The sequence below is a fragment of the Schistocerca piceifrons genome, chromosome 2 (assembly GCF_021461385.2).
Source record: "Schistocerca piceifrons isolate TAMUIC-IGC-003096 chromosome 2, iqSchPice1.1, whole genome shotgun sequence".
NCBI classification, from domain to species: Eukaryota; Metazoa; Arthropoda; class Insecta; order Orthoptera; family Acrididae; genus Schistocerca; species Schistocerca piceifrons.
In genome coordinates this window covers 544,834,105-544,978,283 of record NC_060139.1, presented here as the reverse complement: position 1 = coordinate 544,978,283, position 144,179 = coordinate 544,834,105, and the positions used below count along the sequence as shown (strand labels likewise).

At 39.8% G+C, this 144,179-nt stretch overlaps 1 protein-coding gene across 2 annotated transcripts; it reads right to left on the bottom strand.

Moving 5' to 3' along the window:
• Positions 1 to 26,442: 26,442 nt before the first annotated feature.
• LOC124775272 (RB-associated KRAB zinc finger protein-like) lies at positions 26,443 to 140,507 on the bottom strand. Of its 2 annotated transcripts, XM_047250109.1 has the most exons (7): positions 140,288 to 140,507; positions 110,086 to 110,181; positions 89,585 to 89,680; positions 84,487 to 84,605; positions 37,728 to 37,792; positions 28,412 to 28,519; positions 28,129 to 28,329 (listed from the first exon to the last, which is right to left on the bottom strand). In XM_047250109.1, the coding sequence occupies exons 2-7, from the start codon at positions 110,104 to 110,106 to the stop codon at positions 28,268 to 28,270; spliced, it is 471 nt and encodes a 156-aa protein (XP_047106065.1). In that variant the 5' UTR covers positions 110,107 to 110,181; positions 140,288 to 140,507; the 3' UTR covers positions 28,129 to 28,267. The 2 variants fall into 2 exon arrangements, with proteins under 2 accessions (XP_047106064.1, XP_047106065.1); XM_047250108.1 differs by having other exon boundaries at positions 26,443 to 28,519; positions 140,288 to 140,506.
• Positions 140,508 to 144,179: the final 3,672 nt, after the last annotated feature.

The window sequence follows — 144,179 nt, the reverse complement described above, 5'->3', positions numbered from 1 at the left end:
ACAAATCATGGAACAAACAAACAGCCCTGTGGTAATATACTGTCTAACAAATAAAGTACACTATTACAATATCTTCAAATAATCTTATCAATATTGGAACCCTTTAAAAATCCAAACTATGTTTTATATGAATAAAAAGAATCAATTTTTGAAAATAAGGTATAACTGGGTACATAAAAAATCTACATGCCAACTATCAAAAGGGTAAAACACATAAAAAGGTACTGAAATTTGCAAGCTTTTGAAGCCAGTGGCCTCATCTTCTGGCAGTGGAGTTGAAGGGGAAAGAAGAGCAGTGGATGAAAAGGACTAGTGAGGTTTAGAAAATGGGGATAGTTTGGAAAAGTCAACCAGAACCCTGGATGAAGGGACACTTACTGGACATGATGAGAAGGAGGGACTGATTGTTGGGGACTGCACATGACTAGATTTGGAAATCTTAAAGCTTAGAGGTGCAAGATAGGCTAAAAAGCAAGACAGAGATTACTGACAAAACATCATGCAAGAGTTAATAAGAGCACAAAGCTAAGGGCATTGTGTATGGTAGAGGTGGGGAGGGCAGCCAGCAAAAAATAGACAGGTCAGAAAACTATAGGCAACTAAATGCGATAAGAAGGGAATAGTTACTGAGAAGATATGCTGAGACTGAAGAAATTAATGTAAATTCAGGCCAGGCATATGGTGAGAACCAAGGACATGTTGTAACACCAGTTCCCACCTGTGGAGTTCGGAGAAACTGGTGTCGGGAGGAAGAATCCAGATGGCACATGTGGTGAAACAGGAACGGAAATCACAAATGTCACGTTGAACAGCATACTCTGCGACAGAATATTGTGTGTTGTCAGTATATACACTCTGCCTATGACCATTCATCCTAAATGAGAACTTGGTGTAGTCATGCCAAAGTAAAAGGCCTAACATTACATGTCCTTGGTTCTCACCACCCGACTAACCTTAAGTTATAATTTCTTCAGTTTTAGTATTTGTTCTCAGTAACTATTCCATTTTCACTCCCTTATATTTTCTACATCTTTTATTTTCTGACATGTCTCTTCCCTCCCCCCCCCCTCCCCCTCCTACCCTCCCTCCATCTCTTCCATACAATGCATATATTTTTCCACTCTTATTAACTCATCCATGATGTTTTGTCAGTAATCTCTGCCTTTTGTTTTACCATACTGTCCATCTTTACAATCTCAGGTTCTCAAATTTCATCCAGTGCAGTCCCCAACAATCAGTCTTTCCTTCTCATCACATACGGTGAGGCCCTCCTGACCTGGTGTTCTGGACGACTTTTCCAAACTCTCTCCATTTCCTAAACCTCACCAGTCCTTTTCCTTCACCCTTCTTCCTTCTCCTTCAACCCTTCTGCCAGAAGAAGGAGCCACTGGCTGTGAAAGCTTGCAGATATGAATACCTTTATTTGTTTTTTCTCCTTCTGCCATTTGGTGAATTACTGTTTTATCTATCCAGTTAAACAATGAATTTTAACTATATTATTTGTAGTCAGATAATTAAGAAGCCACTTGCATATCACCTTTTTTAAATTTCTGGGAGTAATGGAAAAAGCAAAACTCTATGGATTTTGATATATTTTCTTTATCCCGTTTCTCATATGGGGGTTTAACTTCATATTTCAGCCAGTTGGTAAATTTTCCATTGATAAAGTGGTGTGGTGCACCAAAAACTCAATATGCAACTAAACTCAGAGCACATTTTTAAGGCCTTTATTTGTATTTTATTGTAACCACTAGAATTTTCTTTGATTTAAATATTTCTTGGTGGATACTGCTTCTGATGTAGAGATGGTTATAGAAATATTACTGAAGTTATTTGTAGTGGTTGCTGTGAGACATTCAATGGCAACATCTACTGAACCTAAGGATGCCATCTTTTCAGTAACAGTTAGGAAATGCCGTTAAAATGTTTTCCAACAGTGAACACATCTGGTGTATCACTTCCTCTTAAAGCTATCTGCACTTTCTCATCTTTTGTTCTACCAGTCTCCTCCTTCACTGTATCTGATATTGTTTTTATTTCATAACCTGATATGGCTATCTTTTTCTCATAATGTGTTTGCTTTGCTGTCTTTCTTACTATCTTCAACATCTTGCCTTGGAATGAACCATAACATCTACATCAGAGCTGTTTCTGAAAGATAGATACAATTTCCTTCTTGTCCTTAAAGATATCTTTTTTCCTTGAGTAATCCCTGGCCTTTTCTAGATTTTGGTGTAATCTGGGTTACTTTTGCAGGAAACTAGTTTTCGAATAAAGTAAGAAATGTGTCATATTTTTCATTCATGACTGTTGTACACAACACTTCAGTTCATGTCTTAGAAGAGTTTCCTATAATAATTAATTATCTTTTACTTACTGGCTACTCTGCTGAACTCAGATTTAGTAGCTTTTATATTCTGATCAGCATTAACTTTTAACATAAGAATTATATGTTGTGGTCTGAGAGGCCATCAACTATTGGTTTTATAATACAGTTTTGTTCATTTCACCAGTTTATACAGATACTATCGGTGACTATGTTTGAACCACGGACAATTAGCTACCTTATTTGGAAAGTTTACTAAGGGAATTAAGTTGTATAATTATCTCACCTACTGCAGTAAAATCCTACTAACATAATCTGTGTGGAAATATGAAAATAAACACAAATGTTATGAATGGAATTAGTTAAGACTTCCTAACACATTATGGTGTGGCACAAATGACAAAAACTGCTGCATGGGTAACCAAAAATTCAGCAACAATCTTGGTCCTTGTACTTACAGATATCAGCTGTGAAACTTGCTGTGTGCATAAAAGATCTTGGCATCTCAGATAATTATTACCAGATAATAAAGCTATGTCAAGCTTGGAAAAACTCACAAAACTACACGCCTTTAAAAGAATCTCTCAACCTAAAATACATATTCCATTTGTCATTAAAACTGCAACACAAGGAAGGATAGCATACAATGAAGCTTTACTTACTGTGCACATACAGTACAGCAGGAAGCATACATGATTAAATTTGTAAAAGATTTGGGGTATACAAGGTGTGACTTGAGTTGCCACTTTTGGCAGCTACAATATCTCTAAACTGGTTAGGCATTAAATCAAACTGAGATTAGGTGGCAGACATAGGTGTGTCATTCAGTGCTGCTTTAACTCTATGCTCAGGTTCATCAATTTGGTGTTTAGCAAGTGTTGTGCCAGTCTCTCAGCAACCCATGACCAGATATTTTCAAAGGGTGAGATATCAGTCCAACAGACGGACACCATCTGAAGGTTAGCATTACAGAATGGACAACATGTTCTCTATGTTATCTTGCTCACAGATAACATCACATAAACCTGAAAGAGAGGGCACAGTTGCCTGTCTTAACATGTCAGTAATCTAGTGGCTTAAGTCCAGCTTACCAGGTATATGAACCAGAGGCAGTCGTGTTGTGTACTAAATGGCACTTCACACCACTACACCAGATGCTGGGACATTATGGTGATAATGAATACATTCTGTTAGTGCTTTTTCACCTCAGAGTCTCCAAACACATATACATAAATTGTGATGCTACATGCAAAACCAGAACTCATCTGGAAGTACTACATGGTGCCAAGTACAAGCATACTTCATGTCAGTTTAAAATTTATTGCATTTTGTCTTCACGGTGTTAAGTTGTAATGGTCAGCATACTGTTTCAAGTGTGTCATCTAACTAGAGCTGGTATGAAGTGTATACTGAAAACAATGTAGATGTCAAATTCTCTAAATCCGGCGCATTGCTCAAAGTCATTTCTGAGGAGTCATTTCAAAAATACCTCAACAGCAGCAACTAAGGAAAATAAATGGATAACTGTGTGTATTAGATAGTCCTCAAAGACTCTTTAACCCTCAACCAGTCACGTTAGTTTTTGTAACATTAGTGGTCGCATGGTTGTCTCTGCCAACCAGCCATTGTGCTCTTTAAAGGAACAAAAAATGCTGCCTTAATATGCTTGGTATTGAAAAAACTTAGCTTTATTTTGCTTTTTACATATGTAAACTTATACTTTCTGCTGTCTGCTTGTGTCTGTATATGTGTGGATGGATATGTGTGTGTGTGCGAGTGTATACCCGTCCTTTTTTCCCCCTAAGGTAAGTCTTTCCGCTCCCGGGATTGGAATGACTCCTTACCCTCTCCCTTAAAACCCACTTCCTTTCGTCTTTCCCTCTCCTTCCCTCTTTCCTGATGAGGCAACAGTTTGTTGCGAAAGCTTGAATTTTGTGTGTATGTTTGTGTTTGTTTGTGTGTGTGTCGACCTGCCAGCACTTTCATTTGGTAAGTCACATCATCTTTGTTTTTAGATATATAAACTTATACTTTAATGTTTAAGCTTTATTTTTTCTTAATAGGTAGTAACAAAATCTTAATAGGTAGTTACAAAATCTAGTATAAGTATCCTACTTTTTTATTTGACAATAAATTTCTAACAAACATCATATCCTCACATCACACTAGGCCTACATTTACTTCACAGAGCACATTAATTCTGCAGCACTTATTGTATCATATTCAGGTTATTTATTAGATATGTTATTATTGTTATTATGTATGAAATGTGTGTTCCTCACAGTTTGATTCCTCTCCCTCTTAATGTTGCTTGCAGTGTTAATTTCAATTCCCACCACATGCCATCTTTTGTTTGCTAGTGACTCCAAGGGGACTCTGTGTGCTCTGCACGGAGCGGTTCCTCGTTGCACGTGCAGCAGGGGCTGATGGGAAGGCCGGCAGTGGGGAGTGATCATGAGGAGCGCGACCATTGTTGACACTCTATGCCTAGTGCGGACGTGGCCTTGATAAGGTTACTGACATCGGGACGTAATAGTGGTGTCTGATTCAAGACGTTATGGAAATTCTATCAGTTCTGTTTCTTCTATGCTGTCAGTATGGAAGCAAGACTGTCACGCTACTGGTCTTCTGCTGTATGCTGTTGGGTTCATTTTAGTGTCAATATTCAGCCCAATGTGTTAGAAATGAATTCTTGTTGTCTTGTGGTTGAGTCCTGGGTTTGTTTCAATCGATAACCAGGACGTCCCATACCATTCATGATGCATATCAAGCAATCAAGATAAATGTGACTTAAATTTGCATTTGTGTAACTTGTTTACCCAGTTTTCTATGAGATTTTAGTTAATTAGTTAAATAACTATTTTATACTTGGGGGGGGGGGGTTTACTGGTAAAGTCCATGTTATGTCATCTTAATGGTCTGTTAAGTGCCTCAGCACTCACAACAGTCATAGGGGGTATATCTAATTTATTACTTTAGTTAATTAATAGTGATTTTATTCAGTTCATTACAGTCCTCTCATTCCTTGAGCGACTACAAGGTCTTCTATTTTCTACCTTATTCTGGATGTGTGAATGACCATAATCTGCAAAGATTTATTGGTGGGGCTCTTTCTATATGCCGTTACACTTGCCTGGCTCCCGGTGGCTGTTAGAATTTCTATCATGACTTGTTTGTTCTTCAGCCAGTTGCTTCAGTTAATGAGTTTAGCACCTTGTGGAGGTCAATCTTACCCTTTCTTTACCTGCCTCAACCTTAGGGAGTGGCTTAATTCCTCAAGCTAGCTTTAGGTCAGTGCTGGTTCATTAGGATTCCTTTGATCTTACGATAGTTTTATATAGCTCTAGAGAGTAACTTATTGTGGTCAAGTTTATTAATTTGATTTTACACAGTCAATGTGATTCCAAAGTGATGGTTTTAAGAATAATTTGTAACCCCTTTTATATGCTGAATTGTTCAGGGTGAAACAGAGTTGTATTAGAAGCCTGTTTATATATATTTATGATATCTTTAAAGTTATTGTGCTATTTGCATGATTTAATGTATATGTCCCTTTTAATGGGTGCTAGATTTATCGTGTCTTATTTAGTGTTTAAGTAAGCCCACTGAAATATCACTCTCAAATTAAACTAACTGATCCGGTTTCATGTAACACGTGAATTTGCTTAGTTCTCCGTGTTCTACCATTTATCTCGTCGAAAAGTGTTTCAGTGCTACAATGTATACCAGTCAAATCTGAACCAAGTTGTTCTCTAATTTAACTGTTTATTGCAACATGTAATTGTTGGTGTTTTAACTGGTTGTGTTGCAATAAATGCAAACTTAAAGTGAAACTTGTGGATGATTCATATTACCCGGTTCCTCATCCTCAGTAATGCTAGAGTTAAATTTTTTTATTAAAGCTTGTGTTAAGGTTTTTCGGTGAGTTACTGGGGGAAAAGAAAAGGAGGTGCTACAAATGGTAGCACAGCATGGTTATTGCCCTTTCTCACCAGTGGGAGGATAGTTAGTATTTTGCTTCACTGCTTGCATTTGCTGTATAGCAATCTTGGATAAGTGTTTATTAATTTTGATTTTTGTTTCATATTGTATTCCAATTGACTTGCATCATGATGGGGCAGCACAACTGTCCTGGTCTCACCCTTTTAAAGAAGGAACAATTTATCTAAGAGTTGAGTATTTGGCAACAGCACACACGAGGAGGAGGGGGGGGGGGGGGGCGAATTGGACAGATCAGTGATGCTTTACGTTTCATTGGTAGTGCTGTTGAGGAGTTGGCCCTAAATATTGCATTTCTCCATGACATGTGTCACCTCGAAACAGATGGGGAGATTACAAGCCCAGTTATGTCATTGGTACTCGAACATTCACGATTTGGAATTGTTGTCATTAAATAGAGAACAGCAGGACTTGGTTGGCCAACTTGTCCAGAAAGTAAGCGGCTCGCAGGTTAAGGCCAGTGTGTTGAGGTTGGGCATATTCATGATGATGATGAAGAAAGTTTGAGTTCCTTAGCCCATAATAATCAAAGTTTGCAGGTTCAAGAGTTTAAGGGGGAAGTGATGGAAATGTTTGCCAAATTGCCTAATCCCATTATGTACCTTCTGCAGGGGATTTCTCAGTTGATGAATGACAATTTAGATCAAGTTCAGAAGGTATTATGGTTAACCGTTAATCTTGAGATACATGCTGGGTTCCCCAGATAATTATTTTGCATCTTGTGTATCCATTATCTAATGGTGACCATATTGAAATTTTTTTGAAAGTCTTGCACAGGCCGGCTACCTTGTGTGAGTTGAGAGATGCCATTATCAGACGTAAACTTTCACCTAGGGTTCGGCAGTACTTAGAGGGCCAATATTATTGGAGGGTCCAGGGGTTCAATGAGAGCTTGTCCCAGTATGTTGAGCCGGTTGGAATAGCCATTCACGCGCTTGATATGTCTGTAAGTGAACGCGGTGCTGTTCTAGTTATAGTGCAGGGAATGAGGCCAGAGGATCGGTTGCAGGCCCAGTTTGTTTGGGAGCCACTTTCGTACACCAATTTTACAAGTATGATTGATTCTATTGAAGCATTTAGTTTTGCTGATGAATGTCATCAGGAAACATCCACCGGTCAAGACCAAATGTCGCTTGTCAAACAGACCAAGGGGGCGCTTCTCTCATCAGAGATACAGCTTAGATGTTTCAGGTGTGGGGCTGTGGATCATTTAGTTTGCAATTGCCAACTGCAGCAAACGGCTCGTGCGAGCAAGTGATGTCAGAAGGGCAGCAGGCGGGCTTTTCGATTTCATCCTCCTAAATGAGGCACCCATGTTAAATTAGTGCCAGGAGCTTGGCTTCCCCGCATCTGCTCCCTGATTAATCATGAACCTGTTTGTGTCCTGCTAGATTCGGGTAGTGCAGTTTCTATACTAGATTATACGTGGTACATGGAGTTTTGTGCCTTATGCAGATTCCCTTATTGGTCTCCCTTCCTGCAGGGATGTCATGCAGTAAATGGCCAGAGGTTCCCCCTGGTAGGGGAGATAAGGGGAAACATTGTGATAGGCGGCTTTTCCTGGCCAGTCCATCTGTTGGTCGTTAAAAATTTGTCCGTCAGTCTGTTATTGAGATGTGATTTCATTCGCAAGGCTGGGTTGATTCTTGATTTTGCTGGTGGTACCTTTAGTTTTGCCTTGCACCCGAGTGAGAAATTTGCCTTTCGTTCTCATGGGTCTATTGGGTTAAAAACCATTAATAACATGGTTTCCCAGTTTGAAGTTGGTCATTTGTCTTGACTTGAGGGATTCCGTTTGCTTCAGTTATTACAACTTTATCCTCAGGTTCTTACTAATCGGTTGTGGGTCATCGGTCATATTCATTATAAAATCTGTCTGGTTGATGATATTCCTGTACGTCAGGCTGCTTACCATCTGTCATGCCTGAAGATGCGGGTGTTACGCCAAACGATTGATGAGATGCTAACCAATGGTGTCATCAGGCCATCTACATCTCCTTATGTGTCGCCAATATTTTTGGTGTCTAAGGAACATGGTAAGGACTATTGTCTGGTTGTTGATTATTGTCAGCTCAATCAGAAGGTTATATTAGAGTCGGTCCCCATGCCTGATCTTCATAACTGCTTTACGTGGTTTGTTGGAGCACGTTGGTTTTCTGTGCTTGATTTAAATCAGGCTTATTATCAAGCACTGCTTACCAAGGATTCGAAGCCCGCTACCACTTTTGTAGCTGATTGGAATTTATTTGAATTCAATCATGTTCCTTTTGGGCTTGCTACCAGGGCATTGGTTCTCTCACAGCTATTAGATTATGTTTTGGGTGATCTTAAGTTTAGCTGTGTCTACAATTATTTAGATGATGTTGTAGTCTAGAGTGCCAATTTTGATGAATATCTTCAGCATCTGGGGTTGGTTTTCGATCATTTGGGACAGGCTGGGATAACTGTTAAACCTGACAAAATTAAGTTATGTCGTGGCAAAATTTCTATTTTGGGACACTTGGCTTTGGCCAACGGGATCAGGGTTCATCAAGAACAAATTGCCAATTTAAAGCGGTTCTGTCCTTTTCATAATAAGAAGGAGATTGCCAGGTTTATAGGCACGGTAAACTATTTTCGCAAATTTGTTCCCAGTTTCGCTCAGTTAGCCACTCCTCTGAATAGTTTGTGTGGTAAGAACAGTGAGTTTCAGTGGGGAGAGAGCCAGCGAGTGGCTTTTGAGGCACTTAAAACTGCCCTTACTAATCCTCCCAGTTTAGTAGTACCTGACTCAGTAAAACCTTTATTCTTCAAATGGACACCTCAAGGGGTGGTCTTGTGGCTGTTCTTATGCAATAAGTCGATGGCGATAGAAGTTATGCTGAATCCAACTATTCTGTTTATGAATTGGGGATATTGGCCGTGCTCTTTGCCCTTGAGAAGTTTAGGTTTTACCTTGAGCATCACAAATTTTCATTGGAAACTGATAATCAGGCATTAAGTTGGGTGTTGGCCCGTCCCCAAAAAACTGGAAGAATTGCTCGTTGGGCAGTTCAAATTTCTGTCTTTCGGTTTAAGGTCAGACACATTTGTGGTGCTGATAACCTTGTTGCCGATGCCTTAAGTCGTATGTTCGCTGAGGAAGCACAAGATTCCCAAGACGTGGATCACATACTTGTAGCAGGGGTTCTTGATGAGATTCCTGAATTGTTTGTGGACATTGGTGGCAAACAGGAAGAGGACCCGAGATGGGGAGCTGTTAGGAAATATCTGCTTTTGGGCAAACACATTTTGGGTTACACTATAATTAGAGGTGTACTAAGTAAGCAAGCTGGCTGAGATAGACAGCCTAAAATCTGTCTGCCCCAACAGTTGGTTGGCCCTGTTTTTCATTATTTTCATGACTCCATTGTTGGAGGTCATTTGGGTGTTGCCAAAGCCCTAGCTAAGATTGGCCAACAATTGACTTGGCCATCCATGAGACATGATGTGAAGAGGTTGGTCAATATTTGCCATTTATGTAAGATGGGTAAACCTAGTGGTGGCAAGCACATGGGATTTTTTCAGTAAGGGAGGGAGCAAAATCCCACGGATAATTTATTTACAGACTATGTAGGGCCTCTTCTCCGGACCTCTAGTGGCTGTAAATATATCTTGGTGGTTGCTGATGGCTTTAGTTGGTTTGTTTGGCTTATTCCTGGTCGCAGGGTCACTGCTAATCTGACCATTCAACATCTTACCAGGATTTTCATTGTCTTTGGACTTAATTAGTGATAATGCACCAGCGTTCACATCTCGTCAATTTAAGCATTTCTGTTTGAATAATGGTTTCCATCATGTTACCACCACTCCATATTTTCAATGACCATCCTTTTCAGAGCACTTTAACTGCAATTTGAAGGCCACTTTAATAATTTATCATACACATTCGCCATCCAAGTGGGACCAAACTCTCCCATGGTTTTAGTTTCACCTTTAATTCTGCTCATCATGAGGCATCTGGAGTTACGCCGGCATCCTTAATGCTGCCTTATCCCTTGAATTGTCCCCTGAGTTGTTTATGGGGCATCAACAATTTGTTACCTGAAGTAATAGATGCCCAGTTTATTAAAAGCAACTTGGATAGATCTATGGCCAATATTAGGGGAGCTCACCAACGAGAGGCACTTCATTACAGTCGTGGCAGGTGCCCCTTCCAGGAGAAGGTTAGCAACACTGTTTCTCTCCAGAACTTAAATCCCAGGAAGCAATCAGGTGGGGAGGAGAGAGTTAAATGAGCTCTGCATTTTCTTGGACCTTATATCATACAGGAAGTATTGGGACTAGTTAATTTATTACTTATATGGATATGGTGACTGTTCTTTTGGACATGTCCAAAAGAACAGACACCATTGATGACCTGCAGCCGTCTAGAACGAAATCAGAATTATATATTAATACCGTCAGCTGCTGACGAGTGTTGATATATATCAATGGGGGCAGGTGAAAATGTGTGCCCCAACCAGGACTTGAACCCGGGATCTCCTGCTTACATGGCAGACACACTACCAATCTGAGCCACCAAGGGAACAGAGGATAGTGCGACTGCAGGGACTATCTTGCACACCCCTCCCGCGAGACCCACATTCTTACCTTATATGTCCACACACTACATTCATAGTGTCCCACCCGAACACACTCATTACTCGTGGAAGACATTCTTACCAAGTCTCGTAAGAGTTCAGGGAATATGTGTGCATCCGCACAGAAGAAAAAGGTCATGGCCGGTATTGCCAGAACTGTATACTTATATAGATATGGTGTCTGTTCTTTTGGACTTGTCCAAATGTATATACCCCTTTTAATGGGTGCTAGATATATCCTGTCTTATTTAGTGTTTAAGTAAGCCCACTGAAATATTTGTCTCAAATTAAACTAACTGATCCGGTTTCCTGTGCTATGATTTATCTCATCAAAAAGTGTTTCACTGCTATAATGTAGTTTAACTATTTATTCCCTAATTTTTGTAGAATTTAAAATTTCTAAATTTGAAAGCCTTAATCTGTTTGTGTAAATTGTTGTCAGTATAGCTGTGACCTACCTAATCAATTGCACCACATAATTGTTGGTGTTTTTAACTGGTTGGGTTGCAATAAATGCAAACTTAAAGTGAAGCTTTCGGGTGATTCATATTCCCCGGTTCCTAATCCTCAGTAATGCTAGAATTATTTTTTTTTTTTTATTAAAGCTTGTGTTAAGGTTTTTTGGTGAGTTACTGGGAGAAAAGAAAAGGAGGTGCTACAATGTATACACAAATTTTACTCATCCTGTTCCTTGAGCTCATCCATAATGTTACATGCACCCTTTTCACAGACAATTGAAGAATGCTTTTTGCACACAAACATCTTACACTGTTAGCAGTGAATTGTAATAACAATATTCTTTTTACTGCACATGTAATGCAGCAACTCTTAGTTTTTTTGGAGGCTCTTCCCTTTGTCAAAGTTCATCCAATAATGTACCAAAAATATTTTGCAGTCATTTGGAAGTGTAGGAATGTGGTATTTTGTAACTAAATCAGCTCGCATCAGTTGTTGAGATACCTGTTTCAAAAATATCCTCCTTGGTTTTCTTGGATTTTCTGTATTGGGCTGAAAGAATATTTGGACATTGATGCCAGCGATATTTAGTAAATCAAAACATACAGCCATTGTCCATTTTCTAGTTACATGAGCCACAAAGTATTTACTGCACATCTGATGCAAGTGATGTGTTTCTACAAAAGTGAGACTGCCAATGAAAAACTAATAAACAAATTATCAAAAGTAATATTCCAATTGCATCCATTCAGACTTTCTGCCAATTGATGCACAATATCATATGGTTTAAATGATGCCTTGTGTGGGACATCTAGTTGTCTTCCACAATATAACTCATTTGATACTGTGTGCAATGTTTTGGCATTACAAATAGCAAAGAATTTCAAGCCATACTTGGCTGGTTTGTTTGGTATGTACTGAATGAATGAACATCTTCCTCTATAAGGTGACAGAATCCCATCTATGGTTGCAGGCTCTCACAAACTATAGCCTTCCTTACAATTTATAACAAATTTAACTTTCTCAGGCCTTCATGTTCTTAGTCATCTCTTGTCATCAAATCTCACACTTATGAGAAGAAATAAGGACCATCAGTATGACACAAAAACTCTGAAAATCATAATACCAGCTCCATCATGACCCCAAAGTTCTTCAACATTTGTTTTATTTCCACCTTTCAAGCTAATCAAATTAAGGGTTCCAATAAGAGCACAGATCCCTTTTCTCAAAGTCTCCTTTATGTCTCTCCCTCTAGAATATTAGTTTTGTGATATCAGGTTTCTAATATGCAAGTTGATGAATGGATCATGTCCTCACTAATCTTGTTGAACGCCATTAATTCCTGTGTAATACCTTTAGCAGGCCTCTTTGGACCAGGAATGATTTTTACTAAATTTCTTGAGGGTGTTTTTGCTGTTTTGGCTACAATACTTTCTATAGACCACTTAGTTTTACCATATTTACCAACACAAAAAATAATACTAATACCATATTTACCAAAAAAACCAAAATCGTTGTCACCAACATCTTCTTCATAACACTGTATTTCCTCTTCTTCGAGATGTATATGTTCATTTCCCCATAAAGGACCCCTTCTAATTAACTCTGTGATTGCTAACTCATATTTTTTCTTCCCCCCCCCCCCCTCTCCCCCCATTGGACCAGTCAGATTTCGAATACTTGCTATCATTGGAACCATTTTTTAGAAGGTTTAAAATTTCCACCTACAACAATCCTTTTCTGAAATGAGTCCTAAAAGTACGAACAAAAATGAAACTTATTTGATAAAAGATTTTAACCCATAAAACAATGGTACAAATAATTAAAATAAAAATTTACTTACATTACTGGATGCATGTCTGACCCTGTACACAAACTCAGTGCAAACAAAAGTAAGCTGTAGTTATTGCCAAAGCTTTTTTGTTACAACTCTAGCAACGAAACAGATGACTAACAGAGGTCCAACTTGAAGATAGGTGGAATCACAAGCAGTTCAACAGTGAGTAATTAGAATTCAGAGCAAAACAATGAACTGTGACTGACTCAGTCAACAAACATCGTTGATCATAAAGTATTATGAAACAAATTATAAACAATGTTCCTCAGGTTAGGGTACTAGGACCAATTCTGTTCTTAATTTATATTAATGAGTTTCCAAATGGTTTAAGAAACAGAGAAAAGAATGGATGACAGCAACATTATAGTCACTGATAAAAGCACCAGAACCGGTGAGAAGGCAACTGATATCTTTCAGAATGTCTACAATTCGCAAGCACATAATAAATTAGCATTGAACATGAAGAAAACAAAACAGCACGAGCTTCAGCCCAAGGAGAAAAAACAACTCTCACATTAAACTTACATGATAAATTTATAAACTCTGTAGTAAACACAATTTTTAGAGGTGAATATTAATTGTTAATTGAATGCAAGGAGCACATAAAGATTCTGACAAAGAGAATGTCATTAGCATGTTACACCATTAAAATCCTACCATCAATATGTAATAGGCAGTACCTTTGTGCTGACATACTATCGTATTTAGATCCAAATCTTCACTGTAGCACTGTTTTCAGGGTATCAAACGTACGAAACAAGGACACAATTTTCAAACTACAGAGAAGGATTATAAGAATAATAACTAAAAGCAGTAGTGACACTCATATAGTAAAGAAATATTAAAAAATGTGTATCCTTGCTGTTCATCTACCAATGAGCTATGCACATCAGGAAAAAAGTTAGTAACTACGTCACAAATATATCTATACATGACTATCGAACTAAAGCTAGCTTGTATTTATAATTACCAAGGAAAAACAAATGAAAAAGTCTAAACAGCATTTTCTGTCATGGATTCATATTGTATAATATTTTTTCCAAAGCTGTGAAAGAGGGAACTAAAGCATATTTGTCTGAAAATGTAAAGTATACCTCTTCAATAATTAATAATTACTTTTAGAACTCTAGGTAGGGGTTAATAAAAAATGTGACAACTTTAACATCTCTGTCACATTATAATATATTTTTAAAATGTAATACTTTTTATAGAAATATCATACATTCAATATTGGTTGTGCATAATAATAATAATAATGTCACAACTTTTTAGACTAACATCTCACTCATAAGGGGATGCTAATTCAGTTTTTCAGGCAGGCAGAAGGGAAGAGATTGGGTGAGTGAAATGTGCAGTAATTAGACCAAATGAATTGTGTGTAATTATTTTTCATGTTATCAAACTATAGTAACTTGTTCCAGGTATGTACATACACAACACATTGCACACTAGGTATGACTGAAAGCAGTAATGCATTTTTTTTTAAGATACTAGTATCAGATTCAGGATGATGGAGGCTCTGGCTCTGTCCAGTCATCCTAATTTAGGTTTTCTTAAATGACTTTGAGCAAATACTTCTAGAGCAGATGCTTCCAAATGCCTTCAAGCATAATGTACTAATGTTTATATTTTTCCAGTATATTAGTGAGAGCACACATCAATTTAAAAACATCTGAAACGCTGTATCTAATATGGTATTTTTGTTTATACACATTATATTATTATCGATAATATACAAGAAACAACAATATTCAAAATGACTGTTATTATGGGCAAAGGAAGATGATAAGTGAGAGTCATTTGAGTCTTATTTTGAAGATTTTAGCTATATCTACAAAAGACCACATTTGCTAGTGGTGTGAGTTTTACATACCTGCATTTGTCTGTGTTCTACCACAGTTTATGTTCACTAAGTTTGTGGTGTTGCACTCTGGAGTGTCAGCAGATGGTGCAGTTCTTCAGTCCCATCTACATCTACATGCATACTCAACAAACCACTGTTAAGTGCATGGCAGGGGATACTTCCCTTGTACTAGTTATTTGGGTTTCTTCACATTACATGCATATATGGAGCGTGGGAACAATCACTGTTTAAATGCCTCTCTGTGTGCTATAATTAATCAAATCTTGTGTAGGGGGTTGCAGTATATCCCAACAGTCATCATTTAAAGCTGGTTCTCGAAACATTATAAGTAGGCTTTCTCAGGATAGTTTGTATCTATCTTCAAGTACCAACCACATCAGTTTCTTCAGCATCTCTGTGACACTCTCCCATGGATCAAACAAACCTGTAATCATTTATGGTGACCTTCTCTGTACACGCGCCATAACCCCTGTTAGTCCGACCTGGTATAGGTCCCACACACTTGAGCAGTATTCTGGGACTGGTCTCATGGATGATTTGTAAGCAATCTTCTTTGTAGATTAATTGTATTTCCATAATATTCTAGCAATAAACTGAAATCTGCACCTGCTTTATCCACTTGGGTACATGGTATGTGATTGTTCCATTTCATATCTCTAAAAAGTGTTATACCCATGTATTTATATGAGTTGATCGATTCCACCTGTGACTCTTCGATGCCGTAGTCATAGGTTACTATATTGTGTGTGTGTGCGTGTGTGTGTGTGTGTGTGTGAAATGCACAGTTGTACAGTTTTGAACATTTAAAGAAAGTTGTCAACCTCTGTTGCACCACTTTGGATCTTATCATGATCTGATTGAATGTTTGTGCAGCTTTTTCTAGACAGTAATTCATTATAGGTAACTGCATAAACTTTTCTTGATTCGCAATATCATACTTTTGACAATAAGCATAGGCTTGGTCATCAGTCTGGAAGTGCTTTTCATAAATCAAGAAATGCCACTTCTAACTGACTGCCTTAAACCATGGCTTTCAGGATGTCATGTGAGAAACATGTTACTTGGGTTTCACATGACTGATGTTTATAGAATCCATCCTGGGCAGTCTGGAGGAGGAGCTCAGAGTATGTTTTGGTACCACAGAAGTCTTTACACATGGTAAGAGTTTCTTTGGGTTTTGTGAAAGATCCATCAATAATAGGATTAGGATAGCTGACCAAAATTTCTTTGCTTTTTTTAAAGATCCATTGATAATACTCTGCTATTTTAGTGGAAAGACCAGTAAAGTGCAGTACCACATGAGGCTCTTCCATGAGGTTGTTGATTTCTAGTCAAAACAAGAGAATCATGGAAAAGAAAAGAAAGATTTGTGCCCTTCTGGCAGAACTAGAAGTGGCATATTTTGAATTAGAGTGATTGAAGCAGAAAGAGACAATGGGAACTGGGAAAAGGTAATGGGTAATACACAACAGGAGAAAAACTCAGAAATCAAATTTCAGATTTCAGTTAGCAATAGGTTTGACTTGTTATCAGAAGTGGAGAGGAGCCTAAACCAATTTCTGAGCAAAGTACAGTGCAGCAGACTTGTAAGAACAACTTTAGGGCTAGATCAGTAGGAAAGACAAGTAGAAAGAAAATAATCCTGTTTCTAGGTACAGTCATGGGAGGGTTATAGGAAACGAGTTACAGGAAAAGTTAGGTGTAGAATGCCAAGCCACACATGATACCTAGTGCTAAGTTCAGCTAGGTGACAGAGAACTTAGGGGCTTTTGCAGAAATTTTGATGAAGAAGATCAGTCACTTATAGTAGGAAGAACAGGAAACACACTGCCTAGCAACTAAAATAAAAGTATTAAAGGTGACCTGGAGGAAATAAGAGCACCAACAGCACAGGCTGCAGTACGGTTTGTGGAGTTTTTGCAGCACCGTGACCAGACCTGAGTTAACACGGCTGTCTGCAGTGTAAACAAAGATCTGAGTGGACTGCTTTTGTCTGAAACAAAGTGTCTTATCTCTACAGTGCCTGTTGCTGCATTTAGGACATGAGAACATACAAATCATGGCCTGCACATGAATAGGAGGGTGAAACACAGATTAGCAGAGCATCTTCCAGAAAGTGTAAGGGAAGCTGCAAAAACATAAGGTAAAGTCACTGTGGTGGCTGGAGTAATTTTGTAGGTTAGAGTCAGGTTCTAGACACACAGTCTTAAAAGAAATGAGAACAGGACAGGACCATAATATATTTAATGGCTTCCAGAAAAGTGAAATTAGTTTGTTTCATTACTAGCACATTATGGAGCTGAAAAACAAGGTAGATGAACTTCTCTTATGTCTAGATGATATGAGATACTCTGAACTGATAGATTTTCTGTGTCTCTCTGTACTTATGTAACCACAGGGACTGAGAAATTATGTATAAAGGATTATAGACTGGTGTCATTATTGTGTAGAGTGCACTTGCAAAAAGGAGGTAGTACCACAGATATAAAAGTTGGGCATAAAGTCAAAAATATTAATACAAATAGTTTTGTGTGGATCAGAACCTGTGAGTTGTTACTGAAATCTACAGATGCCCTCTAGGAAACTTAAGCTATTTACGAGAAATCTAGATACATTACTGAGTTAGCAGTCAGACAAGAAAAAAAAGTTAGCAGTTTGTGGAGATTTCAGTACAGATTTCTTAAAAGATTATGACAGATAAAATAAACTGGAACCATTATTTGGCTGTTTTACTTTCATTTCTGTAGTAAATTTTTCAATTAACATGCAACAAAACTGCAGTACCCTAACCGATAACATTTTTACAGACAGTGCGCAGACTGAGACAGTTAATGTATACCCAATTGTTAATGGACTACCTGAACATGAAGCACAATGACAGAAATAAACAATGTAGCACCTTACAGCTCTGAGGTATGTTCATGCAAAGCAGGGATGTTTATTAATGAGGATCTGTTACATGGGATGAAGTATATATAGAAAAAGATGTTAACGTGAAATTCAATACATCACATAAATTTGTGTCAATCTTGAAAGTGGTTTTCCTAAAAAGCTACCGAGAAAGTCCATACAAAAAGTGAACTATGGATAACTAAAGGAATTAAAGTTTCCTGTAGCGAAATTTAGCCACAATAAGTTATGATCTGAGGTTACTTGTGTTCCATTCTATGGGGTCGTCCACAGAAGAGTAATCTCACTAATAACTAGAAGCAATTTACTTAGCAAATAAGAAGGGTTTTTCAACAGAGAATGCTATTTATACATTCACTCACCACATATTACAAGCCCTGAATAATGAAATATTGCTGGCTGGTATTTTCTGTGATCTTTCCAAGGTGTTTGATTGTGTAGATCATGTTGCAGTCACAGAAAATCTGAAGTTTTATGGAATTGATGGTTTGTGCACAAATGGTCTGAATCAACGTTAGCTAGTAAAGTTGTGCTGAATAATTCAAACAATGTTGAAAGGAGAGAAAAGTTTAGTGACTGTGTAGAAATCACAAATTGTGTCCCACAAGGTTCAATTTTGGATCTGTTCCTATTCCTTATGCCTCCCAAGAGTCATCAACTGCATTTTTTATGATGTTTCATCAGATATTTGATATTTTGATTTTGCAATGTTTAGCTGGAGTAGGCCCAAAAAATTAGTCTAGTATGATATTTGTTTCATCATTATGCATTGACAGGGACAGTAAAACATGAAGAATAACTGGTACCCCAGCAGTGACTGAGCAGTGCTGCTGCATGGCAGTGGCATTCAGTATTGCCAGGGAGATGCTTTCGCTGCTGGAATACCGATTATTCCTCATGTTTTATTGACCCTGTTATATACATTGATAAAATGAATATCACACTAGACTAATCTGTGACTGCCCTATCAAATACGTACACAAAATTCCATTTTAAAAATAATTTTGTTTGGAACAAGAAATGGACCGTCACTTACTGTCAATGGGGGACATCACATGAAAGACTTGGTGAGCATTATTTTTTTGGGCTGACTCCAGCTACACATTTCAAAAAAAAAAAGCCTACAGATCTTAGGAGTAACACTTCGTGCATGTGAATGACCTGCCACATAACATTCATCAAGCAGAATTGGTACTTTTAGCAGACAATACTAGTGTTATGATAAAGAAAGAGAAGATATTGTTACTGATGTTTTTCAAGGAATTATTAACTGGTGGACTCTTCCTTAATTTTGGCAAAACAGACTATATTCAGTTCAAGACAACAAATAGAAATACCAACAATTTATGTAGCACATGAGCAGGTTTCAGTAAACACGGTAAGGTGCACTAAATTTTTGAGTGCACATACTGATGAAAACAAACTGGAAGAAGCATATCATTGTGACCCAGGGAGTTGGGATCAAGTTCTGTGTACGAAGCTGGGCATGGAGTGAGGGACAAGGTCCAGTATACGCACGCAGGTGTTAGTGGCACAATGATATGCATAATAAAATTTATTTTCCAGGATGAGTTTATAGAGCTATAAAGTATCTCAGTACATCAAACAGCAGACTGCTTAAGCACGAGCTGTGTATAAGTGCTGACATGACCCGTATAATAGGATGTAGTGAGTGGCACTTTATGAACACAGAACACAGTGTGTAACGACACAGTTTTTGCTTCATAATTTATGATCAGATACTGATGGATACATTATGAAACAAGGCCCCAGGGGTGGACAACATTGGAAGTACTGACAGCCTTGGGAGAGCCAGTTATGACAAAACTCTACCATCTGGTGAGCAAGATGTATGAGACAGGCGAAATACCTTCAGACTTCAAGAAGAATATAATAATTTCAATCCCAAACAAAGCAGGTGTTGACAGATGTGAAAATTACCAAACTATCAGTTTCATAAGCCACAGCTGAAAAATACTAACACGAATTCTTTACAGACGAATGGAAAAACTGGTAGAAGCCGACCTTGGGGAAGGTCAGTTTGGATTCCGTAGAAATGTTGGAACACGTGAGGCAATATTGACCCTACGACTTATCTAAGAAAATAGATTAAGGAAAGGCAACTCTACTTTTCTAGCACTTGTAGACTTAGAGAAAGCTTTTGACAATGTTGATGGAATACTCCCTTTCAAATTCTGAAGGCGGCAGGGGTAAAATACAGGGAGCGAAAGGCTATTTACAATTTGTACATAAACTAGGTGGCAGTTATAAGAGTCGAGGGGCATGAAAGGGAAGCAGTGGTTGGGAAGGGAGTGAGACAGGGTTGTAGCCTATCCCCGATGTTATTCAATCTGTATATTGAGCAAGCAGTAAAGGAAACAAAAGAAAAATTCGGAGTAGGTATTAAAATCCATGGAGATGAAATAAAAACTTGGACGAGCAGTTGAACGGAATGGACAGTGTCTTCTTGCAAGGAGGATATAAGATGAACATCAAGAAAAGCAAAACGAGGATAATAGAATGTAGTCGAATTAAGTCGGGTGATGCTGAGGGACTTGGATTAGGAGATGAGATGCTTAAAGTAGTAAAGGAGTTTTGTTATTTTGGGAGCAAAATAACTGATGATGGTCGACGTAGAGAGGATATAAAATGTAGACTGGCAATGGCAAGGAAAGCCTTTCTCAAGAAGATCAATTTGATAACATCGAGTATAGATTTAAGTGTCAGGAAGTCGTTTCTGAAAGTATTTGTATGGAGTGTAGCCATGTATGGAAGTGAAACATGGACGATAAATAGTTTGGACAAGAAGAGGATAGAAGCTTTCGAAATGTGGTGCTACAGAATAATGCAGAAGATTAGATGGGTAGATCACATAACTAATGAGGAAGTATTGAATAGGATTGGGGAGAAGAGAAGTTTGTGGCACAGCTTGAGTAGAAGAAGGGATCGGTTGGTAGAACATGTTCTGTGGCATCAAGGGATCACCAATTTAGTATGGCAGGGCAGCGTGGAGGGTAAAAATCGTAGAGGGAGACCAAGAGATGAATACACTAAGCAGATTCAGAAGGATGTAGGTTGCAGTAGGTACTGGGAGATGAAAAAGCTTGCACAGGATAGAGAAGCATGCAGAGCTGCATCAAACCAGTCTCAGGACTGAAGACCACAACAACAATGACATTATGTACACAATGTAGAATAACTAATTAGCTTACCAGCCTGCAAAGTAAAATTAACTAGCCAGAAGCTGTAATTACTGGTTATGCATTATTTCAGAATCAGCAATTTGATACTGGTTATGGGAAAACTAATTATGTAACTTTTGAAAACGATAAGTGAAGATGTCGTGATAGCCGAGCAGAGTGGCCGCACAGCTAGAGGTGCCATGTCACGATTTGCATGGCCCCTCCCACCAGAGGTTCAAGTTCTCCCTCGGGCATGGGTGTGTGTGTTGTTCTTAGCATACATTAGTTTAAGTAGTGTGAAAGTCTATGGACTGATGACCTCAGCACTTTGGTCTCTTAGGAATTCACACTCATTTGAACCTTTGATGTCATGATAATGTTAGCATCAAATTCCAGCCTGTAACTAATTAGCAAATTAATCACTAAAATTCAGTTATTTCATCTAAAGCCAAATTAACAGTTAAAAAAGTTTCTCAACATAAAATTTAATTAAATTCATGCAGGATCTTAGGGAATCATGTTGTTAAAGATGCCAGACTCAGAATGCCTGTAATTAATTTTTTACACCTTCTAGAAATTTCTGATATAAACAAATGACCTTTTCAAGGTTCTGGCAAAATAAAGTTTTTGTATAAAATGTAAAGCTTGTAATGTTATTCTGCAGTCAGTAAAGTTCCCCGATTTATGTTAGCACAAAAAGTTATTCAGTAATTAATAAGAAAAATCTAATTTTGCATTGAGTATTGTTAACCTCATTTCATTACTTTATTCTTGTCTCAAAACCTAAAAACCAATACTTGAAACTATATTCATTAAAATGAAACATTTGTTTACTTCAGAATCTATTGACTAAATATCTGGTAACGAAACTTTCTAATTGTAATTCAATAAATCGATTTTGTAAACAATGAGACCAAAAGGGCATGTATTGTCAAGGAAATATATAAGCAGTGCTGCCTGTTAAACCAGAAGAAAAGTTCACATTGTGTTTTGCTCTGTGATGAAAGGTCTGTGTAACTATGTTGAGAAAATATATGACTGTCAAAACAAAGATTTTCTGGAGTTAACTTTTATTTAAAAAACTAGAACCTCACATGTTGTGTTCTCAAGACTATTGGAAGTGTATTAAGCACCCCAATGTATAGTTTCTGCAATCTAGTAGAGATTTCCGTTATAAAAGCTAACTATCAGCCTTCTAAGTTTACTTAAATTGACAGCAACTTCTTATTAAGTTAGTCAGTTTCTTTAATTTCTTTAATTAATTAATCAGAAGGGAGCTATGTTAGATCCGTCAGCAAGTCGTGATGTCAGAGCAGCAGGTCACTGAATTGTGGCTGCGTGTTGTGCCAGTGACAGTGTGGAGACAGGCAGACATCACTTGTTTAGGTGTCCAGTGGTACAGTGCAGCTTCCACATCAGCGTGATCATAAACAGCCCACTGAGTGTTACGGGTGATGATAGTCGATTGAGTGGTTCAGGATGTTAGCTGTTATGAAGACTAGATCCTGGTCATCCATCATGGATTGACCAAGAATGCAGTAGATGTTCACAAATCAGCCAGGGGGCTGCACGCACAAGGCACATGGAGGTAACAGCTTGCAGTTCATCTGTGACCGATCCTCAGTGGAGGAGGGCTAACTGCACACCAGCCTTATCCTTATCCATGATGTCCCACTAGGCAGCAATGGCAGACAACAGCTGTGATTTGCGCAGGTTGGCTGCATCTCGGTGTTGAAGTCAGCAAACAGGTGGCAGGAAGACGATCAGCTTGTTGTGGTTTCACTGAGGAAAGAATGGTGGCACAACAGCATGTGTCTTTGAGCTCAAGCCCCCCCCTCCTCCCCCCATCTAAAGAGCCGAGCCTGCTGCTATGATGCGGAGCTCTGGGATCATGATTGAATTTGCCCTTGTTTATCGGTCTTGTCAAAGCTCCTTGCTTTGCAGTGGTAACTCAATAATTGAGCTAATGTCTTTCTGCAACTCTGACTATTGCAGTGACACCCTAGTGCTGAAGTTATTGAGTATTACTTCATATTACTCAGTTATGTAGCACTGCGGCATTTGTGCTTGTGCTTCCCTCGCTCGGGGGGTTGTGTACCAATGCTCACCTTGCTCCCTACCTTCCGCTAGGGACACCAGTCCAGAGCTAGCCTCTGTGGCTCTGAGCTTGCTGGGTACATTTAAGCATGTACAACAAAATTATTCTGCAGTGTAACAATATTACCGAACTGCTTAAATGATTCAGCTCAGCTACTTTTTCTCTGCGTATAATTGCTAGTCCTTGAAACAAATGAATCAACCTCCTGACATATTTTGCATATTTCCATTCAGTAATGTCTTACAGAATAATTTTTTGAGGTAACTTGTCACTAGAGGCAAGAAAAAATTGTTTTACTTTATGTCATATTCTGTGGTTTTTTCTTTTTGCCAAGTTTAGTGTTATTTTTGCCAGATTCATCATTATTCTTGCCAAATTAATTGTTAATACTGCCAAAATCATTTTCCGGCAAATTTGATGTTACTTTTTCTCAATAGCAGTATTTTTTTTCCAAATTCATGAACCTTTTTTCCCAAATCTGATGTCTTTTTTGCCAAGTTCAGAGCTGTTTTGTTGCCAAACTTGTGTTTTTTTTACCAAAGTCTGTGCTTTTCTAAATTGATATTACTTTTTACCATGTTATTTTTTTGGCCAAATTCGTTGTTATTTTTGCTAAATTATGCAGTTTTCATGAAATTCAGTGTTATTTATTTGTCAAATTTGTTGTTATTTATTTGCCAAATTCAGTGTTATTTTTTGCCAAACTTGATGTTATTTTTTTGCCAAATTCAGTGGTTTTTTTCCCCTCAATTCACTGCTATTTTCATCATTATGGAAAAGTTTGTTAGAGGGAAATGAACTATCATTTTAATATTATAAACAAACCTCAGCGTTGAGAAAATTAGATGTAAAATGCAATTTCAACACTCAATGACTATCTGTGGCAACTATTAGTAAACTGCCATCCTCAGATTTGTAACACTTTTATATAGTGCAAATTAAAATTTCATACTATATTTTAGAAATTGCTAATTTTGCAATATTTCATGAAAATCACTAATTTCACATTAACATTTTTGCAAAATTTTGCTGTTTATCACTTACAAAGAAAGTATTGATTGTAGGAAAGTGGGCGGCAAGGACACATGTGGTGTTCACCTGAAGTCATCACGTAGGCACCTCATCATCAAGAAGTTAGGCATCTTAAGTGAACCAACACAATAACGATATCTGCTGTGGGTAATGAAATTCATCATCAATAATCCATCACAATTTGAGAAGAATAGTGACCTTTATTACACATTATTATAGCTAGCAGTGGTTCAAAAATGAGTTCATTATTCACCAACAAAAGTTTTTGATCATTTGACCAATAATATAAAATGTCTGACAGGTAGCAAAGCAAGTTTTAAATCTAACATAAATTCATTTCTCAGGATATACTCCTTTCATTCCATGCATGAATATTTATAAAATGACTCATTCCACATAATTTCAATAAAAGAATCACTCAAGAGATCTACAGAACATGTAACACTAACTACAGTAGTCACTGAAAGCATCACACATTGTCCTCTCTTCCAGGATAATAAATTAGTTTGTAACTTATTTGAAGGGATAAAAGGATAATGCAGTTCAGTTCACTTCAGAATAGTGGCAGTTACAAGTCAAGAAATTCACAAGGCATTGTAAAGTTACCTGAACTGCAACATAATCAAATAATTTTCAGGTGCATCTTCACAAAAACAATGCAAGCAGTTGCAGACTCCCAAGAGAAAGACTACAGTAGTTGAATTTCTGTGACTGTAGTAACATTGACAGTGTAAGAAAAGATAGATTGCTACTTACCGTGAAGGCAACATATTACATTGCAGACAGGCACAGTTAAAAAACACTTACACACCAGCTCCTGGCCACAGCCTTCAAAGAGAGAAACACACACCATTCATTCAAACAAGCAAGCACACCAATGTCAACACTGGCAGCTCCTGAGTCAGCAGTCGTGGGAGCGAAATGCGCTTGCCTGTCTGAATCAATGGTTGTGTTTCTTTCTTTCTGACAAAGGCTGTGGCGAAAAGCTTATTGTAACTGCTTTTTAATTGTGTCTGTCTGCAACCTAGCATGTCATCTCTACAGTAAGTAACAATTTACCTTTTCCTATATTATTGATAATCCTACCTGGAGTTTCCATTGTTAGATTTTGCAAGTGTGTATGCCACCAAAAAGAGTTTTATGTTACGTAATCCAAAAGTTTATTAATAATATCTGCCATAACCTATACTGAGAATGACACAAAGTTTGATGAAAAAATGGCTCTGAGCACTATGGGACTTAACTTCTGAGGTCATCAGTCCCCTAGAACTTAGAACTACTTAAACCTAACTAACTGAAGAATGTCACACACAGCCATGCCCGAGGCAGGATTCAAACCTGCGATTGTAGCGGTCGCGCGGTTCCAGACTGTAGTGCCTAGAACCGCTCAGCCACTCCGGCCGGCTTTGATGAAATGTACAAATATCTTCTTACATCTTCCCACATTTTAATGACACTGATCAATCCTTTTTTGAACAAGGGGCACTGTCTGGCAACTGTTAACTTTTATAGATCCTTACAAACAGACAGTTTAGTAATTGATAGAAGATTTTTATGGCACTACAAAGTTGAACAAGGAAGACATGCCACTAGGAAAACTGAGAAAGAATATAAGTAGAGGAGATATTTTGGCTTTCCTGCAAGTCAGAATACTGGCTCTGAAGGACATGAATATGAAACTACAAGAAGTTTTTGATGTCTTTATTATGGGTGGAATACGTATACAGACAAACACCTGTCATATTAACCACCAGTCAGCAAAAGGGGTTACGAATGATACTTTGTTTCTTTGTTCTTCTTGTTCTTCTCTCTCTCTTTTAATGGCACTGTTTGGAATTCATGAATCCTCTATTGTTAATACAATAGTAAAGGAAACCTTTGCAATGTAGATAGACACTAACATGAGCAACCATCCCAGCGTAACACAGTAGTTTAAAACTAAACTCCTCCCGAACAGGCCACGAAGTCCCAACGGTACTGAGCAGCCGCCATGTCATCCTCAGCTCATAGGCATCACTGGATGCGGATACGGAGGGCATGTGGTCAGCACACCGCTCCCACAGCCGTATGTCAGTTTCCGAAACTGGAGCCGCTACTTTTCAATCAAGTAGTTTCTCAGTTGGCCCCACAAGGGTTGAGTGCACCCCGCTTGCCAACAGCACTCGGCAGACCGAATGGTCACCCATCCAAGTGCTAGCCCAGCCCAACAACTTCGGTGATCTGACTGGAACCGGTGTTACCACTGCAGCAAGGCCATTGGCCCAACACAGTAGTTCACGTTCTCCAAAATCGAGATGTCCAGGAAAAGCACCAGAACCTCTTCACTTCTACAGAGTACAAAGTCTGATATTTCACACTACCAATAAAAAGGAAGTAACAACCGAAAAAAGCAGTATGCATAAATGATTGTAATGCAAATCAAAGGGAAATACATTGACACAGCCAATATTATTGTATAGATTATAAAGAGCCTAACTATTTTACACTATGCTCTGTGTTAATCGTAATACCATAAAATTTATATCCAGTTTAACTTATGATAATATTTTGCATCTTTTTTTGGCAGCTGATTAGATCTACAAACAATACTGTAACACAAATCTATAAACTACAAAAAATCTATAAACTACAAAAAAATCTATAAACTACAAAAAATTATGATAATTTTGGACATATCATTGCAATATGACAATGAAGGGGTTAAAGTAGGCTGCTCCAACAATGCCCCATTGGGCACAAGTGTCCATGATCAACAATATGCTCACCTGCAGACAGGTGCAGAGGAGGCAGCTCGGTTTCATGTACTTTTGTGCGTGCAAAAGCAATGAGGCCAAACCTGTGCACAGGCCCTCAGCCAGGGCAATACAATCATGTTGCCTACAGATGGATACTCGAGCTGGAACAGCCTGGGTCAAAGGAACTGAGAGTGTTCTTACACACATTAAGTGTTTATTTTTGCAGAATGGAAAACAGATGTCATAAAGTAGCTCTTTTGTGTATTACAAGTTTTGACTTATGTAAGATATTTCAAAGACAAAATCCTCCTTCCTTTTATTACAACAGAAAATATTTGAAAAGCTGAAATTTTCACACAATTTACAGAATGTTTCTTTGCATTTTATCAGGTAATATCAATTTTCACATCTTCTTTAAAGAATGTCATTAACTAAAACGAATGTTATATGTTGCTCACATATACTGACTGCACACTTTTTTTCAGGTATTAATTACAGACTAAGGCCTACAATAATCCCACGCATATGTATGTGTGTATACATACATCCGAGTTCATGTACACTGATGGTAGTGGTGAAAATATACTAGTTTTGTTATACAATTGGAGTTACCTCAGGTAGATACATCACTACCTAAATCCTTTTTACTTTGAGCTCCATAAGATGAGACAATACTGAATTTTTCAGTTAAAGAGGAGTTCCTAGCAGGATGTGTCATACTCATATGGTCAATGAAGGAATGCTTACTGTAAAATGTAGATGGGCAAAAATTACATTTGAGTATTTTTTCTTGGTTGTGTTTCTGTATGTGAACTTCAAGAGAATGCTTATAAGCATATGTCTTTGGACAAAGGACACACTCATATGGCCTTTTTATAGATCGTCGCTTTTTTGTGGATTTCTTATAGCTCCTATTATGTTTTCTTTTATGAAGACTACTACCATCAATCTTATTTCCTTTGTGTAGTAGTGCATGTTGCTGATACTGAACCTCATTATGGAACCTACTTTTACAATGATCACAAGTATACCTGTACATTCTCTCATGATCTTGATAGTGTGTCTGAAGATCTGAAGCACTACAAAAGTATTCTGAACAGAGTCTACACATGTTGTTTATATTCTGCAGATGATTTATTATATTATTCTTACTATCAAATGAAGTAAAGCATTTGCTGCACTGGAAATAGCCAACATCTTCTTCTAGGTGCTCCTCATTTATATGCCTTAACAAATCATCCTTTTCAGAGAAGTCTTCAGAACAATGGTGACAATGTGTATCTGGTATTCTGTTTTCAAGAAATTTGATAGAATCAGTAATTTCTCTTGGCCAGTGACTTTGTTCATCTTTACTCCATCCGTACCACTTACTTATGGCTGATTCTGGGCTTGAAGTATTGTCTGCACTATCTGCCTGACAACCATCAACTGGTTTTTCAGAGACAAGCCACTTAGTTATTTGCCATGTATAGCACGGACCTGCAACAAACAAACGCACTCAGAATTGATATCAACAATTTTTCCTGTATACACAATAAACAATGGTTTATATCCTGCAAGGATTTCAGAAGGATAATATTATATCAATATTTCAAAAGCACAACAGTAAATCAACTATTAATCAATACATCAAAATAGTGAACTGTAAGAATTATATGCATCAGGTAATTGTTCTTTTTTGCTGGTAACTAGTATTTATTACATCTCCGGCTGTGTCATTAAAATTAACAACAGTAACAGAGCTGTGAAAAGAAATACTGAACATTAACTGAAGGTATTCATACTTGCGACAACCAAACAATCAAGTCTAAAACAGGAAAATAAGAGGGACTGGGGTTTAAAGTCAAATGAAATTCAGCAGTGTTCAGGTAATATGATAGGACTGCAGAGAAATTTAAGAAACAATACAATGTGTATTTGGCAGGAAAGCTAGCCTATTTTCCCCGTCTTCAAAGAAATAAAATTTTTTTTGTTCCTATGATTTTCACTACCTTGACAGTGTTATACAGAAAAAAGTAAAAGGTAAAGTTTTTGTGGCTTATAATTGCCAAGTGGAAGTTGAAGCTAAACTACATATTTCTGATAACTAATCTAGGAGTAAAGGAGACCGCTCACTAAATAGTAGAACCATTGAATCTTCAACACAGATACATAAAAAGAGTCAAATCCTTCACACACACACACACACACACACACACACACACACACACTTCTGCAGTTACATTGTGCTGGCTGAACACACAGTGCAGGGACAGCAGCTTGTCCAGTGGATTAAGTGAGGGGTTGTGGAGGGTGGTGTGGGCAAAGGGAGAAAGAGATGGGAAGAGGTGTAGCTGGCGTCTCAAAGAGAGGTAGCAGGTGTGTGTGATAGGGTGTGGGATAGGAATGCAAGACAGAAAGGCAACTCATGCAATATATGATGACCATGATGACAGTGGTGTGGAGGCACGGTTGGGAGGGGGTGATAGGACACAGAAAGGGGAGACTGCTGGGTATAAATTGTTAGTGCAGTTAGTTAGTGCACTTTGAGACCTGGAGGATTACAGGAGCAAAGGATGTATTGCAAGGATAACATCCATCTGCATCATTCGAAAGCTGGGAAAGATTTTTTCATTCATTTTTGTGTGACGGTTGATGACTCAAAGCTTCTACTATTCAGTGAGCAGTCTCCTTCACTCCTAAATTATTAACAGTCTGTCAGAACTTTTAATTATCAAGTTTATTTCTGATAACTATTTTATTTAGTCCACCACATTCCTCAAAACCACTTCAGTTTCTCGCTAGTTTACTAATTCCAGTTTTAACTTAACTCGGAACACCTTCCAATACATGTGATTGGGCAGAAATTTTTTTATGAAAAATACATAATCTCTTAATCAATGTGTTTGTTTATTTTGAGAGCACTTATAATATCCAGTAAATAATAAGGAAGCATGACAGAAAGAAAGGTGTTTGCATTCTATTAAGTGATCTAGTAATCGAAGTGAGGAGAATTTTCAATAATTACATTGCAGAATACAGAGATTTTGGCAAAATCAAGAAGCATGATAAAGAAAAAATGATGTATTGAATGAAAGCTGTAGGTACTCAAATGACATACAGTTTCCATGCAAAATTACACATTCTCTGAAATCATTTATTGGTAGATATTAGTCAACTATTCACATTATTAGTAGGCCTACATCAGAGATCACTCAAGTTCATTTTTATAGATCTTTTGTTTCACCTATTGTTTTGCATGATGAGGTGGTTTATGAGTAATTTAATTTTTACATACAAAATGCTTTTCTGATAACATGTTATTCTAGCCTGTGTCATTGAGATAACATCAGATTTCTTGTGTTGTAGCTGTTTATTTTGTTGCAATACCCTGTGCTGTTTAAATGAGAATGATTTGCAATCAGACAGACTCATAAATGTAAAGTCTGTCCAGGCTCAGTATTTTCACCTAAATGAATATGGTCTCAATTACCATTAGCTACTTGATATTCACAGCAGAGCAAACACCTCTGTCAAACTTCTCAATTCTTTAGTCTTCAGTTATAAGCGTCCAAGATGCACCGGCACATTTTCTGTTGTCATCTATCCATCTTCTGTAAGATCATCTTGGTCATTTCTTACCTCTTGCAATCCAGCAAAGGACTTCTTTAGTCACTCTAAATCCATTCATCTGGCTACATGTCTACCCACCTTCATTTTGTTTTCAATACACTCTTAATTATCTCTTACACTCCCAATCAAATTGAAAATATGAGCAACATAGCTCCTATATTTCATGGATTAACCTCCAAAAATATATGCAACATATGGCCTACACTGGCTGTTTCTCAGCTTTGTACCATATTGACCCCATAATAAGATGCCACTGCATGCAAGCCGCACCTCTAAATTTTGAGGAAGAAATTAAAACAAAATATTATGCACAAAAATAAAAGGAGAAAAGTTACCAGAGATTTACTTGTTGTTACATGTGATATGTATGTATGTACCATAAACATTTGTTCTAACATATAACACATATGCACCTAATATACTGGTACCATATTTTACCTTATTCATTCTCAGAACTGTAAGTACCAGTATTAACTTCATCACTCTCATTCTCTTCCCACAACATGTTATCCTCATTGCCCTCCACTACATTTGATACACAGCATTTCTTGAACCCCTTGATGGTGGATTCTGAAAACATGGAGGACCATGAAGCAAGAATCCACTCACACAGAAGGGTGACATGGCTTCTAAATTTCACCAGATGGTGAAAGGAAATGGTCTTCTGGGGCTGTTCTTGAAAGGCTTGCTGTTTTGAAGCCTTTCCTCTGGTTTTTGTGACGAGGTATATGTTTGGGGCAGCAAGTTTATCTTTTACTTCAGCAGTTAGATGTCCCTTCAGGGGAGTTAGAACAGAAAAAAAATTTCACATTTTCGGATTTTTATCTCATTATAAAATTTGTAATTTTCCAAATATATATATCACTTACAAACTCACATGGAAAGTATTTTATTTTATTTATTTATTTTTAATATAATCTACACTGGTTGAAAATGTTAAAATTTTTACGTGCACTACTTCAAGACCTAACAAAATCGGTAGTTTTTTTATTTAGAAGGCTGTGGATTGCTGTGTTATAAAGGTTAAATTATGTGTTTGTATTGGCAGCACTGTCAAAACCAGTAAAGTTGAAACAAAGTTTGAGAAACAAGAAACTTTTTGATGGTAAAACCATAAGAGGCAGGCTTACAGACAAAATGATTGATTAACTAAAGCAGTATTATGGGAAGGCCATTAGAAATAATACTGAGGATTTGTTGAAAATGAAGCAGGCAGTATGGGCTATCTTCTTCCACAGACTGATGAAAAACCAGTATACCACCTTTGCCCTCCTGGACCTGATTCATGGTACAATTACTGCAAAAGCCCAGTACTCAAACAGTTCATACAGCCATATACATTCCATCCCAGCAGCAGTCATGGATATCATAAAACCTATTTACAGAGACCTGGCAAATCCTGAATTACTGAAGAAATGTCTGCATGGTCAGACTCAAAATCCCAATGTGTTGTTCAGTAATCTTATATGGATTTGCTTACCAAAAAATGTCTTTATCGAATGAAGACACTAAAGTGTGTGTGTGTGTGTGGGGGGGGGGGGGGGGCAGTGATGCTGTTATTGCTTTGGTACGGTGAAAGTGCTACTGGATATGGGAATTAATCCTGGAGCAGATGTGTTATCATGACGCAGGAGCCATGAATTATTTTGCCACATTTCAGGCCATTTCCTTCTCACATTTTCTCGCAGGCATTGCAACACGTCCTGATAGTACCATTGGTTAACAGTTTTTCCCTGTAGCATGAATTCATGATGAACTAATCCTTCAAAGCCAAAGAAAACTTTCAGCATGGCTTTGACTTTTGACCTGACTCAGCAAGCAAAAAAGGCTTGGAGAACCTTTCCTGACCCATTGTGAAGATTGAATCTTGGTCTCAATATCGTAACCATAGACCCATGTTTTATCATCAATTATGATTCTCTTAAGGAACATCCCAAAGCTGTTCAGAAATGGCGCAATCCAAAAGCTGTTCAGAAATGGTGAGGCGAAGGTCTTTCTGGTCTTGACTCATGAGCCGTGGGGTGAACTTGATGCCAACACGATGCATTCATAGATTCTTTGTCAGGATTTCATAACATGATCCAACTGAAATGATAATTCTTCTGCAACCTCTTGGACAGTCAATCTTCAATTGGCACATACAGTTTCATTGACATTCCTGACATGAGCATTGCAGGTAGATGTTACAGAGTGTCCTGAACAAGGTCATCTTTAACTTTTGTCTGCCTATTTTTAAACTGTGTGAACCATTCATAACATCAATTATGGCTTAAGCACTCATCACCATAGGCTTCCTGCATCATTTGGAATCTCTCTTTAAAAGTTTTCTTTAGTTTCGCGCAAAATTTAATGTAGACGCATTGCTCTTCTAACTCTGGCATCTCGAAATTAGCAAGCTTTGCAACACAACATTCTACTCAATACAGCACTGAACAATATGTAACAGATATACCACTATGAAACTTCTGGCAGTTACAATTAAACACAAGCATGTGCAGAGATGCCAACCGCATTTCTTTCCAACACATATTCATCCCTGTCGGTGCACAACTACTGTGCAAAAAAATGAAATCACTGTGCTGCCTCATCCTCCATACTCTCCAGACCTGGCCCCTGCAGGCTTTTTTTTTTTTTTTTTTATTCCCAAAGTTGAAAACTGAATTGAAAAGATAAAGATCTGCAATGACAGACGAGCTAAAAGAAAATTCACAGATGGCACTTCACACGATCCAGCAAGAGGCGTACCAAGACTGCTTTCAGAAGTGGAAATGGTATTGGGAGCAATATATCAATTGTGGAGGAGAGTATTTCAAAGGAGACCATGTACAATAAGTGAAAGGTCAGTGCAGAAAAATTTTGTGGACAAAGTTCTGGAATTTTTTGAACAGAACTTGTATTAATTCATAAGCATACACTGCTGTGTACTGATCACTAGAAAATCTACTTGTCTCAATGTTTTTGAGCTTGTATTCTGTCTTAATATATGTATCATCTCCTCCTTTTCCCATATTAGCTCTGCATGAGTGTAATCTTTTACATGTAAGTTATCTAACCCTGTAGTTATGTGGCACTCAGACAGGAATAGGATGTCTATCTTTTCAGAGTGCTCTAAATTTTCCAATGAGACAAGAAGCTCTTCTACCTTTCTACTCAATCCTCTAATATTTTGATGAACTAAACTAACCTTACTTTTCTGTTTATTATTAAACATTTTATGGGGGGCTCTTCTGTCATTTTGAATTCTTTCAAAACAGGGTGCCTCAATCCTGACTCTAACCCTTAAAAAAAAGTTCCTCTTGTAGTACCACAATCCTTTGGGACTCTATATCCTTTTACCAGTCTCATCCCCACTCTCCTGAAGAGGGCATATGTGTAATATCAGTATGCTGCTACGATTTTGTCTTTTCTGGTTATCTGGAGTCAAATACATTGAAGATTCTCTTTTTCAGTAAATTAATAATTTGCATTAATTTAAGCTATTGTTTTGACATCATTTACGTTGGGCCTCACCAATATGCAGAATGAAGGAAACATGTTGAATTAAAAGCTGATGTACCATCACAATTTGTACATTATACAAACTTCAGGCACGTGGTAGGAATAAAACTGCTATTGTAATTATGGAATAATTAACAATTAAAATTCCAATATTTCTAGTCATTGAAAGACACCTATTTTTATGTTTTCAAACTAAGAAACAAATTGTATCCATAATAGAAATATAACGTGGTAATTTTTCAGTCAGAATTAAGCATACTAATGTTTTAATTGGTGTTAGTTAATGGAATTGTAAAGTTTTACTCATACAAAATTTAATTAATTGAATCTCGGCCTTTCATTAAATAAAACTAATCCCTCAGTTCACCTGAAAATGATAAGATGATTATCCTTTATGTAAGTAAAATGATATATGCAAATTTATGAAATATATTGTTGTAATGATAAAACATGTAATTTATAGTCTTAATAGAAACAGATTTTTTCCTGTCTTTGTATGAAATTATTCACTTTTATTTCAAGTAAATTTCTATGTAAGATGTACATAAACATTTTAATTGTTAAACCTAAAAATTTAATATGTAACAATGCCAGTAATTCTTTAAAATCATATAAATAGAGGTGATTTGTATGCCGCCATAGAGTTGGAGTTCAGTTTGACGTCGGTCATGAGACAGTGTTAAGTCAATTTTACATGTAGTTCACCACTGAACATCTAGCGTGCAAAAAAAAACTAGTTGTGAACACAAATTCCTGGAGCTTATTTCTACCATTGCATGACTTCTGAGTAGCGATGCAGTAACATCAAAATGAACCTATGGTAGCATTAACAAGCAGCACCCTGTATTACACAAGATACGTATTATTTATTTGGTGGAAGACATCCGTAATAATAGAACTTAGTATTATTCTGTTTTCTTGTGTTAAGTAACAATACACATCCCAAACTTCACCACACAAAATCCATTTTTGCCACATTATATTACACTCTCTGACAGTAGAAACCAAAGGGATCAGCTTTGTGTGATGGTGGCTCCCTGTATGTTATCTGCAAAAAGCTCAACCAACCTATGTATCCCTCACCTGTTCAGGTGTAGGCCATGTCTAGTATATCCATATTCCCAAACTGTAGCAATGCACTGCTTTAATATGTTATTTCATTTCAGTCAGCTGCTGCTTGCTCAACTCAGTGCTCACATGCCTCACAGCAGTGTTAACCCAGGGCTGGTCATGGCACTGCAGGACCTCCACAAAACTCACATTTGTTCATGAAGTTCTACTAATATTTCATCCATATCAACCCTAATGCTGTAATTACTGTCCGTAGGCATGCTGTTCCCTGCTCCACCTACTTCTTCTTCTTCTTCTGCTTCATTAGCTCCCTTCCTGGATCATGTGTGGCTTGTTTTGCATGTCTTCTTTTTTCCCAATACCTCTTCATTCTCTTGCTTCTTCTGTTTCTTTCTTCTTCTATTAAGATAACTTTGATTTTGGTGTCCGGCCACCTGTAACAATCCACCAACCCTTTATACTTTTCCCTGCCCTGTACTACAGCCTGCAGATTCCTTTCTTTTATTCCTACAGCCTTCCAGTCATCTCTGACTTCCTTCACCCAGTTGTTTCCCATATGACATGTTACATTCCATATCTTCTTAGTCAACCTCTCCTCGTCCATCCTCATGATGTGCCTAGCAAATCACAACCTCCTCTTCCACATCTCACTCAATATGGGTTCAATCTTTTCATACAATTCCTGTCGTAATATGTATATCCAGATATCCCCATGTTTTTTTGTGCCCCAGAAGTCTCTCAAAAGTTTCCGCTCCTCCTTCTCCAACTGTATACAAGCTCTCTTGCTGAGTGTGATGCATACAGAGCAGCATTTCTTACAGTTGCTGTGTAATGTTGCAATTTGGGATTCCGTGACAGATTTTTCTTGCCATATATTGTTTTCACCACATACCGAAGCTTCTGCAAAACCTGTGCCCTGTCTACTGCGCTACTGTTGCTCTGTATGCCACCAGTTATCTTCTCCCCCAAATAAGGAAAACTGTTGGCCTTCTCAACCACTTAGCCATCTATCTTCCAGTCAATGTCTTGGTCTTCTTATATGCAGCCTCCAGTCCAACCTTTTATGCTGTTTTGGCTAGATTTTTTTGATGCTGTCTTTGCCTCTTCCTCTGTCTCATTTAACATTTCCTTTATTATTGAATGTGTTGTAGTATCCAGTCCTCTATCTTCTAACACATCAAGCAGAGTACTTCTGTCAGCTGAATCGTAGGCCTTTTGGAAGTCCACAAATGTCATTATCACCTTTTTTCCTTTCCTGTGTTTGTGTTCTATTATCCTTTTTATTCCAAATATCTGTTCTGTACAATTCCTCCCTTTTTTAAAGCCACACTGATACTCTCCTATTGTTGGGCCCAGTTGTTCTTCAACTCTGTTCAGCATGATTCTCAACAAAACCTTGTACCCTATGTTTAAGAGAGAGATGCCCTGTAGTTATCCAGTACTTTCTTGTTCCCCTTCATGTGTAGTGATATTATAATGGCTTCTTTCCAGTCTATGGGTATTTCGTGTGTCCATTTTACAGCTGGTGCTTCTGCATTCAACAAATCCCTAAAATACCTAGCCATTTCCTCGCACACCTCTTTCTCGCCAATTTTTATTGTGCCACCTTGTCCTATTATGAAGGTTTCTTTTGCCTTGAAGCTTTTAATTTTGCTCTTCATTTCTCTATAAAAGATTCATGATTTGTCTTTCTTGAAGCCTATGTTTGCTTCTATAAGTTTTTCATTCCATCTACTTCTCTTGGCATTTCTGATCATTTTGCTAGCAATTTTTCTTGCATTCTGAAGTTTGACCAGTCTTCTTGCTTTTTACAGGATTGCCATTTCATCTATGCTTTCCTCCTGGTCTCGACTGCATTCTTACATTCATCCGTCCACCACTCATGCTTCCTTTCCTTGTTGTTAGTAGCCAGTCACACTGCCTCTTCTTCCATCATATCTCTCACTCTCTTCCAATCACTCTGAACTACCATTCTCTTTGCATACTCTGCTCTATGTTTTTTCAGAAGATCTAGGTCGATTCTGTGAGTGTTTATGGTCCTACGTTTCCTTGCTCTGTTGGGTATCCATCTGCATTTTATTTCGACAAGGTAGCGATCTGATTCCATCCTACTATTTTTCTTCACTTTCGGGTTCATAATCTCTCTGTGATTACTTGCTGAAAATGACTAGAGAAAAACAAATATTGCAGCATCTCTGGATCATCCACCTTCCCCTTGCACTTTCCCTTTTTCTCTCATAATTTCTCCTAGCAGCCTCATAACTTGTTCCTGTCTGCACTGGCATGTTTCACCCTAGCAAGTTCTTCTGTAACCCTGTCCTTTCTCATTCCTTCCTCTTCTCACTGCATATTCCTTCCATTTCCACATCACTCACCATGACCAAGTCTGACATCAACCCCAGTTAGGTGGCAAAATTTCATTTCATCCCATAATCAAGTCTTTACCACATAAATAAGAGCCACAGCACTAATGATAAATTGTATCCAGTAGAAGATAATCTCTTACGTATATCCAGCTCTCCAGTCCTGCCATGAAGATTGTTTTGCAGTTGTTCTCCTTTTCTACAGTTCCTGAAACAAAATTTTAGGTCCGATTAAATCACTATTACCTGTCCCAAAATGAACTCGCCTTTGAAAATAAAATCATTAAACAAATCTATTCTCTGCCAATGCATGATAAGTCAAACTCAAAATTCCAGGTTTCACTTATACAGAAAATCTACATGAAAATCTGTTGGGTTAAAACTATATAGATATTCAAAGGACATAGCATAGTTCTGTTTTCATGAACAATTGAACAATAAAACACAAGATGAACACATCATTTACACAAGTATCAGTCAATTGAAAATGAGACATTTTTATTTCAAAGCCCAGGAACATTAATGTATAACAATTCCAACCAAAATTGAGGCACCTCTGAGGACGTCGTCATGACAGGTGAGTCTCTCTCATCCTGGGGTCTGAGTGACCAGTCCATCCTTTTTAAACTTCCCCAACCTATGCCCTCCCCAATGAAGGAACTATTAGTTCTGAAAGTCAGATAGTGTATTCCAAAACTATTCATTCAAATTAATACAGGAGGTTGAGAACATCAAATCAAATGTATTTACTTACGGTTGACTGCAATTTCAGATGCTAGGTATAACTTACAGAGAAGGTAGTTTATAATGGTAATTACACCAGTGGCATTCACAGGAACTCCTTGAATGTATGACCATTGGCCTGCATGCATGCAGTACATCGTTGGATTTTTGAGTGTCATGTCCATTCAAAGATTCTTGGTATGTCTGTAACAGTACCAGCAGCAAAAGCGATTCTAACGATGAGATCTTCTGTTTCCACAACAGTTTCGTACACCAGCTATTTAATATGACCCCAGAGGAAGAAATTCAGACATGACAGATTAGGTGACCAGGGGCCAACGTGGCCGATCCATCGATTCCCAAAAGTGGCGCTCAGATGATTGCTCAAAGCAGTGCAGAAATGGACTAGCATTTCATCGAGCTAGAATTATATCCATTGTTAACATTCAGAGGTACATCCTCCGGCAGTTTTGGCAACACATGTTTCACAAATATCTGATATCTCTGTCCATTGAGGCACAATGCAATAATGTATGGTCCAACCAACCTACCAAGAGAATGACAGCCCACACATTAACAGTGAATCACAGCTGATGAGCATGAGATCATGGCCATTGTCTCATAATCTAAATAAATAAAAATCAGTTGCTGCATGTATGAAAGCTCATCACATGAGAACAGCTTGACTGATTTGTTTTCCCCCCTCCTGCTGTCAGAACGAGGTTTGTGCGAAAGAAGTTTTTTGAATAATCCAACAGAAAAGTTGGAAATTAAAATCAGTTAGGAAAGATCATCATTTGAAAACAGCTAGATCAATTCTTTTTGTATGGAAAAGAATTTTTTTTTTAAATTGCATTCTCTTTGACAGTCCTGCTGTCACATTTTCATAACAAAAAAATCAGTTTGACAGATATATCATTCAGATGGACAAAAGCAGGTAAGCCGTATTTTTTGTAACATATAAGTAATATGTAATACATAAAGAGGATGCTTTGTTACCACAAAGTTCTTGACTAATTTACTTCCAGATTTTATATGATACTCTATTGAACATTCGGACAGTCATAGGCCATATATTTTTGTAATATACTACACATATACATAAATACTGTATATATGTAATGTATAAAGGATAAAGGTTGTTACCAAAAATCTCGAAAATATCTTGGTGGCTTTACTTCAGGTTTTTACATGATTCTCTACTGAACATTCAGATGGAAATGGACATCGAGATAAGGGAGGAGGAGATGATGGACAGAAAGAGGAGGAGAAGGTCATGCACAGAGAGCCCGGGGGTGGAGGGGGGGGGGGGGGGGGGAGGGAGATGTACAGAGAGAGTGGGGATGAGAAGATGGGCAGATAGAAAGAAGCAAGGAATTCAGGATGTATATGCAATTTCCATACATATTTAGCAACTGTGAAGCATTGCTGGGTTTGTAGATAGTTTTTTAAATTCGACATATGAATTTCAAACTCAGAGGTTATCTTCTGAACCTTAAGCACAGAGATTCATATTATACTGGTATCATATGATTATAATCTTCGGTGTCAAAATGTAATTTTTTGAGGAGGAAAATTTTTTATGATACACATTAATGTCATAAAGGTTACTAGAACTCTGAGATGTCTATTTTAAGAAAAGCTTCCCCTGTGAGTACTGATCTTCCAAGGAAAACCTAAATACACTTTTCACACAAGTGGCATGCTGCTCTTAGAAAATGTGAAAAATTATCTAACGGGAATGAGATTTCTCCAAATTGAGGTAGACATGTGCATATCTTACATGTGGCAAAGAAAAATCAGATAATGGAGCATCACAGATACAGTTTGAAGTTTGAGTGATACCATCCCTCATTTCACTAATATTCTTCCTTTGGTGTCAGATTAAAAAATTCTGACACAAGCTTCAAGACACCTTTATTTTTGCGTGGAGGGGCTGACACAGGCTATGAAAATTTGTATTTTAGGATTCTATGTGCAATAAGGACAATGACCAATATGTACAGAAGTAACAGTACAACCTCTTGCTAAAATCTGGAGTTCAGTCTTTAAGACATGTAGCATCTATTAGTTAGCTTCTTAGGGGAAAAACCAAATTGACTTTGTCCAACAGTCAGACAACAGCATTCCCAGAAGGTTCAAGAAGCCAAGGAAGAAATTTAAATGGTAAAAAATTAAAAGTCTGTTTCAAAGTGTGTCATGAACTTCTGTACCATCTGTACACATTTCAGATTCTGAAACTCCATTTTAAGTTTGAACTTCAGTTATAGTTACTGCCTATGGTACTTCCTCTACAGTAACTAGCATTTTTCTTTTATTAAAGCTCTATTTTTAATGGTATTCACATTCTAGTTCTTTCAAGAAAAAATGTATATTTTTCACAATAATTGTCTGTGGTGTTGTGAAGTCACGTGCCTCCAGTAATCTTTTTCACTCCTGGGACATTTTGATAATACATGAAATACTGTATGTCCCTTTAACGATCTGACAGCATTTTTCTTCACACTGAGGTCAGGTTCTTAATCTGGGTGAACAATGCTCATTGATGTTATGGTGATGGGTGATATTTTTTAGATAATTGCTATTTTTTTCCTGATGGACAACCACAACAATACTATACCACATCAGCTATAATGCCGATAAACATCTGGGAATGGTGATGCTGTGAGTTGTGTACAATGTCAAAAAATCAGATAAGTATCTTGCTATTTTTATTTTTAATTGCTGCACGAGTTAAATACTGAAGTAAGTGGCTGTTTTGGTGAAATCCAAAGGTGATACCAGCACACAGTTTGCTAGTACATGAGGAGAACATAACTGAACATGTGTTCTGTCTTGTCTGCTGTTGATAACACAACCTGAGTTTAAGAGAGATAAGTATTTATACATTATGACAGATGTGCTGCACGATTGCAATTGGTATACAGGAATGGTGCACTATACCTCACTCTGCAGATATAGCTAGTAGAACTGAGATTCAAATTAGTAGCAACCAAGGAAGAAGTTATTTATTTATTTCCTGAAAGACAACCAGCTGCATGCTAATTCAACAGTGTGTCTTGCAATAGCCTTAACTATCCCAGTTGACCGAAGTCCAGCTGATGCAGCTTGAACTTACAATAAACTTGCAGCACTGAGATGTGACAACAATCACCTACTCCATGCTACCACATCCAGAAATGTTATTGGATTTGTGTTGCACCTCAGTAATATCAATTCCAAATTTCATTCTTTTTGCTTCTGATTCAGTTCGTTACATCCTGCAGTCTTACAATTTTTTGTAATGATGTTTCACAAGGCAAACTGCTATAACCCTGTATGTAATACTTGAATATATGCTGTGGCACCAGGTCACGGCACACTACACTTAAAATTTTCTGCCACCATCATCTGTGCAGGCCAGCCACCAGAGGCCACCTGCCATGGGCAACATGAATTGTGCACACAGTATGGTATCCGCCATGCCATCTACGCTCACATTGTGTCAAACTTATTGTCAGAGATGCTTGTATCAGTACCTAGGTTGTTTCTAAGTTTATATCTATGTTCTCAACTGTTGTTTGCTTGGTTCATTGTGGCCAGGCTGTTGTTTGTGTCTTACAGTAAGATATATGAAGCTCAACCCATTGACTGTATCTGACATAGATTTCTGACAAAGATATGCCATACTGGTATGGCATGGAATGCAACTAAACTGAGATCTCCTGTGTCCTATGTCACCTATTACTGTAAGATTCTTCCCTTAAGCAGAAGTTAAATAACACACTTAATCAGATCTCAGTACAGAAGTCTTCGAATCTATGATCAGTAACAAGTAGGAATGTCATTGTTTTGTTGGTCTGTCATTGTTTTCATTTCTTTTATTGTCCATCTTAAAGAGTGGAATTTAATTTCAGAGTCCCTTCTCCAAGATTATTATGGGTCAATGCACCACAACAGATAAGTTACATTTCTCATTATAGTTTTGGTGCCAGCTGAAGTAAAAATAATTCACTCTGATTAAACTTATGGCAGATACTGCTTTCCAGCGTGACGAAAGCTACTGATTAATCTAAGACATCCAAGAACTGAAGATGACCATTCTGATTCACCTCTACAATGAAATTCTGACCTGTTTGATTTAACACTTTCCACTGACAATCTTACATCTAAGTATATGTACAGTGCCCTATTGACAATGCTCATTTGCTCTTTTAGATTTCATTTGACAACTGTGCCTGAGTCTCTGTTCAGTGGTGTCAACATTTACGATATAAGGTCTGTTCTTCATGCTTGTGATGCACTGCTGCAATGAGTCTGATAACTTACTCCATGCCCTAAACATTATTTGCTGGATTTATGTCCAAGTAATCAGAGTGACTCAGTTTAAAGAATATCTACCAGTATAGATGCTCTCATTTTGTGTATGAGTTTCGGGGGGAGGGGGGGAACTGTCATTTAATGTAATGGGAGTCTATACATCCAACTGCTGCTACAGTTTTGTTATTGATGTGGCAGTGTACTTGTCACTGATGTATTTTGACAGTGTTAACCACACTGAATGTTTAATTTGTTGCTGAAATGGTTGCAGGTGTTCTGGCACACACAGCAATTTTTAAAAATTAAACAAAAGATTGTATTAAACTTTGCTTTCAGAATGGAATAAAGTACAGCACCACATTTAAAATGTCCTGTGTTGGTTTTGGTGCATATTCCACATATAGTAAAATGTGTTTACAGCTGGTATAATAATCATCATGAAGATAGCGAAGATTAAGAAAGGCATAGATGCCCAGTACATCTGATACATATGATGTTGTAAAGTGAAGGCAACCTTTAGTGGCTTTGGCAGTGAATCACTGTCAACAAGTACTCTGCAAACAACTGTGAAGTGCATGGCAGACGGTACTTCCCATTATCCAGTTACTTGAGCTTCTTTCTGTTCCGTTCATGTATGGAGTGCAAGAAGAATGACTGCATTAAAGCTTCTGTGCACTCTGTAATTAATACAATCTTGTCCTCATGATTCCAACTGGAGCAATAAGTAACAGACTGTATTATATTCCTGGATTCATCTTTTAAAACTGGTCCTTTGTAATTAGGCTTTCACTGGATAGCTTGTGTCTATCTTCAAATATCTGACATGTCAGTTTCATCAGCATTTCACAGATCAAACAGTCAAGCAAGCCTGTGACCATTTATGCTGCCCTTCTCTGCATATTTTCAACATTCCCTGTTGGTCCTTTTTGGTGTAGGTCCCACACACTTGAACAACATTCTAATTAGTTAGTTAGTTGGTTGTGCGTTCCATTGATCAATCACACGGTACGGTAGCTGTTATGATGTGGAATGTGTCAAGTGCACAAGAAATGCACATATGAAACAAGATTTTTTAATACACACACACACACACACTTGTGTCTGTATATGTGTGGATGGATATGTGTGTGTGTGTGTGTATGTGTGTGTGTGTGCGAGTGTATACCCGTCCTTTTTTCCCCCTAAGGTAAGTCTTTCCACTCCCGGGATTGGAATGACTCCTTACCCTCTCCCTTAAAACCCATTTCCTTTCGTCTTTCCCTCTCCTTCCCTCTTTCCTGACGAAGCAACTGTTTGTTGCGAAACCAGAATTCTGTGTGTATGTTTGTGTTTGTTTGTGTGTCTATCGACCTGCCAGCGCTTTCGTTCGGTAAGTCACATCATCTTTGTTTTTAGATATATTTTTCCCACGTGGAATATACCTAAAAACAAAGATGATGTGACTTACCAAACGAAAGCGCTGGCAGGTCGATAGACACACAAACAAACACAAACATACACACAAAATTCAAGCTTTCGCAACAAACTGTTGCCTCATCAGGAAACAGGGAAGGAGAGGGAAAGACGAGGATGTGGGTTTTAAGGGAGAGGGTAAGGAGTCATTCCAATCCCGAGAGCGGAAAGACTTACCTTAGGGGTAAAAAAGGACGGGTATACACTCGCACACACACACATATCCATCCACACATATACAGACACAAGCAGACATATTTAAAGACAAAGAGTTTGGGCAGAGATGTCAGTCGAGGCGGAAGTGCAGAGGCAAAGATGTTGTTGAATGACACGTGAGGTATGAGTGGCGGCAACTTGAAATTAGCGGAGATTGAGGCCTGGTGGGTAACGGGAAGAGAGGATATATTGAAGAGCGAGTTCCCATCTCCGGAGTTCGGATAGGTTGGTGTTGGTGGGAAGTATCCAGATGTGCTGGCCGTGCACCAAGGCATGTTTAGCCACAGGGTGATCCTCATTACCAACAAACACTGTCTGCCTGTGTCCATTCATGCGAATGGACAGTTTGTTGCTGGTCATTCCCACATAGAATGCATCACAGTGTAGGCAGGTCAGTTGGTAAATCACGTGGGTGTTTTCACACGTGGCTCTGCCTTTGATCGTGTACACCTTCCGGGTTACAGGACTGGAGTAGGTGGTGGTGGGAGGGTGCACGGGACAGGTTTTACACCGGGGGCGGTTACAAGGATAGGAGCCAGAGGGTAGGGAAGATGGTTTGGGGATTTCTTAGGGATGAACTAACAGGTTACGAAGGTTAGGTGGACGGCGGAAAGACACTCTTGGTGGAGTGGGGAGGATTTCATGAAGGATGGATCTCATTTCAGGGCAGGATTTGAGGAAGTCGTATCCCTGCTGGAGAGCCACATTCAGAGTCTGGTCCAGTCCCAGAAAGTATCCTGTCACAAGTGGGGCACTTTTGTGGTTCTTCTGTGGGAGGTTCTGGGTTTTAGGGGATGAGGAAGTGGCTCTGGTTATTTGCTTCTGTACCAGGTCGGGAGGGTAGTTACGGGATGCGAAAGCTGTTGTCAGGTTGTTGGTGTAATGGTTCAGGGATTCCGGACTGGAGCAGATTCGTTTGCCACGAAGACCTAGGCTGTAGGGAAGGGACCGTTTGATGTGGAATGGGTGGCAGCTGTCATAATGCAGGTACTGTTGTTTGTTGGTGGGTTTGATGTGGACGGACGTGTGAAGCTGGCCATTGGACAGATGGAGGTCAACGTCAAGGAAAGTGGTGTGGGATTTGGAGTAGGACCAGGTGAATCTGATGGAACCAAAGGAGTTGAGGTTGGAGAGGAAATTCTGGAGTTCTTCTTCACTGTGAGTCCAGATCATGAAGATGTCATCAATAAATCTGTACCAAACTTTGGGTTGGCAGGCCTGGGTAACCAAGAATGCTTCCTCTAGGCGACCCATGAATAGGTTGGTGCACGAGGGGGCCATCCTGGTACCCATGGCTGTTCCCTTTAATTGTTGGTATGTCTGGCCTTCAAAAGTGAAGAAGTTGTGGGTCAGGATGAAGCTGGCTAAGGTAATGAGGAAAGAGGTTTTAGGTAGGGTGGCAGGTGATCGGTGTGAAAGGAAGTGCTCCATCGCAGCGAGGCCCTGGACGTGCAGAATATTTGTGTATAAGGAAGTGGCATCAATGGTTACAAGGATGGTTTCCGGGGGTAACAGATTGGGTAAGGATTCCAGGCGTTCGAGAAAGTGGTTGGTGTCTTTGATGAAGGATGGGAGACTGCATGTAATGGGTTCAAGGTGTTGATCTACATAGGCAGAGATACGTTCTGTGGGGGCTTGGTAACCAGCTACAATGGGGCGGCCAGGATGATTGGGTTTGTGAATTTTAGGAAGAAGGTAGAAGGTAGGGGTGTGGGGTGTCGGTGGGGTCAGGAGGTTGATGGAGTCAGGTGAAAGGTTTTGCAGGGGGCCTAAGGTTCTGAGGATTCCTTGAAGCTCCGCCTGGACATCGGGAATGGGATTACCTTGGCAAACTTTGTATGTGGTGTTGTCTGAAAGCTGACGCAGTCCCTCAGCCTTGTCCGCCGGAAGAATGACGACGGATCGGTCAGCCTTCAGATCACGGATAGCCTGGGCTTCAGCAGTAGTGATGTTGGGAGTAGGATTAAGGTTTTTTAAGAAGGATTGAGATGCAAGGCTGGAAGTCAGAAATTCCTGGAAGGTTTGGAGAGGGTGATTTTGAGGAAGAGGAGGTGGGTCCCGCTGCGACGGAGGACGGAACTGTTCCAGGCAGGGTTCAATTTGGATAGTGTCCTGGGGAGTTGGATCATTGGGAGTAGGATTGGATCATTTTTCTTCGTGGCAAAGTGATATTTCCAGCAGAGAGGTCGAGAGTAGGACAGTAAATCTTTGACGAGGGCTGTTTGGTTGAATCTGGGAGTGGGGCTGAAGGTGAGGCCTTTGGATAGGACAGAGGTTTTGGATTGGGAGAGAGGTTTGGAGGAAAGGTTAACTACTGAATTAGGGTGTTGTGGTTCCAGATTGTGTTGATTGGAATTTTGACGTTTTGGAGGGAGTGGAGCTGGAAGTGGGTGATTGAGTAGATGGGAGAGACTGGGTTTGTGTGCAATGAGAGGAGGTTGAGGTTTGCTGGAAAGGTTGTGAAGGGTGAGTTGCCTTTCCGGAGGTGGGAAACCAGGAGATTGGATAGTTTTTTGAGGTGGAGGTTGGCATGCTGTTCTAATTTGCGGTTGGCCTGTAGGAGGATGCTCTGAACAGCCGGTGTGGATGTGGGAGAGGAAAGATTAAGGACTTTTATTAAGGATAGGAGTTGACGGGTGTGTTCATTGGCTAAGTTGATGTGTAGGTGAAGGATTAGGTGGGTGAGGGCAATCGATTGTTCAGTTTGGAACTGGTATAGGGACTGATGGGAAGAAGGGTTGCAACCAGAGATGGGAACTTTAAGTGTGAGGCCTTTGGGGGTAATGCCAAATGTTAGACAAGCCTGAGAAAATAGAATATGGGAGCGTAATCTGGCTAGGGCGAAGGCATGTTTGCGGAGGGAATGTAAATAAAACTTAATGGGGTCATTGTGGGGGTATTGTGAGGGTGACATGGTATTAGAAGGTGGAAAGTGTAACATGAGGCTGAAATGAAAATGAAAATAAAAATATATGGGGGGAGATAAAGGTGAACTGGAAAGTAACTGGAGATCTGGTGTGAAAAAGGCGAAAAGGTGTTGGTTACAGCTGGGCTATGTTGGACTTGGGTTGGTAGACAACGATGTGCACAGAGGTTAGGTGGTTGTGTTGCCGCCAAAACACGTTAAAGGACGGAGAAATTTGGGAAAATTTCAAAAAAACTGCGTGTAATGTATTAAAAGGAGTGGTTTTGTGGTGGCAGATTATGAAAATGAGGCTAACAATTGCCTGACGAAGAAATAATGACGTTAAAACCTGTGGGAAGCGGCTAAAAATTATCAGTGATGTGGGAAAAACGGAAATGGAAATAAAGCGAAAGTTATTAGAAATAGCTGAAATGGTTGTTTAAAAGGTGAAAGGAACTGTTTGTGAACTAGAAACGGTGGATTTTATAGCAGCGGTAGTGTTGAAAGCGGCAAAAAAAAAATAAAAAAAAAATAAAAAAATATTTAAAAAAATAAAAGATTTTTTGGTTATGGTTTGGAAGAGAAATCCCCAAACCACCTTCCCTACCCTCTGGCTCCTATCCTTGTAACCGCCCCCGGTGTAAAACCTGTCCCATGCACCCTCCCACCACCACCTACTCCAGTCCTGTAACCCGGAAGGTGTACACGATCAAAGGCAGAGCCACGTGTGAGAGCACCCACGTGATTTACCAACTGACCTGCCTACACTGTGATGCATTCTATGTGGGAATGACCAGCAACAAACTATCCATTCACATGAATGGACAGAGGCAGACAGTGTTTGTTGGTAATGAGGATCACCCTGTGGCTAAACATGCCTTGGTGCACGGCCAGCACATCTTGGCACAGTGTTACACCGTCCGGGTTATCTGGATACTTCCCACCAACACCAACCTATCCAAACTCCAGAGATGGGAACTCGCTCTTCAATATATACTCTCTTCCCGTTACCTACCAGGCCTCAATCTCCGCTAATTTCAAGTTGCCGCCACTCATACCTCACCTGTCATTCAACATCTTTGCCTCTGCACTTCCGCCTCGACTGACATCTCTGCCCAAACTCTTTGTCTTTAAATATGTCTGCTTGTGTCTGTATATGTGTGGATGGATATGTGTGTGTGTGCGAGTGTATACCCGTCCTTTTTTCCCCCTAAGGTAAGTCTTTCCGCTCCCGGGATTGGAATGACTCCTTACCCTCTCCCTTAAAACCCACATCCTTTCGTCTTTCCCTCTCCTTCCCTCTTTCCTGATGAGGCAACAGTTTGTTGCGAAAGCTAGAATTTTGTGTGTATGTTTGTGTTTGTTTGTGTGTCTGTCGACCTGCCAGCACTTTCATTTGGTAAGTCACATCATCTTTGTTTTTTTTATATATATATATATATATATATATATATATATATATATATATATATATATATATATATATATATATATATATATATTACAATACAGAGTTAAGGATGAATATTTCTATTATTTATCCCATTACCTTAAATGGCACAAAATGCATATACTATATTTATACATTTATTTGTTCCTATTCAAGAATTCATCTATGGTATAGAAGGAGTTGTCAAGGAGATATGATTTCAATTTATTTTTGTAGCTATTACTGCTGTCTTTCAAAGTTTAGAGCAAGCCCATTTGCAGAAAACCAATTAATGACTTTTCCAAAGACCTTATTTGTATCATTTTCAATTGGAGTTTCTTTTACCGGATTAATAATGGATGGGTCACACAAGTAATTTGTAAACAGTCTCCTTTGTGGGCTGATTACACATCCCTAATAATCTTCCATTAAATCAAAGTCTGTAACCTGTTTTATTTAGAACTGAGCCAATGTTATTTTTCCATGTCATATGTCTTCAAAGGGTTACATTCAGGCACTTGTACAAGTTGATTGATTATGACTGTGGTTCACTGATATTGCAGTCATAGGGTACTACATCTTTTTTGACTTGCATTGTGCACTATTTTACATTTCCTGACATTTAGAGCCAGTTCCCAATCTTCGCACACTTTGAAATTTTATCAAGATCTGCCTGAGTACTTTCCAGAGAGTACTTCATTACAGATAATTGCATCCTCTTCCAGAAGTCTGAGGTTACTAATATACTGTTAACAAAGTCATTAATAAACAAAATGAACAACAACAGTCCCAGCACACTTCCCTTTCTAGATCTGCAATTGACTCTCCATTCAATGCTGTGTCCACCCATCAAGAAAGCCTCAGTCCAGTCACAAATTTTGATTGATACAACATACAATTGCACTTTTGGTAATAAGCATGGGTGTGGTATCAAGCCAAATTGAGAAATAGCGCATCTACCCATCTGCCTTCATCCGTCACTTTCAAGATGTTGTGTGAGAAAAATGTGAGTTTTCTCAGCAACCATGCTGACTGGCATGGAGGTGGTCATTCTGTTCCAGGTACCTCACTATGTTTGAGCTTAGAATGTGTTCTAAGATTCTACAACAAATGGACGTCAAGTATACTGGACAATAATTTTGTGGATCACTTCTGCTACCATTCTTGTAGATGGGTGTGATGTGTGCTGTCTTCCATCTACTGAGCACAGTTTTTTGTTCAAGGTGTCTTTGATAGATTATGGTTAAAAGTTGGGGCAACTTAACCTCAATTTTAGTGTAGACTCTGATAGAAATTCCATTGTGGCCTGGATCGTTGTTCAATTTTAGTGATTTCAGTTGTTTCCCAACATCATTGACACTAATATTTATATCAGTCCTCTTTGCAGTGGAGTGAGAATTAAATTGTCGAAAAGCCCCATGATTTTCACTTGTAAAGACACATTTGAAAACCCAGTTCAGTGCTTCTGATTTTGCTTTACTCTAGTCGATTTTTGTCCTGTCTGACCCATGAGTGTTTCGATAATAACTCTGGTACCACATCTCCCAAAATCTCCCTTCATATATGACCAGAATTACTTTGGGTTTTGGGAGGGATCCTACAACAATAATCTGTCATGGTAATACTTAAAGGCTTCACATATTCCCATCTTGACAGCCAAATACATTACATTCATCGTCTCCCAGTCTACAGCCCTATGCTTTGTTTTCACTTCTTATGAAATTGTCTTTGTTTTTCTAGAAGTTTCTTTACAGTGACTATATACCATGCAAGGTTCCTTCCATCATGAACTATTCTACCATGTGCACATATTTATCAAGCGCATGGTCCACTATTCTTCTAAACCCAACACCTTGTTCTTCTGCATTCTCCTTCTCAGCACTAAATGGTTCAAGTTGCTTACTGATATATGAAACTACTGCCAAAATCTTCCTGGCTGAACAAGTAAATATTTCTGCTTGTTTTAGTTGCCATTTGTCCTTTGGTTATCATTATTGCTACAAATGGCCACTGATACCAGCTTCTATGTGGACATCCTCAAAGATATCTAGTTTATTTGTTGGTATTAGATCCAAGATATTTCCATCATGAGTGGGCTTTTGAACAATCTTTTCTAGGTAGTTTTCAGAAAACACATTTAATAATGTTTTGCAGGACATCCTGTTACGTCCACCATTTACAAAACTGTAATTTTTGCAATTGATTGTTGGCAGTCTTCTCCAAGGACGACAGTATAATCGTGAAACTTACATATTAGTGAACTTAGGTTTTTTGTAACATTTTCTGCTTCATCTGGAGGAGCATCTGGTGGCTGATGGAAGGATCTAATTATAAATTTATACACAGCCTTCATATTGAGTTTTGCCTAGACAATCTTGCATGCAGTTTCAATTTCTATCTGAGTTTCTTGTTTCTGATGACAAGTAATGAGTGTGAAACTGAAGTTGAGTGAGCCCCTCTATTAACAATAATCTACTGTAGATCCCTTGAACAAAAAACTGTGCCCAGTAGTTGGAGGACAACATGTCACACCACTGTTTACCATTAGGCTTTCCTTTTGATACATGCTCAGATTTCCCCTAAATATATCACTGCTGTCAATTCTGTGTTTTAATGGGCTTTAACCAGCTTTCTGAACTTATAATGCTTCACTGATTTTTTTGGAGTGCTTCAAACTCTGGTATTTTGTTGTGAGCATTTCTGCCATTTTCACAAATATTTTAATGCTCTCACCTGTAAGAGGCACTTCTTCAGATCTTATGACACTTCTGGGTCACCTACAGCTCTCTATAGTTGGGCTGGATGGAAAGTTGCCCAATCCCAGCCTAGCTCATCACAGAACCATCGAAGTCTCAAGTTCCCTCCTTCCACTTGACTCAAAATCAGAACACTACAATCAGTTCTGGGATCAATGCTGCAGATTAAGAGCTTCGTTGAAACTTGTTGAAAAAGGTTACCTTCTCAACTCTCACTGCCAATCACTGTAAAGATCCAAGCATGACCTCAGAACCCAGGCAGCAGGTATCACTTGTTCCAAGATGTGCCACTATCTGCAGCTGGTTGCATCATGTTCTTTAAATGGCTACTGGAACAGCCTCTTCAACATGATGACTGAGCCCCAAGGAATACACAGTGAGTGCACCTGCTGTTCTTTTCCATCTCTTGCTGGCATTTCCCTCAGGGGCATCATTAGTCATTGTATGTTTCAACTGCTGACTATTAACAGACCCCTTCTCTTTTGCATTTGCCTCCTTTTGACACAGGATACAGCAAGTTGTAAAGTGAGTCTCATTGGTTCAGTTTTGGTTTCAGTGGAACTTGTTGATCAGGAGGATTTGTATAATGCCCCAAGTTCTTTCTGGTCCCTACATGCCCTCTACTGGCACTTAGCTCTACCACTGACATGCCACTCACAGTCCAGCGTACAAACAGTCATAGATCCCGTACATTGTGTACAGAAGACATGATTCACAGGTGAGGACAGTACTTGATGTACCTTTGGCATCATTGGTACATGAGTCCCAGGAATTCTACCAACATACACATTTGCAGTAGCTTCCAATCATTTGACTGTATTCAAGGCGATTTCCAGCAGCTTAAGAATGTCAACTAACTCATCCCATCTTTGATAATACCCACGCTATGAAGTGAAAAAAAACTCATATGTAATAATAAAAGAAAACACTTTTTTTTTCTCTCCCCCTAGACATGCTATCAGTTTTTTTTATTAAAAGCTTATCCTTAGGAAAGAAACATTTGTATAATCAGAACAACTTCAGTAGAAATTTAAAATTTGTTTTGCTACCTGTCAGACATTATATGTTACTGGTTAAATAATTAAAAACTTCCATGGCCATTTAGTCCACTGGCATCTTCTGGGATAAGTAATGCAGGTCACTTTTTCTTCTACTGTTGTTATTTGTGATGACATCACCTGAAGTGATCTACAGAGCAGTATAAAATTTTTATCAGGGTGGTCAAATGTGGATTTGAACTGTGGTCCTTCCAAGTGTGAGCCCAGGGCCACACCAATATGCCACGTCATTTGATCAGCTTCAATGAAACATAACTTTTGACCAATAAGCAGAAAATGTGTTTTGTGTTATCTACCTTTAGAAACTTCTCACATTCAAAAAGGCATTGCTCATTCTGCCCATGAAGGCTCAGATTTCAATAGCACTTTTGTAACTCTTTCATACTCTTCTGCTGGAAAATCCTGATTTTTCATTCACAAGTTATGCCTTGATATAGAGGTATGCACTCTTAGCAAATTTTCAACTCCACAAATCATTTTGTGTTTTAGTGGGTATAATTTGTACTATAATTATTTTCCCCCCTTCCTCAATTCCCATCAATGGCCTTGCCACAATGGTAAAACTGGCTCCCATCAGCTCATCGAAGTTAAGTGTTGCCAGGTTTGGCTAACACTTGGATGTATGACGATCTGGGTCTGTCAAGCACTGCTGGCAAGTGGGATGCACTCAGTCCTTGTGAGGCAAACTGAGGAGCTACTTGACTGAGTCGCAGCAGCTCCAGTCGCAAAAACTGACAACAGCCTGAAGAGTAATGTGCTGACCACATGACCCTCCACATCCATGTCCAGTGACTAGCAGATGAGGCTGACACAGTGGTAGGTCAGTTCCATTGGGCCTTCAGCAGCCTATTCTTATGGAGAGGGAGAGGAATGGAGGGGGAGGGGGAGAGAGAGAGTTTCCCTCAACTCCCCAAAGGTATATGGAAAGAAAGATTGTAAATACATGTATATTTAAGCTGAAACATCTCTAATTTTATCCTCATTATTGTTTTGAGAGATGTATGAACACGTTACATGTTTCTTGGTCTTAAAGTTATTGTCTTCTCTTGCATAATGCTTCTGTTCTATTTTATTACAAATCCAATCATGGATCACAAATTTTTATTAATCAGGTTATTAATTTTGATCAACAATGACAATCTTCAGACTAATAAATGCAGTATACTAAACAATTTGTGTTATAGTGTATTTTCATGATATAATTGTATTAATTAGCCATATAAGCTTCACCTTCACCAAACTTACAAAGTTTGCATACCGTGGACATCATTACACCATACAAGCTGACACTTTACAGTTCCAAAGTTAGAAGCGCAGGATAACCTGTTTCCTTAAAGTGCCAACATGTACATAATGATGTCCACGATACTCAACATTTCTAATTTTTCCATGAAACTAGTCTGCCTAATTAATGTGACTTTACGATCAGAATACACAATGTTCACTAATTGTGTAGTATACCTCATTTACTCAGGTCTGAAGATGGTACTCATTGAGAAAATTAGTATTAACCTGAGTAATAAGTATTTGTGGTCTGTGGCTAGATTTATGATAAAATAATTTCTGGGTCACTGCAGAACCTTACTGCGGCTATGTCGCAACTCATGCTTTTCTTCTAGCATCTCACATTGTAGTTTGTTAAGCGTTTCGGTGATGCTCTTGCACTCACTATATGCATCAATGACTAGCTGTACAGACCACATACAGGATGGTCAGAATGAAAAGTAATGTTGAAACATGTACTGTTATGTGTACTGTACTGAATCAATGGGACAAAAGGGCGGGGGGGGGGGGGGGGGGGGGGGGATGATGTCAGACATTTACCATGTTGATTATCATTTGGCAACAACTGAGTCATGTATCTCTGAGCATCATGTATATGATATTGTACCACTTTATTAAAATTATAATTCTTATGAGCGGGAGTGCCATGTTTTCACAATCATTTTAAGATTCATCATAGTCACAGTCAACTAATCTGCCCACACAAGAAAGAAATGGAGGTGGCCAAAAAGAGCACATATGCCTAGAAACAACCAGCACAAAGGAGTTGTGATCAGTAGTGTTCTACATCACTCAGCTTACTACCACAGCATCACCCTAGACACTTTTAAAAGAACAGTTGGGCAGATTTAACACAATAATCTAACCTTCACTCCTCAAAATCCAAAAAATTCATGATCATAAAGAAACAAAATATTTGATAAAAAGATAAAACTATCAAGATTTGTTAACAATTTATGGATGAGTGACAAAATCCATTTTCATTAGTTATGTCAAGAAGCAGAACTTGACAGCGAGCATGTGGCCCATCGCGAGCATGTGGCCCATCATCCTGAAGGTGCTCTATGCAGTGCTTTGATCATAACTTCAAAGGGATATATACACATGTTAGAAACTGTTTTAAACTGTAAATCATGCAGTACAAATTAAACAAATAGATATTTTTTAAAAGGATGGAGTAACTTCCCACATAGTGAGAGTAAGCATGGATATTTTATACTAACGTGCTTTCAGATCACACCATTGGTCAGTCATGCTGAGGAAACCTGAAAAATTGTTGAATATTGTGATTGGTTCATTTCCAGATCATGTGGTCTCTCAAAATCTGAATATCACATTGTCCCCTCCCTCAATTACAGTGCAAACCCCATTACTTTCTTTTTTTGGGTGGGGTGGGGTGGGGGTTGTTATCTGACGAGTAACATGTATCAAGAATAATCCATCACAAACTACACAACAACTGAAATAACAGCAAGTAGTCAGTATCTCACTGGGTAGGCTGTGGATGGTAGCTTAACTACTGCACTGCCCAGTCTCCCTGCTGCAGCTCCAATTCAGTTAAAACTACAGCCACTTACCAACCACTCAACTGCAGTGCTAGTACAGTGTAGTCACCCAACTGCAACAGAATTCAGCATGAGCAATCACCACTTGCAAGCCACCCTACTCCAGCTTGGGCTATATTTTCTGTGTGTCATTTCCCTGCATTTCCCAACATGACCTCGCTATGGAGCTCCTTCTGCCAAGCAACATTGGTAGGATGCACCCTCTACTATACAAAATTAGTGTGAAGCACACTCCACTATGTTACAATGTTGGTAAGAAGCACCCTCTTCACGCAACATTCGTATGAAGCATCCTCTGCCATGCACGATCAGTATTGAGCACCCTCTGCCTCACAGCAGAGTACAAACCAATCTCTGCAATGTAACATCACTACGAAGCACCTTCTGCCATACAATATTAGTATGAAACAACCTCTACCTTGTAACTTTGGTATGACGCACCTTCTGTCAAACAGCATTTGTATGAAGCAACGTGTGCTATGCATCATCAATATGAAGCACTTGTGCCCTGAAAACATTGTACAAAGCATCCTCTGCTAAACAATGTCAGTAGAATGTGCTCTCTGACACACAGCATTGGTACGGAGCACCCTTTGCTTTGTAATATTGGTACAAAGCACCATGCACAATCACTACAGAGCACCCTTGGCCATGCAACATGGTATGAAGCACCCTCTGCCATGAAACACTGGTACAAAGCACTCTCCACCACATGACAGTGGTACAAAGGATCCTCTGCTATGAACCATTGTTACGAAGCATCCTCTGCCACATACAGTTAGTATGTAGCACCCTCTGCTATGCAACATCAGTATGAAACAGCATCTGTCACGTAACACTGATACAAAGCACCCTCCACCATGCAACTTTTTATACAAAGGAACTTCTGCCACACAATATCAGTATCAAGCACCCTCTGCCACTCAAAAGTGGTAAGAAGCACCCTGTGTCATGTAACATTGGTAAAGAATACTGTTTACCATGCTGTTGTTAACAAAGGTTAGAGGGAAGACATAGGGTTACAAGTCAGTCTGCAATTTCTGAACAATTATGAGCAAATGCAGAGCCAAATTTCCAGTGAAGGAAGATTGATAGCATGAATCAGCATCAAACACAGTCACAGGGCACAGATTTTGGGAATCAACAGGATACTCGCGGCAGGAGACTCAAGGATACTCTGGGGTCTGATTAACACTATTTATTTGCAACCAGCTAACTATTACACTGAAGGCTAATTCTAAACATTAGAAAAGCAAAGGACGCAACTGGTTGCACAACAGGAGTCAGTGTCTGTGTCCGTGGGGTGAGAGCTAACAGAAATAGTAATCACTAGCAGCATTATAAAGTATGAACTTTAAGAGCAGCACTCCAAATGGGAAAAACAGACTTTTTGGAGCTTACCCAAGGCTGACAATGAGTGACATGGAGTTTGCACCCCAACAATCTGATTGAGAACTCCTTCTTAATGCAAAACATGGGTTTTTAAAGGAATGTGGCAGCACACTATTTCTCCCTCGTTCCTACAGTGCGTCCACTAATCCATCAGCACTTTACAGGATTCAGCCAATCTGACAAGTAGCTGTGCACCTACAGGGCACATCTGTCCAACCACTTTCAGAGTCATCCCCTTCTCCTTTCACTGATTAGGGATGTTTCTGGTCTTTACATCAACAAACTCCAAGTTCAGTCATAACAGCATTCAGCTGAAAGCTAAAAGTCACTCCCTTTCCTATTTTGGCTGCCTTGACACATCCCATGAGTGGGGACTGCTTTTGTCACACTCTAACCTGTGTAAGCTCACTGATACTGCAGTTCTCAGGAACAAGTATAAAGCTTGCTACCTCTGCTAAGTCATGCCTTTTTGTAACCATCTTCTAATATGACATCTTACAACAGTGTCTAGATGGTGGATGTCATTACCAGTTAATTCTCTGAGGTGAAATTTCTCCCCTGGGACTACTGCTGAGAGTGTCTGTATTTTGCAGAGCTCTATCATTACTGTTTACCTCCAGTAACCTAAATTGTTGTGACTCGCCGATCTTTCAAAGTGCCGCCGCACAGTTACGCGCATCCTATACATGCGGTGCTGTCTGCCAGCCATGCAGCAGCTGCGCCACCTAAGCGGCCAGCCAGCCAGCGGCCGCTAGACTTGGACTCAGTGCTGATTTGACCGTTACTGTGTACACATGTCTTACCTTGTCTACTTGCTCTGTGACTTACATGTGTTGTGTCGTTTTTTGAAATGTATGTGTTCAACTTGACGTTATAACAATTGGCGACGAGGTAGTGGATTTTTCCTTTTCATCGTTGACCCACCGACTTCCATGGCTACTTTACATTTAGCTACACCTTCCAGCTACTTCTCTACACAGCCTCTGGGATATTTGTTGTAGCACAGTACGAACTTCCCACCACCCTCATCATAGATGTCAGCTGCCTGTGATTTCTCTGATCAAACACTTCCTGGAAGACACAATTGTCTTGGCATCTTGACGTGCTTGCTGCACTCTCAGGATTGAAAAGCGGAATGTAATGCAACAGGCAGGCATACATTTGACACTGCGCAGCACATTTGCACAAAGCTTCACCGGACTTTCACTATGGCCTTAATTTCACAGCTGATCAGAGGTTTAAAAAATATCCCTTGTATAGTTCACATTTCATTAATCATATTTTATTGATATTATCTTCCTTACACGGGCTTAAATGAAAACCTCAAATTGTTCCACATAAGTCACTGCAGATTTCAGAAACAGTCTGATATAAAGCAACTACTGAAATGCAAAACTATCACTAGCTTAAACATCTCCAGCTGCTAATAGCCTCAGATTAACCTGAACAGACAGACTGAACCACAGTGGGAGACTTCAGTCTGCATATATACAGATTCAGACTTGATAAATTTAGCTTAAAGTCAATACAAAAGAATACACATAATGTCATAGTTTTCATAATCCTGTAATCACAAATATACTGACAGAAAAAAAATCTTAACACCAAAAAGCAACATGGTGTAATAAAATTTCAGGTATACATCTGTCTTGGTTGGTTGGTTGATTTGTGGGATTAAAGGGACCAGACTGCTACGATCATCGGTCCCTATACATCTGTCTAAGTAACATGTTATTGTTGCTGTGGTCTTCAGTCCAGAGTCTGGTTTGATGCAGCTCTCCATGCTACTCTATCCTGTGCAAGCTTCTTCATCTCCCAGTACCTAATGCAACCTACATCTTTCTGAATCTGTTTAGTGTATTCATCTCTTGGTCTCCCTCTATTATTTTTACCCTCCACACTAGCCTCCAACATTAAATTGGTGATCCCTTGATGCCTCAGAATATGCCCTACCAACCAATCCCTTCTTTTAGTCAAGTTGTGCCAAAAATTTCTCTTCTCTCCAATTCTATTCAATACCTCCTCATTAGTTATGTGATCTACCCATCTAATCTTCATTATTCTTCTGTAAAATTCAAAATCTTCTATTCTCTTCTTGTCTAAACTATTTATCAGCCATGTTTCACTTCCATACATGGCTACACTCCATACAAATACTTTCAGAAACGACTTCCTGACACTTAAATCTACACTCAATGTTAACAAATTTCTATTCTTCAGAAACGCTTTCCTTGCCATTGCCAGTCTACATTTTATATCCTCTCTACTTCGACCATCATCAGTTATTTTGCTCCCCAAAAAGCAAAACTCATTTACTACTTTAAGCGTCTCATTTCCCAATCTAATTCCCACAGCATCACCCGACTTAATTTGACTACAGTCCATTATTCTCGTTTTGCTTTTGTTGATGTTCATCTTATATCCTCCTTTCAAGACACTGTCTATTCCGTTCAGCTGCTCTTCCAGGTCCTTTGCTGTCTCTGACAGAATTTCAATGTCATCAGCGAACCTCAAAGTTTTTATTTCTTCTCCATGGATTTTAATTCCAACTCCGAATTTTTCTTTTGTTTCTTTTACATCTAAGTAACATATTTAAGTAATTAACATAACATATGTAACTGATTAACACTGCAAGATCACAGGTTAATGTAAGCATGAGATAAGCCATTGCAAATGTGAAATGTTGGTAGATTAATAACCAGTATAACTGTCAGAATGTTGAATGCAAGCATGCAAACATGCATCCATTGTGTTGTACAGGTGCCAAATGTCAGTTTGTGGGATGGAGTTCCATGCCTGTTACACTTGGTTGATCTATACAGGTACTGTTCCTGTTGGTTGTGGATGATGCTAGAGTTGTCATCCAATGATGTCTCATATGTGCTCCATTAGAGACAGATCTGGTGATCAAGCAGACCAAGGCAACATGCCAACACTTTGCAGAGTATGCTGGATTATAACAGTGGTATGTGGGTGAGTGTTATCCTGTTGGGTAACATCCACTGGAACGGTGTTCATAATTGACAGTACAACAGGTTGAATCACCAAACTGAAGCACAAATTTGCAATCATGGTGTGTGGGATAACTACGAGAGCACTCTTGCTGTAATACGAAATCACTTCCCAAACCATAACTCCAGGTGCAGGTCCAGTGTGTCTAGCACGCAGACAGGTTGGTTAAAGACCCTCAGCTGTCCTCCTTCTAACCAACACACAGCCATCACTGACACTGAAGCAGAACAATCTTTCATCAAAAAATCCTGCCCTCCAATGAGCTCTCACTTGACACCATTGAATTTTCAAATGGCAATGGTTTTTGGTCACTGGAATGCACACTACAGGGTGTCTGGGTCAGAGCTAACCTTGACGTAACCCGTTTGTAACAGTTCATTATTTAACTGTGATGCCAACTGCTGCTCCAATTGCTGCCTGCAGGTGTAGTACGATTCACCAGAGCCACACACCAAACACGATGGTCTTCCCTTTCTGTAGTGCCATATGGCCATTTGAAGCCTAGTCTTCTTACAACCATGACAACCTTTGCCAGCAATCATGTACAGTGGCTACATTCCTGCCAAGTCTTTCTCGCAGAAGGAACATCCAACTTTTCATAGCCCTATTACATGATCTCATTGAAGCTCAGTGACGTGCTGATAATAGCTTCTTTGTTGCCTTAAAGGCATTCTGGACTAACATTAACTCACCACGTCCAGTCTCAAAGGTGACTAACATTCACAACCATTACAACGTATATTTGAAGCAAACCTGCTTTGCATCTTCATAGTGGCAACAGTAGCGCCGCTCTTATTTGACTGCAATGAAATCTGAACAGATTTCATTTTTCAGGTGTAGAAACATGCCCACCAACTGTCATTGATTTCACACAACTCCTTCTTGGTGTTCTGATTATCTTTCTTTCTTTTTTTCATTGGTGTAGAAACTTGAATTGCAAGCTTCTCATAACTATTTTAGATGCCGCTAAATGAATTGCATGTAATTTTTTAATACTCTGTCACCAGATCATTTAAGAAAAGAGCTGTAGAAGGCAGACAAAGCATGGCAAAGAAAAAAGTCGGATTGGATTGAATGCATAATTGAGACTAAGCACAGCGTGGGCTGGCATAGTGCCGAAGGAGCAGCCACTGTTCTCAAATCGCAATCATAAGAAGCAGCTGTTGTTCTCAAATTGGAATTGTATCTGTCAAATTCAGTCTCATTGTGATTAATTTCATCCAAAGATACTGTCTTTAACTCACATTAACTGTTCTGTTATGCAATTATATTAACTGTTTCGTTCAAGTGTAACATATAGTTGTTTAGTCAATAACTATTAAAACACTTTTCATTTACCTCTGAATTTTAAAGTACTTCTGAGAATATTCTGTTAAACTTTCTTTTAGACATGCAGTGCCATGCTTTCAACTGCCCAAGCAGCAGTAGACGATAAACACCCCTGCCTGAGGCCACATTCCAAACAGTGACCTCCAATCTTCTATTATGTTGTTTTCTTAAAGTAGAATGACAAGATATAGTAGATACCGATGAATGATCCCAATGTGCAGTGGGATTTCCTGTGATGGCCCAAGTCAGTTTCTCCTGAGGTCCACCTGTTGGAACTGAGAAATTGTAGCTTACATTAGCTCGATGGTACATTCAAAGATAGCATTTCTGCAACTCCTTGAGGTATTCTCTTGTATATGAGTGCTCTCCGTAATCTACTAAAAGGCATACGAGTGCAAAGAGCTCTCTATTCTGAATATTGTGGCTCTGATGCTTTTCCTTTAAAGCTTTGTTCTATCACATGGTTGGAGAATTCAAATGTCCCACGAAGAGCAATGGCAACAACTCCACATATCAAGATATTCATTGAGCATGTAAAGAAATTCTTTAAGGGGGTAAAGAAGGACAAACTGGAATTGAGGTGAGTGAGCTACAGAGTACTCATAAAGTTTGACAATGATTGATTGTTGCATGATAAAATTGTACCTTTTATTCATTAGCAGCTTACATGGAGCCGTACCTTCTTTCGAAATTTGTGGAAAAGAAGTGACTTCACAGTTCCATAGTCAACACAATGCATGAGTTCCATGAGCTTGTAACTTACCCTAGTGCAACCGATGCACTGAGAACATACAGTTGCATAGAAAAATGGTTTAATCATTTCTGGAGAGATCTGAATGAAAAGTTTGCAAATTTAATACATGTAGTTAAACTGATGGCCTGACTCTCCCACAGCATGCTTCTCTGTGAATACAGACTGCCTTTTTTAGAAAATGGAAGAAGATGTTGCATAGTTATCGAAACCTGGATACTGTAACACAGGAGGCATGGAAAAAAAGAAGGATACAACTCAAAATTAAAGAGGTGCAGGCAAAATGTAATATAGTTCTAGCAAATGCCCAAGAAGACAGAGGCAAGCCAAGGATAAATAAAGTAAAGATAAAGCCACTGACAATAAACTTACTGGGGAATGATTGCCAATTTTCCCATAGAAGAAAGCTAAATGAATATTTACACTGGCAGCAGATGGATTCCCCCCTCCTGAAAATATTAATGAATACAATACCATATGTAATTTTCAAAATGAAATATATTATAGGGCAAAAATAATGGTTTAAATACTTGTAAGTATTGAGTAATAAGGTCAAAAAAAAGTCATGTGAGGTATGTTTGTTCATATAACATATTGTCTGCTTGTAATTCTGCTGTACGAGTTTTCCAGTCATGATTAATCATACTAACTGTGTTATGAAAACAGAATAGATTTTTTGCCAGTACTGATGGAGAGGTTTGTACCTAAATCGATAGCTAGACATCAAAATGGTGAAAATGAAGCAATAGTTTTGTACATAATTCTGTCAACAACTCTGCAGTACAAGCTCTAGCTGCCCTCAGAAATTAAGTTCTTGCCATTTGGTAAATTCAATTTCCCTGAGAATTCCTCGTTTCCTGGCTAAGTCACCACCCTGAATTAATAGTTAGTTACTTGGAAAACTGATGTGCTGTGAATCAGTCACTGACAAACAGTCTCCTTGTCACCAATATAACTCACACATTGAGGCAATCATATCCTTTACCAGATCTTCAACTACCTGATACACTCTACTAAATGTTTTAGTCCTTCCGTACACGAATGCTGCTCCCAAACCTACCACCATGGGTCATTGCCTTGTGGATACCCCAAATGCATGACATGCATACATCTACTCCAAACTGTCCTGCCAGTGGCCTTTTTGTGTCTGATGAAAGATAAGGACAAATGTGATGACCATGTCACAAATCAGCAGTGTTAGCACTATTATGCAGCATTTTATGTAGGTATGCCAACCAGCTGTTTGCTCGTGAGTGACCATCCTCAAAAATTAGATTTTGGAACACAATGAACACCCCAAAAGCAATGACTTCAACATCTACTTAAGTTCAGATCCAACTGGGAACTATTATCTCAGTACCAGTTTTCAGTTGTAAGGATGGTGATATATTTCCTTCAACACACACTCTATTTACCTGGCTTAAACCACTGTTAGTATCTTTACTCAGCCACCCATTTCTCATTCATTTAATTTCCCTTACTCCCAAACTCTCCTGCCCCTAACTTTAATACTTCTCACATATTTTTCCATTCTCATCCCCTCCTATTCCAACTTTGGATGACTGTTTTCCATGTCATCTTGCCCTCTCCCCTTCCCCCTTACACGAATTCTATCCTACTCTATATTGGTAGAACACAGTTTATGATCACTTGTGCTGACAGTAATGCAGAGACTGCTGGAATAAATAGGGGATTCCTAAGGCTGATGAGGATAGAGACCACAAAGTGAGAAGCTAACCATCACAAATGTAAACCACGCACAATCAAAACTCCTCTGTTCAATGGCACGTAACTGAAGGCTTCAAAGATAAGTGAGAGGCTGGCTAGCAAGAGTTTGACCACAGAATTTAACAGCACATATGCATCTGTGGTTGGCGCCACTTTATTCAGTTACCCATTTCTCATTCATATAATTTCCCTTTCCTCCATACTCTCCTGCCCCTAACCTTAATTTTCACATATTTTTCCACTGTGCCACTGTGCTGACAGCACCTCATGTGGTAGCAATCTGGGGCTGTAGTGTGCCCCAAGTATTTCTGACATATTCTCCCTATTAATACTCATGCTGAGTGGAGAATCTGAATCACCACTGGATACTAAACCCCTCCCCCTTTAATTGGCACATAGGGCTGGAAGTTGTCTGGCCTATGCCGACTTCACCAAGGAAGGGGAGGGAGAGATGCAGGATTTCCACCAAAGGCTCCTGCTTTAGGTCTCCAACATGACTGGATGAGGTGGAAGGTGGGACTGTCTGTGGGAATCTGAGCCAATTGACAGGGTCTGAGCTGCAACTTGGGCCAGCCCTGGTGGAGATGGGACCAATATTTCAGTTTGCATGGGCCTCATAGTAAAAAAACAATCAACCTTCACCGATGGTGTAATGGGGGAGTTACCAGTAGTGGGGGAGGGAGCTGGAAGCAGAAGAAGAGTGTGGAAGTGTTTGACCTCCATCGACCTCCACCCCCTGTAGATGCCTAACGAGAGGGCGGTCGTTGTAGCAATAGCAGGCATGCTGCTGGGCTGTCTTATTTCTGGTGTGGCTGTGAAGGCCATGCCCACTTGGTAGTAGGAGCGGGAAGGGGGGGGGGGGGGGGAGGGAGGGTAGGTATAGAGGTGGGGGGAGGGTAGGGACAGAGGTGAGGGGAAGGGGGGAAGAGGTGGTATGTCACATTGTGGCTGAAACTGATTCCGATGTCAGACCAACTGCTCCTGGCCGACTGCAACCTCAAACATTTACCGCCCTCTATTGTTGATGCCAATACCTTGGATCCACCTGGTGTTCTGACTGAAAGTATGAGCCATACATGGGAGCCCATGCACTAATATGGCTCTGTGTGCAGGCTCTGGGACCAAAGAGTCAGGTGTAGCAGGTCAAACAGGCTGCAGGTCTGTAGCAATGCAAGATTTTGGCTGGGCTATGTTCATTTATGGAGGAGGGCTGGTAGGTGGTATGCAAGCTGGTGAGTGCTTTCCTGGAGTCATCTATCATCATTATTTTAAGCATCTGCATTTTGAAGGTCCTGACCACCCACTCAGCTTCAGAACTGGACACAGGATGGAAAGCGGTGATGGTCAGGTGCTCAGTGCGACTGCACTGACAAAAATCCTGAAACACAGATGCTGTGAACTAAGGGCCATTGTCAGAAAACAACACAGATGGTGCCCCCTCTACTGCAGATTTGATGGAGAGGGCATGTATAATAACTGCCATAGCAGTCATAGCTCCCCATGCTGCATATGGAAAGTTAGAGAGGGGCAACTAGAACCACAATGTGCTCTGGAATGGCTCGGTGAAATAAAAGACAGACACTCTTGGGTGGAAATAAAAGACACTCTTGGGTGATCAGTGCATGGCCAAGGGTAGAAACATTATGCTGAGGCTGACAGGTTGTGGATGAAGGTCTTCCAGTCTTGGACATTGTGTTTAACTGAGGCATCAACACGAGGTCAACATGTAAGACGCCATGCTATTGCTTTCATTCTGCAGATTCCCCAGCAGAACCAGATCCATGAAATTTCTGAACTGGAGTAAAATCTCGATAGTGCTGCCCCTCACCCCCCCCCCCACCCACCCCCCTCCCCACCCCGCCCCCCTCTAATGTTTGAGATAGGATGTCAAAAATTTTTAAAAATCTGTTCATTTTGTAGTGCACAGCATTCTTCTACCGCACATCACTGTATTTTTCTGTGAAGTTTCAAGCGTCTATATTCCATAATGGAGGCCACCAAACCTATATTCATGACAATGGATATTGAAATGTCCTGTGGTGCCTCTCCAGCACCCAGTCTGCCGATTTGACATCCTAACGCCCTTAAAAAAAGTTACTATTAATACTTGGCAAGATTATTTGTAACCAGGAAATAAGAACTCTTCAGAAAATTTGCACTCTTTATTGCCTATTAGCTAATAACCTTCTCTTTTGTGTGACATAAAATTAAATATAGGAAACATAAAACCGGGAAACACAAGAGACAAGAAAGACAGTACACATTTCTTCAATCTTTAGGTGCCATTTTTTTCTCTCATCTTGCTACAGCTTTACATGGCATGCTTTCCTTTTAGTGAAAGAATCTATTGCCTCATCCAAGTTCGTCAAATGTTTTGCTACATGAAAAATCAAAATGTCATTGTCCAATACTGAAATATTTGTTAGTAAGAATAGTACCCAAGACTGGTGAGGTTTCTCAAATTAATTATGTCTATTTTGTCACTGTCTGCTAGATGAAGCCGGCTGGGGTGGTTGAGCAGTTCTAGGCGCTACAGTCTGGAACTGCGCGACCACTACAGTCGCAGGTTCGAATCCTGCCTCGGGCATGGATGTATGTGATGTCCTTAGGTTAGATAGGTTCAAGTAGTTCTAAGTTCTAGGGGACTGATGACCTCAGATGTTAAGTCCCATAGTGCTCAGAGCCATTTGAACCATTTTGCTAGATAAAATGAAATAGGCCTTTTTGATATTGCAGTGACTGTAACAAACGCCAAATAAGCAAGACTGTTTTGGCACAAATAGTCATTTTATGTACCTCATTTACATAAATAACACAACAGAATATAATTCACAAAGTACCAATACCAAATGCCTATAAAGCCTACTACAAGTAAAAAGTTTTATGTTAGAAAACAGTTCCACATTTCATTCATGTGCTCCAGATTCTCAAGAATGAGATCGAATAGTAGTAGTTCGAAATTTTGACATAAATTTGGAACCTCATATTCTTCCATATAATTTGTGTGATGTCCCCATTTCTTCTTCTTTCTCATTCTAACAAACAATCTTGTCGTCACTAGTTCTGTAACTACTCCTGCCATTGTCAAAACTTATTCTCCAGTTAACTTCACTAACCCTGCCAGGATCACCAGCTTAGTTATTCCATATTTATTCTCCAGTTAGGCATTATTATGTGTTTGTACAACATGTTTCCTGTGCTATTCTGAGAATAGAACTTAAGCGGCTGCTTACTGGGACCTGTACAACTGGTCCTTAGTAGTGTAATGATGTGGCAAAAATTTCCTGTCACAATTTCATGTTCTTGAATACAAAGAGAAGACAATAAGTAACCTTTTTTATCTGTTTTTCCTGTGCGTCATTTATTTCGACACTGGGAGTCTGAACCTTTGTATTTTGCTAATAATTATAACAACACTGATCATTCGCACACCTAATCAACCACATAAACAAACAGCGATTGGCATTCATCCGTTCAGGTTTATTCAGCTCACCTCATATAGTCCCATCCCCTTTTGTCTGCAGGAACATTTTTTATTCCTAGATGCAATGGAGATTCCACAAGCAGAGACATAAAATATAGTATTATACACACATTAAAAAATCAACTTATTATTCATTCAAAAATAAATTTAGGATGGGTTCAAAAATGTTCACAAACTAACAGGAATGTGTTTCAAAATCATATAAATAATCAATAGACCAATGTGTGCTGGTTACTAGGCGCCTTGTGAAATAAGGTTTTTTTCTTGAAGAATATGAATTTGGTACCCCCTGAAATTGCTACCAGGGCAGATACCCCAGTTTGCCCCCCCCCCCTCCCCCAGATCTGGGCCTGTTCGTCAGTGTGCAGTGTGGAGGAGCGTCAGTATGCAGGGGTGAAGCATGGGAGGAACTACCACCCAGCATTCAAAACCATAAAATGGTACATAGCTAACAAATGACACACTCAGAATATTAAGCCTGTGTAGTAAGGAAAAACAGATGTGCCATTCCAGGTTGGTGTCCTTAGGCAGGTGTTCCAACCAACCCCACTATATTACACACAACACCTTGCGGAGCAGCAGATCGTGGCCCATTTCTGCTGTTATTTCGCATGCCATGATCAGGGATTTGTTGAGGGTGAGTTGCTTGTTTGCGTCTAAGGCAAAAACAGTGCTTCAACCCTATTAAACTCTGCATCTAGGCTGCATAGAAAGCAGGAAAGTGCATCAGCATTGGAAGGCCATGTAGTAGGTATAGTTACTAAGGAACAATGTCCATTGTTGCAGCTGCTGTGCCATCTTATTGGGAAGTTTCAAATCGGGATCAAACAGGATACATGTGAAACTTTCTGATGCCGTACTAGGTCTGTTCAAAAAATTCCGGAACTTTGTCCATAAAATTTGCCAACATTTAACTTTACTTACTGTGTATGGTCTCCTTCAAAATACTCTCCTCTACAATTGATACACCACTCTCAAAACTGTTTCCACTTTTGGAAGCAGTCTTGGTACGCCTCTTGCTGGATCACGCAAAGCACCATCTGCGAATTTTCTTTTATCTCATCTATCATTGCAGATCTTCATTCTTTCAATGGAGTTTTCAACTTCATAAATAAAAAGTACACAGGGGTAAAAAGGTCTGTACAGTATGAAGTACGAGGCAGCACAGTGATTTCTATTTTTGTGCAATAGTCACGCACCAACAGAGACAAATGTGCAGGTGTGTTATCATGATGCAAGAGCCTTGAATTGTATTGTCACATTTCAGGCCGTTTCCTTCTCATATTTTCCTTCAGGCACTGCAACACATACCGATAGTACCATCAATTAATAGTTTGCCCCTGTGGCAGGAATTCATGATGAACTAATCCTTCAAACTCAAAGAAAATTATGAGCATGGCATTGACATTTGACCTGACCTCATGAGCTTTTTTGGATCTTGGAGACTGTATGAACCATTTGTAACACTGTGTACAGCTTAAGCACTCATCACCATATGCTTCCTGCATCACTTGATGTGTCTCTGTAAAGTTTTTCTTGAGTTTCATGCAAAATTTACTGAAGAAGACTAACTCAGCCATCTCGAAATCTGTGTGACACAACATTCTACTTGATGCAGCACTGAATAAAAAGTAACAGACATACAACAATAAAACTTCTGGAAGTTACACTTTAAACACAGGTGTGTGCAGGAATGCCAACCCCATTTCATTCCAACACTCCATTAGCAGGAAATAACAAATGTTCCAGAATTTTTTGAACAGGCTTCTTATACGATGGTCAACACTTCTTTCTCAATTTATGAATAATTCCGCTGACACTTCCAGTGTATTAGATGCAAATGCATTCCATGCCGTCGGCATATTTGTGGGCTAGCATGGCACCAATGTCAAAATCTGGAACAGCAAGAGTTAAATGTTTGCTGGGATAGAACACTGCTAAACAAGAGGCCCACCTGAGGCACTTTTTAAGATGCAAGAAAGCCTTCTGGCATGCGTCTAACCACACAGGTTTAACACATTTTTTACATAGTTGATAAAGCAGGTGGGAAATCTGGGCCACACTGGGAATAAACTTCGCATAATAATTTATTTTGTCAATGAATGACTGTAGTCTTTGAGGTTCTTAGGAGCTGGTAAGTTAGTGATCGCCTCCACATCTTTTAAAGTCCTAGGTACTTGACATCTGGCTCAAGGAAACTACATTTCTGGAGTTAATAATACAGACCGTGGCCATGGAGCCACTCACACAGCATCTGTAGATGTGCAAGTGCTGCTGCCATGTGGCCCCATTAATTTGTAAGTCATCTAAATAATTAATGCAGTTCGGAATACCTTGGATGAGTTGCTCATGGTATCTCTGAAATATTGCAGGGTGCTTGCAACCCTGAATGGCGAACTGTTACACAAATATGTGATAAATGGTGTATTAATCACTAAAAAACATTCCATCTGACAACCTACAGGCAACTGAAAGAAGGCATCAGCAAGATCTAGCTTCTTGGGTTTCCAGCCAATTTTGCCAACAGTTCCTCCACCCTAGGAAGGGAATACAGATCAACATTTGCTTTAGCATTGACAGTAGACTTCAAATCACCACAAATTCTAAAGTGATTCGTTTGATTTCTTAACAATGAGCATGGTGACAGCCCACTGACTAGATAATACTGGGGATATAACATCCCATACTTTGCATCCTATCTAGTTCTGCTTTAACTTGGTTGCACATGCCGAAAGGCTCTGGACAGGCTCTACAAAACTTAGGCAGAGCCAGTTCCTTTAAAGACACGTGGGCCTGGAACCCTATTGCACAACCTAATGTTAGTTTAAACATCTGCTTAAATTGTTCACATAATGTATCAAGTTCTAAGAATGGTATCACAGCTGAAACTAGATTCAGCTGGTCCTCAATATGAAAACCGAAAAGCACAAAAATATTCAAGCCGAAAATGTTAGTTAGTGATTGGCCACTGTACATCACCACTTTGTACTAAGAGGACCTCAGCTGTGTGAAGTCGATGTGTTGGTAAGCATTCTCATTAATCAGAGGCATGGTCACACCTATGATCAACTGAAAATCCACTATTGTTCCATTGTGTGCAGCACACTGATGGCCAATGCTGTTGATGCACATCAGCTGACACTTGCTAGAAAGCCCCAGTTTGCAGCACGCAAAACAGATGTCAAGGAAAGGGCAGTGACACAGTCAATGCCATCGGCCACAATCTGGACACAAATTGATGGCATGACTTTTTCTGGGACCCTTTGACAATGAAGTGGAGGAAAATGCTGTACTAGTCTCAGCTTGCTTTGGGACATGCCAATGGCAAGCAAAGCGCTTCTGCTTGCAAGTGTCTACTGGTGATGAAGGGTTACTATTAACTACTGCCCTAACTATTCGATCCCTTACCACTGAACTACTGGAAGAACAGGTGCTCAGTGAATCATATGATGACACTGACTGGAAGTCATCAGTTGGTCACAGAATGCAACAACAGCTAATGCTATTAACAACATTAATGCCAGAGGAATTGTGGATCATAGTTTGTGCTGATACAGTTACTTTGTGAGCTGTAACAATTTTCAACACACAGCACAGGGTTGTATCAGATGACTCTACGGCCTTCACAGTAACTTCTCTGCTAGGAGCAAGATGTACTGAATTGTCTCAGTTAAAATGTCGGTGTTCCAAGTGCTGCAACGTTGGTTGTATACATCACAGAACACTGAAAATTGTAGGTATGTTCATTAATCGGTGTGTGTGGAGAGTACACAGAATAAAATAACAGTTCCACTTTCTGCCACCTCATGAAAATATGCCACTGTAAGTGGTCATGATGTAAAATGTTTCCTGTTTTGACTTCAGTCTGCTGTTTATCACTTGGCAACACGTGCTGATTTCTTTTGTGACGTGACTGTTGGTTAAAGATTTAAGAAGGTTGAACCTTTCAGTACAAAATGCAATGGCTGTTAAAGAAAGACTGTGCATTGCCGGTAAAATTGTTTTATCAGAATGGCAGCAACAGCAATGCTGCATTGTGGGAGTATCATCTACATAAAAAAGCTACAAAGATGCCCCGTATCAGTAAATGAACTAAAAAATATGATCAAGAAATCTGAAGAAACAGGTGAATTAGGTTATGCAGCAGGGAGAGGGAGGCAGCCCATTCCCATGGCAGTTGTCGATGAAGTTGCTATAGCTACAGCCAACCATGCAGCACATGCCTCTACTCTGCAGCCAGTGCTTGAGCTGTGTCGTGGCAATTGTCTCTCTCCTGGCCAACACTTCAAACGATTTTGTGGTGCATTTTACACTGGTATCCCTACAAGATACAGAATGTGCACCAAATGAAGCCAGAAGATAAGCTACAACGCCATGACTTTGCCCTTGATTTTTTGGCACACATGGAAATGGATGACATGTGGCTGAGGAATATTCTTTGGACAGATGAGGCACATTTTACTCTGCATGATAACATGAAACCACAGAACTGTCGCATATGGATTCTACCCAACCTCATTTTGTGTACAATAAAGTAATGAGACTGATTTTCTTTGCAAGATGTGGCAACCCTGCAGGCTTGCATAGGCACAATATATTTGACCTTGGTCTATAAGCTGCTTCTAGTCCAAGCGGCACATCGATACAACTGCTCATTCATGAGTTGTGCTGTAATAAGTTAACATGTGTTCGTATCTCTCGTCATGGAAATGGAACCACATAATATTGCGGACTGGTGCGCCATTTCTTTTTGCGTTGAATTGGGTGAAAATGCGACGACAACTTACGGTAAGCTTCAGAAGGCTTTTGGAGAGGAGGTTATGTCAAAAAATGTTGAAGATGAAGACTGCAGTGGACGATCATCAACCTTCTTCGATTCAAAGGGAATTCTTCATAAAGAGTGGATGCCTCCTGGAAAAACAGTTAACCAATATTACTACAAAGAAATTTTAGAAAGGCTTTGTAAAAGAGTTCTTCGTGTCCGCGCCAACATTTCTGATAATTGGATACTGCATCACGATAATGCGCCATCCCATACTGCTCTGCAGGTACAGCAATTTTTAACCTCAAAACAAATTTCAGTACTACCACAGCAACCTTATTCACCAGATATTGCTCCATGCGACTTTTTTCTATTTCCAAGAGTCAAAATGGCAGTCAAGGGACACCATTTACAAATAACACAAGATGTCCAAAAAGCTGTGACGAGGGTCTTGGAGGATATTACAGAAGATGAGTTCCATAAATGTTACCATCAATGACAGAAGCGCTGGAAAAAGTGTGTGCAATTAGAAGGGAACTAATTTGAAGGAGACAACACTAAACTTGACTAAAACGGTAAGCAACAATTTTTTTCACATCAGTCTCATTACTTTATTGCCACACCTCGTAGGAACGTACACTGCACTCCGTTTATGTGACCATGTGGTGTGATTTCACAACCTCCTTCTCCATCATTCTTCGGTGACAGCTCGTGGACCTGACAAGTGTACAGTGACATCTGTATATTATAAGAAACTCCTTGTGTAACATGTGATTGCAGCTTTGCAAGAATGTAACTGTGTCCACAACACTGTTTTCATGAAAGATGGGCTGAGACCACATCTCGCTTCCCAGGCAAAATATTTGCTTCAAGAAACCTTGCATAATGACCTCATGATCTCTAGGCAATTTCAAGATGTCTGGTCTTCTAGACAGCTCAGCCTAAATCAGCTTGTCTTCTGGTTGTGGAGAATCTGCAAGATCATGTCCGTCAGGCTCGAACTCTACCTGACATAAAGCATAGCATATGACAACATATCACTCTCATTACACTGGACATGCTACATGCAACTGTTGACCATTACGTATTAGTGATGCAGCATGTTGGTGAGTCAGGAGACCACACTAGACATGCAGTAGCCACCAGACAGATCACGGGAGGCGCACATCGGCACGGCGTGTCACGGACGGTAGTTGCCGCAAGTAGAGTCCCGTCCACCAGAGGGCACGCGAGAATTCGTACGCGACCTCTGCCGGCATAACAACAACAACAACTCCGGCAGCACGGGCCGTGCCCAGTCAGGTAAAATTGGGCATGCCTAGGACACAGTCCTGGTCTACGCTAAGTGAAGTGCGACGTAAACATGAACAGTGTTACTACACAATTGGCGACGAGTAGGGTCGTTCTTTCGAGTGTTGCGTCGTTGTTCCGGTTTCGCAGCTTCTCCACGGCATGGAGGATTTAGTGGGGGTTTTGGTTGAGCATAAGACGGAGCTCATGGCCACCATGAAACAAGTGCTTCCGGCGTTGCTCTCTACGCCGTCTGCTCCAGCGCCATTCCCTCCTCCCTTTCCCCCGTATGACGAGACAGCGGAGGATTGGGACGCATATGAACATCGCCTTCGGCAGCATTTCCAGGCGTTTCATGTTGCCGATGCGGAGGTATGTCGTGCTCTCTTCTTGTCTCGGATATCTCCTTCGCTGTATCAAGTTTTGCGGCAGCTAGCGCCATTGCAGGAACCCTCGTCCTTGTCTTTTGACGCATTGTGTTCATTGCTGTCTTCATATTATCACCGCCGCACGCATGTTGTGGCGGCTAGGGTCGAGTTCTATCAATGCAAGAAACAGCCCCATCAGTCTTACCGGGCGTGGGCCGCTACCCTGCATGGTCTTACTCGCAAGTGTCATTTTGTCACGGAGCAGTCGCGAGAGTCGTATGCCCACGTTATAGTACGCGACGTCATTGATCGTTCAGCCTCTGATAGGGAGGTCCGGCAACGGGCCCTGCAGTTAAAAAACCCTTCCCTCGAGGAAGTCCTGTCCATTGCTCAATCGTATGAAGTCTCTCACGCCGCAGGTCAACATCTGGAAGCGTGGTGCGACGTCACGGCGGTTCAGGGCGGTGCGGCCGCGTCCACTGTGTCCGGGGTGGACGACATGCGAGCGGTACAATCCAGCCGTTATGGCCACTCCCACACGGCGCGTAAACAGAATTCCGGCCGCCGGCCCCTGTTGCCATCCTGTGCGTCGTGCTATATACATCATGATCGGTCAGAGTGCCCCCAGCGTTGGGCCGTTTGTCGCAAATGTAATAATAAAGGTCACATTGCTAAAGTTTGCCGCTCAGCCTCAAAAGAATCGAAGGAAGCAGATACAGAGGACATGGACGTTGCCATTCAGGAAGTTTCATCGGGCCAGGCTCCTGACGCATCGGCACGCAAACTCTTTATCGAGGTGTCGGTTCGGTCGTGCCGGTTACAATTGCAAGTAGATACGGGTGCGGCAGTTTCGTTGTTGAATGCACAAACTTATTCCGACCTTGGATCGCCCCTGCTGGCGCCAGTTTACCGGCATCTACGCGGTTATGGTACACAGTTCATTCCCTTACTGGATCAATTCACTACCGACGTGACTTACAAATCAGTCACTCGGCCTATTACTTTTATTGTTGTCAGTGATGCGAGCTCCGCTAACCTTTTTGGCCTGGATGCCTTTCAAGCTTTCGGTTTTTCTATCGCTGACACCATACAGTTGGTCTCCGAAGACGTTCCCTATCAATCATTGGAATCTTTGATCTCCGACTTTTCAGATATTTTTGAGGAGGGCCTGGGGCATGATTCAGATTTTGAAGCTCACTTAACGTTGAAGGCGTCGGCTCGCCCGCGTTTTCTACGCGCGAGGCAGATTCCCTTGGCTGTCCGCCCTCAGGTAAAGGAAGAGCTAGACAGGCTGCCAGCCCTAGGAGTTGTTCTTCCCATTTCTTCTAGTGAGTGGGCTTTGCCCCTCGTTATTGTAAGGAAGCCCTTGGGAAAATTACATCTTTGTGGCGATTTCAAGGCCACCATTAATTCCCAATTGGTGGTGGACACCTATCCTTTGCCTCGTGCTGATGAATTGTTCTCCGCCGTGGCGGGAGGCCAACATTTTTCGAAAATCGATCTTTCGGAGGCTTATCATCAGATACCACTTGATGAGGACTCCAAACGGCTGGCGGTCGTCAACACCCCGTTTGGCCTTTACCAATACCAGCGGTTGGCCTTCGGAATATCCAGTGCCCCGGCGATATTCCAGCGTTATCTTGAGAATGTCACGTCGACAATCCCTCATTGTATTAATTACCTGGATGACATAATTGTCACAGGCCACAGCACGACGGAACACTTGCACAACCTTCGCATCCTCTTTCTCAAATTCAGGTCTGTGGGCTTGCGTTGCAACCTGCATAAGTCAAACTTCTTCCAACCGTCCATTGAGTATGTGGGCTACACCATCTCTCGGCATGGCATCCAGCCACTAGGAAGTTTGGTTCAAGGTATCGTCGACCTTCCTCGGCCCGCTTTGCTGAAAGAGTTACAAGCTTTTTTAGGCGAGATAGCCTATTACCACCGGTTCATTCCCAGGGCTTCCACCATTGCCCGCCCCCTGTACTGCCTTCTGCGCAAGGGTGTTCCTTTTGATTGGTCGCCTGCATGCGAGCAAGCATTCACCTCGTTGAAGGGCCTCCTCACGTCAGCGTCTTGTTTGACTACTTTTGATCCCCATAAGCCGTTGGTCCTGGCTACAGACGCTTCGCAGTATGGGGTGGGGGCGGTCCTGGCCCATCGCAACGCAGATGGTTCTGAGCAACCACTGGCGTTTGCGTCTAAAACTCTTAGTCCCGCGCAGGCCCATTACTCACAGGTGGAAAAAGAGGCTTTGGCCATTGTCTACGCTGTTACCAAGTTTCACCCTTTCTTGTATGGCACGAAGTTTCAGTTAATCACTGACCATAAGCCGTTAATATCGTTATTTGGCCCCGCCTCTCAGATTCCGGATAGGGCGGCCCACAGACTACAGCGCTGGGCCTTGTTCCTCTCTAAGTACCATTATGACATTCATTTTCGCCCTACCGGACAGCATGCCAACGCCGACGCTCTTTCCCATCTTCCGGTGGGCCCGGATCCTACGTTCGATCGAGAGGAGATTATGTGTTTTCATTTGGATGTGGCATCCCGCCAAGCGATTGATGGCTTCCCAATCACTAGTTCTCGAGTCGCTAGGGAAACGGCAGCTGACCCGGTTCTCTGGCAAGTAGTTCGCCTCATTCAGCAGGGGTGGTCATCCCGCCCTCCGGGCCGGGCCTCGGACCCTCTTCGTAATTATTTTATTCTACGAGACCGCCTCTCGGTCTTGGAAGGAGTTCTCCTTCTGGCTACCGATGATACAGCTCCTCACGTGGTTGCTCCTGCAAGTTTATGAAGGGAGGTCCTCACGTTATTAATGCGAGGCACTGGGGTGTTTCCCGTACTAAAACCTTGGCTCGCAGACATGTGTACTGGCCCGGTATTGACAGAGGAATTGAGCACTTGGTGGCCGCCTGTTCCCAGTGTGCGAGCCAACAGGCATCTCCCAGGGCAGCGTTCTCTTCATGGCCGCCGGCAACCCAAGCATGGGAACATGTTCACATCGATTTTGCGGGCCCGTTTCTCAATGGCTTTTGGCTCATTGTCATTTATGCTTATTCCCATATGTGGTTCGCTGCTCCTCAACCACTTCAGAAGTTGCAATCCAGGCACTAGCAAAAATCTTTTCTGTGGAAGGTCTGCCAATCACCCTGGTCTCGGACAATGGACCGCAGTTTATTTTGCAGACCTTCCAGGATTTTTGTAGGCGCTTTGGTATTCGGCACGTTTGCTCTCCCCCCTTCCATCCACAATCGAATGGGGAAGCTGAGCACATGGTGCACACAAGCATTCACGTTTTTCCTGACGGCATACCGGACCACACCAATGGGAGAACGCAGCCCCGCAGAGCTCCTCCATGGGCGTCAACATAGGACTCTGCTGCACCTCCTCTGGCCTGGTCCTTGCCAGTCTTCGCAACACGGAGTACCTGGCTTTCCACTGGGTATGTCGGTCTGGGCCCGTGGGTTTGGTCGCAATCCACGTTGGAAACCGGTGGTGGTCCTGCGCCGAAATGGCCGCCGGCTCTATACCTTGCAGGCGGGAGACCGGGTGGTACGTCGTCACCAAAATCAGCTACGTCCACGTTCGGGCACCCACCCTCCGACCTCTCAGACAACGGCTTCCCCATTGCCGGCACCTGTGTTGGTTTCGCAGGGGACGTTACCCGCCTCTCCCCGCTGTGACTCTGCCGCACTGCAATGGTTCTCAGCCTTGGCAGCCTCCAGTAGCTCCAGCACCGGCATCGCCATCGTTCGAGATGCCCCAGCGAGGGCCAACCCTCCTTGCAGGCCCGGTTTCTCAGGAGGCTGGTTCACCTGTGGTCGTCCCTTCCCAATCGTCCCCGCCACTGGGTCTTGCCCCTCCCGAGGTGGAACAGGATCCAGAGTTCGACAGCTTTTCGCCCGTTCTGTCCCAGGCTCCGGTTGTGGGACGACGGGGGCCTCTTCGTGTGGGTCACTTCCAGCCGTATTTGAAGGTTCCGGCTCGAGGGTTGGCAGATCCCCTCGACTCTGGCCTTCCAATGGATGTGGAGGTCATCGCTCCTGCCCAACGCTCCACCTTCCAACGCAGTGGATCACAGTGGCTTCACCCCCCGAAGGAGGAGGAGTGCAGTAGCCACAAGAAAGATCGCTGGAGGCGCACATCGGCACGGCATGTCACGGATGGTAGTTCCCGCAAGTAGAGTCCCGTCCACCAGAGGGCACGCAAGAATTCGTATGCGACTTCTGCCGGCATAACAACAATAACAACAACAACAACTCCGGCAGCACAGGCCGTGCCCAGTCAGTTAACATCGGGCATGCCTAGGACACAGTCCCGGTCTACGCTAAGTGAAGTGCGATGTAAACGTGAACAGTGTTACTACAAGACACATGTTGTAACTTGTGGCCATGTCCTAATAAACATGTCAGAACCCCCGTTATTACTTGTTTGATCATTCCTCCATTTTTCCTGCATCCACACCACATTCTGACTGCTTACAGCACCATATTTTCACCTGGTGGCAGAAAGTGGAACTATTATTTTTTCAGCATACTTTGTGAGCACACTGATTAATGAACATATCTACAATGTTTCAGTGTCCTGTGATGTATGCAGCCTGCACTGCAGCATTCACAATATCAGTTTAATTATAACCACCTGGTAAAACAACATCACAAATTAATGATTTCACACATGATGGGCCACACATTTTACAGGAAAAACTGTATTTGTGTGCCAATCCTTGCAGGTCATGGTGACCATAACAATCAGTCAACAAACCCAAGCAACATAAATACTCAAACTACTGGGGTCCAAGAGTGAGCATAGTTCTTGCACCACTTTTTACAATTTAGTACTAAAAGACAGTAAGAGCACGCATTGATGGTCAGGCTCACTTACTTGCTTTGCCCTGCAGTGAGTGAAGAACAAAATGACATAAACAGATCTCCCAACTCTCAAGTGACTTGTCAAAGCAAGTGAATAGTGGAAGGGGAGGTGAGAAAACTGTAGCTGCCTAATGTTGTTGGTTTTGCAGCAGTTGTAACAGCAATGTCTACTGTTTCTGGTGGAATTCCAATTGTTTTTCTTGCTGCTGCATTTGTTGCTGCTCCTGTAAGTCCCACTGTTTTTTCTTGCTGTTGCAGTTGTTGTTACTGCTGCTGGAGCTGCAACTGGCACTGCCACAACATTAGAAATTTTGGGTCTATGCTTCCACGGAATAGCTGCACAGTGAGAAAGTTCTCATCACCACTTTTCAGTCCTACACCGCATAGATGGAAAACACAGTTCATGATCACTTGCACTAGTAGTAAGGCAGGAACTGGTGGAAAAAAAACAGGCAGTTATGGAGGTCGATGACTGCGGAGTTTACAAAGTGAACAGCTAACCAAAAACAAGTCCAGAGCATAAGCACTGCCATCTTCAGGATATACAACAGTCCAGGGAGCAATCCAAACCACACACATAAATCAGATAAGTCAAAACTCTACTGTTCAATTGCGTGTAACTAAAGGCTTCAAAGTATGGCAGAACACTGACTAGCAAAGCCGGGCCACTGTATTTAGCAATGTACACACATCAGTGGTCGCCTCCACGTGACGTGCTTGCTGCATGCTGCAGTGATGGTCCCATGTGTGGGATCAAGCTGTGGCTATATAAGTAGCCCAAGTATCTCTGTGTTCTCCCTATCGACACTTGGGCTGGGCAAGGAATCCAAATCACCGTCGTATACTAAATCCTCTGCATACAAGGCATCTATTTTCAAAACTAGACAGGTCCACAAATTGCAAAACTGGAGATGCTAGTGGTTTTCCACACTGGTTGGAAGGGTGCTTCCATCCCAAGCAAGTAAGTCTGGGGCACAAAACCAGAAATAAATGCCCCAAACAGGATGTAGAATTAGTTGTTTGTCACAATTGGACATGCCCTCCAAAACAGTAGTGGGCTAGTGGGCTAGTCCACCAACACCAATAAGAAACTTTGTCACATAACCATGTGACAATAAGAGGTGTCATAGTGGCAGCTGTTTGGCTGTTTTCATATAACATGCTATTGGCGTCAGAGGTATGTTGATTTGTGTGGAATAACTATTGCATTTGATCTAATTACCACAAGGAAATTACTGATTTAACGCCGAAGACAGTTGTGCAAGTAGATGAATGTAGCAGGCCACAGAAGAAACAATGGAATCCCCTGAAATGGAAATACAGAAGAGAAGGAAAAATGGTAGGTAATGGGTTGTTGATTTAAGAAATAACAGTTTGTGAGTTATTAATTACTACAAATGAACGGCATTCTGAAGTAGTGTATTTTTCATATCACAGACATGTGTTGTGTAATTTTACCTTCTCAATATGTGTAGCTGAAAATCTTGTAATAATAATGAATTTTTTTTAACAAAGTGCTGCACTCAAAAGGCTGGTTGGTGTGCTTGTGCCTCAAACAGCTATCAGTTGCACTGTTGTTTGTATTCATAATCCTATAACTGTCTTTCACATTACAGATACATGGCGAAAAAAAGAATAACTTCCAAGGAAAGAGCTGGATTCCATGCAATGTTTTATGTATCAAGTGCAAAGTCACAAGGAATGCCTTCTTTCCCAAATATTGTTCATCTTCTACCAGTTCAAAAAGGCCCAAATGTGAAATTGTTAAATACACTATGACAAATGTGCATGTTACAAGCATGTGTGTATGTAAAGAAGCTTTTCTCAGAATATTTGCCATAACAAAGACTGGGGTGCTCGACCAAAGTAAAAACAATGGCTCTGCCAAATGTGAAAGAAATGGGAGGGGGGGAGATCATTACCCACAACTAGAGGGTGTTACAAAAAGGTACGGCCAAACTATCAGGAAACATTCCTCACACACAAAGAAAGAAAATATGTTATGTGGACATGTGTCCGGAAACGTTTACTTTCCATGTCAGAGCTCATTTTATTACTTCTCTTCAAATCACATTAATCATGGAATGGAAACACACAGCAACAGAACGTACCAGTGTGACTTCAAACACTTTGTTACAGGAAATGTTCAAAATGTCCTCCGTTAGCGAGGATACATGCATCGACCCTCCGTCGCATGGAATCCCTGATGCGCTGATGCAGCCCTGGAGAATGGCGTATTGTATCAGAGGCGTCCACAATACGAGCACGAAGAGTCTCTATATTTGGTACCAGGGTTGCGTAGACAAGAGCTTTCAAATGCCCCCATAAATGAAAGTCAAGAGGGTTGAGGTCAGGAGAGCGTGGAGGCCATGGAATTGGTCCGCCTCTACCAATCCATCGGTCACCGAATCTGTTGTTGAGAAGCGTACAAACACTTCGACTGAAATGTGCAGGAGCTCCATCGTGCATGAACCACATGTTGTGTCGTACTTGTAATGGCACATGTTCTAGCAGCACAGGTAGAGTATCCCGTATGAAATCATGATAATGTGCTTCATTGAGCGTAGGTGGAAGAACATGGGGCCCAATCAAGACATCATCAACAATGCCTGCCCAAACGTTCACAGAAAATCTGTGTTGATGACGTGATTGCAAAGTTGCGTGCGGATTCTCATCAGCCCACACATGTTGATTGTGAAAATTTACAATTTGATCACGTTGGAATGAAGCCTCATCCATAACTGACGAAACTAAAATTAGCTCTAACATGGAAATTCGTTTCCGGACACATGTCCACATAACGTCTTTTCTTTATTTGTGTGTGAGGAATGTTTCCTGAAAGTTTGGCGATACCTTTTTGTAACACCTTGTATAAGCACTGCAAATAGCAAATGTTTATACAGAAGTTAAAAGGAATAGAACCACACTATTGTCAAAGTAAATCTGAATACATGTACCTGTTGTCTAATATCAGTACCAAAACTCTGTGGTGCATGTTCAATACTTCAGTGACTCTAGAACCTCAAGCCAAGGAAAGTTACTTTCAAAAGGTTTTCATCACAAAATGCAATATTTGTTTCAGATGGCCAGCAACAGATGCTTGCTCAAAATGTATTCAGCTTACCACTAATATAGGAAATGAGAAAGCTATTGCAAGAGAGAAATCTGATTATAGAGAAGAGAATCCATCAACTCCAGTATCATGCGTTCTATGCACTTCTTCAGGAGGAGAAGGATGACATTATCACATCATTTGACTGTAGGAAAAAAGAGAGAGAGAGAGAGGTGTTACCTACACTTCCAGATCAGACAGCGAATTATTTCAATCAACTATACAATTTCACAATTGATATTAGCAGTTCAAAGAGTGCTACACCTAAATCTGAAGTATCTTTGCATACTTGGACAAAGAAGCAATGTCCTAAAACGTCTAATAAAATGATGTCTTGTATTTGCAATCAAATGCAAACACTCATTCGGCGAGGGGTAAATTTAATGACATTTCACTGATGGATGTCCAGGTCACAATAAAAATTTAACCTTGGTGACAACATTGTCAAAATGGCTTTGCACTGTTCTTCTTAAGGGTACTGTGATTTCCTTTCCTGTAAATGCCCACTCATTCTCTTCTCCTGACAGAGTTTTTGGACAAACAAAGAAGGAATGGCAAGAGAATGGATACCATTCTTCAACCACCCGAGTACCATAATGAATATGTTCTCCAACCATAGAACTGTGAAGATTATAGGGCATGATTGGAATTGACTGGAAAGCTGAAAGAAAAGACTGTTATAAAACCAATGCAGAGGATAAGGGAAAACAATATTCACATTGAGGGGAAGCAGTTATACAGAAGTAATGTTAGAGTGGAGCACATAATTGCAATGAAAGAGAAAAGACATAACATAGTAAATCATGCTGTCTTGCCCATGGGCAGAAATAAAATGAGAGAACAGATTGTGGATGTGGATAAGCTTTTGCAGAAAAAATTTGGTCAAAACTGACAAAAACTAGACACATTACATCGTTTTTATAAAAATCTCATAATTAATGTTGGAGGAGTTTCTCATGGTGCTGATGAATCAGACTTTGGTGAAAGTAACTGCCATGAAACTGGACTCTCTATGTGATCACTATTATTGTGAGATGATGTATGTTCAAGAACTGTATCATTTTATATGTGCCATAATGGTTTAATTCCTCTTTTTTCTCACCAATATGTGTTTACTGATACAGTAAATCAGTATATGAAATGTAGAAAATGCCTAAATTGAAAATCTTCGAGACAGTTCCCCATTTACAGTCCTTTACCAAGTAGAAAAGCCAGTAGTGTGGAATGGAAATCTCACATGTTATCAGTTCTGTACCATTTTCAAGCTTTTTATAACTTCAGATTGAATAGACATGTCCAGTTTTGAAAATAGAAGCCTCGTACATACTCTTCAAGGCACCATACAGTGCATGGTGCAGGGTATCATGTACCTTTGTTAGCCATTCCCTTTCCTGTTCCACTTACAAATGGTTCAAGAGAAAAACGTAAGGGTGACTGGGTTGGGAGTAATTTAGTGTATTAATACATGCAAATACTAGGCCTAAAAAAAGAGTGAAAGTTAGTGTAATTGTCTGGCCTTTATAGTTTACCTATGAATCACACATTTATTCATCTATATGTGAATGATTGGCACTCTTTAGTTTTTGTTACACTTTAATATTGTATCACTGCAGGATTTTATTTAGCTGGGGAAGGGTGTCTGTGTGCTGCATGTATCTGCTCTGAAAAATGAGTATACAAAAACTGAGTTGTAATGTTCAATTCCTTGTTTATGTGTCTACACACATCCCAATGCTTCCTCTGTGTAGTGACTGGTTGTCTTTTCTCATACAAATGTTCATCAGTTTCATGTTCTTACTCTCTTTATATTTTTAAAGCTCTATATTTTTCCTTCTTTGGATTTTCCTTAGTCTCCTACATCCTACTCTATTCCCCTTGAAACCTACTACTACATGGTCGTTAGGATACGTGTGACATGAAGTGTTGACCTCGGATGTTAGGTTGCCACATTTACAGGCTTATATAAATTTTGTAACAATATTATTTGATTTATCTGGTCATTATAGAATTCTGTTTATTATACTGACCCAAATTCTGTCATTAATTTCATTTTGACTTAAGCAAACATATATAGACCCGTGCACTGGTTTGAATGTTATTAATCACTTGATCATAAATCACAAACAATTCTCGTTTTTCATTTCCACCATACCTTTCAGATGATGTGAAACTAACTTCTCATCAGTATCTATGCAATTAATGCATGTAGATGTTAGGAACATTTTCCAACTAATGATCTTCATGATATAAGCTACTTTATAAAAAGCATTGTTATTCAACATATTTTATGATTTTCAAAACTAAAAGCAAAAAGCCATGTAAAACTTCATGTTTCAATGTGAGAGGAGCAAACTAACATATAATTCTGTAATATCAGTGTGTATACCCCAGCATGTTTTTGATTGTAATCCATAAATTTTCTGTTTCTAACATTGGGTATTGTAACCAGCAATTGTTAAAATAATATAAAAGGAGTGACCAATCAATCATCAGGGTCTCAGTTTTCCGTGAGTTTTTGTGAGATAGTTTTGTTACAATTTTTGTAACTGTATTACACAGTAACATGTAATTCTGCAAGAGAAACATCATGTCAACCTGAATTTCTTGAAATCTATCTTGATACTAACAAATCATTAGCTACACTGTCAACAACTCAGGAAGTTACAGCAAATTTTAGTGGAGCAGATACTCAAAAATTCTTCTGCAGCCATTACAGCATCAGCAGAGGTTGCCAAGAAACAAAGATGTGTATTTGCAATTAATTGTTACACCCTGTAACATTTCACCTTCCTTACTCGTTTTCATGGGAGTGTTTTTTACATCACTCATCTTTCTATTTCCCCTGGAAAAAATTTCCCTCTTTACAGCCTTCACTCAGCATTGTAATTAGACACCATTTAGTTGCAGAAGAATATAGTTCCTAGATGCATGTTTTCAATATTTGAGGAACAAATTTATTTCATTAACTCCACTGTAAAGTGAGATGCAACACGTTTTTTTTCTTTATCTATGATTTTTAAAATCTTGATCTATCACATTCCAGGCAATATGACAGCTTTTATTATCCTCATTATTGAAGTAGCATGGTTTCACACACCATAGATACTAACCTATAATCTTTCCAGTGCATGTCCCACTCATCTGGCCCAGAATTTAGTCCCAGATCTTCACTGTCTGTCTTTGTGTTCTCCATGGCTTCTGCAGTCTGGCGCCAGAAAGCCAGTATGCACTAAAGAAAACAAACGCAAATGTACTAGTTCAGAAACAAAGGAAACAATTCAGGACTCTGCCAACAAAGATAAAAACCACAAATTTATGAGATTTTCTTAGATCACAGTATACTAGCAAAACATATTGCACGATGTAATACTAACACCTTTTTACAATGAAACATCCTAGAGTCATCACTGGATTTCACGAAATACAGCGATAAAAGCTATCTTCTTTCTGGGATTTAATGACATCCTGAAGTGATGCAAAGTCACAGGAAATAGAGTGTTGAAATAAAGATGACAATATGTAATAATTGGGTATTAAAGGAGGGGAAAAAACATTGAAAAATTTAGTATAAGCAATAGAACAAAAGATTTGACTAAATAAAAACACTTCCTGCATTTTCTACCGATGAAAAACAAAATAAATTACAGGTAAATGTGAAACATCACAATTATACTTAGCCAAGAGGAAAAGATGGCCCTGAAACAGAGGATAACACAGAAGTCTGAAAAGTGTAAAATGGAGACAATGGAATGAAGATTGGGTAGGGAATCAGTGAATTTGAGAATAAAACTAAACCAAGAAAGTTGGGTGACTGATCTCCTTGATTCAGTTTATATTTGCTTAATGAAATCTGCCTATGAATATTTTCAGAACAGATCACAAAGCTGGAAGCAGTATTACTTACCGTAAAATACACAATTTCTCAAATAAAATATTCTCATACTCGCAAATACTTTCCACTGTGGCATAGAGAAAGATAGTTACAAGTTAAACTTTGAAAGAGTAACAAAGATGAACAAAGAAGTCTTACTTTCCTATGGTTCTTATTACTGAAACTGGTATCATAAACTGCCTATAATGAGAGCAAAGAGAAATTTACCAAAGACAAAACAGAGCAAGTAGTTTTAGAGAAACTCTTTAAAAAGACTTTACACAAAAAATTAAGGTAAAATAGTATAAAATTGGAAGTAACTAAATATGGGCAAGCTTGTCTAACAATATACACACATCAAAAAAAGTTTTGCATCACCTTGATTCCAAGAGTTCTGGAACCCATACAGAAAGTTGGAATAGAGAGCAACATAAAAATCATTTCTGCCCTTTTTATTGCCCTTGCATGTTGTACCACTATACAGCGAGACCTTCAGAGGTGGTAGTCCAGACTGCTGTATACACCGGTACCTCTAATACCCAGTAGCATGTCCTCTTGCATTGATGCATGCCTGTATTCGTCATGGCATACTATCGACAAGTTCATCAAGGCACTGTTGATTCAGACTGTCCCACTCCTCAACAGTGATTTGCCACAGATCCCTCAGAGTGGTTGGTGGGTCACATTGTCCATAAACAGTCCTTTTCAATCTATCCCAGGCATGTTCAATAGGGTTCATGTCTGGAGAACATGCTGGCCACTCTAGTAAAGCAATGTCACTACCCTGAAGGAAGTCATTCACAAGATGTGCACGATGGGGGCGCAAATTGTCATCCATGAAGATGAATACCTCACCAATATGCTGCCGATATGGTTGCACTATCGGTTCGAGGATGGCATTCATGTAGCGTACAGCCATTACGGCGCCTTCCATGACCATCAGCTGCGTACGTCGGCCCCACATAATGCCACCCCACAACATCAGGGAACCTCCACCTTGCTGCACTCGCTGGACAGTGTGTCTAAGGCCTTCAGCCTGACCGGGTTGCCTCCATATACGTCTCTGACAACTGTCTGGTTGAAGGCATATGCAACACTCATCGGTGAAGAGGATGTGATGCCAATTCTGAGCAGTCCATTTGGCATGTTGTTGGGCCCACCTATACCACGCTGCATGGTGTCATGGTTTCAAAGACGGACATCGCCATGAATGTTGGGAGTGAAATTGAGCATCAAGCAGCCTATTGCGCACAGTTTGAGACATAACATGACATCCTGTGCCTGCGCGAAAAGCATTATTTGACATGGTGGTGTTGCTGTCAGGGTTCCTCCAAGCCATAATCTGCAGGTAGCCGTCATCTAGTGCTCTCTCTCTCTCTCTCTCTCTCTGTGTGTGTGTGTGTGTGTGTGTTCACCAGAACAGAAGGAAATTATAGTCTTTGTGAAGAAGATGGGAACAACAATTTGAATTAGATGTCACAGTTCCTTGATCTTTATTAAAGAATAATTTCAGAGTTCATTAGAAAGAAATTAAGATAGTTTGTGGAGTGAAGTTGCAAAAGAAATTCAAGTAGGTAAGCCTACAATTACTGAAATAGTTAACATATTACTCAACAGAGCACTGAAATTGTCAATCTGGGCTTAGATTACAGGGTGCAATAGCAATAAAACTGACAATTCCTTTAGCAATGGAGCAGTTGTTTGTGCATTCATTTTATATGTGCCTATGAACTGCTAAATTTTAAATAATTTAGTAGTTCATCTTACAACATAAGTACTAATAGAACAAATTAATCTGTATGACAGAGAGATAGGTGTATGAAAACAGTGGAATGAAAGAGATTTACAAACAAGGAGAAGGAAAAATCAACAAAGATAGTAAATTTACAGAATTCCTGAATATAATTCACTTGCTGTGCATATGAATACAACTGAACATTGGAAAATGTCATCTTTGCAATAAGCGAGAAAAAACTTAAGATATTAATTTATTGGCACAAACCCAAAATACTCACAGAAATAAGCAGTTTCATTTGGTATTGGCCGTCTTCAGATCATGATAAGAAACAGAAGTACAATTCAGTACTACACCTTAACACCTTACAATAAGTACCACTTCACCCATCTTCAGGTCATGTAGTACATGGTACACAAGCAACAGCATGCACTACCAATATGTTCCAGTATGCCACACATAAAAATTGGATTTTTTCAGGGTTTAAACTTTGTGTGATATTGGTGAATGAAAGGTAGAATCAAGTGTTTTTATAGCCCTTGGGTTACACACCATTTGTATATGCAACAGAAGAATCATCTTATTGTAATTATCCTACATTGCAAGGTTTAAGTTTCAATATTACAGACATCTTTCAGCTTAGGCAAATTGAGCAAATCAGTTGGTTCTTTTTGCATTAGATGTGGTCTATGGGGCACCTTAAGGAGCTTATGGAGCCACCTTTAGTTCGTGAGGAGTTCTTGGGAAAATCTGAAAAAAAGGTTTTTCACAATGTTTTCACCATTAGCAGCAGATATCTAAGTAAGTAACTGCAACTAATTGCTCAAATTTTAACAGTATATTCTCTACGCACTTATCTAGAAGTGCCACCTTCCCGTTTTCATAACATGGTTTTTGGGTACCACAACTGGGCCATGGATTCCAAGATAGCTATGCACAGCAAATGGCTGAAATTTTTATGATATATTCCTTACATCAAGATCTTGAATAAACTTTCAATTTTGTTGCTAATTTACCATTTCTGAGATACAAAGGTTCAAAGGTGTCCTACTTGTAAACATAAAATACAGATTTGAAATCCAGTATGAGGTGAAAACATATTTTATAAACTGGCATAGCCTGGTCAAATATGCTGTGAAGTGTCTCCATCAGAAGAGTTCTGGGTTCCCCATGTTGTAGTATTGAACCACCTGCAGAATTTTTGTACATGTAAAATCCAGTCTGAGGTGTAAAATTACTTTTGCTGAATGACAGATGGTACTCCACTATTCAGTTTGCATCTTTTAAGCAGCCGCATATTCACCTTTTTTATGCTCTGATAGGAGCATTCCCTGCTGGTAGTAGTTTTACTCATGCATGGATCATGTGGCATGGACTCAACTAATGTCTGAAGTAGTGCTGGAGGGAACTGACACCAGGAATCCTGCACAGCAGTTCATAAATCTGTAGGAGTACAAGGGGGTGGAGATCTCTTTTGAACAGCATGTTGCACGGCAGCCCAGATATGCTCAACAGTGTTCATGTCTGGGAAGTTTGGTGGCCAGCGGAAGTGTATAAACTCAGACAAGTGCTTCTGGAGCCACTGTGTAGCAATTCTGGATGTGTGAGGTGTCACACTATCCTACTGGAATTGCCCAAGTCTGTCGGATTGCACAATGGACATGAATGGATGCAGGTGATCAGACAGGATGCTCACATACATGTCACCTGTCAGACATATCGTCAGACAGACCATATCTAGACATATCAGGGGTCCCATATCACTCCAACTACACACACCCCACACCATTACTAAGCCTCCACCAGCTTGAACGTTCCCTGCTGACACACAGTGTCCATGGATTCATGAGGTTGTCTCCATACCCATACATGTCCATCCACTCAATACAATTTGAAATGATACTCGTCCAACCAGGCTATATGTTACAGTCATCAACAGTCCAATGTCGGTGTTGACAGGTCCAGGTGAGGCATAAAGCTTTGTGTTGTGCAGCCACAAGGGTACACTGTAGCAGCAGCAACCAATCTAACAACTGCGCCAGACACTTGTCTTATATAGGCATTGCCTACCGCAGCACCATTTTCTGCCTGTTTACATGTCTCTGTATTTGAACAGACATGCCTATACCAGTTTCTTTGGCGCTTCAGTGCATATATTGGTATCTACCTACTTAAAGGTGTAGTTTGACAAGGATTGAAGAGGCATTCAGTCTTGGCTCTAAAGTAGGAGCTGTCGTGATGAAGAGCAGCAGTTTATTTCTGGTAAACTAGACTTAAGATTGAAGTATATCATTGCTTCTCATCATCATGAGAAGCAGGCCAATATTGGGTGAAACTAGTTACTTTTCTGCAATACTTTGTGAGTCTATAAGTAAACAAAAATTTTGTAAATATAAATTATAAATGATTTACAAAACGAAAAAACCACACAATCGTCAAACATAGCACTTTTCACAATCTATGAATACCATTCAGAGAGAAACTAAGAAAAACTGTTGTATTTGAGAGTCTCATAAGATCATTTTCCTGTCATGGTCTGGATGTAGGTAAACTTGGCTGCCTCTCAAAAAACTGGTTAACAATAAATATGTGATTAACTTACTGGATCTTCCATTTTCACATATGCAATATCTTCCACTAGTAAAAATTCTTCTACTTTTATTGGGGCTTCTTCTTCAGCAGATTGTTCTTCATTGCTCTGGAACATCAAGAACACAAAAAAATTGAGTCAGTACTTTGTGAATGATAAAAGTGCATTAACCAGTTACATTCAAATAATGATGTAAAACTGAGCACTTCACAAAATGCAAAAACATAGTATCCTATGACTACAGTATGAATGAGCCACAATTATAATCAATCAACTCATACAAATACCGGCCTGAATATGTTGTGATATAAAGTGGAAAAATCACATATGCTCAGTTGTGAGTAAGGCATACAGCAGAGTTAACATTCATTGATAGGCTACTGGGATGTGCAATTAGTCTACAAAGGAGATTGCTTATAAAATATAACTAACAAGTGATGTAAAACACATACAAAGATGGGCAACATGAACAGCCATAAATTTATTTGACTCATGGGAGAGTGACATGGAAATGGTGAGAAACCTGACCAAGCACAATTAATCCACAAAAGCCTACCTACATTTCAAAAACCAATTTGAAGTGAAGAATCTAATTGAATATTACAGCCACCTATGCCTCTCTCTCTTTGGGACTGCAAAGATAAGCTCAGATTAATTACAGCACGACAGAGGCATTTAAGTAGTCATTCATTCTGCACTTCATATATGAATGGAACGGAAGGAAACCATAGCACATGGGATAATGGAAAGTTAGCTCTGCCAAGCATTTCACAGTGATTTGTAGAGTATGTATGTAATTATAAAAATGGCATGTTTCCTATCATAGGTCTCACCAAGCTCACTAAACAAATACAACATAGGTATGGCAGTTTAGCAAAGAAAAGACACTAAATTGAAGGCAAATGTGAATGCAAATTTTCATATAATAATCATGATATGAGGAGAGGGGGGAAAGCTAGAAAACAATACAGGCAGCAGCAGTGATGTCACATACACAAAGTTTAAGTTTCATAAGTACAATGCAACGAACTTATATCTCATACGGTTTGTAATGTCCACATCTACATGTACATCTACATCTACACTCTGCGAACCATCTTGAATTGAAAGCCAGAGGGTACATCCTGTATTACTCATTATTAGGGGTTCTTCCCATGCCATCCACATATGGAGTGCGGGAAGAATGATTGTTTGAATGCCTTTGTGCATGCAGTAATTATTCTGATCTTATCCTCACAATCCCTATGTAAGTGATACATAGGAGATTTTTTATATGTTCCTACAGTCCTCATTTAAAGCTGGTTCTTGAAACTTTGTTAGTAGACTTTCTCAGAATAGTTTACGTCTATCTTCAAGAGTCTGTCACTTCAGTTCCTTCTGTACCTCTGTGACACTTTCCCATGCATCAAACAAACCTGTGACCATTCCTGTGCCCTTCTCTATATACATTCAGTATCCCCTGTTAGTCCCATTTGGTATGGGTCCCAAACACTTGAACAATATTCTGGAACTGGTCGCATGAGTGATTTGTAAGTGATCTCCTTTGTAGACTGATTGCACCTCCCCAGTATTCTGCCAATCAACCAAAGTCTACCACCTGCATTACCCACAACTGAGTCTACATGATCATTCCATTTCATATAATTACAAAATGTTACACTAAGGCATTTGTATGAGTAGGCCAATTTCAATAATGACTCATTTACAGCCATAGAATATTACATTTTTTGTTTTGTTTTGTGAAGTGCAAAATTTTACACTTTTGAACATTTAAAGCAAGTTGCCAATCTTTGCACCACTTTGACATCTTATCAAAACCTAACTGAATATTTATGCAGCTTCTTTCATACAGTATTTCATTATATATAATTCCATCACCTGCAAGAAGCCTGAAGTTACTATTAATATTGTCTGCAAGGTCATAAATAGACAGCATGAACACAAAGGTCCCAACACACTTCCCTGGGGCACACTTGAAGTTACTTCTACGTACCAAGATGACTCTCCATCCAAGATAATTTGCTGTATCATCCCTACCAAAAAGGTCATAAACCAGTCACAAACTTCAATTGTTACCCCACATGACAATAAGTGTAGGTGTGGTAGTGATTCAAATGCTTTTCAGAAATAAAGAAATACTGCATCTACCTGCCTGCCTTGATATACAGCTTTTAGCACGTCATGTGAGAAAAGAGTCTCTGTAAGGTACACAAGAAAAAACAAATAGATAAAAGCATGAACTAAAAAGCCGTCACAGCCTGAGCATACAATGCCTTTGAAGAACACTAAAGATGAAAAATGTGTTTATAATGTTAGAATGCCAGATTTTATGTCCCCCAAGAACCAGTTGTTATGTGTTTTACAGAATATTGTAAAACTGGACTGTGACAATGCAGCTCATGAAAAAAAACTGCATGACAAAATTCAACCCAAATGCCCATCACCAATCACAGATGATATATTATGAGAGCTGTCCCATAAATGCACGATCTGATCTATAAATAGTGGTTGTTGTTACAAACATATGGTTATCATAAAAGCACCTACTTTATAAAGCTGAAGTTTGAAGTCTGACTGTGCTACGATGTTTAGTATTTTTTGGCAGCAATCAACAATGAATGCTCTCTGTGAATTTGTAAACATGGACAAAACTGGTCATTATTATGTGGTACAATACTTTCATTTGAAATGTCTCAGTCCAACAAAATATAAAGATGAGCTAAATTCTAGCCTGGGGCAGTCTGTCCCTTCACCCACAACAATAAAATATTGGGTGGCAGAGAATAAGTGAGGTGGTGCAAACTGCCAAAGACAAAACATTGCTGTGGTCAATCAAATGACACGACCATGCCAGATACTGTGAAGAAAATCCACAATATGGTATTCAATGAGCATCAGCTGAAAATGTGCAAGGTAGCAGACACTACTGTCACTTCAAAAAATGCTGTTGATCAAATACTGACTGAAAATTTGGACATGTGAAAGCAGTGTACAAGATGGGTGCTGCATTTACTCAGAATTAATGAAGTCAAGTTTTGAGTATGATTAATAACCATGGATGAAACATAGGTGTATCACTTCACACCAAAGACAAAGGAACAATCAAAACAGTGAACTGAAAAGGATAATCAGCTCCAAGGAAAGCGAAGACAGTTCCATTGCTAGGCAATGCCACGGCATCAGTTTTTTGGGATGTGCATCTGATAATTTATGCTGATCATCTTCAACAAGGAAATGCAGTCAATGATGAGTATCACATCTTAATAATGAAATCAAGAAAAAATGGCCACATTTATCAAAAAAGAAATTTTTGTCATGACAACAATGCACCAGTTCACATGTCCATTATCGCTATGATCAAAATCAATGAGTTAGGGTTTGAATTGCTTCTTCATGCATCCTGTTCACCAGATTTAAACCCCTCTGATTATTTTCTGTTTCTGAACTTGAATAAATGGCTTGATAATAAAAGATATGGCAAAAATGAAGAGATAATATCTGCAGTTGATGGCTACTTTGTGGAGCTAAAACATTCTCACTATAAACAGTGTATTGAAACTACTGAACATTACTGGGAAAAATGTGTTGCTGAAAGGTTGATGTAGAGAAACAAAGGTCTTTTTCTGCAAAATTTTGGTATTTTCTTTGTTAGGTCAGGTACTTCTGAGACAGGCCTCGTACATATTTCACGGCGTTATCAAAAACTACATAAAGATGTATATACTGAAACATTAATTAATTCACTGTTCAAAATACGAATGAGGAACAAATGCAAGAAGTGCCACTAATTTCCCAGAAGAGTATTCTGATACAACTTTCATGTGTGTGAAAAGAACCAAGTTGCCTTATATATTAACAAAATATTGGCTGGATATGGAAGCTGTCTCTGATGGCTTAACTGACCATTTGGAAACCATTCAGCACTGCTAATCTCTACTACCTAAGTTCAAAAATCAGATAATACAAAAATATTACCTTCCATGAGCAATTTCCAGCAAAATTATCTGAGGACTCTTCAGTGCAATGACATGATGTACAAAACTTAACAAACACATTGTTCAGCAGAGATGATTTGAAGAATAAAATGAAGAACAAAATCGTGCAAGACACATTTTTCACTAAACTAAAAGTCTTCCTTGGGCTGAAAATATTTTGCATGTGATGGTGAGATGAAGAATGCACTTAACAACTAATATAATGGACTGTCAATAGCTGACTGTGACATGGAAGTTCTAGTCTCGAGGATGGGTATGACAAATGCTTAACTAATGGAGATGATTATGAAGAAAAGTAAAGTAACCTTAAGTACAGTCAACTTGTTTCTATTTGCAGACTGCAACTATACTACAAACAAGGCAAATGAAATAATTTTCTGGCTCAGTTCGAAAGGAGGGATGATTAGGTTTTAGCATCCCATAGGTGGCAGGCTAGTTAGAGCACTATCTACTGTATGACAAGGGCAGAGAATGAAACTAACCTTTGTCAAAGAAACCATTCCATCGCTCATTTTACTCATTTTATTTGCCATAAGGAAGCTGTAGAAAACTTAACTGTTGTTGGTCTGCTGGGAATTTGAATCATACATATCCAATGTCTTAACCACTGACAGCTTCATTCAGTAGAATTCAAGATTTCATCATGGTTGAGCTAATTGGAGATGGAACACTAGCACAGTTGAACAGTTATTGGAAGCAGACATGGATGGGACCTTGTTAAAGGACCACCATCTTTGCGAATTACTGGTCAAGTATGGATAATGAGCCTTCTTGATTGCACTGGCATGACATACACAGCTTTCCCAAATATGCATCCTTAAGTCCCGATATGCAGAGTGTAGCATAATAAAGTGCATGCAGTTAGGTGAAAACACCACATGTCATTATGACTGAAAGTATAGTGTTCACTGGTGAATACCAGCCTGTCTTCCAAATCATTCATGTATATATTTAACAACTCTGGATCCAACAATAAAACCTGTCCACATCACTAATTGTGAGGGAAGCACTGACCAAACACAATGTGCAACACTCCTCCAACCATCCTAAAAATCCAGATTTGGTTCCCATCAACTTCTTTTTGTTCTCTCAGGTCAAAAATAAGTATGAAAGGATATCATCTCAGGACAATTTAAGCAATCCATTGGGTTGCTTTGACTGGATGCCTGAAGAGCCTTTGAGGTTGCTGACTAAAAAAAATGCATATGAAGACTGGGAATAGCACTGGCACTGAGTACTGACTGAGAAGCCTCATGTTTTGAAGCATATTATCTTACTCTGTATAAATTTTTGATAAAATTATTTTTATAATTTCGGTCTCAATACTTACTGGACAAACCTTGTATACCAAGAGAGGTTACACAGTTGTTGTAGTTGTTGTTGTTGTGGTCATCAGTCCTGAGACTGGTTTGATGCAGCTCTTCATTCTACTCTATCCTGTGCAAGCTTCTTCATCTCCCAGTATTTACTGCAACCTACATCCTTCTGAATCTGCTTAGTGTATTCATCTCTTGGTCTCCCTCTACAATTTTTACCCTCCACACTGCCCTCCAATGCTAAATTTGTGATCCCTTGATGCCTCAGAAGACGTCCTACCAACCGGTTCCTTCTTCTTGTCAAGTTGTGCCACGAACTCCTCTTCTCCCCAATTCTATTCAATACCTCCTCATTAGTTATTTGATCTACCCATCTAATCTTCAGCATTCTTCTGTAGCACCACATTTTGAAAGCTTCTATTCTCTTCTTGTCCAAACTATTTATCGTCCATGTTTCACTTCCATACATGGCTACACTCCATACAAATACTTTCAGAAATGACTTCCTGACACTTTAATCTATACTCGATGTAACAAATTTATCTTCTTCAGAAACGCTTTCCTTGCCATTGCCAGTCTACATTTTATATCCTCTCTACTTCGACCATCATCAGTTATTTTGCTCCCCAAATAGCAAAACTCCTTTACTGCTTTAAGTGTCTCATTTCCTAATCTAATTCTCTCAGCATCACCCAACTTAATTCGACTACATTCCATTATCCTCATTTTGCTTTTGTTGATGTTCATCTTATATCCTCCTTTCAAGACACTTTCGATTCCATTCAACTGCTCTTCCAAGTCCTTCGCTGTCTCTGACAGAATTACGATGTCATCGGCGAACCTCAAAGTTTCTATTTCTTCTCCATGGATTTTAATACCTACTCCGAATTTTTCTTTTGTTTCCTTTACTACTTGCTCAATATACAGATTGAATAACATCGGGGAGAGGCTACAACCCTGTCTCACTCCCTTCCCAACCGCTGCTTCCCTTTCGTGCCCCTCCACTCATAACTGCCATCTGGTTTCTGTACAAATTGTAAATAGCCTTTTGCTCCCTGTATTTTACCCCTACCACCTTTAGAATTTGAAAGGGAGTATTTCAGTCAACATTGTCAAAAGCTTTCTCTAAGTCTACAAATGCTAGAAATGTAGGTTTGCCTTTCCTTAATCTATTTTCTAAGATAAGTCATAGGGTCAGAATTGCCTCACGTGTTCCAACATTTCTACGGAATCCAAACTGTTCTTCCCCGAGGTTAGCTTCTACCAATTTTTCGATTCGTCTGTAAAGAACTCGCATTAGTATTTTGCAGCTGTGACTTATTAACCTGATGGCTCGGTAATCTTCACATCTGTCAACACCTGCTTTCTTTGAGATTGGAATTATTATATTCTTCTTGAAGTCTGAGGGTATTTCACCTGTCTCATACATCTTGCTCACCAGATGGTAGAGTTTTGTCAGGACTGGCTCTCCCAAGGCCATCAGTAGCTCCAATGGAATATTGTCTAGTCCTGGGGCCTTGTTTCGACTCAGGTCTTTCAGTGCTGTGTCAAACTCTTAACGCAGTGTCGTATCTCCCATTTCATCTTCATCTACATCCTCTTCCATTTCCATAATATTGTCCTCAAGTACATCGCCCTTGTATAGACCCTTTATATACTCCTTCCACCTTTCTGCTTTCCCTTCTTTGCTTAGAACTGGGTTTCCATCTGAGCTCTTGATATTCATACAAGTGGCTCTCTTTTCTCCAAAGGTCTCTTTAACTTTCCTGTAGGCAGTATCTATCATACCCCTAGTGAGATAAGCCTCTACATACTTACATCTGTCCTCTAGCCATCCCTGCTTAGCCATTTTGCACTTCCTGTCGATCTAATTTTTGAGACGTTTGTATTCCTTTTTGCCTGCTTCAGTTACTTCGTTTTTATATTTTCTCCTTTCATCAATTAAATTCAATATTTCTTCTGTTACCCAAGGATTTCTACTAGCCCTCATCTTTTTACCTACTTGATCCTCTGCTGCCTTCACTACTTCATCCCTCAGAGCTACCCATTCTTCTTCTACTGTATTTCTTTCCCCCATTCCTGTCAATTGTTCCCTTATGCTCTCCCTGAAACTCTGTGCAACCTCTGGTTTAGTCAGTTTATCCAGGTCTCATCTTCTTAAATTCCCACCTTTTTGTAGTTTCTTCAGTTTTAATTTCCAGTTCATACCCAACAGATTGTGGTCATTGTCCACATCTGCCCCTGGAAATGTCTTACAATTTAAAACCTGGTTCCTAAATCTCTCTCTTATCATTATATAATCTATCTGATACCTTCTAGTATCTCCGGGATTCTTCCATGTATACAGCCTTCTTTTATGATTCTTGAACCAAGTGTTCACTATGATTAAGTTATGCTCTGTGCAAAATTCTACCAGACGGCTTCCTCTTTCATTTCTTACCCCCACCCCCCCCCCCCCCCCCCAATATTCACCTACTATGTTTCCTTCTCTCCCTTTTCCTACTCTCGAATTCCAGTCACCGATGACTATTAAATTTTCATCTCCCTTCAGTACCTGTATAATTTCTTTTATCTCATCATACATTTCATCAATTACTTCATCATCTGCAGAGCTAGTTGGCATATAAACTTGTACTACTGTAGTACACGTGGGCTTCATACCTATCTTGGCCACAATATTGTGTTCACTATGCGGTTTGTAGTAGCTTACCTGCACTCCTATTTTTTTATTCATTATTAAACCTACTCCTGCATTACCCCTATTTGATTTTGTATTTACAACCCTGTATTCACCTGACCAAAAGTCTTGTTCCTCCTGCCACCGAACTTCACTAATTCCCACCATATCTAACTTTAAACTATCCATTTCCCTTTTTAAATTTTCTAACCAACCTACCCAATTAAGGGATCTGACATTCCACACTCCGATCCGTAGAATGCCGGTTTCCTTTCTCTTGATAACGACGTCTTCTTGAGTAGTCCCCGCCCGGAGATCCGAATGGGGGACTATTTTACCTCTGAAACATTTTACCTAAGAGGATGCCATCATCATTTAACCATACAGTAAAGCTGCATGCCCTCGGGAAAAATTACGGCTGTAGTTTCCCCTTGCTTTCAGCCTTTCACAGTACCAGCACAGCAAGGCCGTTTTGGTTAGTGTTACAATGCCAGATCAGTAAATCGTCCAGACTGTTGCCCCTGCAACTACTGAAAAGGCTGCTGCCCTTCTTCAGGAACCACACGTTTATCTGGCCTCTCAACAGATACCCCTCCGTTGTGGTTGCACCTATGGTACAGCCATCTGTATCACTGAGGCACGCAAGCCTCCCCACCAACGGCAAGGTCCATGGTTCATGGGGAGTTGCACAGTAGTTAAGATAAAAGACATATATCTGTGACAACTGAATTTCAAATCTCCAATCCATTCACACTCATTAAAGTTATCCATGGTGAATGCTGAATGGCTTCCTTCAAAATGGCCTATATCAGTTCCCCTCTTTCATCCTCTTTGTTAACTGATCTAGTATTGCACTTCTTATGACTTAATCAGCAAGATATTAAACTAATCTTTGTCCCCCCCCCCCCCCCCCCTCCTAGTTTCTAAAAACAAATTAAGAAGATGAAAGGTACATTTGTCTTGAAGGGAAACACGAGGAAATTAAAAAAATGGATAAAATTAACCAAACATAAAACCTTTATTAGACTAAAGCCTTTAATTGCCAGTCCTTAAATAAAGAACAACTTTATTGAAAGGTTATATGGAGTGTAGCACTAACAGAAATTCAAATGTATAGTAGGAAATGGAGAAAGCTGAAAGTAACTGAAATAATGACAAGTTAAAGGGATGGATAGAACACTAACAAAAAATCAAATGTATAGTAGGAAATGGAGAAAGCTGAAAGCAACTGAAATAATGACAGTTAAAGGGACAGGTAGAGCACTAACAGAACCACTGTCAGAAAATGGTTAAGCTTTATCGCAGCACCTCTCAGACAGCAAAGTTCAGGACAGATGACTCAGATAACTGAAAAAGCTATCCCTAACATATATTCAGGAAACCCATGCAAGCAAAAGCAGTAAACATCTGATGATTAAAAATAGTGATGCTTATAACAACTAAAAATTACAAAAAGTAGTATCTTTGTTGACAATTTTTTGTTACTGTTCCTCTGATACATCAAGATCATAAGATATGGAGTACAAGCCCACATTGTTTTAAGGACGGGGGAGGAAATCGGCCATACCCTTTCAAAGGAATCACAACATTTGCCTGGTGCAATTTACAGAAATTACAGAAAACCTAAATCAGGATGGCTAGATGTGGACGTGAGTCCAGTGTGCTAACCAACGTGCCATCTCACTCTGTATGATTCTAAGGATTGCTGGCTTACCTGCAAGAAACTGAATGTAAACAAACATGTATACTACAAATTATATTTTGTAATATAATAAAGGAACTTCAGTCTCATGAAAAGTTTTAACTTGATATTATCATTTTTTTAAAATCTCGCAGAGATAAAATCACGGTTTCATCATATACATTTTAAAATATGCTGATAGAAGTGATGGACCTTCGCATAATAGCATTCTGTATAGAGAAAACTAAATTTTTTATCAGTCAAGAGATTCATTTATCCACATGTTAAGCAACATTACCAGATAATCACACAACACACAGAACATTATCAAAAGTACATGATGGAAACACCGCAAGAAATGCATGCTTAAATATAAATTCAGATGCTGGCCAAGCTCACAGGTTGTGCTGTTGTATTTGAACATGAATGGTGCCCTTGCAATGTCTTCAATATGTTGCAAGTGTAAGTTGTATTCAGAACAATGTTCTGTGTAGCTGTGAAAGTATTATACAAAATAAGAGAAAGGCAACCACTCACCTATAGCAAATCATTGCATGTGTTGAGGCCACATGTAGTAAGCATTGCTTCACCCAGTGGAGAATGGCACAACAGAGGCACGCCGGCAATCAAGGCATTGAGAAGTAGGCAAGCACAGATAGTCTTGCTGACAGCAGCAGTATAGCAACAGGCTTACGCAAGGATGCACACAGACCAAGCGCCGAGCGAAGCTTAGAGAGTTCTGAGTAAGGGGAAGAGAGGCCAGCATGCTAAGTTACACTACAATATACTGCGGGAGTAATGACAAAATGCTACCACCGAGAGTAAAAATATCCTCCTGCCGGATATAAATAGTGGAGCACAGGCAGCAACAGACAGAAGCCATTAGGAAGCAGTTCGGATCTGAGGATGGACGTGGTCCGTGTCCGAATGTTCAATCTTCATAGGTGGAGATTCCAGAAGTTTGTTCCAGCTCGCAGGAGTCATCCGTTCGTCGCCAGATCTCAACTTCAGCTCTGGAGGTCAGCCCGAGTTTGGTCGGCACCATGGCTGACCAACTACAGCGAGAACTTCCAGCAGGACTGGCTGCAGTGCGGTCTTGGTCACATGCACTGCCGGGGACTGACGCGCGTTGCGCGCATTGCCGGAGAATCTACACAGCAGCAGCCAGGCGGAGGGATCCGCAGGACTGGGCAGCAACGACAAGGAAGAAATTGTAAAGAAAGTTCAATAAATAATTGTAATACTCCACGCCGTCTGTCTTTGGCACAGCCACTGTGTCTGCTGCTAACAAGTGGTGCAGAAGCAGGAACAAGTGGTGTCAGGCGCACCCATGCCACAACTTTGACTAGCACCATGTGGATCAACTGAGAAACACCGAATAGGGTGAGTCTAGCAACTGCCTTCTCTCTATGTTTTCTGTGTAGGTAGACATGTCCAGGGTAACAACATTAATGGATGTGAGAGTGTCATTTGAAAGGCCTAGCAGCCCTGCAGACTTATTGCGGTTTCATGGGAATGATAGTCACGTTAACTTAGTACCATCTAAATGTGTAGTGTGTGGATTAACAGGTCACATTGCTCCTTGTGAAAAATTTGTAACAAGCACCTGTGTGTGGCTTCTATCGTCATGTAACGGGGCAATGTGGTAAGTCTAGATGGCTTGCCATTAGACGTGCAGGAATTAACTTGCTTCTGGGTAATACAATTTCGTTTTTGTGAAGTAAGGTATAGCACACAGAAAATACCAGACACATGCAACTGGGACAAGTGACACCATAGTCGCATTGACAGAGCAACTTAAGAAACTGATTGAAGAAAATAAGTTCTGACTGAAGAAAATAAGTTGTGAAAGCAGCACATGCAGAGGATGGAGCAACAATTGTTGCAATATACTCAATCAGGCTCGGGAAGCGATAGTGTAGAATGCAAGGGTACTGTCTTTTCTGGTGTGGCAGATTGTTCAGCGGCTAATTTGATACCTTCCTTCTCGGGTAAAACATCAGAGGATGTGAATGTTTTCATTGGTGACGTACGTAGTACGGCTAGACAGTGATGCTGGTCGGATGAAAAATGTTTGCAAATGGCGAGGTTACGGTTAGTAGGTGACACAAAGACTTATGTGGCATACCACGAAGGGTTACAGGATGCTACTACATTCACAGAGTTGGCTGAAGGATTATTGCAAAGCTTTAGGAAACAAAACAGTGCCAGAAATTTTAGAGAAAAATTGAGGAGGAGGATGCAAAAAATGGGTGAAACGGTTGAAGAATTTTCAGACAGAATTGGGAAAACGAATGCGTACACATATTAGTTAACGCAAGATGCGAGTGCAAATGAAGTTCTATTGAAAGAAGCAGAGAATAGAGCTTTAGACGCATTTTTGCGAGGGGTCTCGCCAGATTTTTCAAGCCGGATACGGATGGAAAATCCAAGTGACTTAGCAGCAGCATTGTGCATAGCTACAAATTTGCAGGAAGTGGATAGTGCCACTAGAAGTCGCAATGACAAGAAATTTTTTTCATCTTCCAGAGAGTGTTACCATTGTGGGAAGCAAGGTCATTTTAAGGGACAATGTCGGGAACCGCAATGTTTCAATTGTCAGAAAATAGGGCATAAGGCACGGCAGTGTAAAGCCAAGAAACAGGTTAATGATACAGCAGGTAAAAAACTGTTTAACGAAAAACAGAGTGTTCCTGCCATCGGGAGGCATTCCCAGTAAAAAGAGGTACTCAGAGAGTGTACAAAGAGGTGGATTGTAGTTTGATGGTTTGGATATAAGATAAGTGGCGAAGAGTTTTGGTCGATACTGGAGCGCATCTATCAGTTGTCAGTGTGGACCTCGTGGGCAAGAAAGGATTGGAAGCTCCGAGATACAGATTGCACGCAGTAGGTGATAAAAAATGAGATGCACTAAAGACAGCACATCTCAAGTTTAAGATAGGGAACGTGTGGTTCCGGGAGCAAATGGAGGTGTTGTCAACTGTGGGACAGGGATTTTCAGCGATACTTGGATTGGACTTTCTGATTAAACATCACGCCAAAATTGACCTTCCGCAACATACGCTGGAACTCGATGGGAACTTGTTCTCAATGGGTAGAGCTGTTGCAAATGTTTCAGAGTCACAAGGTGCACCTATAGCTAGGGTGATACCAACTAAACTGTGTACAAGTGCATTAAAGGTGATTTCGTGGTACAAAGTACGAACAGGTACAGGGGAGTAGATCTGGGTACCGGTGGATGTCGATGTGCCACAGCAGGGGTTATTCTTGGTAGACGCACTACCGAGTAATGAAGTTTTAGACGAAAAGCATTGCTTTATTCATAGGAGTGTATACGGATAACGGACATAAACGGGCAGTTTATGGTTCCGGTGAGTTTAGATAACTTCGGCCGGGATGATGTTAATCGGCCAAAGGGATTAGTAATAACCACAGTAGAGTTAATAGATAAAGAGGACATCGATAGTTCGAGGCCAGACTATGATGTAAAGCAAACCGTGAGCACGTCTGCACTTCCTGACAAGGTAAATCATTTGAGAAGAAATGATCGTTCGGGTAGGGAAGCATTATTACTAAAGTATAAAGCATTGTTTGAAGCACAGGGTACGTTACCCACTACACCGATAACACAGCATCGTATTCCGACAGGGAATCACGCTCCAGTGTATCGTAAGCCATACAGACTACCGAAACAATTACAACCAGTAGTAGAGCAATTAATAGAACAATTAATAGAACAACAATTGGAAGATGGGATAATCCAACATAGTAATAGTCCTTGGTCTAGTAGCGTGATCCTAGTTCCGAAGAAGGCACCAGATGAGTCAAAAAAATTTCGCTTTTGTTGCGATTACAGACATTTGAATGAACAGACAGTGGCGGACGTATATCCAATTCCGAATATCACAGAAACGTTAGACAATCTAGGGCAGTGTAAATTTTTCTCCACTATGGATTTGCAAAGTGGTTATCACCAGATTTAAGTATGTCCAGAGGACAGACCAAAAACAGCATTTACGATGCATTGTGGTCACTTCGAGTATAAAAGAAAGCCGTTTGGACTAAAAAACGCTCCAGCAACATTTCAGAGGTTGTTGGATGGAGTCCTTCGCAGGTTGAAACCGAAAAAATGAATGGTGTATCTGGATGACATTATAGTTTTTTCAAGAGATATAGAGCAGCATGTGGAATGGGTAGAGGAGGTGTTTAAAAGATTAGAGGCAGCACGGCTAACATTAAGTTTGGACAAATGCCATTTTGCTCAAGCACAAGTAAACTATCTCAGGCATGTTATCAGTCAGGACAGGGTATGGACAGATCCTCATCTCACTTCTGCAGTATTAGATTTTCTGATTGCGCAAACGGTTAAACAACTGCAATCGTATATTGGTCTTGTGAGCTATTATCGAAAATTCATAAAGGTGTTCGCAGAAATAGCGAGGCCACTTACTAAGTTGCTAAGAAAAGGTGTTACCTTCAAGTGGACGTCAGAGTGAGAGAAAGCATTTCAAGAGTTGAAACGGATACTGACATCAGATCCAGTTTTGAAGTTTCCAGACTTTTCTAAGGAGTTTATACTACAATGTGACACATCTATTCATGCTCTTGGGGTTGTACTTGGGCAAGAAATTTATGGCAAAGAACATCTGATTGCGTTCGCGTCTCGTCAACTTAACAAGGCGGAACAAAATTACTCCACGACAGAGAAGGAATTGTTAGCGGTAATATACAGGATTTTGTACTTTCAATGTTATCTGTATGGTAGAAGGTTTAAGGTTGTGACGGATCATTCAGCTCTGAAATGGTTATTAGGTCTGAAAGACCCAGCGAGTAGGCTAGTGAGATGGGCGCTGAAACTCAGTGAGTTCAATTATGAGGTGATACACAGGCAAGGTGTGAAACATGCCAATGCTGACGCATTGAGCAGAAAAGTGGCAGTATTACAAGTAACAGGGGTGACTGAAGATGAGTGGAAAAGGGCACAAGCTGTGGATAGTGATTGCCGATTGTTCAGAAAGCAACCGCAGTTCCTAGTATAGGACGGGTTACTTTGCAGGTCGACGAAATGCGGCCCGCGCATCATCATGCCAGCAGCGTTAAGATCTGAAGTTTTGCAACAGGCACATGACCATTTTCTTTCAGGACATGGCAGGAGAAGAGCTATGGATAGGCAGATAGCAGAGAAGTTTTGGTGGAGGACACGACATCAAGACGTGGACGAGTACATCAGGAATTGTGTGCCATGCGCACAGCGTGCGGACTTGAGCCATCAAAAGATTCAGTTTCAAAGATTACCAAAGGCAGACAGACCTTTCCAACAAATCAGAGTTGATGTATTAGGCCCATTTAATAGGAGTGCAGCAGGGAATAAGTATGTGTTAACAGTGATTGACCACTTTTCTAGGTATTTAGTCATGATCGCATTACCAGATCAGAAAGCAAGTACGGTGGCACAAACTATAGTTAATAATTGGTTACTCAGGTATGGGATACCTCAGTCCTTAATCTTGGATCAAGGTACTAATTTCACGTCTTATCTGATGAAGCAACTGTGTAAGTTACTGAAGGTAAAGAAACTACGGACTAGTCCATTCCATCTGCAAGCAAATGGATGAAGGGAGATTGTGCATCGCATGATCGCTAAGATGTTGAGTCACTATGTAAATAGTCAACACACCAACTGGGATGTGCACTTGCAATTCGTAACCAGTGCATATAATAGTAAGGTACATACGTTGACAGGATTGTTGCCGTACGAAGTGGTGTATGGGCGGAAATTTGCCGTCACCTTTTGACATGCTTCGTCCAAGGCAGGGAGTGGAGGGCGAGCATGTAAGGCAATTTGCGAAAACCATTAAGGAAGTAGGGCAGAGAGTTAGAGGAGCTAACACGAAAGCGTTGGAATGACAAGAACAGATGGGAGGTAGAACAAGGAAGTTGCCATAGTACAGAGTAGGCCAATGGGTGCTACTAGCTAATCCGTATGTTCCAAAAGGGAGAACCAAGAAGTTCACAAACAAGTTCCAGGGACTGTACCAGGTAGTGGAAATGACATCACCTGTCAATGTAAAATTACACTTGCCCACCAAGACAACGGTGGTTCACGTTAGTAGAGTTAAGCCGTTCCAGGGGGTAGTAGATCTCTGTATATATACTTCTCCTTCTGGCAGAAAGCGAAAAGAAGCGCCAGAAGCAGACAGTAAACTGGGTATTAAGTATAAGTTGCATTCAAGGGATGTGTAATTAGCAGTAATTATCATGTGTGTATTATTTTTGTGCATGGACTAGGGTTATTTTATTGGTATTAAGGGGTAGTGATGGGAGTTTTTTCCATCTCTCTCCATTCTGTAGGTGATGCAGGATGGGATACAAGTGGATAGTATGGGGTGTAGTCCTCTGGCAGCTGACACAAGCTGGCCAGGTACAGGATATGCCATTGCGAAGTGGGATGTTGTTCGGGAAACAACCAGATGTGGCCCTCACGAGTCACGAGTGGACGCTTCGGCTGGCACTCAACATCCGACAGGTAAGGAACGAGATGCGACAGCTACAGGAGGTGGTATCGAGTGGAGAAACAGTTAAATCTAAGAATGGAATATTACGGGACGTGCAAGGAGAGTACAAGGCTTTGGATAGGTCATGTAAGGAAATAAGGGAACAACTGTGCCAAGTCATGAGCATGATTCAAGGGAGGAGAAAGGGAGTAAAGAGGGGTTGGTTGAATGGAAGTTGGAAGTTGCTGGAAACAATTTTTGGAACAGCAGATGAAGCATCTGGCCAGTAGAAGTAAGATGAGTACCTGTAACATTGGTGACTCCCATGACTGTTGCTGGTAAGCTGAAACAATCCCCTACTATTTCACAATTTTATCTCGTTGATTAGTAAACCACTGCCCCATAGTTCCATCTCTGTGGTTGCTGTCCATTTCCCATTGTCATAACACCTGGCTGGTATCCTCTCCATAGCGAATACTGAATACAACCAATGCCTCCCAACTTGCCGAGAAAATGTGGCGTAGGCTTCACTGTTATTCTCTGACACTCTAAAGCTTCTGCTTCTGCCCTAAATAACTGGATCTCACATGACCTCTTGCCCGTGAAAACAACCCGTGATGGACAAATGGAAACTGACTCCGTTAGACATCTACTCAACTCTAAACTTGACATAGTAGCATGAGTATCTCCCTCCTTATAAATTAATAAAACCTCCTGTGTCCTGAACTGTACGCCCTTCCCCATGCACTCCCATCTGACTGGATAAGGATGCACTGTGTAACAGTGACACTGTCTTCCCACACTAGTTACTGGAAATCTAATCTCTATATACATCTTAACTAGATCCATTGTTCCTTAATCCTAGACATATGATAAAAAAGTGACATACTCGCTTCAATTATCGGCACTACGTGCTCTACCCCCTCTGGAAACTCTCCCTCTGCCTGCTTCAGTCTCTGTCTGAATTTTTCTGGTGACATCAATGTCACACTCACCTGGCCGTGCAATGCATGATGTACTGCCTCTTGCAACTCATCCATCCTCACTCGTGCATCACCAATGCTGTTAACCAGTTCCCACAGCAGTTTATCCGTTTCCAGCTTCCTTTCCACTATATCCAATTGCGTTTGTACCCGTTCCAGATCCGTATTCAATAATTTCTGTGTTTGTTCTATATATGCTCATAACCCTGTAGCCATCCCACGCACCATGCATGTCACATTCAACAACTCTGTACCTAATCCCCATATCTCTGTTGTGTGTACATCCACTAACTTCCCTATGCTTTCCTCCCTGTTGCGAATAACTGTTAAAGAATTCTTCAAACCTGGATGTATATAGGGAATAAGTAGAATATAGGATAGAACTAGAGTTAACGTATAGGGTAAATTCGGGGACGAATTTAATTTTTAAGAGGAGGCAGTGTTGCAGCCACATGTAGTAAGCGTTGCTTCACACAGTGGAGAATGGCAAAACAGAGGCACGCTGGCGATCAAGGCATTGCGAAGTAGGCAAGCACAGATAGTCTTGCTGACAGCAGCAGTCAACCAACAGGCTGACCTAAGCATGCACACAGACCAAGCGCTGAGCGAAGCCTGGAGAGTGCTGAGTAAGGGGAAGTGAGGCCAGCATGCTAAGTTACACTGCTACATACTGCGGGAGTAATAACAAAAAGCTACCACCGAGGGTAAAAAATGTCCTCCTGCCGGATATAAATAGTGGAGCGCAGGCAGCAGCAGACAGAAGCCATTAGGAAGCAGTTCGGATCTGAGGACGGACGTGGTCCGTGTCCGAATGTTCAATCTTCGTAGGTGACGATTCCGGAAGTCTGTTCCAGCTCGCAGGAGTCATCCGTTTGCCGCCAGATGTCAACTTCAGCTCTGGAGGTCAGCCCAAGTTTGGTCAGCACTATGGCTGACTAACCACAGCAAGAACTTCCAGCAGGACCAGCCGCAGCACGGTCATGGTCACAGGCACTGCCAGGGACTGACGCCCGGGCTTCACGGCAACCCGGCCCCACGGCAGGTGGTCCGTCCATGACGGGACCTCGCGGACATCGCGACTGACGGCTTCCCAGCCGCAGGTGCAGCAGGCATCGGCAGCTGACCTCATGGCGATGAGTTCATCTCAACCACAGGGCATCCTGGCTTCAGCGGAGCGCTGGTGGCCTGAGGCTCCCAAGTGCGATCAGCGGCGTGGGTTGCGTGCATTGTCGGAGAATCTACACAGCAGCAGCCAGCCGGAGGGATCCGCAGGGCTAGGCAGCAACGACGAGGGAGAAATTGTAAAGAAAGTTTAATAAATAATTGTAAAACTCCACGCCATCTCAGTCTTTGGTGCAGCCACTGTGTCTGCTGCTAACAAGTGATGCAGAAGCCGTAACAGATGGTATATAGAAACATGTAACAGGAAACGGTACTTACACTAGCTCTTGAGCTCTCGCCACGCGATGGGAATGTTCATTTGGGTGTCTCTGTGGTTGTGCTGAAGGTGTGTGCTTTTGCTACAAAACAAGTAAGAGCTCGAAAGCTAATATGAATGCTGTTTCCTGTTAACTGTTCATGTGCTCCATGCATCACTCCACTATAGATGGGAGGTTGCCTTTTCCTTATTTTATTTATTGCTCCACCCAGGAATTTCTGTTACTGTTATGTGAGTGTATTATGTGGAGCTAAGAGAAGCCATATGTGAACAAGCTATTGGTGCTCATAAAGGTGGTTCTGTAACCAAGGTAGTAAAGTGTGTGGTGTTTTGAGAGGCGCTGTATTAAAGATTTATATCACATACAGGAGAAGTGGAAAAATGTTAGTCACAACATGGATGAAAGTTTGTGTTGAGTGATGGAGATGAATGGTCACTGAAGAGCACTGTGATGAAAAATAAGAGAACAACAGCTGCAAAAGTCACTGCAGAACTGAATGTCACACTCATAAACACCGTCAGCGTCAAAACAATAAGAAAAGAGCTCCACACGCAGGGAATTGCACGGTGAGTTGGAATTCCAAAACCCTTCATCAGTGACGCAAACACCTGAACAAGAAAAACACGGTGCTGAAGCCATAAAACCTGGACCTTGGAGCAACTTCTGCCCAAGTTTACAAACCAAAAGTGAAATATGGTGGGGTTCCATGATGATTGGGCAGCCATATCATGTTACTCCATGGGCCCCATGGTTACTCTGCAAGATCTCATTACTGACAAGGATTATGTCACCTTTTGGCTGATCAGGTCCACCCATGGTACAATGTTTGTTCCCCAATGCTGATGCTGTATTCCAAGATGACAGGACCCTCTGTTCATACAGCTTGCACCATCCATGAGGGCTTTTGTGAACACAAGGATGAACTGTTGCATCTCCCCTCACCACCACAGTAGCCTGACCTCGGTATTATTGAGCCTTTGTGATCTACTTTGGAGAGGATGGTGCATGATCACTGTCTACGTCCATCACTGTTACCTGAACTTACCAATATTTTTCAGAGAGAATGGTATAAGATTCCCTTGAAAACCATAAAGGACTTGTACTTATCCATTCCATGATGACTGGATGCTGTTTTGAATGCCAACAATTTTTCTACACCATATTAAGCATCGTAATGTGTGTGTTTTCGTGTGTTTTCACATTTTTGTCTACACCCTGCGAGTAAACGATAGCAAATTTCCAGAATATAGCAAATTTAACTCTTTTCCAACAGCATACAATAAAATCAAAAATGAAAACCCAACTGTATGAGATACAAATGGCACTGGTCAGTTTTGATATACTTTACATTCCATCGATCCATTGTAAGGAGATCCTCAAGGAGAGCATGTTATAAAACATGAATACATAATAAATGTTTAAAATAACAAAAAATCATCAGTAAAACTTAAATAACATTACTTCTCAAATTCCTAAAAACACAGTCCCCTTATTTGGAGAAAGTTAAATCTGAAATAGATGAGGTCAGGAGTCAGTGCCAAGCTCGGTTGATGAAAGTACAAGAATGATTTAAGGAGAAAAGCTTTCTTAATGGTATCTACTCAAAAATGCCACCCTCTCCAGTTACACTTTTCCACACATTTGCTACTATCATTTCTCCTTTATCACACCCTCTCCACTCTTGTCCATCTTCCATTCACTCCAGCAGTTTTAACACACTGAAATACTATGCTGGCAAATCTAAACTCCAGTTATTCTCCCCTTTAAGGTCATGTGTACACAGTATCATGGTTGTACTTGTAACAGCAATCCATATGGAATGAGATTAAAAGCTTAGGTTGTCAGGTTTTCCATTCTCTTTCATAACCAACTAATGTAAATAGCTATATTACTTTCATTTAACTCTTTCTTAATCAAGAAATACTTACTTGATAATTAGTCTCTGACATTATTTCTGGCGTCACCCTGATGGTATATCCAAATTCTTAAAATTGTGATTTGAATCTGAAGGAGGGCTCAAGATGCTGAAACACATTAACGCTGGTTTAAAATTTAGCATATAATCTTTGTAAAAATTATTCTGTACACAACAAAGACAAAACATCAACTAAGGATTTTAACAATCAAAGATGACAATGAATAACAATAATGAACATTCCTGGATGGAACAATATATAAAATAAGGGAAAGGCAATCACTCACATATAGCAGATTGATGGGTGGCATACAGACACACATAACAAAACATTCACTAGTTTTCAAACTATGGCTCTTCTTCAAACAGAGAAAGCATACACTGAATGTGTGTACTTTCTCCTAGAAGACAAGCCATAGCTAGGAAGCTAGTGAGTGTAGTATTTTGTTATATGTGCACTCATACTTCTTCTACAAGTAGAGCCAGACCTCAAAAGTTAATGAATATTGTGCTCTGTATATGTGTTTATCCACCACATGGAAGTGGTTGTCTTTCTCTTATTTTACGTAAAGATGACACTGATGTATTTGAAATTTTTGTATGACTATGAACCCCAGCAAGGAAAAAAATCAAAGATGTCTGAGCAAAGCTTTTAGGTATGAAAGCATAATTATTGTAAGAATTTTATCACTGGGAGTCCATTAGTGTTGTAGTGTATATTACTTTAATTTTCAGACTTGAAAAGAATGCTGGTTTATAGAAAAACTGAGTCAAGAGAAAAAAACAACACTTTTTATATATTCTGTCTTGAGTTTAGGAAGAGCATACACAGAGGAAGATGATCAAAACATATGCACCAATGGCATGAGAATGCCAACAAAAAAATGGAAATTACTTTAAGCAAAACTAGTTGTACTTCAACGGACCTGCTCATATAGCTTAATGTGCAGCACACTAGCTTGTGAGACAGGAAGGTGAGATAGACCCACATCGTTGTAAATGCTAGGAACAATGTACACTGAAAACACACACATTCGAAGAATGAGTGCTCCACAACACAAGAAAACTGCAGGAATGGGTATAGACAGATGACATTGGACAAATGGCCGCTGAAAACACCAGGTAAAGCTGATTCTTCCCAGTCTCCCAGAACATGGAAACAGACCAACTCAAGTAAATGGATAGTGAAAAATACCAAACACACTCTGTCAACTGATATTTCTTTTTTAGAGATAAATGTGTAAGTGGTTCTGGAAATCAAAATCTGACTATTTACCATCAAAACATATGTAGCCTGAGCAACAAGATTAATGAACTCTTAATTAATATCCAGGAGCCACAAGGTATAGATTGTGCCCATGTTCTGTGCTTTAGTGAGCACCATGTTATGTCAGATATCGAAAAACTTGCTATAGATAATTACTGCTTAGCAACACCTTACTGTAGGAAATTTATAGAAAAAGGTGGAGTAGTGATCTATGTCAGAAACAGCATCACATGCAGCATAATTTATGTGCAGAATTTTTGTATAGATCAACAGTTTGAAGCATGTGCCATAGAGCTGGCTTCAAATAATTCTTATATAGCAGTAGTAGCTTTATACAGGGCACCTTCAGGTAACTTTGGAATTTTTTTGAAACAGTTAGATGCACTCTCAATATACATATTTAACCTCAGTAGAGATGTCAGAGTTGTTGGAGACTTCAATGCAAATTTCCTAGCGAACTCCAGAGACAGAGTAGATCTTGGGAACTTGATGTCCTCATATAATCTTGCTTCTGTTGTAAAGTTTCCCACCAGAATAACTTCACGAACAAAATCATTAATTGATAATGTATTTATTGACATAACCAAGATTGATGATATAGCTGTCAGGCAAGTCCTGAATGGTCTCTCTGACCATGATGGACAAAGATTCACCATTAACAATTCAAGTATTTGTGAGATTAATAGTGGTCCCAACTGGAAAATTACTAGGAAATCTACTGATGAAACTATTGAGATCTTTAAATCACATCTCCAAAACATAGACTGGGGTCCACTATATAATGTAGAAAATGCCAATTCCAAATACAACCTTTTTGAAAGTACATTCCCAAAAAGATTATATAAAACCCATACTAAAAAATCCACCAACAAGCCTTGGATTACCACAGGAATTAGGATTTCTTGCAAAAGCAAGAGAGAGTTGTACATTGCCTCAAAAAAAAATCAGATGACCCTAACCTTTTAAATAACTATAAAAAATACAGTAAAATATTGAACAAAATCATTCAGAAATAAAAAATATGTATCTGTGCTCAAAAATTAATAACTCCACTAATAAAATCAAAACTATACTGGAAGTGATACGAAATGAGACTGGTGCAAATTACCCCAACAAGATCCAAAATATTGCTCTTAACAATGCAAGTAAGCTAGTTCAAAATCAAGATATTGTAGCTAAGATCTTTAATGAGCACTTTTTAACTGTTGCTGAGAAAACAGCATGCAAAGGCTCTTCAGAAAAGGCAATAAAAACTCTGAAAGAACTTTTCCCTAACTCTATAGACATGATGGGTATAGCCCCTATAACCGTGGAAGAAGTAAGAAAAACCATAGTATCTCTAAAAAGTAAAAATTCATCGGGTATAGACAATATTTCCAGCAAACAGCTAAAAGCCAGCTGTAATCAACTTTCTAAAGTTCTAGCTCATATATTCAATTCCTCTCTAAATCAAGGTATCTTCCCTGACAGAATGAAGTGTGTTACTGTGAAGCCCCTCTACAAAAAAGGTGATCCCACAGATTTTTCCAACTATCATCCTATCTCCCTTGTAACAAAATTTTCTAAAGTCTTTGAAAAATTAATATACGTCAGGATTGTCAATCACCTTAAAAAATTTGCACTACTTAGTAAACAACAGTTTGGTTTCAGATCACGTATATCTACAACCGAAGCAATTTAGCACTTACAAATAACATTTTAGAATGCCTTGACAAGAAAAAATTACCTGTTGACATATTCTGTGACCTGACTAAGGCTTTCGACTGCGTCGATCACAGAATACTTTTAGGAAAAGCAGCCCAATATGTAATCTGTAGACAAATGGGTAACTGGCTCAGATCATATCTAGAAGATAGACAGGTCGGCCGGGATGGCTGAGAGGTTCCAGGCACTACAGTCTGGAACCGCGTGACCCCTACGGTCGCAGGTTCGAATCCTGCCTCGGGCATGGATGTGTGTGATGTCCTTAGGTTAGTTAGGTTTAAGTAGTTCTAAGTTCTAGGGGACTGATGACCTCAGAAGTTAAGTCCCATAGTGCTCAGAGCCATTTGAACCATTTTTTTAGAAGATAGACAGCAAAAAATAGTATTAGGTGTTAACAATCTACAAGTAGGAGAGGTAGAGTCTGACTGAGGAACAGTACATCATGGAGTTCCACAAGGGTCAGTCCTTGGTCCCCTCCTATTTATTATATATATTAATGACCTACCCCTGTCCTCAAAAACAGTGCTAGCAATATCACAATGTTTGCAGATGACACAAGTATAGTGACAGCCAGCAAAACCTCCACTGACGTAGAGTTAAATGCCAACCAAGCACTTGCAACTGCTCTGAACTGATCCACAGCAAATTCTCTAGCAATAAACCTCAGTAAAACAAATTACATGCAGTTCCAATCCAGTTACATAAGCCCAGAAGAGATTAACATTGCACACGAGAGCCAACAGTCACAGAGCGTTCAGTGCACAAAGTTCCTAGGCATTCACATAGATAACCGGCTCAACTGGGAATTCCACATACGGCAAACACTAAAAAAGCTTAGCTCAGCAACATTTGCCATCTGAATAATCTCCAAAATTGAAGACATCAACATATCAAAGTCTGCATATTTTGACTACTTTCATTCAGTGATGTGCTATGGAATAATCTTGGGGCAACTCACCACTTTCAAAAAAAAAATTTTTAAGCCAGAAAAAAGTAGTCCAAATTACATGTATTGTTAAGAACCTCATGTCGCAGTCTTTTTAAACAGTTAGGTATATTAACCTCTCCTCTCACTCATGGCTTTCACACTTCTGAATTCCTCTGAATATGAAACAAATGAGGCATACCATTATTATAACACAAGACGGAAAGGTGATATGCACTGTGAACGAAAAAATCTCTCTCTAGTACAAAAAGGGGTAAAGTACGCAAGTACAAAAATCTTTAATGCATTCCCGAGTAATATAAAGTGTCTAAAAGAAAATAACATCCTATTAAAAAAAAGCTAAAGGAGTTCCTACTGGAAAAATGTTTCTACTCTTTAGATGAATTCTTCAGCTGAGATTAATAATTTGAGTGGTAATTCAGATTATTTCCTTTGTCATTGTATCTGTACTGTTTTTTATCACTATTGCATTTTTGTATTGTATTGTTTATTATCTCGATTACATTATTGTATTGCACCAGTTTTGAATCATTCATCTACTATGTGTAATATACCAGTATGTATTGTATTGTATGATATCTATATTGTACCTGTTTTGACTCGTTCCACATCCATTCGTAATCACGCCATACTGGATCTATGGAATATGTATCTCAAATAAAATAAATAAAAATAAATTGAATCTGTGCAGCAAGTTAACGAGTACTGATTCTGTCCACTTGCCACCCTGATTATGATTTTTAGGTATTGTTCAATTTTTTAAAGGTAAATGTGGGGCTGGTCCCCAATCTCTGTCTCAGAAAATACAATACAAAAGCAGTTAAAATACAATAACACACAGAACAAAGTTCATGCAAACAGCCTTGCTTCCCGTGTTAACACCGGTTCCCATCAGATCATTAAATTTAAGTGCTGTTGGGCTTGGTTAGCACTTGGGTTGATGACCATCCACATCTGCTGAGCACTGTTGGCAAGTGGGGTGCTCTCAGCCCTTGTGAGGCCAACTGAGGAGCTACTTGATTGAGAAGTAGCAGCTCCAGTCACAAAATTGACAATAGCCAGGAGTGTGGTGTGGTGACCACATGCCTCTCCATATCCACATCCAGTAACATCTATCAGCTGAGGAAGACACGCCAGTTGGTTGGTACCATAAGGCCTACCAGATCTGTTTAGATGAAGTGTGTGTGTGTGTGTGTGTGTGTGTGTGTGTGTGTGTGTCATGATGTAACGTAACACTATTATGAAAAGGATAGTTGCTACTCACCATATAGCGGAGATGCCTGAGTTGCAAATAGGCACAACAAAAAGATTGTCACAAAATAAGCTTTCAGCCAATAAAGCTTTGTCAAAAACAGATGACAGACACTCATGGAAATCCAACTCACACACATGACTGTAGTCTCTGGCAGCTGAAGCCACACTTAAGTATCTATTTTTGACAAAGCGCTTGTCAGTTGAAAGCTTATTTTGCGACAGTCTTTTTGTTGTGCCTATCTGCAACTCAGCATCTCTGCTATATAGTGAGTAGCAACTATATCCATTTCATAATATTTTAATATTTCTTTTATGTATAGACATAAAAGTCACATATACAGAATACAATATTCATTAACTTCACATACACACACATAACAAATAAAGATAGAAAGAAATGCTTGTGTACAAGGAAAATGTAACTTCCTATGGGGAACTTAGTATCCACCTCTGAACAACGGTCTTATATATCCAAAATGACAAAATGTTCATATTATTAGGCAACTACTTGGTGTGATGTGTGTTTGGCTGTGGCTCTTTTTGACTTTGAACTGTGTCTTTACACTGACAATTTTCGCCAAAATCAATCAACTCAGTGGCAGTGGGCATGCAGTTTACAGCATGTGTGTTCTCAGTGAAGTTCTGGCAGAGCCATGTGGAAAATTACATGTGTAAATATTTTGAGCTGTAGAAGGAATGAATGCAGATGAGTGTGGATGCTAATGAGTCCTGCTTTGAAGGTAACCACTACTATCTCAAGCAAGTACAAAAATTTGCACCATCATTCTTGTTTCTTTTGTGTTGGAACTCGTGCAGAACTGTTACTCCATTACCAACAAGACAATTGATTTTGGTAAAAATTATCTCAGTGTAAGTATGCAGTTCAATGACAAAATATGGTCACACACTAATATGTCATGGCATTTTGAGCAGTCTTTCTTTCTTTTGTGTTGCTTTAGTATGCTGAAACTCAAAATGTATTTTCTAATACAGACAAAATATTTATCAATTAATGTAACACGTTCTACAGTAATATAATATTCATGAACAATCTAAATCTGCGGCTAAAAGAAGCCCCGCCACTAACACTGACTGCTCAAACACAAAAAGGAAAAAGTATACGTAAATCATGAACATCAGAATATTAATATTATCTAATCATTTCACAAAATTTAAACTTGTTTCACTTTAAATAAACTTCTAACAGTTCTAATACCCTCAATTTTTAAGAGCCCTAAATTAAATAAAGTGTTGCTCAACCAATTTTTAGCCACTCCAGATCCCAATGGTTGGAAAAAATTTTATCCCCAGCACTTGGTCAGTGGACAGGGCAGATGGAAACATACACATTCCTTATCACTAACATTATGTATGTGATTGCCGAGATATGAAAACCAGTTTGTAGTGTCTTGCAAAATCAGAGTACAGACAAACACTCAGTGAATAAAGGAAACATTCCATGGACAGTTACATAATGCCTTTGTCACAGAACTGGGTGAATGCTGTGGGAGAAGGGGACCTAATTCTTAATAGTCTCATGCAGTGGTTGCCATCTTCTTCTCTCTGTAGCACTTTCCCTGAAGTTTTGTCTCCCCTCACCCTCACAACATGAGGCTCACTTTCATAGTGGGTTATCAGTAACCTGTTATCCTTTCCCATCTCATCCAACCTCTCTCCCAGAGGGTGGAACTAACAGTTGCAAGAGCTAGGAATAGCTTTTCACCAACTTTTAAATGTGTCTATCAGTGGTACTGCAATTTTGTTTTCTGGTTGGCCATTCTGCCTTCTTATAATTTTGCAGTATGAATAATGAGTGATAACTTGCCTGAAATATGGATGAATACAAAATTATCTGCATGAGCAAGAGGAATAAAATCAGGTAACTTTTGCATACAATGGCTTTTGTGTATTACAGTAGTGGCCAGTCACAGCAATTAAATAACTCAATATAACACTGAAAAAAAAGATAAGAAATGGAGAACCACAAAAAATCAGTCATAGGAAGAACAAGGGAATGACTTAGTTCATTGGAAGAATTCTGATGGAGTACAGAGCAGACTGAAAGGAGATCATAAATAGAGGCAACTTGCATGTCCCAAACCCTGCCTTATATAACCTACTCCTTACTTCACATCTCCAGAGCATACTTTCATGTTCCGTAACGTATTACCGCCAAATGCTCTCTCTAAATCCTATCACTCTATTCAACCAATATTCTAAGAACCTAACCTCGGCAAAAGTCTCAGTCCAAGAACACTCACCTTCATGCTGAACCTAGGCTTAACCATGCTAGAATTTCCAAAAACCTGCTTTCCTTTACCTAATTCCTTTTAATATATATATTTCTTGGGGTCACCCCTCCCATCTCATCTCTACCTGCCACCCTTCATCCCTACAGTTGACACTCAGCCAAAATCAAACACTAATAGATATCTTTTTCATCAACCTTGAGTTTGTCCTGAAAGCTCCACAAATGCAACTTCACTGGCTCCCTGCTGGTCAGCTCACTGTGGCTAGTTACAATTTTCCTATAGAAGGATCATATGTCCTGGCTTACAGGCATCACCAATCAGTTTTGCTTCCTATAGTCAAAAGCTAATCACTTTCTCCATTTCCTTCCCTCTTGCCATGAGGCCCCTTGCTTGGTATGTCCCAGTGTGCTAAAATTCCACTAGCTTTGCTGCCGTGGAACATTAGCTTTCCCAGTGTGCCCCTGGAAGCAAACACACCACCTCCTTCCTAAAATTCAGACAAGGAGTGTCACTACAGTCATGGGCAGAAATACCAAAAGCAGAGTCCCTCTCCCTCCTGCATGCCTGCCATCTCCCTCTTTCCCAACACATCAAGACTTCATCAACAACTCATACCTCACAGCCAGCTGTCTCACTTTCCCCCAATACTTCTCCTCCCAATTGAATCAAAAAGTAAAATAAGCAAGAAAAACTTTTTCCATAGTCAGTTTTATTTACTTTAGAAAAATGAAAATGATCATAACTTTTTTTCTTATATGTCCATACTTGAAACAAGTATTCATCCATATACGTTACACATGATAAATACTAACATTACCCAACAAAAAATTCAACAGAAAATTAAAAAAAAAAAAACTTTTTTGTGAAAATCTGCATGTAACTAGTGAGGCAACCTTCTTACATTTCAACTAAAAAGACTGAAAATTAATTAAAACTCAGAAAAATAGAACAAAAAGTAAAATAAGATCTAATACAGTATAATGAAACCTAACAGAAATAAAAAGTTAATTTGAAAGAACTATGTTAGTATGAATATCTAAGTCAAAACATAAACTGACAATGAAATATCAATATTCTATACCTTTTCATTTTCTTATTGATGGTACTGTCAAACTAGATAACCATTTCTGGCTCACTGTATAACAAGTACTTTCTTATTGCTTTTAGCCTGGGACAAAAATGAAACTTCCAGGCAGATTAAAACTGTGCTGGATTGACACTCAAGCTGGGGACCTTTGCCTTTTTTTGGGTACATGCATTACCTACTGAGCTACCCAAGCACGACTCATGACCTATCCTGACAGCCACTACCTCATCTTCTACCTTCAAGTCTCAGTCCCACACACAGTCTTAACTTGTGAGGATGTTTCACATTAGTGCACACCCTCTTGCAGAGTGAAAATTTTGTTTTGGGAAATATGTTCAGATTTTGCTACGGTGACAGATACTATTAGATACTACACACAGCTTTGCGTACATCAGGGAACTCAATACTAGTGAGCTATGTTTTACTAATTAACATCACCAACTTAGCAATTTATTTTTAAAATCTTTGTCAGGGGTGGTACATGTGAACAAAGGTTGTATTGCTCTGTATGCATTTGTTAACAGCCTCATTCCTTGGAACTATGCATTTAACTGTGAATACATTATGTTAGTCATTGAGTAAAAATTTGTCACTTGAAAACTAGTTTATTACTGTCAGTCTTTCATCCTCATAAACTTGTTGAAGTGCTTCTTTACTGCTTCAGTCCATTTATTAAGAGAATTCACACTCAGTTCACCATCTTTCAAAATGTTCAGAGCTTAAACAAGCACTCTGTCAAATAATCTTTTTATGCTAGCTATCTCTGAGTGATGTTTTTAAAGGTCATAACACCTGCAACATCCATACATCACAGGCTGCTCCAACATCCATATTCTCTGACTGCAATGGCTTAGATACCACACTGCCTTTTTTTCTGTTGCCATACTTTCCACTGACTTACTGGCATCAGGAACGGCATCCGACCAACCACTACTACTAACAATTTCAAATTCGAAATAACTTGCCAACTTGGTGGAGACACTGAAGAAGACCATGAAGCAGAAGACACTGCATTGAATTACTATGAGAGTAACAAAGCTCTAGAATTTAATTATCATTTTAAGGCACATTGCTGCACTTCATTCATTATATTTGTTACTCACAAGAATTATGTTTGGCAGAACCTTACAAATATCAACGAATCTTTCTTTTAAGTGGATTGATAGTGCATACCTCCAAGGCCAGTGTGCTAGGTTCTGTAGCTCTAGCTTTACCTTGCACCTACTGACCAGATGGCTATAGCACTCTGTGACCAAAAAAACTGTAGATGCTCTCAATTGTTTCAAGAAATGTGTTGTTCCTTGATTAGCCTGTAAAGTTTCTTTAAGAACCATATTTAAATAGTGGCATACACAACATAAGAACTATGTGCATCACTCATGATGGATGCTGCAACACTGGTGTAGCCACAGAATTTGCTCAGATCTAGACCCTAGTAAACTGGACGAATCAATCGCCCATCATTTGCGTGTCTGTTGTCTGTGAGCTTTTGGTACAGTCTGAACAGGCCAAAATCCATTTAGCTTGCATTCAAAAGACTAGTTCTGATACATGTTAGGGCATTTCTGAATATAATCGATGCATGTTGTATTTTCCATTTTTCACTTTTGCTTCCATTTAGGTTTTCCTTAATTTTTTCTTTATTTCCTAATGACACATAGGGATCCTTGCCCTTCAGGGCCCTGGGGCATTGCCCAGTCTAGTTACACCCCTGATACAGACTCTTATATTTTCTCCTTTGAAGGTCAAACATATAAAAACAAAATCATGGCAAGACACTTTCCACTGATAAACTGTTTACGTGCCTTCTAGAGTACATCTTCCAATTCATCCAACATCTTAAGCACTTTGTGTGATCCAGATTCATTGATGGCATCACACTCTGGACAGATAACAACGGCAGACTTTGTCCTTTTCAACACAGTACTGATACTTACTTCAAAATCCTCTTTTCCTAATCATCCTCGACCCAATGAGCAACCTTCCTAAATGCTGTTCTTCAACTCTAACATTTACCCAAAAATATTTTTTTTATATCAGAATGTCAACAATCAAGAATGTCTCCATTTTGTCAACTGTACCTCATTCCACAGGAAAAAGGTCCTTCACATACAACACTGACTACAAAATGTGATTCTGCTAAGAAGTGGATAGGAGTCAAGGAAATCAACCAGGGTAGATCTCACTATCCAATCCAGATATTCTCACCATGATAATGCTGGTTTTGTGCTCTAAGATATAGAAGCACTCAAGCCTAGACCAAGACTGCTGTGAGCACAGCTCTGCTAAGGTTTCACACTGTACAGATGTCTTCAAGACCTGGCAGACTTGTGCACCATGGGTAATGTTACTGGAGGTACTACAGGTATGTGATAGTTCCTGTGGTTCTGTGCCTTAATAGACAATAAAAATGGACCTTAAAACCTAACAGCATCTACTGTGTGTGATAATAAATTGCAGGACATTATGAAGATTGTTTCATGAAGTGGGAAAAGAGTTACATAAAGCCAAATGAGATATCATAAGGTTATCAAAAGTATGGTGAAAACAATGAAGACCAAACAGGATTAAAATCAGGACATACGTTTACTTAAAGAAACAAAGCAGAGAGGAAACTAAAATGTAGGCATTATTACAAACAAAGAGTAATAAAAATAATATTAGGGATCTTCAGACAGAATACACTGACCAGCCAGAATAATATCACCACCAACCTACTATTGATATAAGCCCATCCAGGCAATAGCAGCATCACCTGGTGAGGAATGATTGCTAGCCAGACACATGTACAGTGCGTGTAGTATCAGTGAGCGAGCTACCTGTGTAAAATCAGAAAGGTGCACAAACTATTTGAGTTGTCTAAGGAGAGCTTGTGACGGCTCAGAGGCTCGGCACAAGCATTCTGGAAACTGCACGACTTGTCGAATAATTGAGGAATGCTGCAGATAGTGTCTTCAACACATGGCAAAACCAAGGTGAAACCATGTCTAGATATCATGGCGTTAGGCGGACACACCTCATTACAGAGGCCAGACATCATAGATTGGGCAGACTGGTAAAACAGGACAGGTGGCGAACTGTGGTGGAACTAATTTCAGGCTTAAATGCTGGTCACAGTACAAGTGTGTCTGAACACACAGTGTGCGCCGAACACTCCTAACAATGGGCCTCCACAGCCGATAACCCTTGCTTGTGCCAATGTTAACACCACAACATCGCCAACTATGACTGAAATGGGCATGTGACAATTGGAACTGGACTTTGGCATGATGGCAGAGCACTGCATGATCTGATGAATCCCAATACCTTCTTTATGTGCCGATGGGAGGATGCAAACCCATCATCTTCCAGAGGAATAGCTCCTTGACACCTGTACTGTGTGACAGAAACAAGCTGGTGGCAGCTCTGTTACACTCTGGGGAACATTTATGTGGGCATCGATGGGTCCAGTGGAGCTCGTGCAAGGCACCATGATGGCCAAGGAGTATTGTAGACCGCTTGCAGATCACGTACATCCTTTCATGACGATCATGTTTCCCAACAGCAGTGTCATTTTTCAACGAGATAATGTGCAATGTCACAAGGCCAGGAGTGTGATAGAGTGGTTCAAGGAACACAGTGATGAGTTCCCACTGATGTGCTGGCCCCCCAACTTGCCATATCTAAACCCAATCTACCACATCTGGGATGTGACTGAATGTGGTGTTAAGAGCTCCTTGGCCCCCTCCTCGGACTTCGCGAAAATTAGGTGACTTGTGTGTGCAGACATGGTGCCAACTCCCTCCAGCAACCTACCAAAGCCTCACTGCTTCCATGCCATGACACACCACTGCTGTTATCCATACCACAGGTGGACATACCGGCTATTATGTAGGTGGTTATGATGTTCTGGCTGATCAGTGTAGAGTGCTCATTTCAAAAATAATAATAGATATTCCATGGAAATAATTCAAGTCCATCCGTCCAGAGGCTCACATTCCAATAAGGGTGTAGAAGACCTCTACAGAATGTTACAGAAACTGGATGATGGCACCAAAACCCACAGCAAGGTGGTAAGGGGGATTTTAACGTGAAAGTACGGCAATAACTGAACAATGATTCGACAGTGGGAAACTTACAATATAACTGAAATGATGAAGGTCATATTGTAGTACAATTTGCTGAAAACAACATATTTGTCCTTACTGCATCCTTCCAGCACAAAACAAATAGAAAATGGACCTGGCAAGCATCAACTGGAACTAAAAATGAAATCGAGTACTGCTCTTCATCAGCAGAAAACCAACGGACATGCCTACTGAGACTTATTAGGAGAAACAGGAAAACAAACAAATGGATCAGGAAACATACTGTGGTGAAGAACATAATTGTGACTTCCATGTACATGATCTGCAGATGGGACTGGCATATAGTCAGGCAAATGCAATATACACAGACTAAGGAGGTTCTTTACTGGACTGCAAGAATGAAATGCAGACCTAATGGAAGATGAGTGCATGACATCAGAAAACATCCAGAAACAACATGGATTCTTATAACCAATGATTGTTATGCATGCAAAAATCTAGTGAAGACCTTTATTCATTAGTGGATATTCAACTGTTGCTAATGAAATCCCATTAGCACTTGTGGGTGCAGCACCTGCAAAGGGAAATAGGTGTAACTAAATACACTTATAATCTTGTCTGAACAATAGATAGCATCCTGTCCAGACAGCACAGAATTAAATTTTTTTGTGCCATGTACTCACATTACATCAAAAAACTAATTAACACTGAAATCACCAACCAGTACTTGTCTGAATAACAAGTATCATCAATGTCTTAAAAAGATGCAGCCACATTCTTTGCCAGAGCATCAACTGCATTCCAACATACCCTGAGATAAGGGACAATGTACGTAACTTCTTATCCACATGTCTCTCCAAGCAGAATTCTGTCACAATTCACAAATTGTGTTCCATAAAACCAATGTGAAATTGAGGCTTTAGCATTCTGGAACTGGTGAAATTACACATTAATTGGTAGAAGCAGTGACTGCTAGTTAATTCTGAAAAGTATACTGAAACAAATTGCAACTAGTGCTTATCTCCTCACACTGATAATTATAAAAATATCTTCTAAATTTTTGCAAAACCTATTTGAAAAAAGTAATTGCTCTTCTTCTTGAATTACTTCTTACTAAGCATAAATGTAACTTTACTGCCGTTGGAGACCACTGTCTAAATATTGGAAAAGTTTAAACATATTTAAGATGAACATTATCGTTAACTGGGATTTCCATTCTCAAATCCAAATAATCTGATAAATTATAGATGTATCTAAGAAGATACTCTTTTACTTTGTTTTTGAATATCTTGGGATTTCCAGTTTCCTACTGGATGTCTATCAACAATCTGTTAAAGACTTTTGCACCAGAATCTTAAACTCGATCCGGAATCCTACACAGGAACATATAGTCTACACATTTTTTTACATCTAGCATTGTGAATTTCACAGTTCATGATAAATGCATTCTTATTATTAACTATGAATAACATAGGTAGCGCATCTACTGGCACAGGAGTTTAAGAGTACCAAAGTCACTGAATAGGCTTCTGCAAGGTGTACAGTTGCCAACTTTACATGACGTTGTTACTGCATGCTAATGTAGAATAAATACTTTCTTGATGTTGGCTGCATTGGATGCCACAGGAAAGTATGAGTGGAAGTATATGAAGTACACTAGCAGTCCCACTGGCACATCAACACAGAAAGAAATATTTGTAAGTGCAAAGCACATAGAAATTAACTTTCTGATTAACTTATCCACATGCTGGTGCCACCTCAGCTTGTTATTTCAGTGGCACCAACCAGTGTTAGCACAGAAAAAATGACTGCTGTGGTGTCACTACTCAGATAGTGCTGATCCTCAGGCAAGCCCTCTGAAGGAATCACACCAGACTCGAGCATATAAATCAACCTAAGCAGTTATGATGCTCGGAGTGGAGTGTGAGCCACAAGTGGTATCATATTGGCTATGGTGTTGTTCTGATGGACTCTAATTTTAATATACAGAACTCTGATGGGGCTTGGACTGGACTTTGCTTGGGAATATGAACTTTACATGGCTTGAACTGTTCCTGGTGGCATCTTAAAAAACTATCCAGGGTTATCAGGAGCTAATGATAGCTACCATTACAGGCAGTGCAAGTAACAGGAACATCTCCCAAGCCACCCGTGTTTAGAGCCTTTCCAGCAACTAATGAATAAAGTGAAGAGTGGGCACTTATTACTGACAGTTGCAATTGCATTTTTTGGTTTGTCAAACTTTCGATGCAGGAAGATAAAAGAAGGCCATGTTCTCATCAGGAAATTTTGAATTGTACTAATACAAACACTAGAGCCAATATTGAATCTGGCAGAACTTGAGTTGCCTAGGATGATTTCTTTCTTGCAAGAACACTTTTCGATAAATAAACATATTATTCCAGTCAGATTAGAATTTTGGCACTGAAAGAAGTGTTTTAAAGACAAACACCTCTACTCTGTTTCTGCCCTACCACATACAATTCTAAGATCTTATCTGCAGTTCAACAACTTAAATTTTTCCTTTATGACAGGAATTTCAACTTGACACTGATTGTCACTCACTGCTCACCATCTTTAGCCCCACGAAACACTGAACCAGATGGTACTGCCCATTGCCTCCAGCACTGGGCACTTTACTTGACTAACTTCCAATTTTCTGCATACTATCGAGAGCAATGTTACATTGACATGTTCTTCCAGTTCCCCATGACACCTGATCCAACTTTCAATCAACATGATTTGGTGTAGTTCATGCTAAATTCAAATTTGAATTCAAATGTTTCCACCTTTCTGTTAACATCACGCGACAATGCATGCAGCCACCCCCTGTGAGAACCCGATATTAAGCCATCTTGTTCGCTTTGTACAATATGGATGGCTGGACACACTCGGGCCCAAATTTTTTCCCTTTTGGCCATAGCACTAACAGCTACATCTACATCAATAAGCTCTGTTGAGCGTCTCAGAGAAGGACTACTGTTCCGTCCAAATGCCTCCTCCTCTTCAGCTGAATGTTCTAAAGCTCATACACACTGCCCATTGAAGCAACAACTTGTTTCTGCCAAATACTGACTCTGACACCACTGAACTGGTCTGAAAATATTCTGCTTGTCAGGCCTGGCGCTCAAGCTGCACCAGTCCTCTTCCTGGCTCAACACTGTGGAACTGTGGGTGTGTGTCCTCTTAGGTTTTGTTGGCCTGCTTTTGGGCTCCATTAGCTTGGTCATGACTGATTCCTTTTGTCACTTCCCTAATGTGTCTCATGTCACTGCTGCCACTACCATCATAGCCTTAGAAAAAGTCTTTGCCCCTGAAAGCAGCTCACACACCTTGGTTTCTGATAATGGGATGGCATTTATCTCCTATGACTTCGAACAGTGTTGTTCATGTAATGGGTTTCAACACATTGCACTGCATCTTTTCACCCATCCTTCAACAGCTCTGTGGAATTATTTATTTGCACCTTCAAAACTCAGCCCTACAAAGAAATATTTAACACTGCATCTAATGCCCACTGCAGTTTTCTACCAACTTAAAGGGCCACCTCAATGGGAGACCCCAGCCCAGTGGAGCGACTTCATGGCTGCCTTCATGGATACGCTGCATCCACCAGTTATGCATGTTGCTGCCAAGGCCTCTCCCTTCCACTTGGGCAGCCCGGTGTAGGCTCATCAGTTTGGTCAACACCCAACCTGGATCCATGGGGTTATCTCCACCTGCCATGAACCCAGTTTGTATACTGCAGCCTCTGCCCAAGGACTTCTACAGCACCATCAAAGCCAAAGTTGTCTCCACAACCCTGGTCGACAGCCATCTTGTCTACCACCAGCAGACCCTCTGGTCTGTGGTGACTCAAACATCTCTCATCCAACCTTAGCTTTTGCAACAACACCCACTGACATTGACCATCTGTCATCCCCAGTGGCGGCTTCTCTGGATCACATCTGCCTGCATCTTCTTCCCTAACGGTCACTGTTTGGGGGGCCGACTGTAAGTGACTGCAGTATGTATGTCAGGCTAAGCAGTTATAATCATAGCAGTGGAGCACATGCTGCAAGTGTTATCATATTGGCTATGGATTTGTTCTGGTGGACCCCAGTCGAAATACTCTAGTAATATATAGAACTCTGGTATGGCTTGGACTGGACTGGACTTTGCCAAAAACTACTGACTTGAGATGGTTTGCATCTTGTACAGATATTTCTTGTGAATAAACGCCATTGTTTGTGTGATTAGGTTGCTTTTACAAAAGTTACACTGCTGGAGGCTAAAAATTTCACATATTAGGTTACATTTAGCACATTATTATTGATCTTGTCTTCTGACATCCATAAGCCATTTTGTTTGTTTCGAACTGCGTAATGTGAGGGTTTATTTTTTATTTTTTGAGATTATTAGTTAAGTAGTTTGCAGTGAACCAGTTGGACTCATCTCCCTCAATTCTCTTGGCTGTGTCTGGTATTCATATGTTTGGACCCTAAATCAGTACACTTGTATCCTCATCAGACATGACAGTTTTAGAGTGCTACAACAACTCTGATAATCATTCATCTAACCCAAGAACAAGAATGGACAAAATCCAAGTCTTTCAGAACATTGTACTTAATGTTGACCTACTCTGAATCTAGCTACATTCCTGTGGAATTATTTGTTAATATGATCATCTGTTTTATGTTAAGATATGATGCCATCTTTATGAGGGTCAAGTCATTAAAGCCCTAATGTTTTAATTTTACTTGAAGAAATGAAACACACAACTGAAGGCCTTGACATGGACACAAAAATACAAAGAGTATATTTGTTATTAATTATTTCTACCAGATCTGGGTTTGTGAGGCCAAAACTGAGAAGTTTGTATAAACTAATCCCCAAAAACTTTTTTAAAAACATGACAAGAAGTGAGGTGGCGTTATAATTAGAGATCACTTGCTTAGCTAAAATTTTGTGAATAGATATTACTACTGCATTTTTTCCATCTGTAGGAAATACAACTTGTATCATTGGCTGATTAAAAAGATAGATTAAGAAGGGCGCTATACTAGCAGCACTGGAAGGGCTCTCAGAGCATTCAAAAAAAATACGCCTGGAATCCTTATCCAATCCGTTACCCCCGGAAACCATCCTTGTAACCATTGATGCCACTTCCTTATACACAAATATCCCGCATGTCCAGGGCCTCGCTGCGATGGAGCACTTCCTTTCACACCGATCACCTGCCACCCTACCTAAAACCTCTTTCCTCATTACCTTAGCCAGCTTCATCCTGACCCACAACTTCTTCACTTTTGAAGACCAGACATACCAACAATTAAAGGGAACAGCAATGGGTACCAGGATGGTCCTTCGTATGCCAACCTATTCATGGGTCGCTTAGGGGAGCCTTCTTGGTTACCCAGGCCTGCCAACCCAAAGTTTGGTACAGATTTATTGATGACATCTTCATGATCTGGACTCACAGTGAAGAAGAACTCCAGAATTTCCTCTCCAACCTCAACTCCTTTGGTTCCATCAGATTCACCTGGTCCTACTCCAAATCCCACGCCACTTTCCTTGATGTTGACCTCCACCTGTCCAATGGCCAGCTTCACACGTCCGTCCACATCAAACCCACCAACAAGCAACAGTAACTCCATTATGACAGCTGCCACCCATTCCACATCAAACGGTCCCTTCCCTACAGCCTAGGTCTTCGTGGCAAATGAATCTGCTCCAGTCCGGAATCCCTGAACCATTACACCAACAACCTGACAACAGCTTTCGCATCCCGCAACTACCCTCCCAACCTGGTACAGAAGCAAATAACCAGAGCCACTTCCTCATCCTCTAAAACCCAGAACCTCCCACAGAAGAACCACAAAAGTGCCCCACTTGTGACAGAATACTTTCCGGGACTGGATCAGACTCTGAATGTGGCTCTCCAGCAGGGATACGACTTCCTCAAATCCTGCCCGGAAATGAGATCCATCCTTCATGAAATCCTCCCCACTCCACCAAGAGTGTCTTTCCGCCGTCCACCTAACCTTCGTAACCTCTTAGTTCATGCCTATGAAATCCCCAAACCACCTTTCCTACCCTCTGGCTCCTACCCTTGTAGCTGCCCCTGATGTAAAACCTGTCCCATGCACCCTCCCACCACCACCTACTCCAGTCCTGTAACCCGGAAGGTGTACACGAATCAAAGGCAGAGCCACGTGTGAAAGCACCCACGTGATCTACCAACTGACCTGCCTACACTGTGACGCATTCTATGTGGGAATGACCAGCTGTCGCATGAATGGACACAGGCAGACAGCGTTTGTTGGTAATGAGGATCACCCTGTGGCTAAACATGCCTTGGTGCACGGCCAGCACATCTTGGCACAGTGTTACACCGTCCGGGCTATCTGGATACTTCCCACTAACACCAACCTATCCGAACTCCGGAGATGGGAACTTGCTCTTCAATATATCCTCTCTTCCCGTTATCCACCAGGCCTCAATCTCCGCTAATTTCAAGTTGCCGCCACTCATACCTCACCTGTCATTCAATAACATCTTTGCCTCTGCACTTCCGCCTCGACTGACATCTCTGCCCAAACTCTTTGCCTCTGTATATGGCTGCTTGTGTCTGTATATGTGTGGATGGATAAGTGTGTGTGTGCGAGTGTATACCCGTCCTTTTTCCCCCTAAGGTAAGTCTTTCCGCTCCCGGTATTGGAATGACTCCTTACCCTCTCCCTTAAAACCCAAATTCTTTCGTCTTTCCCTCTCCTTCCCTCTTTCCTGACGAGGCAACCGTTGCTTGCGAAAGCTAGAATTTTGTGTGTATGTTTGTGTTTGTTTGTGTGTCTATCGACGTGCCAATGCTTTCGTTTGGTAAGTCACATCATCTTTGTTTTTTAGATATATTTTTTCCCACGTGGAATGTTTCCTTCTATTTTTATATATATATATATATATAAAGAAAAGGAAAAGAAGAAAGAAAAACTCACACACACACACACACACTTTGATAACGTGCATCGGATCAGACAAGTAAGGATGGTGATGGGTTGCTTATATTGACCGCCCTGACCTATTTTTAATATCTGAGTATGCGCTCTGGTTCCCAGGCTTTAACAACATGACTGCTGAGAAGTCAAAATTCTACATTCATGGAGGATTTTCTGTTTATTAAATGGATTAAAACTGTTCCAGAGAACTGTAATAGTTCAAGCTACACTGTCACTGATGCGACCAGTGGAACAACAGTAACTGGTTGTTGGCATCAAGCTGTATGTCAGTGAGGCGATAATACAGCTGTGTGCCCGCTCATAAATGAAAATGATATTGTCATAAGACAGTCTTATGTTGCTTTGTCTTGAAACATGCCTACTAAAGCATGTAGATGCCACATCAGACTTGCTTGATTGGAATTTGAATTGGATTTATACTGATTACTGATAGCCATGGAATTACTGTGCAATATCTGTATGAAAATAATAAGAAAATATTGCCACTGATTTACTGAATTCTTGAGATGTGGTTGGTAGTTGACTTTACTCATTTAATTAATTAGTGTGCATGCTTGGTTGAAACTTTACATTGAGAAGGAACATTCTTTACTGTAAGTGAAATATTTACATCATAATAAGGTATGGAAAGTTCTGGCTGAGAATTACAAGATATTTAAGAATAAAGGGAACAACTCACAAAAAGGCAGAAGCGCTGCATCATCGATACATACATAAACAAAAGGTACAGAGCTTTGCTAGCTTGAAAAGGCGTGTGCATGTGAGAGTAAGTGTGTGTGTGTATGTGTGTGTGTGTGTGTGTGTGTGTGTGTGTGTGCATGCGTTTCTCCTACAAGCTTGTAGAATGAAGCTAACAAAACTCTGTACCTTTAGTTTGTGTATCTATTGACGATGCAGTGCTTCTGCCTTTCAGTAAGTTGTCTCCTTTATTCCTAAATAATTAAAAATATTTATGTCATAGTGACATACTGTTTATTCCTTGAGAGAGCTATAGGTTCCATGGAACTGGCAATTTTTGGCAGTCGCAGTAGTTCTGATTTCTCCCCATACTGAGTATGTCGTCAGATAACTGGAAAGAGTATTCAGGGCTTGTTAACTGAGACAGTTAACAAGTTACTAGGGGATGTATATTTTCAGCCTCCTTTGTGTAGCATCCACTTGGATTGATACCAAAATCTTGGTGCATTCAAGTTCTTTTGAGATGTTAGTGTGTTAAGACCTAACCACGCAGGATAAATTAAAGCCTATTGATAGGTGGTATATCAAACAGTCAATAGCTTTACAGAGACAAATGTAAGAGTGTTATTTGAAAATTTGGTTTTCCTTAAAGAAAAATACAAGTCTGAACTGCATGACATACACAGTCTGAATGAGACAGCAACCATTGTGCCAAAGGCACTAAACGTATGTCTTCAAACAGACAGCAGAGCAACTGGGTATCTGCTGAAAGAGGTTCACTTGTGACAATGGTTGCAATAATTAGTGCTGTACCCACACCACTTACGTTTGCTAAGGTGCACTTTAAAGATATCATGCTGCACAGCGTCCCACTTCATTCTGGGGATGGAGCCATAGTCACAGGTTGGATGAACAGTGAATTATTTTTATCATTTTTACAGCACTTTGTCGAACATGAAAGGCCCACATATGATTCTGGACAATAATCAAAGTTAACACAAGAGTAGCAGCAGTATCATGTGCATAAGACAGTATTATTACTTTGCTTACTCTGCCACTTCACGCAAGTAATAAACTTCATCCTCTTGATTTTGGCATTTTGCTTTTTTTTCCAAGAAATTCCATAATAAGTATGTTGTTACCTTATGGCAAGCACAGAGGCATCAACCGTAACCTACAGTGTCAGTGGACTAGTTGGCAGAGCACTGCCCCTTATCTTCACCAACAGAAATGTATGTGGTATTGAACCACTGAACACAAATATTTTTGGACCTTAAGACTATCAGCTACTTTAATTTTAGTAATCTACATTTGCCAGCTGAATCAAACCAAATAACTGAATTGCTATCTACTTCCACTATTGATGTTTCCAACAATATCATAACTACAAATCTGAATATTCCTCAGGCTTCTGAAAATGTCAAGGTCAGTGACAAAAGAAATGAGGCAATATCTCCAGAAGATATTTGGCCTCATTCCAAAACCCCACTGCCACAAAGAAAACAAACTAAAACTAAATCAGTGATTCTGACACACTCTCACCAACAACAGTATTGAAGAAGAAGCAAGAGAAAAAGAAAATGAAAAAATCTGTTAGGCCTGTAGGAAAATCATCTAGGAATGAAAAGAAGAAAAACTTAAAGAGGAAGGTATTTGACTTGGAAGACGCTGAAGAGCCGGAAAGATTTGTTAGCTGTGATAACTCATCTTCAATGGTGAGTTTTTCATCAGATGAAAAAAGTGCAGTGTATTCATCAGGAAATTTTGCAATTGTGCAAGTCTATGGCAAAGATTCTACAACTTTCAGAGATTTTAATGCTATGGTTTAGCAAATCTTAAACGATGAAGCTCACCTGTCATTTTACATATGTACAACTGGAACAATGAACACATGAAGGAAGTTTTGTACACGAAATTGCTGTTTTATTGGAATTACCCAATTCATTACAATTAAGAACAGCTCAGTATGCAAATATGCTGTCTTTTAATTGAGATTTGGATAACTTTAGTTTGTATTAGCTATTTATTAACCTTTTGTGGCTATTGTGATTCTATGATGCATAGCTCGTATCTGATTATTCTGTACTCCACTGGATGCAGTATTGGCTATTTTGATGTGTATTTTATTTCTGAACGTATTCCTATTAATGACAGTGGTTCAGTTAACCACACTGCATGGTTCAGTTAATCTCTTGAATCCAGTTAAGCACACCACTTGCAATTATGTTACATTTTGGTCTGTGATTTTATCAATATTTAGATTAGGCTCTTCACACTTTTTTAACATTTATCACATGCAACAAAGCAGTGGTGTGCTAAACATTTACTTATTGTGAAATATAAAAGTACCAAAAATCAAAATCTAAAAACTGGCCCAGATATCCTAATCTCACCCTACGGGGCAGCCATTCTGTCTCACATACCTCCAAGCGTCACAGCAGCATAATAACTTACATGATACATAACTTTTGACCTTCATATTTTGACAACAGATTGGTGCTAGACCAACAACAAATTTTTATTTGATGAATGGTACATGTAAATTGTTTTTCTGTGAGGTCTAAAAATTTAGCCATAATTCCATGGAAAAGTGTCTCAGCTGTAAAAGATTTGATATACAGGGCGAGTCGCATAAGACGTAACACCCCTACTATTGCAGGGGGTGATTGCACGTATCAACGAGCGGAATTTGGCGAATCATAGCCGACTATGGGGCACATACTTTGGTACATGCACAATAATCACAACATTTATATTGACCGAGATAATGAGGCAAGTACATGTTTTTTCTTCATGGTCTCTGTCGGTCGCAGTCTTCTTCTTCCTCCTTTGTTTGCTGTTAAAGCTGCCTGTTCACACTAGTGTAGTAATCATTCTTGCAATGGCCTGGCGAGTAGGATACCGATGATCAGGATACATATCCCTGTATCGCTATACGGTTTTGACTGCATTCCTACGACATTTGCCATACAGAAGTAACATGTCTAACTTCTCCTGATTTGTGTACATATCTGGACGTAATGCTCCAGCAGCAACTACGTCTGGATAGGAGAACCATGTCCTACTGGTTCAACGTCACATGACCTATTAGTTGTATGACGCAGCCTGTTTTCCGGGTCGCATGAGCTGTGTTTACAGTCTGCAACTGCTTCTGAACACCTCGACCTTCAATCTACAATATTTCTCAGCGTCTTTTAAGCAAAGTTTGAATCACAATAGCAACATGCGTTACATCACTATACACGTCTTTTCCAGAGCGTTCGAATGATGGTAAAAAAGTATAGCATCCCATTTAAAAAACATGTACTTGCCTCATTATCTCGGTCAACATAAACGTTGTGATTATTGTGCATGTACCAATGTATGTGCCCATAGTCCGCTATGATTTGCCAAAAACCACATGCCAATACGTGCAATTGCCCCCGGAATAAAGGTGGTGTTACGTCTTACACAACTCACCCTGTATATTCTAATACAGTGTAATAATTGTGTAATATTATATCAAAGGTAGCCAAAATAATTATGAGAAGAACAAGAAAACTTGTATGTGAAGTCATCCGTGCTGCAAGCATGTTATCTTAGGGTAACTCACAAGAAGCACTGGACTCAAACATCTGCCCAAGTGAATAGCATGCTGCTATAGGTATCATGTGCATAAAATGCAAGATTTCATTATGAAATGGATAGACTGCTACTCACTGTATAGAGGGGATGTTGAGCCATAGTCATGCATAATAAAAAGACTGCGAAACATGTCAGCTTTCAGCCAAAAGGCCTTCTTCTAAAGTGCAGTAGATTGGTTCAAATGGCTCTGAGCACTAGGGGGACTTAACTTCTGAGGTCATCAGTCTCCTAGAACTTAGAACTACTTAAACCTAACTAACCTAAGGACATCACACACATCCATGCCTGAGGCAGGATTCGAACCTGCGACCGTAGCGGTTCCACACTGTAGAGCCTAGAACCGCTCGGCGCCCTGGCCGGCAGTGCAGTAGACTGCGTACACACACACACACACACACACACACACACACACACACACACACACACAAACATCCAAGCTAACACAACTCACACACTTGCATGGATGTGTATGTGTCCTATACTACACTTTATATATCTACTACACTACATATATTCTCTATATGGTGAATAGCAATCTCTCCTTTTCATAATACTGTCATAATTCCATCCTGGATTTCCCATTGTTTGAAAATGCAAGACTTTGTTCAGCTATGGCTGTGTTGCTGAAAACGCAAAGCAGAAAATCTAGGTATGTGACAAATGAGGCATCCAGAAACTAGGCATGAAAGCCAAGGAAAAATAGTGCTGAGGAGATCATATCAAAGATAATAAATGGAATTACAGGTCTAGAAACAACATATGAGATGCTGCTACAACAGAAAACAATGTTAACTTAATATATTAAATGAGAGTGTGAAATAGAAAGTATACAGCAGCACACTGTCCACTATATTTCATGAAAACACTACTGTTGTTACTAAGCGATGCAATAAATGCTCCAAAACAGTAAAATGGGAATATCATGCAAACAGTACAACAAGGAGTTTCATTTTCATGGCATTAAAATGGATCTTTCAGTGAATGAGGGTTAAAAACACACAATGCCCTAGATATGGGTTGAGAGTAATTGTAAATGTACAAAACAAATACCGCACACACCAAAACTGTGTTCAATAAATATGAGTGCTGATCTCTGTGCTCCAGGCAATTGCGGAAGTGAGCTTGAAAGTGTAAATCTTAAAAATTGGAATAAGAACAACAGTTGGGAGAGGAGAACAGTAAAAGAGACTTGCAGTTAAGCTATTGTGCCGGAAACTGTCAAAAATATTATGACTGTAAATTATTGCACTTCTCGCAGCAGGAATATGATATGCAAAGTAACAAACAATGAAGACAAAACAAACCATGTGTATATCAATAACAAAGATCACAAAAAGAAAGCAACTTCTGAAATAGTTCTGTAAGACTGGACACCACCTCCATAAGATGCAATGTCAAAAGGGAAGCACAAGTATTCTGTGGCAGCCACAGTACAGGTGCCTCGATTATTCTTTGGAATAACATCGACTTAACGAGTATTGCTACTGGAAAAGGTGATGTCAACTTTAAAAACTTTTTAGAAGACTTCAATAAGTGTAACACTGAACTCTGTAAAAATGACAGTGTTGTTGTTATTTCTGGTTCAAATGATATTTCCTGCAATTAATCATGTAACGTGCTCACTCAATTGGCAGTAAACCTGCAACAGATAAAAAACCCAAAACCAACAGCCACAAGCTTCTCAAGAACATACAATATTCTTCAAAAGTCGTTTGTAAGCGTGGAGATGAGAATAGCTAATTCAAAGTTGTTCAATCTTTATAGGAAGGACAATAATGTCGGTGTGTAAGATATTAGCTGTTCTGACAAGAGACTTCTTCACTACTCACAGCTTGCACATGAATGGACTGGGTAAACAGAAATGTACTAATGATCTACCAAATTTGCTAAGCTCTAAATCAGAAGCAAACACTGTAGACACAAAAGCACTTCAATGGACACATCAGGGAAATGGCCCAAAAAGGCCCACACAATTTGTAAAAGGTCAATCAGCTAATTTAAAAGATAAAAACTCAGGCTTGAGATGTCAAAGAAAAGTCTCAAAATTGATCAAAATAATTGTGAAAGCAACATCACCAAACAGGGTGGCTGCTCAAACTTAAAAGAAAAAAAAAATCCTGAGAATTCCAGATACAGGCAGGAAGATAATGTCATAAGAAGCTCCCAAGAAATTAATGACGAGTGGGGTGGGAAGGGGGCTTGAGCATATCTCAGCTATAGCTTAAGTGCAGTTTTTAAACACTGACAATTTATATGGGCAAATACTCAAATAATCTACACACTTTGAAATTTTAAGTATTTTGAAATCTTAAAAAAACTCAATAAAATTATACATAAAACTCAATAAAAACTCAATAAAATTAAATTCCAATGTTAGTTTAAAAACACAGGATTCCCTGAGATATTACAAAATTCTTTAAATTCTCTGAGATTTCCCTGATTTTGCCAGATAAAATGTAATTCCCTGAGAATACCAGGTTTTCCAGAAGAATCACCACCCTGCCAAAATGATACTACCAAACAAGAATGAGTTTAGTGATGTAATAATAATGCCCTTAGGAAATTCTAATGTTAATGGAAAAATCAGTACTCGTAATCGAATAAATTACAGCAACAAAAGTATTTCTGTTTGCCATTAAAATATCCAACAAATCACAAACAAAGTTTCAGATGCAGAGATTTTGTTAAAAATAGAACTCTGATTTATTATTGTTCTGGGCAGTACAGAAAACTGGCTAAATATTGACCAGAGTGTCTCCTTTCCGGTACCAAGTTAGAAGAAACAGTTATAAAAATGGAGGTGCCATAATTTTCATCAAACAAGGGTTAAAATATAAATCTATTAATACTAAGTTCCAATATCTCAATGCAGAAAGGGACTTCGAGCTGGCACCCATTTTTGACTCAAGCCTGAATATGTACGAATAGGCTTCATCCAGAAAAGAAATCAGTAATGCTGTGTGAAGACTTCAACACTCATTTTCTTGCAATCAGCAAAAGAAAATAGCTATTGCTCAACCTTACAGATACTTTCAAATTACAACACTGCATACAATTCCAACAAAATCACAAAACTGCTGATAATGCCATGGTTCAGATATTTGTTGATACACGTTGTACTGCAAAATGTAAAAATACAAGTCTTTTGATCACAAAGCTCAAGGTATTACTCTCTCAAACTACTTACTGCTCACCCAGAACTATATATAAAAAAACAGTACCTGCAAGAATATTCAATACACACAATACACAAACATTCCTGCTCTATTATCACAAAAAAGGTAGGAACAAGTTTTGCAAATAGATGACAACAACAAAAATTTTGAGAGGTTCGCTAGCATCTTCAGTGATTACTTTGAAATTGTTTTTCCTCTCAGAACATATGTAATAAGAGGCAAAATTGCAAGAGCAAAGAGATGGATAACAACAGGTAGCCTATCAAAATCTCAAGTGCAAGGAAAAAGTTTGCTCAAATACAGAAAAAACTTTGCCTAACAGAACTCATATGCTCAGAAAACTATCACTGTAGCTTCTTAATGAAATACTTGTCTTACCTGTTTTATGTCACCCATAATGAAAACTACATTGGCTCGGTAATCTCACCAAACATAAACTAACATGAAAATCAATGCTAAATGTTCTACACACACCCCAATGCATTTACTACAGGCAGGCATAGCAGAATGATGTTACTGCACAAAGCATCACAAGGTACACTGTTGCTTGCCCCTGCACTTCAGTGCATATCACAATAATAATGATACTTTCTAAATCCATAAGGTGCAGCAGGTGTCAAGGAATAACTATTGTAAACATAAAATTTACACATACTACACACAGTTAGCGAGCTGGAACATACACAACATGCTATTTGTTTAGTAATTAAATACAGTGGATGGTCACACATTTCTGCAGTAAGAAATAGTACGTGTTTTCGATTTATAAGTTCATAGGTCCCATGTGACATACACTAGCTTACACTTCATACTAATATGCTTTATTTTTGGTCACATAATATTTCAGCCTAAATCTGCAACGTGTTATGCGGTCAAAACACCACATTAGAATACTTTCTCCAATATGTATAAAGCCAAACCTGCCACCACTGTTCTTGAGCAAACATTTTGTATTCATTGCAATATTTATCAAAAATTGGGAAGTAATGTCAGAAAGAAAAGGAATGTCAAATAAACATTTAAAGAAAAATTTTCTTATTAGCTTGCAAACTGAATACTACCCAACATAAAAAGGACACCAAACATCAAGGGTAAAACACCTCAAAAGGTGTTTAAAACTTATTTAATGGTACATTTCAAACAACTGTTGTAAAATTGCTCCTGGTCTTAGCTTCGGAAAAATCTGTTATTTTATCTGCAAAGTGTCTCAATCATTTCCACCAGGTTTTATAGTATACAGTGGTTAGTAAAAGGACAAAACATACTTGTACATAGATGAAATGTAACTGTCCTCTTCACTTATATGTAATTTAAGCCTAATAAGCATTATTTCATTCTTTGTTTAATTGGCTGTAAAATCAAATTTTATTCATGAATCCATTGTATGCCTACATTGCGAACATACAGAAAATCAGATTTCCAAATATGATGCTGATAGAGCTTTAAATTCTTATTTGACCTGTCTGCCACCCAGGTACACTGCAAAATCAAAATCACTACCCATATAGGCCTAATGGAATTTGTATGAAAATATGGTAATGTTAAAAGTTTGTTATTCTACCATATACTTTAGTCTAGGAATAGTTTCTAGCTCTTAACCACATAAAAAGTAATGTTCAGTATTGAATCACAACAGCATTAAATAACCATTCTGGGAAAAGATGGAACTTGTTAACTGTTTGAGTAATGTAATGTGCTACCCATCCCAAGTACTTTTTGGTTTGTTTGAAAATCCAAACACTGTTATGATCCTGAAAATTATTAACAGAATGTGCTGCTCTCAAGTAGATTTTCATTATTATTATTAATTAAAATACTGCTCCTTTTAGCATTATTTAATGAACTTCAATATCACATGTGCCTGAATCTATCAACACTATTGATAGATATGGCTAAAGTCAGCTTCTGACTTTTAAAAATGAACTATTCTAAACATCACATGTCATGTATGTCTTTATCTCATTGGGCAGTTCCCCCTCCACATTCCTACAGACACTCCCTACTATCCCTCTACACTGTAGCAACAACAGGCGTAATGTGTGCTACAACACCACGTCGGATGCCTCGTAGGCGTCATTGTCGAAAGCTATTAGTAACTACAGCCCTTTGAGGTATAAAATTGGTTCATTTTCGGCGCTTGATGATAACTGTGGCACAACATTCCGCAAAAAATAAACAAGTGAATGATAAATGGCCACGTTCTCGAATGCGGTGGAGTATACGTGCGCTCTTCCTTTCAGGGAATTCGTTTTCCTCAGATGAAACGAGACGAAGTGAAGAAATTCAAATACTGTAATGATTTTGTGTCTTAAAAGTTGTGCTACACATTTCGTTCTGTGACATTAAATATTTATGGCATAGTTCCAGTTTTGCTTCTTGAAATCTAAAATCGGTATATGTCACAGGGTAAACTTATTTTCAGCTGGAATGGGTAAAACAAGGGTTTTATACGTTTATTCAACTTTTGCTTTGGTGTATGTGCAGTTGGATCTTCGCATCTAAATGTATATCTGGAAAATGTACACTTTAAATTATTCTTTTTGTGTCTGAGTACTGTTCAACGTTTTGTTTATTCGTGTTCGCTAAGCTCCTGAACAATGCATATAAAATTTTTTATAGACTATAATTATTCAATTCCCGAGACGAAAACGAGGAAGTATATAGAGCTGACACGGTTATGACACCCAACTAGCGAAATTGTTACTATAACAATAGTAAGTAAAATATCTCCTCAGAATTTGCAGACGGAGGGAACGTTTGTATAAATCATATGATCGAATTAATTACATTCATCGTTATTGTGGGGTAAAGTCTATTGAACGCGAAATGCCTGTATGTACTAGCTCCCCGTAATGTTCATCGTAACTCTATCCGCTGCAGTCGCTTGATGCCGCATCGTTGATAATTACTGTGGTGTTGCTAATTCATTTAAAATATAAGCATCGAAATAATCAAAAATTACAATAGTAGAAATATTTGCAATGAACATCCATTCTCAAATTAGTAGCAACGTTTCTTGCGAAGACTATCGAGAAGTTCCGCTTTCGTAGTAATCGTGTTCAGATTTCTGTACCGTCCTATACGACGCGTCTGAAACATTCTTATTCTTATTATACTCCACACTGAAAATCGTAGTGGTAGCCAAATTCCTTATTAATAACGAACCTTCTTGCGGTAATTGATTTCCGGCTGTAGTCCGTTATTGCTTTTCAACAGAAGTAGGTTGAAAAAGCTTCAGTCTTATATATATTCGCTTCGAACTACTGAAATTAAAACAAGAGAACCAATTTTCCCGAAAAATTGCGTCACTTTTTCGGTTTGTGTCACATTATACTTCATAACGCACATTTGCCTCAGCTTTCCTATTAACAGCATTGCGAACATTATCACATTAAATGTTCCTAGCGGACAAACCATTGTATTATTTTTAGCAAAGAGAGAAGGTTAATAGTTTATAGATTTTAACAGCACACAGAGAAACTAACTGTGCTGTTCTGATAATCTGCTTGAAGATGCACTGAGCTTACTTACATCTGTTTCGTAAACATTCAATTGACAAAAATTTTTCGTGGAGTAGTTGGCAATAGAAAATGACGATAGGACATGTGACAACCGTTTCTGGTCTCCGGGAATTGCGTTTCAGCGTATGTAAAACTTAGAAAAAAATTGTTTGAGGCTTAGTGAATGGCTTGTGCAGATTTCAAGCGTAAATTTATGAGACTCGAGAGTATTCATATTTCATCAGAAATACTGCGGAAAAATTTCTTATGTCGGATAGATCCGTTTGGACAACAGCACAAATTTTTATTGTACATGGAATGCAATGACAAAACAAGTGATTCCATTTTGCGGATCTCGTGACTGCAGGCAACTGGCAAAGTAATTGTTTGGGATAGGACGCGCAACATTTGGTCACTAGCGAACTGCTACTTTTGAGTTTAATAGTGTAAGGAGTTGATCCGTAGGAATACCAACGCGGCGGAAAAAAAAAAAAAATAAAATAAAATAAAAAAGTTTCATTGTCGTTGACTTTTTAAAGCGGTATTGCTGTGGAAGTAGGTTCCAGAACTTGAAATTATATTTTAGTACACTCTTGCTGATACAACTTTCAAAAGTTCGTCATAAATCCCCCACGCAACATAGTGCAATTTTAATAAAATCCTTTTCACAAGAAGCGATGAATGTGTAAATAAAAGGCAATTTCTTTCAGCAGTGTAGGTACATTTTTTGATTGAACATAGGGTTCCGCAATAATAGTGGAACTGATGGGACAATATTTTCAATTACATCTTTTTAAAACACTGTAGCTTAGAGGCTCATTAGCCTAGTTATGTGAAAAACTGTGTCCGCAGTGGACAGGTTACAAGAAGAGGCACTTCTAGATGTCCCAAAATTTTTAAGAATGGAAATTATATATATATATATATATATATATATATATATATATATATATATGCTTACATCTTATAACAGCAACTTAAGCTCATAGCAATTGTTTAACATTATAGCCATCAGTGCAAGGATGCATAAAATTTTGTCATTTTCTCTCAAATATTCTTGTTAGCCTGTATAATGATAGAAAGCCCTGGGAACCTACCGACCAATTATTCTCAAGTTTCTATGGGTTTTTGATATAAAAACAACAATAATTTTATTGTCATTAAGGCATTGCAGCAATAGACGGTGCCGTATAAGTAGTACAGCACAACTGAAAATTTAAAAGCACAATAGGGTAGCTATTAACTTCACATTTTTAAATTGGGGATGTCTCATGGCAGCAGTTGGTGGAGTAGTATGGACCTTTTGAGTCATCTGGGAGGCTGCAGTGTCACTTGCCATTGTAGGCTCAGCACAGGTCAGTGGAAAACTGACAGGATGATGGTAGGCTGGTTTTAGTTGCACTATGGAGACTGTTTCATGCCTGCTATTTTGGTCAGTCTTGAAAGTATTTCTCTCTTTCAACAGCACCCTGTAGCAACCAGTACACAGTGGGCATAACTGTGGGTGCATTGTCTCGGAACCAGTTATGTGATGCTGTAAACAGATCTTTATTGATGAAAACCTTTCTCTCTCTCTGCCTGACAGGTGGGCCTGCATGCATGTCTCATCTGGGAGCAGAACTGCCTAGCAAACTGTCACTGTTTCTGGAGTGGTTGGTTTAAATGGTGCTGGTAGAATGAGTTCTCCTAGCACACTTGGCTGCTCATCACTGCTCATCATAGGGCAGTTGGACTGGTGAATGTTGCCGATCCCCCTTTACTGATGTGCGCAAGCCTAACAATACCAGCAGTAAGGCATTGCCCACATTGATGAGTAATTTATCAGCGCCGCCTTTAGTGTGTGATGCAGTCACTCCACCTTTCCGTTACGCCTTTAGTGTGTGATGCAGTCACTCCACCTTTCCGTTACTTGCTAGTGGTGTGACGGTGGTCGCAGCTGCATAGTTGAAGAAGCGTGTTAAATTGGTCTGACTCAAACTGGTCAATTGTAATGGTCTTAGGAATGCCAAAGCTCAAAAACCATATAAGCAGCAATACCTCTGCAACTGCCTCAGTGGAGCTGTCTGGTATGGAAGTAGCATCAGGGTCACCTCATAAAACAATACATGATAGTAACTAGGTAGCCATGGCCATCAGAATAGGATAATGATCCTACTGTATCCACGTGTATGTGGAAAGTCTTCTTTTCAGCATTGGAAAATGTGCAGCCAGTGCAAAGTTGTGTCGGCCAACTTACCTGCACTGGTGATTGAGACAGGGCCACACCCAAGCTTGGAAGTCCTTCTAGATTCCTGACCACACCACCTTACTTGTCGCTAACCTTGTTCATGGCCGGATGAGCAAGGTTATGCAATACTTGAAAAACTATGTGCCTAAATTCTGCAGGAATGTACAGGCATTGCTTGCCCTGGGATGCTTTGCACCTCATACTCTTGGCACAGTATGGAACAGAAATGTGTCACTGCTGGAAGTCTGTGTTTTCACTTTGGAGGAAGCACTTAATGCTTGGCCACCACAGCCCACCCCACTGCCTGTAGGCTGAGGCAATTTTGCTACAGGAAATCTGTAACAATCCTGTTTCTACCTGAAATGTGACACACATCAGTTGTAAATTGGGCTATATTGTCCGCTTGTCTATATTGCGGCGGTGAGCCATGATCCATTTTGCATTGGAAGAGTCAAGTTTGTGGTCAGTAAAAACTACAAATTGTCTTCCACATATGAACAAAAATGTTTAATGGCTAGGCAGATCACAAGCAACTCGCAATTGATGGCAGTCCATTACTTCTACTGCAGTGTAAGGTTATATAAGTAAAAGGCAAGTGGTTGCCATTGACCATCCACATTCTGTTGCAGTGCTGTGCCAATTGCATTTTGGCTTGTGTCCACTGAGACAACCAGTGGAGCACTGATGTCCAGGGGAGCTGGTCATGCAGCTTGTGCCAAACATTACTTGACTTTATGAAGTTCACCAAAACCCAAGGTACCTCCCAATTACCGGTTGTATTCTTGCCTGGGAGTAGCATGGTAAGTAGTCCTGCTGACTTGCCAGCCCTGGAAGGTACTGTCGGTAGTAAATTAACATTCCCAAAAATTTGTGCAGTCCTCTAGATGATTGGCAAATGTATATCTTGCACTGCTGCCACATGTCCAGAAAGCAGTGACAGATCGATTGATGAGCATATCCCAAAAATTGCACCTCTCATATACCAGAAGCACTCATTGTGCGATATTAATGATTATGTCATACTCCCATAGGCACTGAAAAAGCTGCCACAGGTGAGTCACATGCTCCTCAACTGTAAGTGAATTTATGAGGATACCACCTTTATAACAGTATAGGAATGGCAACCTGCACTACACTTCATGCATAAAATGCTGCCATGTCTCTGTTGTGCTTTTCAAATTAAAAGACATAAATTTTTAATGGGAAAGCCAAAAAGGCATTATTACAGTGGTTTGCTGTACATCCTTCAATACTACTAGAATTTTAAAAAATGCCTTTGTACAATCGACCTCATTAAACACCTGAGCATGGGCACATGTTTAGTGGGGAT

Coding starts and splice junctions, on each gene's coding strand:
- LOC124775272 (XM_047250108.1), bottom strand. CDS start 110,106: ATGTCAGAGACTAATTATCAA. Junction 89,681..110,085: donor TGTCAGAGACTAATTATCAA/GTAAGTATTTCT, acceptor TTGATGTTCCAG/AGCAATGAAGAACAATCTGC. Junction 37,793..84,486: donor ATGCACTGGAAAGATTATAG/GTTAGTATCTAT, acceptor ATTTTGTTTCAG/GAACTGTAGAAAAGGAGAAC.